Source organism: Oncorhynchus keta, chromosome 18, assembly GCF_023373465.1.
Source record: "Oncorhynchus keta strain PuntledgeMale-10-30-2019 chromosome 18, Oket_V2, whole genome shotgun sequence".
NCBI lineage: Eukaryota > Metazoa > Chordata > Actinopteri > Salmoniformes > Salmonidae > Oncorhynchus > Oncorhynchus keta.
Window position 1 is genome coordinate 7,104,261 of NC_068438.1, and position 144,179 is coordinate 7,248,439.

Genomic DNA, 144,179 nt, shown 5'->3' on the forward strand with positions numbered 1-144,179 from the left:
TGGAAATAAGGAGGGGAGAGAGGACTGAAATAACCCGAATTCTCCCTTTCTTTGTTCTGAGACGTCCAACGCGACGTCTAACTCACAGTTCTTCCATGCCCTCAGGCTGCCCGCCCTTTTCCCTGGCATGGGCAGAAAGGGAGCAGAGGAGGAAAGGAGCGAGAGAGGGAGCTAGGCGCACTCATCCATTTCAGAGGCATATTTTCCTTCCTTCTTCAAGCCTGAATGCATTGATTACAACAGGAGAAGGTCATTGTCATTTGGGTGAGTTCCCTAAAACATCACTCCTGTTGGGCGAAGCCTCTTCACTCCGTCTCCTGCTCTTATTCTGTTGCTGTGACAGATTTGACTCAAGCCTCTCCTCCCTCCACACACAGACACATTTGCACATTTCCTATGCCCCCCCCCCTTTTGCGGGCAGTATGAAAATGGCGTATGAATATGTATGCCACAGAGGCAGGGATATTGCCTATGGTGAACCGCTATGCATAATGCAGCTCTTTCTGTCTCATCCACACACACACACACACACACACACACACACACACACACACACACACACACACACACACACACACACACACACACACACACACACACACACACACACACACACACACACACACACACACACACACACACACGTCTCTGAGATTGATACCATCCCATGCACACAGGTCAATAAATCTCTCACACACACACAATAACGTACACACGCGTATACACGTAGACATTCTCAGAGGCAAGCGAGGATACGCCCAACGTTCCTGTTAAGGGTCTGGTGAATCATACAGAATACAATACTCGATATGTTCAGGCAACATAACTCCAATGTCATTGCGGTCAGTTACAACACCGCAATAACGTAGTAATGATGTTGTACAACCCATTATGGGAGAGCAAGAAGAAATGATATTATTGTGAATGCTATTTGATACCCATTTTACACACAAAGACACTGAAAAGGATAATGCATTGGCATCACACTGAAATTACCTTGCCGTACTCATGCACGTGCGCACGCACGCACACACGCACGCACGCACGCACACACACACACACACACACCCCTTCTCCATATTATGCAATGTCAGTGGAATATTAGGAACCATTTCCATTTGAGGATCCACACTCTCCCTCTTCAAAGGAATGACTTTCACAGTTGTGGAGTGAGTGTCAGATTTTGGGGTGTGATTTATCCTCTACCCTTCACCCTCTACCCTTCCTTCTCTGTCAGAGATAAGCAGAGTGATAGTAAGCAATGTGGCTAGACAAAAGAGGGATGCAAAGGAGGGAAAAGAAAAGTTGGCCACGTCACTTTAAAGCAGATTATCCTCCACATGACCCAACTTCTCTCCTCTCAACCCATCTACCCCCTCTCCTCTCGCCCCTCTCTCCTATTCTCCCCCCTTCTCCTCTCCTTTCATCTCCTCTCCTGGTGCAACAGATCTTATGAAAGTGGAGACAGGAGAGAATACCTGTTGAGTTATCAAACTCAATTGGACAGTCAAGTGTAAATAGGTCAAATCGTTTTTTACTTCATAAAATGAGCATTCGTTTGTGTTCATATTTGTGTGTGTGTGTTTTTTTAAGGCATTGGCGAGTTACCCATTGTAGGATCAGAGGAGAGAGGCAGCATTTTCTATCTGTGTCATTTTTTTCTGTTTTCCCCCATATGGTTAAGTTAGCCCAGGCCTACATTATGCATGCATGTGAGGAATAGGCTCCGTGGCTTTTCTGTTCACCGGCCAAGTCACCAGCACAAACACTCAAAGGTAAAAACAGCTGTTGCTTGCCAGAGCAAGAGGAGGGGATGCGAGTTAACACGAGTGTGGTATTATTGTGGCCGTGCTTCTCATAGACAAAAAACAAGTTCATAGGTAAGGTGTTATTTAGGAGAATAGATGTGTATAACCGCAGAGATCGACTACTGTTGCTCAATTATATTCAGCGAGAGAGAGACCTAAAATTGTAATGTAATTGAGAGAGGGGGGTGTTCAGACGACTTGTTGCGGGATAACTCATGGCTAAGGAGAGGACAGGTAAGGTCGAGTCCACATCATTGGATTCAACATGAGATACTTAAATTGAAAAACGTATATTCAATGACATAAGTTGGCGTCAGATAACAATACCGTGAGTAAATGGGCACACGTGGCGACGTAGTAGCCTAGCCTATCACCAGGACGCAGACACAACACCCCTCGACGCAGTGCAGTGGTCTACATTAAATTCGAGGCAGTCTATTTCTGAATCTGGCTCATAAGACAATTACTACGCGCCCATGCTGCCGTCTCACCTCTCAGTTTGTGTGTATTTTATTTGATTCCAAAATGACACTGCCGCCGGACCGGGCCTTGGTGGTAAATCAGACGAGTGCCATAACGGTTGACAAAATACGTTATGAGGAGAGCAGAGAGCAGCACGCCGTTGTCAGAACTATCTGGCCCAGACGATGGCAACAAACGGCTTTCCCATCAAACATAACACAAATGAGGAGGGACAAATGCAGTCCTCTAGTCAATGGACTGGTTTACTTTTGCAAATCAGTTGAAAATCCGGTTTTGGTTTCAGTTTAAACCAAAGCCTACTAATTACGCAGCTGGGAAGGGATGGTAATTTGGGTAAAACAAGAAGAGAAACCAATTTTTCAAATTGCATCCGGTAAGGGGACTGAGTAGAGAGAAAGAGGTGTGTGAGAGGGACATTACAGAGATTAGAAAATGGCCTCAAAATGCAGCATAAAAAATGCTATTATATATTTTGCGTAACAAAATGCTTACACATCACAAATTAATAAACACTGATGAAACGAATAATAATAATTATCATTATTATGATTAATATTTTACAATAATAATATACACAATAATAATAGGGAAGGTGTTTTAATTTAGGCAAATCTTCAGAAAATCTGTCTCAGGCAAGATAATATCGCAGCCACCACATATATCACATTGTTTATTTGACTAGTGCCTATCCTTAAAAATAAATATTTCTGCCCCCCTCCCATAAGGTAAGGGTAACGAAATATGCATGCGTAAAACCCTACTGTTTAGATTAGTTAACTAATCTATTTATATCCTACATTCATCCTATGATTCATATCAATTGTAATTGTACAGTCATACAATATTCGGTTTCAAATCGACTGGAGGCCTGTCAGCCTGAACTGGAGGAAAGTGGAATCAGCAATGAATTGATCAAATAACTAGAGTATCTCTCCCTCGTTATTTTACAAACCGTAGTCTTGATCAGAATATTGGGTGATTTTAATTTGTGTAGACATAACAATGATAAAACAGTAGGCTTTAATTATCGCAAATTATTTTTTTTAACGTTAATACATTGCAACAAATATGTACAATAATTGCCATCACCAATAGGCCTGATTGTTCCAGATGAATAGATGGCACGGATAGCATCTTTCCCTGCTGATTTGTTTTGTGTCTCAACACATTTCCATAAAATGACAAGCGACCCTCCAGATCATGACAAAGAAGAACGAGCGCAACTCCCCCCTTCCAACCAGCAGTTGATGTGTGCTGGTATGGCCGAGACGCATCAATTAAGGGACATCTGGTTATTCATATTGCACTTAAATGACTAATTAGCCTACTGGAAACCAACTACAACGAAAACGTATATGTCTGATCTGAGAACACCAAATCATGCAAGGATGTTTGGAAGCGATATCCATCAAATCTAACACAGGGTGTTGTGTGCCGTTCCAGGAAAGTGAGAACCATCATGGAGGCGCGGCCGACTCAGGAAAATACGCAGTCCTAATGCATATGCATGTGAGATTGTTGGTTAAAATGTCTCTCTGATCAATACTTATATTTAAAATCAAAACACAAATACGAGTTACGTTAAATCGCATAGTCAGTCAATACAAAATTGATTGTTGACAAAAAAATAAATGAATAAAGCGATGCTAAATGGAAGTTGGTTATCTACATCTCTTGCCTCCACTCTTTCCGCTCCACTGCCTAGGTGAAACCCCCACCCCTCCCTCCCTCCCACCACCTTTCACCACACACACACACACACACACACACACACACACACACACACACACACACACACACACACACACACACACACACACACACACACACACACACACACACACACACACACACACACACACACACACACACACACACACACACACACACACACACACACACAGTACATCTTGTTCAGTCACGGGACAAGGCGATGTGCAGTACATCATCTAAAAAGACCTTGTAATCCAATTAAACACAACAAAAACACCACAAAAAGCCCTACTCACAACAGCAGCACCACGCACACACACACCACACCATCCCCGAGTGTTGGCCTGCAAGGATATAGGCCATGTATTTCAGATGTCTAAACGAACATCCACGCATGGACACACAAACATTAACAGAATAGCGGTAGAGCCTATCTGCATGTGGTCCTAGACCTAATTACGTTTTTTGTTTGTTTGGTGTTTATACAATGATTTATGTATTTATTTATTTGAACATATCTTGGGGTTTATGACTGAATTGTATCGACTAGATTAAGTTCAAGTTGTTGAAATGGTTGACAAGCGTTCATTCTGAAGCAAGTATTTAAATCAAAACCATATTCAACCTTCCTCTCGATCTGCAGTATTTTTCCATCCAATCAGTATGTAGAATCTGGGGCATAGAAAAATGGAGGATGCATAATTACACTACTGATAATAACATCCGAGTGTGTCTGCATGCGCTGACCCGTGTCATTCTAGAAAGTGAAGCAAATTGCCAACAGTGGAGACATTATCTGCCTAAAATCCCAGCGTTCAATATCCCCAGCATCAGTTTACACATCTCCTATCAATTTATTTGTTGCCCTTATTGTGCGCTCATTTACAGACACACTAAATGTTACGCTCATTTACAGACACACTAAATGTTACGCTCATTTACAGACACACTAAAGGATACGCTCGTTTACAGACACACTAAAGGATACGCTCGTTTACAGACCCACTAAAAAGTGCGCTCATTTACAGACACACTAAAGGATACGCTCGTTTACAGACACACTAAAAGGTGCGCTCATTTACAGACACACTCAAATGTACGATCATTTACAGACACGCACTAATTTGGAACGCCAAAGAAGCCATATTAACAAATCACACATAAGCCTGACACATTCTGTTATTTGTTATGGGACAGAGGAAAGAGAGCAAACACATGTACACTCGACTGCCCTTCTACTTTTCTGGTAAAAGTCCTACAGCTCAGAGACGCAGTTGGAGTATGTAGCAGCATGCAGCTCGCAATCTTTGCGCTTGCATGTCTTCCTCTCCTATTGTTGTGTCTCCATATTCATGACAACTCGAGATGTGCATACATACAATTGGTGTTACCTCCCCTGTCGTAACTGCCACAGACGGCGTTCAGGGGGATATGGACCACACTGCTAATCTGTCTGTTACTTCTCGAAATTTAAAGTCAACATATTTACGCAGCTGCATAATGTGTCCTTGGTTTTATCAATACATCTGAAAGGAGGGATGGGGACTGAAAAGTGCTTCTAATTGTCATCCTCCGTCCTAAGTGGGCTTAAAGAAATGAAGCCCATCCAAATCAATATTTTTTTTATTCAAGTGAAGATAGGCCATTGACTTTAACTGACATTTAAAAAAAAGGGGGGGGGGGATTTAAAGTTGTAACTTTTGTAAATTAGCGCATTCCAACCCGACCTCGTGTATTGAAGCACAACTAAACACAAATAGACTATATGCACCACAACTTCAACGTTGCATTGGAGAGAGAAAAAGTTTGCGTGTCTTTCACGTACCTTCTTGGAAAGAGTACAGCAGGAATAAAGTTACCAGCCACATGCCATAAATAGCAGGTATATTTCTCAGGAATGTTGTGCAATCCCGACGAGTGCGCGGCGCAGTGTTCGGCCAGACGAGGCTCGGTGCTGGAGTGGTGACGATGCTCACCGGCGATCTCTCCAGCCCTAGTCCCAGACTCGCCAGCGCCGTGGAACGGCCACTGATCTGGTCCCGCCTCCCGCACCCTCCCCTAGCCGGGACTGTCATCCGAGAGGGCCCCTCCCCTGCTATTCTAATGATGCGCGGTGATGGAGAAGTGAGGCAGTGCATCTACTGTACGAGGATCACAAGCACGGAGAGCCCGGGAGAGGGGTTTGGCGTGGCAGAGAGCGATGGAATATGGAACGCTTCTTTTGCGCGGGTGGGGGGTGGTTTGTGTATGATTCTGCAGCGGTGGGTGTTTGTTTATGGGTGCTCAGGTGTGTGGTTCTCGAGGTGTGATAGAATAGGTTTGCTATTTATCTGTAAAGGTCCATGGACGCGCACACCTGTGGACTTTTGGGGTCTTCACTTCACATCCGTCTTCACTTTGCGCACAAAGGAGTTCACTCATTCAGTGACTGTGTCAGCTTGGCACAATGGATATAGATACATTTACGTTTGGTAGGCTACTTTAAAGATAAAGGTGTTATTATTTTTGCGTGCTATTTTTTGTTGCTTGGGTAGCCTAATATATGCAGAATTGAGAGACTCAAGAAGCATTTTTTTTGTCAGATCGATATGAAGATCAAACAATGAATCTCTCTCTATCTCTTTCACTCTCGCTCTCTCTGGCACAGACGCGGAGCCACACACGGCTCAGCGCGTCCTTAGAGACTGTGGGCAACATTCTGCCGCACTCTCTCCAAACACACAATTCAGTCCCATTTAAAATTCAATTTTACCTAACCCCTAAACCTAACCCTAATCCGTACTCTTACCCTTACCATAACCATAACCGTAACCCTAACCTTAATCCAAAAACCTAACCCTATACCTAACCCTAGCTCCTAACCTTAACCTTTAACGTAATTCTACCCCTAAAACTAAAACTAATTCTAACCTAAACCATAAATCCCCTAGAAATAGCATTTGACCTCGTGGACCTAACAAAACAGCCCCAGTTGGTCAAATATGTGTTCATTTATTCTTCTGGTCCCCACAAGACTAGTTAAACATGTCCACACACACACACACACACACACACACACACACACACACACACACACACACACACACACACACACACACACACACACACACACACACACACACACACACACACACACACACACACACACGTATTACATATATTCTGTTATTGTTTTATTACCACAGTCTACACATTTTCAACAAAAAGTAGGGTATAATAATGAATAATGAAATCAGACAAAACTGTTTCATAGTTTTTGTCAAACTTATAACTTTAAAAAAATGACATTGATTTACTGTAATTTAATTTGTAAGATGATGACGAATAGCTTCATAAAGAATTATTGTTGCAGTCGTGGAATGTCATTTTTTGAGCCAATTACAACAATACATAGGATCTGTCCAAAATGGCACTCTATTCCCTATACAGTGCCCTACTTTTGACCAGGGCCCCTATTAGGGACGCTGGTCAAAAGAAGTGCACTACAAATGGAATAGGGTGCCATTTGGGAGGCACTTCTAGAGAGAAACCCAGCTATACCTCAGTGGTTCCACTGTAGCCTTCTGCATTGGTCCCCTCAGTTCCTCCGCAGTGGGCACTATCCACGCCACTTCACATCTCGCCTGTAATTATCGAATAGCTACACGAACTGTAGTGTTATTGATTATAGGGTATACGAGGCACAGTCACCAGAAACAAATGAATCCTGATATCTGTCAACCCTCATCCTCCTCCCCCACATACTGAAGCCTACATACAGAACGAACCAAATAAACCAAGCTCCAAAACACAGGACCATGCCTAGTGACTGTATATGAAAGGACAGGCTAGAAATCTTCAGACTACAATGTCACCTACACTGCCTTCGGAAAGTATTCAGACCCCTTGACTTTTCCCACATTTGTTACGTTACAGCTTCATTCTAAAATTGATTAAATCTTTTACGTTTCTCAGCGATCTACACACAATACATTTTTGGAAATGTAAACATTTTTGGAAATTTAAAATATAAAAATAAGATTGAACTAATTTGGAAAGGCACACACCTGCCTATATAATGTCCCAGAGTTGACAGTGCATGTCAGAGCAAAAACCAAGCCATGAGATTGAAGGAATAGTCCGTAGAGCTCCGAGACAGGGTTGTGTTGAGGCACAGATCTGGGGAAGGGTACCCAAAAATATCTGTAGCATTGAAGGTCCCCAAGAGCACAGTGGCCTCCATCATTCTTAAATGGAAGAAGTTTGGAACCGCCAAGACTGGCTGCCCGGCCAGTCCGGCCAAACTGAGCAATCGGTGGAGAAGGGCCTTGATCAGGGAGGTGACCAACAACCCAATGGTCACTCTGACAGAACTCTAGAGTTCCTCTGTGGAGATGGGAGAACCTTCCAGAAGGACAACCATCTCTGCAGCGCTCCATCAATCAGACCTTTACGGTAAGGTCTCCAGACAGAAGCCACTCCTCAGTAAAAGGCACATGAAACCATAGTGCTTTCAAATCTCATCCCTAAGCTAAGGACCCTGAGACTAAGCACCTCCCTCTGCAACTGGATCCTGGACTTCCTGACGGGCCGCCCCCAGGTGGTAAGGGTAGGTAACACTGTCACGCTGATCCTCAATACGGAGGCCCCTCAGGGGTGTGTGCTCAGTCCCCTCCTGTACTCCATGTTCACTTATGACTGAATGGCCAGGTACAACTTCAACAACATCATTAAGTTTTCAGGCGACACAACAGTGGTAGTAGGCCTGATCACTGACAAAGATGAGAAAGCCTATAGGGAGGAGGTCAGAGACCTGGCCGTGTGGTGCCAGGATAGCAACCTCTCCCTCAACGTGATCAAGACAAAGGAGATGATTGTGGACTACAGGAAAAGGAGGACCAAACACGCCCCCATTCTCATCGACGTGGCTGTAGTGGAGCAGGTTGTGAGCTTCAAGTTCCTTTGTGTCAACATCACATCATAGTTCAAACACACCAAGACAGTCGTGAAGAGGGCACGGCAAAGCCTATTCCCCCGCAGGAGACTGGAAAGATTTGGCATGGTCCTTAGATCCTCAAAACGTTCTACAAGCTGCACCATCGAGAGCATCCTGACTGGTTGCGTCATTGCCTGGTATGGCAACTGATCAGCCTCCAACTGCAAGGCACTACAGAGGGTATTGCGTACGATTCCGTACATCACTGGGACCAAGCTTCCTGCCATCCAGGACCTCTATACCAGGCAGTGTCAGAGGAAGGCCCTAAAATTGTCAAAGACTTCAGCCACCCTAGTCATAGACAAAAGGCTTCTTAACAGCTTCTACCCCCAAGTCATAAGACTCCTGGACAGCTGCTGCTACTCTGTTTATTATCTATGCATAGTCACTTTAAACACTACCTACATGTACACTACCGGTCAAAAGTTTTAGAACACCTACTCATTCAAGGGTTTTTTTTTTTTTTACTATGTTTTACATTGTTGGATAATAGTGAACTATGAAATAACACATATGGAATCATGTAGTAAACAAAAAAGTGTTAAACAAATCCAAATATATTTTATATTTGAGAATCTTCAAATAATCACCATTTGCCTTGATGACAGCTTTGCACACTCTTGGCATTCTCTCAACCAGCTTAATGAGGTAGTGACCTGTAATGCATTTCAATTAACAGGTGTGCCTTGTTGAATGTTAATTTGTGGAATGTCTTTCCTTCTTAATGCGTTTGAGCCAATCGGTTGTGTTGTGATTAGGTAGGGGGGTATACAGAAGATATCCCTATTTGGAGAAAGACCAAGTCCATGTAATGCAAAGATCATCTTAAATAAGCAAAGAGAAATGACAGTCCATCATTACTTTAAGACAGGAAGGTCAGACAATATGGAAAATTCTTCAAGTGCAGTCGCAAAAACCATCAAGTGCTATAAATAAACTGGCTCTCATCAGGACCACCACAGGAATGGAAGACTCAGAGTTACCTCTGCTGCAGAGGATAAGTTCATCACAGTTACCAGCCTCGGAAATTGCAGCAAAAAATATATACTTCACCGAGTTCAAGTAGCAGACACATCTCAACATCAACTGTTTACAGGAGACTGTATGAATCAGGCCTTCCTAGTCGAATTGCTGCAAAGAAACCACTACGACAGGACACCAATAAAAAGAAGAGACTTGCTTGGGCCAAGAAACACAAGCAAATTTGCGATTTTTGGTTCCAACCGCCGAGTCTTTGTGAGATGCGGTGTGGGTGAAGTGATGATCTCTGCATGTGTATTTCCCACCGTAAAGCATGGAGGAGGAGGTGTGAGTATGTGTTCTTAAAACTTTTGACCGGTAGTGTACATTTTACCTGAATTACCTTGACTAAACGGTGCCCTCGCACATTGACTCTGTACCGGTAACCCCTGTATATAGTCTCGCTACTCTTATTTTACTGCTGCTTATTTGTTATTTCCATTTTTTACTAATCTATTTTTTACTTAACACTTATCTTCCTTAAAATTCTGTTGTTCGTTAAGGGCTTGTAAGGTCTCCACCTGTTTTATTTGGCTAATGTGACAAATAACATTTGACTTGATTTGTTGTGAAAGCCTTCTTGGAGTTTGCCAAAAGGCACCTAAAGAGTCTCAGACCATGAGAAACAAGATTTTCTCACCTGATGAAACCAAGATTGACATCTTTGGCCTGAATGCCAAGCATCACGTCTGGAGGAAACCTGATACCATCCCTACGGTGAAGCATGGTGGTGGCAGCATCATGCTGTGGGGATGTTTTTCAGCGGCAGGGACTAGGAGGCTAGTCAGGATTGAGGGAAAGATGAACGGAGCAAAGTAGTGAACCTGACTTGAACCTGGTCAAACATCACTGGAGAGACCTGAAAATAGCTGTGCAGCAACACTCCCTATCCAAACTGACAGAGCTTGAGAGGATCTATATAGAAGAATGGCAGAAACTCCCCAAATACAGGTGTGCCAAGCTTGTAGTGTCATACCCAAGAAGACTCAAGGCTGTAATCGCTGCTAAAGGTGCTTCAACAAAGTACTGAGTAAAGGGTCTGAATACTTATGTAAATGTGATGTTTCAGTTTTTTTTATATACATTTGCTAAAATGTCTAAAAAACATTTTTTTCTTTTTCATTATGGGGTGTTGTGTGTAGATTGATGAGGGGAAGAAAATATGTAATACATAGAATAGAATATGGCTGTAATGTAACAAAATGTGGAAAAAGTCAAGGGGTCTGAAAACTTTCCGAATGCACTGTAAGTGTCACCTTGAAAATGTTTTGTGTCCTCAGCTCAGCATGGATCAGACCCAGAGACTTCAGCATCATCACTATTTGAGACAAGGATTTGCAGCCATGGAGGTGAAGGCTTTTGCAGTGGCCATCGCCACAACAGTCACAGAAGAGTAACCAGGCTCTTAGTCAATCTACATGTAAGCTTGACTCAGTGGGAGAAATAGGAAAGGATAGTTGTTAGATTGAACTAAATGTGAGTTTACACTAGCTGTGGTCTGTCGCTTCCACAGAACATCTCCTGTAGCGTAAGCAAACGAGCAACTGTGCCTCCTCTCTCCATTATGTAACAAGTGGAGAGAGAGAGAGAGACGCTGTTCGCCACCTAACTACTCCCACGTACAGATTAGTGAGAGAGCGCACACACACACACACACACACACACACACACACACACACACACACACACACACACACACACACACACACACACACACACACACACACACACACACACACACACACACACACACACACACACTATGTGTCCATGGTCAAGTAAATACTACAAAATAAAATGCATGAGTGGGCTTGGAGAAATGTAACCCAGTGAAAATGTACTGTTTGGGTTTCAAATCATCTGACTAGTACAGGGGACTGAAGTCTGTCTCCTTCCCTCACCTCTCAACCGGCCTATTTCAACTTCACTGACTCACTTCTAGAACCAGTTGTATCTACCCATCAACCCAGAGTAGTCATGGACTTCACAATAACCAGATCCAGCTCCATTCACAGAAATAGCCAACCTGCTGTGGGCAGTGAGTGACATATAGGCTATGTTACCACACGGAAAGGCTGCAATCCTCTCTACTTAGGTCTGATCTGACCCTTTCTGACAGCACAAAGCAGGTTATAGTGTACTTCAAGTGGTGATCATCATGTGATGTGACAATCCAGTAAAATGGCAAGCTCCCAGCCAGCAATGGATATCGCTTTGGACAAGAGTCAAGCCGTCCACGGCGCACCACAATGATTCATCTGCATCCCCTCTTTCTCCCTCTTCATTTGTTGCCTGGAGATACACAGGCTGAGTGAGGAAAAGAGAGAGGGAGGCAGAGAGAAAGAGGGTACAAGGAAAACAAGGATAGAGATAGCAGCTGAGACAGAGTTAAAAAAAAATGTTTATTGAACCTTTATTTAACTAGGCAAGTCAGTTAAGAACAAATTCTTATTTACAATGACGGCCTCCACCATGGCCAAACCCGGACGACGCTGGGCCAATTGTGCGCTCCCCTATGGGACTCCTAATCACGGGCCGGTTGTGATACAGCCTGGATTTGAACCAGGGTGTCTGTAGTGACACCTACTGGCGCTGGGATGCAGTGCCTTAGACTGCTGCGCCACTCGTGAGCCCAAGTAAGCGAGCAGCTATGGAGAAGCTGGTGGAAAGATAGAAAGAAAGAGAGAAATATGTCTGAAAGAGAGGAAAAAAGAGAGCTTGTGAGAGGAAGAGAGGCTGTGAGAGAAAGAGAGGCTGTGAGAGAAAGAGAGGCTGTGAGAGAAAGAGAGGACGTGAGAGAAAGAGAGGAAGAGAGGCTGTGAGAGAAAGAGAGAATGTGAGGGAAAGAGAGGCTGTGAGAGAAAGAGAGGCTGTGAGGGAAAGAGAGGCTGTGAGAGAAAGAGAGGCTGTGAGAGAAGGAGAAGCTCAGAGCGAGAGAGAGAGAGAGAGAGAGAGAGAGACTGATGAGGCAGGTGGGTTAATGTGAATGTTAATGCTAATGCTAAAACTCAGCCAATCAGAGAGCCCCTCAGGCTATGACTACATGCTAGGATCATATTAGTGCTAATGTATCTGGTATTAATGTACAGCCCCAGCCCCCGTGGAGTACGCAAGGTCACCGCTGGTGGGGGGAAAGGGGGATAGGTGGAGGGGAACACACCACATCACTGGTCCACTGGGTCAGTTAGGCCTGAGGGTTGGGATGGGGGAAGGTAACGACATGGGCACTGGATAATCAAATGTTGTGGAGGGACCACTTTCATTAACACGAATGTCCATTTGGACTCGACAATGATACAAAAACAAAAAATGTTGACTATTGTGAACAGGTAGTAGGAATGCCTAGTGCACCTCCCCATCTCTACCACCTCCCGGTTCCTGCCAGGCTCCAGCTCAGCTCCCCCCAGTCAGTGTTTCTGCCAGACTGCCTGCCGCAGATCTCTCCATGCTCCAGTGAGTGGAACGCCTTGCCGCTGTGTCGTGTGCTGGATTAGATTCATCTGCATTAGGCTAATATGAATCTCAGAACTGTGCCTCTTTTGCCGCAACTCGTTCAAGGAAGGCACCATGCGCGTATGCATTTATTTAACCAAGTTTTTTCTTTTTAGATATAAAAGAGCTTGTATGTCCGCACAGCACTGTGCGTGTGTATGCAGGAGCACAGAGGAACAGAGAATATTTCTGGTGCCTCTCAGTCCCTACAGCCCAATGTGAGGGGTGTGGTGGTGGGGTTGCTTAAGCGAGAAGTCAGGGGGTGTTAATATATTCAAATGAGCCAGGGAGGATAATAAGAGGAGGGGTATTGAGGAAGAGGAGGGGTATTGAGGAAGAGGAGGGGGCTACCTCATCCTGTATGATGCGCATCTCTCTCTTAATTTCTCTCTCGCTCTCTCTTCTCCCTCCCTTGTTTTTCTGCATGTATATATACATTAGAGAATCTCTGCATGAGACAGAGGGAAAGAGGGAAGGGAGATGGGGGGTTGAGATGATGAGATTGAAAAAGGAAGCAGGAAAAAGAGATGGCGACTGACGCAGATGATTAGCAGTCCCTGAGGCTAACAACAGCTCACAGACAAAAACACAATGTTCGGGTACTGTCCAAACCACATGCAATATGGCCGCCATTTAAGCCAATCTCTGTAGGTCCAATATGGATCCAGTCTAGTGCATCAGACTGCAATGAAGGACATCCTAGAAATACACTTCACAACATATCTATTAGAATCCTCAAATGTGTCTAAGATATGGGAATTCTACATATACTCTCTGATAAAGATAGAGAAAATTTGGACAGGAAGATGGGCACTGAAGATATGTGCCTCTATAACGGCCCAGTTAGAGATATGGATCAGAGATATCTGGTGACACCTAGTGGTGATATATCTTACTGGCGACAGTGGATCTGACCTAAGCAAATTGTGATGGTCATCATTGGTCACATCTGGACATGGACACAGCCTCATCTTCATGCCAGGTCACAAAACACAATGACCCAGTTCAATATCGGCCCATAACCCCATCCCCGAAGACCTACCAGTTCTAAATTGTGGAGCTCCGCCCCAACAGAGGCACCTTCGCCTTTCTCTGACAGCCATCAAAGAAGCTGAAAAAAAACACCCCTTCTGAATGCTCCCATCTCTGACAACAGCCTCTTTGGAGTCGTTGTCGTGGAGACCATGGAGTGCTTCAAAAAGTCGGAGGGAAGAGAGCTATTAAAGCACCCTTCCTCTTAGAAGAGTGGCATCACGGCACTGAGACTCAGCCCGCCCCCATGCTTCCGCTTCTTCTCGGGCCACGACTCGGAGCGTCGGAACATTGTCGTGCCCGCAGATAGGTGACCACCAGAGACACACCTCCGCTCCTGCACCGGAGCCACCCAAGGGGCGGCGGCCAGCGGTGGAGGGGGCCATGAAGGACTACAGACATTTCCTACTGAATGCTCATTGGCTATGCGCTTCTCGCTCTCAGAGCATTATTGGGAATGGCTTATGCACGAGCATCGACCTGAGGGACCCGTACTGTCATGTGCAGGTGCTTCCGTGTCACAGGGAGTTTCTGCGTTTTGACTTTCAAGGAACGGTGTACGAGTACACAAGAATGCCATTTGTGTATGCCTTAGCTCCTCGAACCTTTCACAAATGTGCGGAGGCTGCATTGAAGCCGCTGCGTCAGCGGGGAGTCAGGATTCTGGCTTGGATACTTGGATGACCTGCTGGTTCTCGCCCCGTCAGCAGAACTGGCGATCGCACACATGGCCCGGTGATTCACCTCACACGTCTTGGGTTTGGAGTGAAATGGAAAAAGAGCACGCCTTGGCCGAGTCAGCGGATTGTCTACCTGGGTCTACAGCTAGACACCGCGACTATGACATCCTGGCTTTTGGATCCACAGAAGTCTGCGATCTTGTCGACCCTCAACCGGTTACATCCAATGTGCATGGTGATGATGCACTCTGTCATGTCTCTTCTGGGTCTCATGTCAGAGGCCCACACAGTGGTCCCTCTGGTGTTTCTGTGTAGAACGGAATCATTGGAGAGACCCACATGTTCTGGCGTGCTGTGTTCCCATGGGCAGAGTGTCCTCGCACATCCCAGTCTTTACAGATGCATCTCTGATGGGATGGGGTGGGTAGTGTCAAGCTCTGGCAGTGGGGGTGTGTGTGGTCTACAACAGAGTGTCACCTCAAGCTCTTGGAGCTGGAAATGGTTCTATTGGTGTTACTGCACTTCACACCCATGCTCCAAGGATGCTATTTGTTGGTGTGGTCAGACAATCGGACCACAGTGGCTTACGTAAACTGCCAAGGGGGGATTTCCTGCTTTTCACACCCTGGCGTTGTGTGAACCACCATTGGAGCCTTTGGTTCAGATTTCTTTGAGGATCTTATTTTTAAAGACAGCATTGTTACTTGTCGTGACCTCTGCCAAGGGTGGTGTTGCAGTCCTAATCCGGCGCTCATGCTTAAGATTATGAAGAGCTCATACAGATCTTGGTTCCTTGAGGTGAGGGCCTTCTCTCCTCCTCATCCTGGGGAGAGAGAGAGGAACGGCTCCATTGTCTGTGTCCTGTCCGCGCTTTGGCGCGTTATGTGGAACGTATGACAATGGTTAGGTCATCACACAAAATATTTGTGTGCTATGGTGCTGCTGCCATCGGTTGGCCACTCTTAAATCAGCCATTGTCTGACTGGCTCTGAAATGGCATTGCTTTGGCCTATGAGTGATCAACCACACTTTATGAAATGTTACAGCATAGACACTATACTGTATATACACAAAAGTATGTGGACACCCCTTCAAATTAGTGGATTTGGCTTGTTCAGCTACATGTATAAAATCGAGCACGCCACCATGCAATCTCCATAGACAAACATTGTCAGTAGAATGGCCTTATGAAGAGCTCATTGACTTTCAACATGGCACCGTCACAGGATGCCACCATTCCTAAATATCAGTTTGTCATATTTTTGCCCTGCTAGAGCTGCCCTGCTAGAGCTGCCCCGCTAGAGCTGCCCCGGTCAACCGTAAGTGCTGTTATTGTGAAGTGGAAACGTCCAGCAGCAACAGTTGCTCAGCCACACAAGCTCACAGAACGGTACCGCCGAGTGCTGAAGCATGTCGAGCGTTAAAACTGTCTGTCCTCGGTTGCAACACTCACTGCCGAGTTCCAAACGGCCTCTGGAAGCAACGTCAGCACATGAACTGTTCATCGAGAGCTTCATGAAATGGGTTTGAATGGCCGAGCAGCCGCGCACACAAGCCTATGATCACCATGCGCAATGCCAAGCGCTGGCTGGAGTGGTGTAAAGTTCACCGCCATTGGACTCTGGACCAGTGGAAATGCGTTCTCTGGAGTGATGAATCACGAGGACAAATCTGGGTTTGGCCGATGCCAGGTGCACGCTACCTGCCCGAATGCATAGTGCCAACTGTATAGGTTGGTAGAGGATTAATAATGGTCTGGTGCTGTTTTTTATGGTTTGGGCTAGGCCCCTTAGTTACAGTGAAGTGAAATCTTAACACGACAGCATACAATGACATTCTAGACAATTCTGTGTTTCCAGCTCGGTGGCAACAGTTTGGGAAAGGCCATTTCCTATTTCAGCATGACAACGCCCCCAGGGATGCGAGACCATACAGAAATGTTTTGCCGAGAACGGCGTGAAAGAACTGGACTGGCCTGCACAGAGCCCTGACCTCATCCGCAGCCTTCCTAGAAGAGTGGAGGCTGTTATACAGTAGCAGAAAAAGGGGGACCAACTCCATATGCCAATGATTTTGGAATGAGACACATACTGTACTTTTGGCCGTGTAGTGTATGTCCCCTACACTTCAGGACATATGTGTGATCGTGATTACTGTCTGCGTTCAGTTCAGTACATGATTTCTCTTGCCCAACAGTCTTTGAACAGGTGTTGAGTTGACTGAGGACACAGTAGTTAGTCCTTTGGTCTACACTCTGTCATACTTGGTCCCAGACACAGCTGGGACGGATCTTTTTTTCTCATTTTCTCACCCTAAAACCAATAGGAGCGAAGCCCCCCTATGGGCCTCCTCTCTACAACATAGAACGATAGTTGCTGGGTAGGTAACTCCAGTTCTATCAGTGGAGTGGAGCCCCATAGGCAAATGGCTGCCGAGGCAGCGGGGTAAACCAAAAGGAGCGCCTCTATGGGGCTCTGCTCCACTCATAGAACTGGAGTTACATACCCAGCAACTATCGTTCTATGTCATCAGATCTGAAAGGACTGGACGGGGAAACACTATGTGATGACCCAAACTAACTAGCCTTTCACAAGGGTATTTGGGTCCTGCCATATTGCTTACACCTACAGGTATTATGTCCTTTCAGATCTTTCAGGTCTGTTCATATCAGGACAGAATGAGGGAGGGAAAGGGGTTTGGGCTTAAAGGCCCTGAATGGAACCCATGTGGTTAACTTTTTGGGCTACTGTGTCAGTTTTCCTACCCCTCTCTTTATCCGTGTGTGTGTGTGTGTGTGTGTGTGTGTGTGTGTGTGTGTGTGTGTGTGTGTGTGTGTGTGTGCTTGTTGGGGGGGGTCAGTGTTAAGGCTGATTGGTATTTAAGGTCAAGCTTTATGCTGGAAGTGTCAGTTTTCCTACCCCTCTCTTTATCCGTGTGTGTGTGTGTGTGTGTGTGTGTGTGTGTGTGTGTGTGTGTGTGTGTGTGTGTGTGTGTGTGTGTGTGTGTGTGTGTGTGTGTGTGTGTGTGTGTGTGTGTGTGTGTGTGTGTGTGTGTGTGTGTGTGTGTGTGTGTGTGAGAGAGAGAGAGAGAGAGAGAGAGAGCGTGAGAGGGCACGTATAGCATTGCTGAGCGAAGACTTTCCATCTTGACCCCCATGCTCAGATCTTATCACTTTCCCACGCTTCACACTCCCCCCGCCACACCGACACTCACACACGGTAAATAAGGAGCTTCATCACCTTGACAGGTTAAACAAGCATTGCCCTGAGCGTTTAACTGGCATTAAATAGTGGAAACAGCACACTCCTTATCTCCGCATGTTTCCGATTCCAACAAGCTCTCACAAGCCTCACTGCAAATTTCTAAGTTGCTCGAAAAGTCACATTTCAAAGTGTTTTTATTGCTATTATTTTATTATTATTATTATTATTCCTCGTGCAGCTCTGTATTGTTCAATTTCTCCAAGAGTCTAATTTTGAAGTTAAGGGTTAGGTTAAGGCACTCGTTCAAAATGGTAAAGGTAATGGTTAAGGTTTGGGATAGGGTTACAACATTAAGTGTAGGCACTCATTCCGCATGGTTAAGTTAAGAGTTAAGGTTTGGGATGAGTTAAAATATATATATATTTTAAAAATGGGTCCCACGACTAGGGGTGAAACATGAAACGTTCTAATCCAGAGTCATGGGATTAACAGTGTCATGAGAACACGCCCATTCACCACCCCCATCCACAATGACCTAGCAGAACCCAAGCCTATAAACTCAGCAAAAAAAGAAACGTCCCCTTTTCAGGACCATGTCTTTCAAAGATAATTCAGAAAAATCCAAATATCTTCACAGATCTTCATTGTTAAGGATTTAAACTCTGTTTCCCATGCTTGCTCAATGAACCATAAACAATTGATGAACATGCACCTGGGGAACAGTCATTAAGACACTAACAGTTTACAGATTACAGACGGAAGTCAATTAAGGTCACAGTTCTGAAAACTTAGGACACTAAAGAGGCCTTTCTACTGACTCTGAAAAACACCAAAAGAAACATGCCCAGGGTCCCTGCTCATCTGCGTGAACGTGCCTTTGACATGCTGCAAGGAGGCATGAGGACTGCAGATGTGGCCAGAGCAATAAATTGCAATGTCCGTACTGTGAGACGCCTAAGACAGCGCTACAGGGAGACAGGACGGACAGTTTATCGTCCTCGCAGTGTTAGGCCACGTGTAACAACACTTGCACAGGATCGGTACATCCAAACATCACACCTGCGGGACAGGTACAGGATGGCAACAACAACTACCCAAGTTACACCAGGAATGCACAATCCCTCCATCAGTGCTCAGATTGTCCACAATAGCCTGAGAGAGGCTGGACTGAGGACTTGTAGACCTATTGTAAGGCAGGTCCTCACCAGACATCACCGGCAACAACATCGCCTATGGGCACAAACCCATCGTCGCTGGACCAGACAGGTTTTGTCTCACCAGGGGCGATGGTCGGATTTGCGTTTATCGTCAAAGGAATGAGCGTTACACCGAGGCCTGTACTCTGGAGCGGGATCGATTTGGAGGTGTAGGATCCGTCACGGTCTTGGGCGGTGTGTCACAGCACCATCGAACTGAGCTTGTTGTCATTGCAGGCAATCTCAACGCTGTGCGTTACATCCTCCTACCTCACGTGGTACCCTTCCTGCAGGCTCATCCTGACATGACCCTCCAGCATGACAATGCCACCAGCCGTAGTGCTCGTTCTGTGCGTGATTTCCTGCAAGACAGGAATGTCAGTGTTCTCCCATGGCCAGTGTAGAGCCCGGATCTCAATCCCATTGAGCACGTCTGGGACCTGTTGGATGGGAGGGTGAGGGCTATGGCCATTCCCCCCCCCCCAGAAATGTCCGGGAACTTGCAGGTGCCTTGGTGGAATGGTGGGGTAACATCTCACAGCAAGAACGGACAAGTCTGGAGCAGTCCATGAGGAGACGCACTGCAGTACTTAATGCAGCTGGTGGCCACACCAGACACCGACTGTTACTTTTGATTTTGACCCCTTTGTTCAGGGACAAATTGTTCAATTTCTGTCTGTGGAACTTGTTCTGTTTATGTCCCGGTTGTTGAATCTTGTTATGTTCATGCAAATATTTACACGTGTTAAGTTTGCTGAAAATAAACGCAGTTGACAGTGAGAAGACGTTTCTTTTTTTTGCCGAGTATATGACGGTAACAGAGCTCACTGTTGCCCCTAGTGGCCGGTTTTGAAGGCATTTCCCGGCACCTTCAGGTAATGGACAGATGTCCAATTTTTGAAAGACCTTTCTACTGATTCTTCAGACCTGTAAATTAGATTAGAGCCTTTTGACAGTTCAACGTTTGATATTTGATTTAGCTGTTCTGATTTTGTTGTTCTACCTCAGTTTCACACCAATGCTTTGCGCTATAACCGGTTTTGCGCTATAACCAATTCAACTGCAAACTTGCTGACATTGTCATAACCTGACATATGCAGTACACACAGAGGCTGGCAATTAGGCTACCTACCTTACCTGTGGACACAATAACTGCCCTGCCCTCTCACATACCCTAGCACCTGTCCATTGTGTTTTCAGGTCCATGAGCAAAGTACTACAGATATTATCAGGACAGGGAACAGTCTGATAAATGGCCTCTCATTCTTAACTTAAGTGAATTCTTCGTGCAAAGCAAGGCAGGTGTGGGAGGGAGAGCCCACCTTTCAAAGCATCCCATGTACAGTATTCACCATGCTGATCCAGCAAGTTGCCTTGGTGGGAGATTGATGCTGTTTCCACACGCTGAAACTTTTTGGGGTGTTTGTGGTTCTATAATAGTCCAGTTAACAGGGAATTCAGCAACTCTTAGAGGAAAGTGAACATTGATAAAGGTGCTTCAGTAAAACAGACGCGTTTCGGCCTTGTCGGAGTTATAGGTGGAAAACACAGGAGGCTGCTTAGGGGAAAATGGCTCATAATAACGTCTGTAATGTAATAACATGGAAACCATGTGTTTGATGTATTGGATACCATTCCACTAATTCCGCTCCAGTCATTACCACACGCCCGTTCTCCCCAATATAGGTGCCACCAACCTCATGTGGTGAAATAATTAAGGACACTTTTATATATTTCGAAAAAGGCCTACGACAGGTTCAGAGACCAATCAGGTGCCAATCACAATGGAAATTCAACGAATAAATGTGATTGGATTGGTTATTGAGAAAAGAAAATTGCTCTTAATTTAACAATCACAATGTTTGAATTCCTTTCTGCACCTGTAACTGTGACAAGGCCGAAACGCATTTGTTTTTACCGAAGCTCTTATCAGCTTTCACTGTCCTCCGAGAGCTGATGAATTCCCTCTTCACATCACCGTTTACTCCTCAATTCATGCACCTTATTGAGCAAGTTATATAGGCCTAATATTCCCATCTAGGTGGTGGGCCGACGCAGAAATGTTTTATCTATCCCTGTCGAGGGAGGAGCTGATTCTTTTTGTATATGACAGTAAAACATTCTTATGATGACCATGAAATTTGTTGGCACCTTCAATTCTTGCAATTAAAAAAAAAATAAAAAAGTATATTTCAACACTGTCTGCTCAGGCAAATTTGCTGAACTGCTTAACATGGAACCAATCAGAACTCCCGTGCATATCCCTTGTCATGAAGGCAGCCAATGGCATGCTTCTATCTAATATGTAAACAGCCTCATGTGAAATCGCAAGCCGCTGTCTGTGTGTGATGAAGAGGAACATATACAGATGTCGGGTCTTTATTTGATCACTCTTTTGTGGCGGAGTATTTTCCTGATGCATCAGGAAATTCAAAAGAGCCTTGTGAGTGGCTGAAATTGAACGGTTCTCTTTCTCTCCATGCGGGGGCAGTCGAGTCAATGGGATCAGGGCTTGCAATCAAAATTATGTTCTCTCTCACTCGCTCAAACCCTAGGCCTAAGTCCTATTACTGCATAATTCAAATGCACAAAAATGTATCTGAAATGCAGCCATACACATCATCAACCGTCATTTTATATACAGTACAGTATATACAGTATACAGTAGTCAAAAGTTTGGACACACCTACTCATTCAAGGGTTCTTCAAAGTAGCCACCCTTTGCCTTGATGACAGCTTTGCACACACTTGGCATTCTCTCAACGAGGTAGTCTTCATGAGGTAGTCACCTGTAATGCATTTCAATTAAGAGGTGTGCCTTGTTAAAAGTTAATTTGTGGAATTTCTTTCCTTCTTAATGCGTCTAACACATGAAGGTCAGTCAATCTGGAAATGTGGCTTTCAGATAGCACTGTAATAATGCAATATCTTAGTAATTTGAAGAAGTAAACGGTGGAATTGAGCCCTGGGACTGATATGAAATTAGAGGCTGCCATCTGGTGTTTGGGTTAAAGATAAGCTTCCGGTGGACCAACAGATTGGCTGCCGGTGAAAGTGAGTGATACTCGTTGAACTCAGGCTGTAAGGGACACAGGTACGAATCATTGAATAAGATACATTTTTGACGTTTGTAATACATTTTATTATTTCTTCATTCGATAGTTTCAATAACACCAGTGAATTAAATGGCAAGGTAATGTCATCTAAAAAACAATCTCTTTCCATTGTGTGAAACACTGTCCAGAATTGGAGTAGATCCAATTAAATGTTTTAGGACTGAGTATTGAGCTGATAAGTCAACACCAACCTTTTTGAAGGCACTAGCAGATGTGTTAAACAACAGGTTTTACATTTTGACTAGTTTATGTCCCAGGAACAGTCAGTACAGAACAGGTCAATGCAACCCGATTGTGGGAAGAGCTATGGCAACAATGGTTAAACGTTGAGAGATTTATTTACCTCTGGGTCTACAGATCCCTTGTGTATCTGTGTGTATTTTAGATTGTACAACCCAGATTGAAGGGTTTGACAGGATAACGGGTCTGGTTTTGTGTTGATTTTGCTTACTTTGATAGAAGTATAGGACATCCTTTGATAGTTTAATCCATAATATAATGCTTACCTTAAAATGAAACAATAATTATCACAGAGTGATAAAAGGAGGGAATGTGAGGGAAAATGTTGTCTGAAGAGATGTGAACCAATTGGAACACCTCAGTTTTAGTATTTGAGAGTAGAAGCCTAATTTTTTTTAAATACAATTTACTTAACTAGGGAAGTCAGTTAAGAACAAATTCTTATTTTCAATGACTGCCTAGGAACAGTGGGTAAACTGCCTTGTTCAGGGGCAGAATGACTTTTAAAACATTTTTTTTTAATCTTGTCAGCTCTGGGATTTGATCTAGCAACCTTTTGGTTACTAGTCCAATGCTTTAACCACCTGCTGCCCCACACGCAGGAGCAAAGTTCATATTTAATCATGTAAATCATGCTGACATGACTGGTTTGTGTAACAGTATATAAGAACTGAAAGGGAATGCCCTTTTCAGAGTTTACATCATATTTGGATTGAGTTTGTGAACCTCTCTGGCTGTGATCATAAAGATTGATTCATGCACATTGAGTTTGAGTCCATAGTGGTGAATTTCCACGACAGTCATACCAAGGATAATTTAGCTATTTGAGTTAGAATTTTAAGCCTCCTTAATAAAGTATCCAAAAATTATATCAACATATTTTTTTGCTCTGTTTTTTAGGGGGCATTACTAGCCCATACAAATGCCTTGAATTACAGATTCACCACATGGAACAACACAGAGTCCCAAAAAATAAGTTAGTTCTGAAGTGTTTCTCCTATATCTGAGATAAATATATATATATATATATTTTTTACAGGTATTAAACACCTTATTTTTGGCATTAAACATGTACTGTCAACTGTGAGACCTAATATAGACAGTTGTGTGCCTTTCAAAACCATGTCCAGTCAATTGAATTTACCACAGATGGACTCCAAGTTGTCGAAACATCTCAAGGATGACTGGGTATTGTGTGTAGATTTATGAGGGGAAGAAATAATTAAATACATTTTAGAATAAGGCTGTAACGTATCAAAATGTGGAAAACAAAAAAAAAAGGGATCTGAATACTTTTCTGAATGCACTGTATACAGTACCACCATTCATTTTTCTCAACTGGTACCGGGGGTACTTGAGACGAGTCTTGTGAGGCCTGTGGGCGTTCTAGAGCAAAACCACTGACATTTACATGTTTGTGAGAGTCTCACGTTTGCACAGAGGGATTATATTAGTGTGTAGCCCAAAAGGTTTGGATGCTACAGACAGAAGTTGCCAGATCAGGGAGCAAAAAAAAACACCATTGTGTTTGTGAGAGTCTCCTCTTTCCATAGAGGGCCTATCCTTATCGCGTAATTTACTAGCGAAGAGGAGGCGAGGTGTGTTTACTGCCCAGATAATCAGTTTGTCTGCCTCTACAAATGAGATGTTCTGCTCTTAATCTGAGCGAGGAATTTAACTCGGATATTATGATGAATAATTCTCTCTCTTTCTCTGCGGAGAAACTGTTCTGCCGTTGACGAGTTAGTAAGGATAGAGTGGACTCCAGTTTTCTTTTAGTTGAGACCAGAAGCAAACGCCATTGCATTGTTCATAATGAACCCTTGAATGGCATCCCACAGGAATATCTTGTCATTCACAGACTCTTTGTTGCGGAGGATAAATTCATGTAAATCAGTGTGTGTGATTAAATCTCCACCTTGTGGCACGATTTGGAGCATTGGTTGTAGGCAATTTGCATACATTTGCATTATGATCAGGCATAGACACATGTACAATTTTCACCTTCTGAACTAGATGCACTAACTGTGATGAAAGTGATGTGTAATCTATCCTTGAAAATGATCAGTCTAGCGAGGTAAAAAGTATATTCTTCAGCTGTGGGTTATGTACGCCCCATATATCTGCTAGTTTAAAATCAGAGAACATATTTCACAATGCTATGGTGGGAGGAGGTGCAGTACCCAATTTGTTAGATTTCTCCATTGTCAGGATGAGTGTTGTGTTCATGTCATCACACAGGACCACATGGAAATCAGATAATCCAGCAAGTATTTTGAAAAGATAATCAAAAACCATATGCAAAAAGATATGGGGGCATATGCAAAAATATATTTTTTTTAAAGCAAATTTAAGTCATGACTGAGACTGGACCAAAAGACTGAGGTGGGTTTTCCTTTGACTTCCTCTAACTAGGCCCTGCTCCTTTCATATTTATTTTTGATCCAGCGAAACTCTCTAGTCCCTGTCAGTGACAAGCATACCAATAACATGATTCTGCTACCACAACACTTGAAAATACAGAGGATTTTACTCTGTGTTGTATTGTATTTGACCCAAGCCTGCAGTTTTTTAATTTAGGCCAAAAAGTTCATTTATTTGCCGTGCCGTCTTGCAGTATTACTTACTGGCCTTGTTGAAAACAGAATGGATGATTTGTTAAACACACACTTCCTTATTTTCTCTTTGTCATACAGAACAGTAATTTGGAGGGAAAGCAATGCTGTTGATCCTCTGTATTGTGGTGGCAGCATCATGTTATGGGTATGATTGTCACCGTCAGAACCAATGAACCAGGATACAGGCAGGGTGCTCCACATCCTACTCCGACTAGGCCTATTGACAGGGATAATGTTGCATTTCCTATTTGTCAGTATGAATGAAATGAGTGAGTCCTGCCCTGATGACTGTATTAGGTTTACAGTACTTGTCCTATAATATTTTTGTAGTCTTACGTTTTTACTTGGAATAGTGACAGCTTAAGCTCTCTGTTCCGGAATGGAATGCTCGTTATAAAGCCATCTGCTCCTGCTAGTTAGTAACAGGTCTACTTCTTGTAGCTAGCTATCTACGTTGCTAAGGTTGTGCGTTTTATGTCAAGTTGGGAGTTAATTTACAGCTTTCATTGATGGTAGTATGTTTCTATTACTAAATAGATTACAAATATTTAAAAAAAGACTTTACCCCTAGCAGTTTGCCAGACTGAGATCTCTCTCAAGTTGTCACCAGCAGTGTTTAAGTGCCTTAGGTAAGGAGAATGTGATTGGCCGACGTGATCAGCGTAGTTTAGATTTGTTTTCTGTTTTAGTACTTGGCAGTGTTTGCCTGTATAGCTAGTGAAGATAACAGTCAGTACACGACATGACCAGAAGTATGTGGACACCTGTCAAACATCTCATTCCAAAATCATGGGCATTAATATGGAATTGGTCCCCCCTTTGCTGCTATAACAGCCTCCTCTCTTCTGGGAAGGCTTTCCACTAGATGTTGGACATTGCTGCGGGAACTTGCTTCCGTTCAGCCACAAGAGCATTAGTGAGGTTGCTCACTGATGCTGGAAGATTAGGCCTGGCTCTACAGTCAGAGTTCCAATTCATCCCAAAGGTGTTCGATGGGGTTGTGGTCAGGGCTCTGTGCAGGAAAGGGCCTTCCCCCAAACTGTTTCCTCAAAGTTGGAAGCGCAGAATCATTTAGAATGTCGTTGTATTCTGTAGCATTAAGATTTTCCTTCACTGGAACTAAGGGGCCTACCCCGAACCATGAAAAACAGCCCCACACCATTATTCCTCCTACACCAAACTTTACATTTGGCACAATGCATTCAGGCAGGTAGCATTTTCCTGGCATCCACCAAGCCCAACTTTGTCCTTTGAACTGTCAGATGTTGAAGCGTGATTCATCACTCCAGAGAACACATTTCTACTGGTCCGGAATCTAATGGTGGCAAACGTTACACCCCTCCAGCTGGCGCATGGTGATCTTAGGCTTGTGTGCGGCTGCTCGGTCATGGAAACCCATTTCATGAAGCTCCCTACAAATAGTTATTGTGCTGACGTTGCTTCCAGAGGCAGTTTGGAACTCTGTAGTGAGTGTTGCAACCAAGGACAGACGGTCTCGTTCTGTGAACTTGTGTTAACTAACATTTTGCGGCTGAGCCATTGTCACTCCTAGATGTTTCCACTTCAGAATAATAGTACTTACAGATGACCGGGCAGCTCTAGCAGCGCATAAATTTGATGACCTGACTTGTTGGAAAGGTGCCATCCTATGATGCGGCCACGTTGAAAGTCACGGAACTCTTAAGGAAGGCCATTCTACTGCCAATGTTTGTCTATGGAGATTGCATGGCGGTGTGCTCGATTTTATACACCTGTCAGCAACGGGTGTGGATGAATTTGCCAAATCCACTATTTTGAAGAGGTTTCCACATACTTTTGTGTATATATAGTGTATTTTGAAAAGAGTTAGCAAGAATTGACATCGTCAACGAATGGAAATGTGCTCAGGATAAATTAATATGTCAAAAGCAGCTCCTCCCAAAATCATTTCGAAAAACTAAAGCAGAGACGATGCTTCGACTCACTGCCTTTTCCTCTTTGTTGTTCTAGAAGTCTGAAACAAAGATTGAGATGGAGGAATATATTATGCAGTTGCCTAAGCTAAATAACCTTGTTTCAGGGAGGAAGGTGTTTGCCGTTGTGGACTTTCCACTGACAGCTACTGTCCCTGGCTGTAACAACTTATTTATTCTGGGATAATTAGCGCGGCCCCGGCGCCATGATTAATGCACTTTGTCATCGTCAGCACGATATAATCATCCAACGCTGCCTGTAGCCTATAGCAAGATGATGCACTTCAAAACGAGTTCAATATCTCAGCAAAAACAACAGCATGTGGCGTGTACAGTCACATACTGTATACAGTCATTGGGTGCAACCCATTTCACGTAGCTTAGGCCTCGTCTGTAGCCTAGGCATGGCCTACGGTCAGTTACATTTGAAAACTGTACGATAACAATCATTCTCTTAGCTTAGGCTAATAATTGTGTGACTATAAAACGGGGTCAAATTAAATATAGGTAGAGGTGGTCACTGTCTAGGCTATTTTTAGGCCTACCTGTGACAAGGTTGCAAGAATATGACAATTCGTGGAAAGGATAACGCATTGAAGATGGGATGATTGTTGATAGTTCGGAGAACTATAAGCCAAAAATCTTGGCTGTTTTTGTCAAATGTCCACAGGATATTCACCCATTTAGCCTATAGGTAGGTGTGTGTGAGTGTGTTCCTGCCTGGGTGCATGCATGTGCGTGTGTGTGAGAGAGAGCGGTGGTGATCAAGGAAATGGTGATTGAGATTATGATCACAACGGGATGATGATAGGTAAATGAGTCTCTGTATGTGTGTGTGAGAGAGAGCGGTGGTGATCAAGGAAATGGTGATCAAGGAAATGTAAAAGAGTGAGATTATGATCACAACGGGATGATGATCGGTAAATGAGTCTCTGTATGTGTGTGTGCATTCACACCCTAACACAGTGTGGCTGTTGTGGGGTTGGAGGACGGTGTTTACAGACGGACACCCCTTTGACCTAGATGAGGTCCTGCAGGAGCTGCACAAAAGGGACAAAGAGAGAGGTGTGTAGACTAAGCCTACTGGTCTATTAAAATGCGGTGTATTCATTCGTCGCCTGTTGCGAAAGCGTTTTACAACGGAAACCGTTTGCTCCGAACGCCCTTCAACGTTTCGTAAAAGCTGCAGAGTGCTTAAAAACGAAAGTTGTAGTTCATTTTTAAATGTATGGTTTCCACTCATTGCCATTCCAATCCGAATAGTCTGCGAAGTGTTTGGCACAAGCTGCACACATGTATAAATGAACAATTCTTCCATGCTCCAAAGTGGAATAAAGTCTGCGGGGTTCAATCCAACTTCTTCCACCTGCATATTTTTTTTTAAGAGGGACTTGACTGAACTACAATTTGCATTTTAAGAACTAAACAGAACTCAACAGCTTTTGGATTAAACAGACAAAACATTTTGCAACGCAATCCAACTAATGACTACACCCTTGGATGTTTTTCAGGTTTGCTCATAGCAGAAGACAAGTCTATGGTCATGGCCAAACAATGTTTTGCCTCCATCTCGTGGCCACATAGGGTATTAATTCACTACTGAAATGATTGAGAGCGGACAGCAGGATTTGAACCATCACATTTACGGTTACTGGGCACTTAACTGTCTGAGCCATTAATATCCAGACCTCTTGGCAGTGGTTCATTGTAGGCTTCTGCTAACATAGGCTGCAGTACTACTTGGCAAAGTAAAGGCCTAATACCACAGAATTACATGGTCTCAGTGACTCATTTACATTTTAGCAGATGCTCTTATCCAGAGTGACTTACCGAAGCCATTAGGGTTAAGTGCCTTGCTCAAGAGCACATGGACAGATTTGTCACCTGGGATTCAAACGTGTGACCTTTCGGTAACTAATAGGCTATCTGCAACCCAGTATAACACTTTGTCAAATTTACACAGCTTAATTTTCAACTTACTTTGTATTAAACACAGGACAGTTACAGTGGGTCTACAGTTTATCAATACAAAAGGAAGGCAGTCTCACACAATACAGTCAGCAACATACAAGTGCCCAGCCGTCCTACGGTAGGTGAACCTCTTCAATCTTTCTTTGCTGGAACACACATAGCAGAAGGGCAGGACATTAACAATAGAATTCACAGAATATTCTCTTGTTAAAAAATAGTGACCGTTACAATGCCATTTATATATTCCTCCCTTCGGGAGTAGTAGATAGATGTAACATAGTCAATTATGTGATTTTGGTATGAATGTGAATGAAAGCCTAAATTACTCGTACTATTACGTCTAGTAATATGTACAACTGATTCATTAGAACTATGTACATTGTGGGCCATCATTCATCCTTCATGAATAATCTCGCATTCTTCCAGTACCCAAAAAACAAGAAAGTGTTCAGGCAGAAATTATTAAGAGCTGCCACAACTGGTGTTGACCTGGAAAAATTTGGCCCAAACCGGGTGAGATGGATGGCATTCATTAACGGCCTACGCTCCTTATAGGAGTGCTTCAGTCAAGTAAGTCTTCCAGACCCCTTACTCTATGTCTCAAAATGCAAACCAGCAGATGTCACTTTAATACTGCTTCATAACTGCTTTCCCCGAGAGCAAATTGCTCAATGGGTCACTCTGGTATCAACAACACCACATTTTAATTTCTTGACCAATGACGGATGGATGTGGACTGCCTCTCATTCAAGATGTCGCCTGTATCTCATCTTTTTGTATTCCATTGTCTGATATCAGGACACTCACCCGGGGCTTTCCACACTGGCGGATTTTGTTGCCTAGGGGATGAGAGAGAAAGACAATCAGCGAGTACTGATGATACAGTCTATTACAGCACTCCGCATTCCACTAATAGACAGCAAGGCAATAGAGAACACTATCATTAAATTGGTTTAAAATGGGGTTGTTAGATGTCAGTCAGGTTGGAGAGTGCGCACGCACGCACGCACGCACGCACGCACACACACAGTCTGGTCTGGGGACTCACTGGCAAGCAGGAGAACAGACAGGATCATGATGACAGCAACAAAGGTCAGACCTCCAATACGAAGAGTCTCGTAGTCTACAACACAGAGGACACACCCATCATAAGTTCACCTACGGCAACATCTGTCTGTCTGTCTCTCTCTCTCTTTCTGTCTCTGTCTCTGTTCTTGTCACTGTCTGTCTCTCGCTCTCTCAATTTCAATTCAATTTAAGAGCTTTATTGGCATGGGAAACTTGTTTACATTGCCAAAGCAAGTGAAATAGATAAGAAACAAAACCGTTTTACAATAAACATTACCCTCACAAAAAGTTCCAAAAAAAGGTCATATTATGTGCAACTAGTTAAAGTACAAAAGGGAAAATAAATAAAATATATATGGTTTGTATTTACAATGGTGTTTGTTCTTCACAAAATGAACTTTTCTTGTGGCAACAGCTCGCTCTCCCTCTCTCTCGCTCTCTAGCTCACTTACTCTCTCCTTGCCATTAGGCGTTATCAAATTACCAAATGACTGTCTGTCAGATGATCCTTTTCCTGCAGTACCATTTTGTTGTCTCTTACCATACACAAATTCTGCATCAGGGTCGTACTCGGGAGCTGAGGAGAGAGGTAGAGAACACGAGGTAAGTTCCAAGAGGATATACACACTCTACAGGCCGACACACACATAGGGGTGACAGAAATAGAGTAGACAAAGAAACATACTGTTGTCCCATGAGAGGGGTAGACCTCATAAAGAAGTGGTCCCCTCTGATCCTCTACCTACATGGATCTGGGTAAGCGTCAATGGCTGCCTACGCTGGAGGCTCCTGTCTATGTTTATGGTTGTGGATTTCCTGTGCGCCCGATTTCAAATGCCGTGTGCAGTTTAATGATCCCCATGCAATGTACATACACAAACATACACCATATTGTCTAATATACAGTACCATGGTTTTCAGCCAATCAGCATCCAGGGTTCGAATGTCCCGGTTTCTAATAATACATGACTGGCTCAAAAGTAAACCTGACCCACAGGAAGTCAATGTAAATCTCCCAGAGCAGGTCATGCCAATATGTTTCGATGATCCATGGTACCTGGTTTGTTTGACCGCTCCATAGATAAGGAACAGGCTAACATGTTGTGTCTCACTCAGTCAATGGGAAGTAGTGGCGACTGAGAGTGGTTTGCTTGACTACGTGAAGGTGCTTTGGGATTTGTACTGTATGTCTCGCAGTGCACCGCGAAGCTAGCTAGCTCTTGTCGGTCTCTATAGCTGTAAGCATAGCAAATCAAAGTTTACTATGTAGCTAGAGCAACGAGCTAGAACAACGAGTTAGCACATGGTTCCCTGTGGCTTTCTGCCCATTACCTGTCTGGCTAATGATGTACATGAAACATGATCAGGCCACAGGTTGTGCCTCTTGCCTGATAAACCCATAGTATAAGAGAACTGGGACTAGAGGGGACACCTATGGGCATGATCTCCATTTTTTTTTTTTAAATGTGTATATATATATATATATATATATATATATCATAAATGAATTATGGTCAATCATCATGAACTAGAATACAACATAGTGAGTCAAAACATTAAACATCTGTGCAAAAAAAACCAAGCTATTTGTGTCTATGACCGGTAGCAGTGTAACACGTACCTCCAGCGGAGGACATGATGGCCGGTCTGTGTGAGTCTGTTCGGATGAAGGAAATGAGTAAGTGATATACAAAAGCTGCATCCGTGTCTACAATAACATTTGTTGGATCCCTAGTCATTCATTGTTGTATGGCATGCTTTTTGGTTTGACACCGGCGTTGCTGACAGGGCAAAAGTGGTGAAAATGTAACATATTTTAGCTTGTTTAGTTAGCAAATAATTTATCTCAGTAGCACTACCAATGAAAACAGGCATTCTGTTAGTTCTGAAAGCCATTGTCTCGCGTGGTTATGGATTCAGACAGATTACATTTCAATAATCTGTTTTTAATAAATCTGAGGAATGGATTTTAATGTTTTTATGAAAGTCCGTTGACAGGCTAAGGAACATTAGATGTCCAAACAAATTGCTATAGATGGTTCTTAATCCTCATGTATCTGACTAATTCCTAGAGACGGTAGTAGAGATATTGATTTACACACACACACACACACACACACACACACACACACACACAATCAGTACTCTGTTCTGTCCTTTTGATCTAAATCTCTATGCCTTTAATCATTAATTGCATGGATTGTGAGATTAAAACGTCCCTGAGTCAATTTTGTGTGGCTAGTCTCACGTGTGTGTGTGTAAGTACGAGCTGTGAGAGTGTATTTGTGTGTGTGTAGACATACAGTACCAGTCAAAAGGTTTGGACACACCCACTCATTCAATGGTTTTTATTTGTATTTGTACTATTTTCTACATTATCGAATAATAGTGAAGATATTAAAACGATGAAATAACACAAATGTAATCATGTAGTACTCTGCTTTTCCTTCACTCTGCCGTCCAACTCATCCCAAACCATCTCAATTGGGTTGAGGTCTGCTGATTGCGGAGGCCAGGTCATATAGCCCTTACACAGCCTGGAGGTGTGTTTTGGGTCATTGTGCTGTTTAAAAACAAACGATAGTCCCACTAAGCGCAAACCAGATGGGATGGCGTATCGCTGCAGAATGCTGTGGTGGCCATGCTGGTTCAGCGTGCCTTGAATTCTAAATAAATCACGGACAGTGTCATCATCAAAGCACCCCCACAACATCATACCTCCTCCTCCATGCTTCACGCTTCACCTACTCTGCGTCCAAAAATCTCACATTTGGACTCATCAAACCAAAGGACAGATTTCCACCAGTCAAATGTCCATTGCTCATGTTTCTTGGCTCAAGCAAGTCTCTTCTGCTTTTTGATGTCCTTTGGGGCGGCAGGGTAGCCTAGTGGTAAGAGCATTGGACTAGTAACCGGAAGGTTGCAAGTTCAGCCCCCCCCGAGCTGACAAGGTACAAATCTGTCGTTCTGCCCTTGAACAGGCAGTTAACCCACTGTTCCTAGGCCGTCATTGAAAATAAGAATTTGTTCTTAACTGACTTGCCTAGTTAAATAAAGGTAAAATAAATAAATAAATAAATAGTAGTGGTTTCTTTGCGGCAATTTGACCCTGATGGCCTGATTCACGCAGTCTCCTCTGAACAGTTGATGTTGAGATGTCTGTTACTTGAACTCTGTGAAGCATATATTTGGGTTGCCATCTGAGGTGCCGTTAACTCCAATGAGCAGAGGTAGGTCTGGGTCTTCCTTTCCTGTCGTGGTCCTCATGAGGGACAGTTTCATCATAGCGCTTTATGGTTTTTGAAGCACTTGAAGAAATGTTCAAAGTTCTTGACATTTTATGGATTGACTGACCTTCGTGTCTTAAAGTAATGATGTACTGTCATTTCTCTTTGCTTATTTGAGCTGTTCTTTACATAATCTGGACCTGGTCTTTTACCAAATAGGCTATCTTCTGTATACCACCCCTACCTTATCACAACACAACTGATTGGCTCAAACACATTAACACAGATTAACTTTTAACAAGGCACACCTGTCAACTGAAATGCATTCCAGGTGACTACCTCATGAAGTTGGTTGAGAGAATTGGTTTAACACTTTTTTTGGTTACTACATGATTCCATATGTGTTATTTCATCATTTTGATGTCTTCACTATTATTCAACAATGTAGAAAATAGTACAAAAATGAATAAAAACCCTGGAATGAGTAGGTGTATCCAAACATTGACTGGCACTGTATGTGTTCCAGTATTCTGTGTGTGATTTTTCAATGCATGGGTGACATACTTTAGCACATAGAAAAGTTATTTATTGCCTAAATGTCAGCTTAATTCATGAAACTCGACACCCACCTACAACCACCCTCTAAATATGAGACAAGAATGCTTCTGCTTTAACTCCAAGTAAAATGTACTCAATATGGAATTATTATAATTTTCGTCCAAGGGCTCGTAAGCAAGCATTTCACGGTCAAGTTCACACCCGCTGTATTCGGTGCGTGTGACAAGTCAAATTATACGTGATTTGTCGAACACCCTGAGAAAGTCAACATCAATAAAGGCGCATTGCTCATTCGATAATATTATTCAATGTAATTATAGACCAGAAGAGTTTTCCCTTTCACTGATCAATATGTATAGAAGAGTAACACACCATGTTATTGATATTATAAAGACTGGGGATCCAAATGTGATGCTTTATGAAAAGCTGGTCCTTTCTTCAACTACACAGTGTTTCCCAAACTATACATGATTTGCTGGCTGCGGTTGCTTATGAGTTGCTTGAGTTAAGTAAGCAATAATTCAACAACGTTCACCCGACGAATGCCCCTATTACGTATTTGAAGTACCAACGGTCGATCAATCTCTAGTCATAGGTTCGGTAGAACCAGGTTGGACTCACCTGTGGTGCTGGAGGGCTACTCTGGCTGTGTGAGATCCTCTCAGGTGTGTCTGTCTCTGCAGTCAGCTGCACTCCAGTCACCTCCTGCCCCGTCAACCCCATTCCCTCCCCCATAATTCAGCCTGCCCGGCTTGCCCTGCCCCCAGTCAGCCAGTCATTTACATGTTTACAGGCCTATAAAACTTGGCCTTCAGACCCGATAAATAGTGTGAGATGGTAACCTTTGGAATCATTTGAGGCGCAGTGTTCACATTACTGTGACTAACCTAGGAGGAAAGGCATGCCATTTTGTACCTTACCTTTGAAGTAGCACTCACACAACCTTGAGTGACTTTGAGTTCGGGAATTGGCAGGTTCATTGCATTGCCATTGTGTTGTAGTTCTTGGTCGTGTGACTTTGTAGCCTACCACAATTATGACCAGAATCACAGGTGAGCAGTGGTTGGTGGCTATTTTTCTCCATAGAAGTCAACCAAACAAGTAAACCACAACAACTTTACAATTAAAACTGCATAAATGAACAAATAATTGAAGGTTATTTGTGAGAGACACTTTATTTCTATGCTACAAGCACAAAATGCAGCTATTACAATACAACCTCATGCACAGAACGAACAGAGTTAGTTACTTATTGTCGTGACAGTGTTTTTTTGTTTGTTTGTTGTTGTAACAATGATACTCCGCATAAGACTCCATATATCGTACTGCGTAACAAGCTTTACCTGACATCTGATACAGAGCAAATTATATTTTCCTTTTGTTTTCTTCCACCTAAATTGGCGTCTAAAACTATGACTCTGGCACCCTTAGCATCGACACACTCTCGATCACTCACACACATGAACTAAATGCATAACCAATAATACAATACAAAAACAGCGAAACGCCATTGGTTGAGAGACTGATTTTGCAATCAGCTACTGTTGCTTCTCAAATAAACGATAGAGGACACAGATTTGCGGCACTGGTGTGGGAACCGGCCAATCCTAGCCTGCCTCTGAGGGCGGTATATCGCCCCGGCTCAGCCAATGACAGAGGAGGAGACTAGATTGGACGTTTTTTCTTCTTCTAGGACAAGGCAGTGATACAGCTGATGTAGGAGCTCACTTTACTACAGTAAGTACTGTTGGTGAGCTCCTAGTTAACTCTGATGCATTCTTGTGCTTGGTCAGCAAACTGTGGCAGTTGGATTCTCGTGTGTAAGGCGCAACACAGTCAAAAACACACAACCTCTCAGACACATACACATACACACACACCACCCAAACTCATGTACCCACACAGGCACACATATATTTCAATATATATAGCTATAACTGTGTATAGACTATTTATACTAATACATATGCATGTATACATAGTATAGAATCTACTACGTGAAACACAGCATTGAGGACAAGTGTTACAAGTGTGATGGTGATAACGGCAACAACAAAAATATAGCAAACAGTAACCTCTAGAATCTAAAGACGATAGAAACACAGAATTTAAGCTAAACACAAACAAGAAGAACATTTCTTGACAAATCTCTTACTTATTAAGAACTGGGGTAAAGACGATCTGTAAAAAGGTGTCACTGGCTAAGACGACAAACTGGAGACAGAGTGTCGCAGAAAGGCACAGGGACACACGAGATCACTGAGACACGTACACGGGCACAGAGCACGGAACAATAGGTTAGAGGTCTATTTACATCTGCATTATTTCCCCCCCCCACCCCCATCTACACACTCCTATCCTCTACCCAGTGGTCGCACAGTATTCCTTTTGCATCATCTTCATTCTTCATTATCATCTTCGTTCATCATCATTCATTTTTTCCCCCAGCATCATCACCTTTGTTGCCGTCGTCATCATCGTCATGGTTGTTGTGTTGGCCGTTAGGTAGTGGTTCAAGTGGCAGATGTGGTTGATTCGGTCAGGTGGGGGGTCAGTCTGGTTGGGCTGACTCAGTTCTCAGCCTTAGCTTCAGGCTCTGGCTCTGGCTCTGGCTCCTTAGCTGTGATTGGATAGAAGAGGAGGAATCAAGGAAACTCACATGACTTCATGAAAAGCCAGTGAGGCTGGTGTAGTCATTTCAAATAGTGGCCGTAACATGTGGGGGAACCTAGGCATCGACTACGAAAAATCATTCCCAGAGGTTGACCTCGACGATGGACTGGTGTCAAGGGTGTTCTAAGGGGTGTGTGTGTGAGGAGTGAGTGGGGAGTGACAGTTCTCTCACCCTTGGACACGATCAGAGTCTCTGCCGTAGCCTCTTCGTCTCCAGGGGCCCTGCAGAACCAAGGGGACAGATGTCGGTTGTCATGGTGACCAGAGACGGAGAACACAGCCCCATAACAACAGAGCAGAAATGAAATCGACCAATCAGGCACAAATGCTGACTTACTTGGGCTTCTTCTCCTGATTGGAACTGCAGCGACATTTTCGGCCTAGAACCGACAACAAATCATCATCCCGATCTTAAAATCAACAATCGAAGGCCCATAAAGTACATGTGCTGCGTAGGTAGACTTACTGAAGTATGAAGACTTACTGAGGATGAGAAGGATGCCCAGCGCGAAGAGGACCACGCCAAAGACCAGTCCACAGATTCGCAGGCTATGATAGTCTACACAGAGACACAGACGTCTACTTAAGAAAGTCTTCTCTCTTGGCTATCAGAACACTGTCAGTTGATGGGGAAGAGCATCAAGATGCACTAACAGTGGTCTACTTACCATAGACAAATGGGTCCACCTCTTTCTTCTCCTTATTACCATCTGAAAATACAGGCACAGGGAAAGGCAAGGCAATGAGATACTAGCCATATCGCACATCTAACAATAATAGCAGTTTTCAATGTTGTACATACCAAAGAGTATAACGGGGCTGGGGTTAACATGGCTAAACACATTGTACACACAGGTTACTCACCCTCTGCACTTGGGTCTGCTACTGCTGAGAGAGACCGAGAGAGAAATATACTTATTAATTAATCACTGAGGGAGATTATGTCAGGATACGTTATTGTTAGCCATCAGGGATCATATGGAAGGGATCCTCTGGGAGGAGAAGAGACACCGTCTGGTACCAATAACCATGACAACCGTTAGTTGGGGAAGAGTGATCGCATTGGGGCAGAGGTCAGGTCAGATGAAGTGGGCAACAACCGATATCACTAAGGTTCTGTCTAGCAACAGAGATGCATTGGCTGTTCAGATGTGGAGGAAACAGCATAGGAGAAGGGTTAAATATCAGTGCTTGTATGAATATGTGTTCGACGATTCAGCTGTTCGATCCTTTGGGAAGAATAAACTTGGTTGAAGCATTCAGTGTCCGTCAAGTTCTTACTCTAATAATTAGAACCCAACACTTAGAACATACAGTGCATTTGGAAAGTATTCAGACCCCTTGACTTTTTTTCCACATTTTGTTACGTTACAGCCTTATTCTAAAATGGATTACATAAATGTTTTCCCTCAATCTACACACAATACCCCATAATGACAGCAAAAACAGGTTTTCAGAAAAGATACCTTGTTTACAGAAGGATTCAGACCTTTTGCTATGAGACTCAATTGAGCTCTGGTGCATTATTTTTCCATTTATCATCCTTGAGATGTTTCTACAACTTAATTGGAGTCCACCTGTGGTAAACTCAATTGATTGGATGTGTTTCGAATGGTCCCACAGTTGTCAGAGCAAAAACCAAGCCATGAGGTTGAAGGAATTGTCCGTAGAGCTCCGAGACAGGATTGTCTTGATGCACAGATCTAGAGAAGGGTACCAAAAACATTCTGCAGCATTGAAGGTCCCCAAGAACACAGTGGCCTCCATCATTCTTAAAAGGAAGAAGTTTGCAACCACCAAGACTCTTCCAAGAGCTGGCCGCCCGGCCAAACTGAGCAATCGAGGAGAAGGGCCTTGGTCAGGGAGCTGACCAAGAATCCGATGGTCACTCTGATAGAGCTCCAGAGTTTGTGGAGATGGGAGGACCTTCTAGAAGGCCAACCATCTCTGAAGCACTCTACCAATCAAAAGGCACATGGCAGCCCGCTTTGAGTTTACCAAAAGGCACCTAAAGGACTCTCGGACCATGAGAAAAAAGATTATCTGGTCTGATGACGCCAAGATTGAACTCTTTGGCCTGAATGCCAAGCGTCATGTCTGGAGAAACCTGGCACCCACCCTACGGTGAAGCATTGTGGTGGCAGCATCATGCTGTGGGGATGTTTTTCAGCGGCAAGGACTAGGAGACTAGTCGGGATCAAGGGAAAGATGAACAGATCAAAGTACAGCAAGATCCTTGATGACAACCTGCTCCAGAGCACTCAGGACCTCAGACTGGGGTGAAGGTTCACCTTCCAACAAGACAATGACAAGTCTCTGAATATCTCGAGGCTGCCAAAGCTGTAATCGCTGCCAAAGGTGCTTCAACAAAGTACTGAGTAAAGGGTCTGAATACTTATGTAAATGTAATATTTCAGTTTGTAATTTTTAATACATTTGCGGTAGTGTGTGTAGATTGTTGAGAAAAACAAAACAATTGAATGCATTTTCGAATAAGGCTGTAGCGTTAGAAGTCAAGGGGTCTGAATACTTTCCGAATGCACTGTAATTCAGAATTCTTATTGGCTCATATTTGAACTTCAGTATGTCACATCAGAGCTTGGATAGGGCTCTTGACAGGTTGCAGTATTCACATCCAGTTGTGCAATGGCACTGGCCTTGTGGATTATTAGTTGAATGGATCGCCTCAGTTATCTCCCGTTCTCCTTCTCCCCTACTCTATTCTTCCAACCCTCACTCACTGTGTCAATTAATTTCCTAAATTCCCATCAGCAAACACTGTCCGGCCCATTGCACAAATCCCAGACCTTCTTTCTGCTCCACTCCCCCATTGTGTGTGCGTGTGTGTGTGTGTCTGTGGACGTGTTTAACTATTCTTGTGGGGACCAAGCGAAACAACATTTGACCAACTGGGGATGTTTTGTTAGTCCCCACAAGGTCAAATGCTATTTTCTAGGGGGTTTAGGGTTAAGGTTGGAATTAGTGTTAGGGTTAGAATTACATTAAGTGTTAGGAGCTTAGGGTTAGAGTTAAGGTTAGGTTTTTGGGTTAAGGGTAAGGGTAAGACTACAGGCTATGGTTAGGTTTAGGGATTAGGGAAAATAGAATTTTGAATGGGAGTGAATTGTGTGTCGCCAGAAGGTTAGTTGTACAAGACTGTGTGTGTGTGTGCACTCAGCATGTGTATTCATATCAACAGACAGGGAGTCACACAGCATGGGGAGTGTGTGTGTGTGTATGAAAAACACTGAATTATAGTGGAAGGGAGATTGATCGAGGAAAATGTACATCTGGACATTGAGAAAGGGAAGAGGGAAAAGGAGAGATGTTTAATCTGGAGACAAAAGAAGAAAGGGAGAGAGAAAGAGAAACCAGAACAGAATGTGAACTGAAGAGGTGGGAAAATACCAAAGCGATAGAATGTGGAAGGTTAGTCTGATCAACAGACGAGAAAGAGTGAGAGGCAAACAGTATGGATAACACCACACTTCTATAGAAGAATACATAACATGGATGGCTCAGTTGCTCTCTCAACTGATGTATAGAACCTATGATCTGCAGCAGAGTTAAACAGTTGCTGTATGTGTGTCATGGCCTAAATATACTTGATATACAGTATATTACATTATACTTGGGATATACATAACACACACACACACACACACACACACACACACACACACACACACACACACACTGTACTACGTATGCAAAGGAAGGAAGCCTCAGGCTCCAGAATAAGTCAATCCACTAATGTTCAGTCAAAACTCCATGCCTGCCATGTCATGCCACGGCCCTCCCCTGTGTCTCCTGCCTCCCTGTGGATAGTGTGGTCGTCGTGCTGGTGTTAGTGGTGTTGGTAGTGGCTGAGCGGAGGAGGGGGCACTTACCAGCTACATACACCAGGAGTGAAAAGAGGAAGAACATAATAGTTTCCATGGTAACTGCAGAAAGAGAGAGAGAGAGACGTGTTAGTGGATAACATGCCACACACATACACACCAAGACACACATGTTCACACAGACAAATACAGTAGGTAAGATTAGAAATGACTCCAAATGGGTGCTCTGCAGAGGAATGTTTTATTTATATTGGCGTGAAACATCCACTGGTAGATAGATAATGACATTAATCAGGCAGCTGTGATACCTGCAGAAAGAGTGATCAAAAAAATGAATGGATCAATACCAATCAAGTGTCTCATTTTCAGTTACATTCTCAAAGCAGTACTACACAGACATCTTGATGGGAATAGAAACTAGATGTAAAAGTTGCCAAGTTGCCGGGGAATTTAGAGTAATGGGTTGAAGATGAGAGAATTCCAGACAAAAGACAGGTTACAATATTACAGTAGATTACTTGGATTCAGGCTTTTCATGGAAAGAAATTTGCCCTCGAGGCAAAAGAGATGACAACAATCCCTCCATTGCTTCTCCTCTCCTCTCCCAGATTCAGTCTCTCTATCCATCTATCCTCCAAGTTATGTGCCCCACTTCCCATGGAGCAAATCCTTTACTGATACCAAAATGCAGATTGTGGGGGAGAGAATACATTTGGCTAGACAGGACCTAAGTCATTAGCATAGTCGCTTAGCACCACAGTCCAGATGCTGTTTGTGTGCTGTGAAAGAATACCATGTTATTGTTTGAGAGTGCACAGTTATGAACTTGAAAATGTATTAATAAACCAATTAGGCAAATTTGGGCAGTCTTGATACATCATTTTGAACGGAAATGCAATGGTTCATTGGATCAGTCTAAAACTTGGCACATGCACTGCTTCCATCTAATGGCCAACATCTAAATTGTGCCTAACCTGGAATAGTACATTATGGCCTTTCTCTTGCATTTCAAAGACGATGAAAAGAAAATGCATGTTTCTTTTCTTCGTGTTGTTATCTTTTACCAGATCTAATGTGTTATATTCTCCTACATTAATTTCACATTTCCACAAACTTCAAAGTGTTTCCTTTCAAATGGTATCAAGAATATGCATTTCCTTGCTTCAGGTCCTGAGCTACAAGCAGTTAGATTTGTCAATATGTCATTTTAGGTGAAAATTGGGGAAAAAAAGGGACCGATCATTAAGGATAAGAGGTGTGACCTTGCCCTTGAAACAGCTCTAGGTGGCGAGCCCAGCCTCATGGCCACACGTTGAAGTTTCTTAGGATGAATCATGTTCAGGAGGCAGGTAATTTGCTCGATGATAGGGCACCTGATAGTAATTGAGCAACAAATGGTCTAATTGAACTGGGAGAGTGGCCTCACAGCACACATTATGTTGTCATGTTGAATCCAGGCAAATATTCACAGAGCTACACATTTGACATGTCATTCATGGCATTAAGAACATTGCATGTAAAAGCCAAACGCACCTCTCAGTCTAGCACAGAACGTCTCTGTACACAATTATGTGGATGAATTTTTGTCTGTAAACTGGCTGCATGTTTTACCTGGTTGCATGTTATCACTATTCTACCCGGTAACAGTATGTCTGCTTAATATGCCTGCTGTTATCTATATCCAGACAGGTTCTGGTTTATGACTGGGACAATAGCACTCAACAGCCAGTCACTATGGAGCAGACATAAGTGGGTTGTTATGTCTGGCTCTGTGATGTTGCATCTACTCCCACCACCCTCCCCAGCTGCACTAAATAGGACAGTGTTGTACTCACGATCCTCACATTCAGTCAGTCACCGCCCAACCCGACCCTATAGCCCTGGGCTATTCATTAGCAGGAGATACACAGGCAGGGAGGACGTATTACAGTGGTGGATGACGATATCTTGTGAAGGCTAATAGACATCTACAGATGTGGCCAGAGGTCTTCGGAGAGAGAGGAAAGGGTTAATCTGCGTGGCGATTGAGTCTTAACAGCTGCTGCAACCTCAATAAAGACGATCCTGACACCGTTGAAGCTCCGCTCTGTGACTTTTGGCCGTGAACGTTACATCCCATCGTTGTTCAATACAGCATTCTTATCCTCTTCCTTATTCAATCATCATATCCTGTCCTTTTTACCCATCTGGTATATATATATAGAGAGAGAGTTATCAAGGGATGGATGGATAGATGGAGGTGTAGAGATAAAGAGAGAGAGAGAGAGAGAGAGAGGAAGAGGAGCCCACTTAGAACTCTTACACCTTGTTAATGGTACTGATAGCTTATTAACACAGCGACGGTAAGTGACACCTTGGATGACCTCTATGGGGACTTCTACTAGTCTACACTACAGTGCATTCACAAAGTATTCAGACCCCTTTGACTTTTTTTCACGTTTTGTTATGGCCTTATTATAAAATGTATGAATTTAGTTTTTTTTCAATCTACACACAATACCCCAAAATGACAAATCAAAACAGGTTGACGTTTTTTTTGCAAATTAAAACTTCTTGGTGACAGGGGGGTAGTATTGAGTAGCTTGAATGAATAAGGTGCCCAGAGTAAACTGCCTGCTACTCTGTCCCAGATGCTAATATATGCATATTATTAGTAGTATTGGATAGAAAACATTCTGAAGTTTCTAAAACTGTTTGAATGATGTCTGTGAGAATAACTGAACTCATATGGCAGGCAAAAACCTGAGACAAATCCAAACCAGGAAGTTGGAAATCTGAGGTTTGTAGTTTCATTTAAGTGATTGCCTATCTAATATGCTGTGTCTTTGGGGCCAGATTGCACTTCCCAATGCTTCCAGCAGATGTCAACAGTCTTTAGAAAGTTGTTTGAGGCTTCTATTGTAGAAGGGGATTGAATAAGAGCTGTTTCAATAAGTGGTCTAGGCTGTGGCCAATCAGTTGTTTTACTGCGCGGTCACTCGGGCGCGCCGTTCCTTCTTTTTCCTCTGTAATGAATACGCTATTGTCCTGTTGGGTTATTATTGAAGATTTATTATAAAAAGACCCTCGCTAAGGATGATTGTAAACATCGTTTGACATGTTTCTACAAACTGTAATGGAACTCTTTTGACTTTTCGTGTGGATTTTGTGCTCGCGCATTGTACCTTTGGAATAGTGAACTAAACACGCAAACAAAACGGAGGTATTTGGACATAAATATGACGTAATCCAACAAAACAAACATTTCTTGTGGGAGTACTGGGAGTGCATTCTGACGAAGATCAGCGAAGGTAAGTGAAGATTTATAATGCTATTTATGACTTTTGTTGACTCCACAACTTGGAGGGTAACTGTATGGCTTGCTTTTGTGGCTGAATGCTGTTCTCAGATTATTGAATATTGTGCTTTTGACGTAAAGCATTTTTCAAATCTGACACAGCGGTTGCATTAAGAACAAGTTTATCTTTAATTCTATGTAAAACATGCATCTTTCTTCAAAGTTTATGATGAGTATTTCTGTTATTTGATGTTTCTCTGCAATTTCTCCGGATGTTTTGGAGGCATTTCTGAACATGGCGCCAATGTAACCTGAGGTTTTTGGATATAAATATGAATTTGATCGAACAAAACAGACATGTATTGTGTAACATTGAGTCCTGGAGGTGTCATCTGATGAAGATCGTCAAAGGTTAATATTAATTTGATCTATATTTCTGCTTTTTGTGACACCTCTCTTTGGTTGGAAAATGGCTGAATGCTTTCTTTGACTAGTTGCTGACCTAACATAATGATATGTTCTATTTTAGCCGAAAAGCCTTTTTGAAATCGGACACTGTGGTTGGATTAACGAGAAGTGTATCCCAGAGAGGTTAATAAATATTTTAAAAAACTGAAATAACATTTACATAACTATTCAAACCCTTTACTCAGTACTTTGTTGAAGCACCTTTGGCAGCGATTACAGCCTCAAGCCTTCTTGGGTATGATGCTACAAGCTTGGCACACCTGTATTTGGGGAGTTACTCCCATTATTTTCTGCAGATCCTCTCAAGCTCTGTCAGGTTGCATGGGAAGCATCGCTACACAGCTTTTTTCAGGTCTCTCCAAAGATGTTCGATCTGGTTCAAGTCCAGGCTCCTGCTGGACCACTCAAGGACATTCAGAGACTTGTCCCAAAGCCACTCCTGTGTTGTCTTGGTTGTGTGCCTAGGGTCTAATTTGCCTAATTTAAAAAAATAATAATAATTGTCCTGTTGGAAGGTGAACCTTCACCCCCAGTCTGAGGTCTTGAGCGCTCTGGAGGAGGTTTTCATCAATGATATCTTTTTTGTGTGTTTTATTTAAAAATATTTTATTGGACATATAAAGAAATACAAAATACAAATTGAACAGATACATCATTTTACCCCTATACTTATTGAACCACCCCCTCCCCTTAACAACAAAAGCGGCATACATACAAAAAATAAAATGCATTTACGACTGGAAATAATATATAAATATGCACACAAGTACACATACACAGAAATATAAAATATCACAACATACTATCCTTTCCTTCCCACACCCTCCCATATCCCGTTGGCCAAAATTCTTACTCCTGATCAATAGAAGGCAACTGTTCAAAAAAGGAAATTAAAGGCTGCCATCTCAAGAAAATGTTACCAGTATATCCTCTGAGTGTATTACATGTTTTTCTAAGTGTAGAAAATACATTAGATCTTTCAAACAAGATGATGCAGTGGGAGGTTTGAAGGATATCCAGTTAAGTAAGATCTGCCGGCGGGCTATAAGGGAGCCAAACGCTACAACGTCATCTTCACTTTTAATGAGACTATGCAACAAAGATGGAACTCCAAATATAGCTATTAGAGGACAAGGCTGAAGGTCAATATCTAGAATTGTAGTATTTAGTATTAAAAAAGGATGACCAATACTCAGACAGCTTAGAACACAAATAACACACATGGGTGTGGTCTGCCAGAGTGAATCAACATCTATCACGTGTCATTCGTGTCTGGGAGGAATTAATTTATAAAGTTTTTCTTTGGTGTAGTGAATTCTCTGCAAGACTTTGAACTGAATTAAACTTAACCGAGCACACGAGGATGTGCAGTTTACCCGAAGGACCTCCTCCCACCAGTTATCTGCAAGTTCACTACCCCAGTCTGTCTTGATTTTGTTTATTGGAGAGGGTTTAGAGGTCAGCATAATGTCAAATAATCTAGAAATCAGACTTGCGATTCCACAGGAGGGACAAAATCTCCTCTAGCAAAGTCCAACTTGGTAAAAAATGATTTCGGCAGAAAGATTGGAAGACATTGAAAAAGGTATAGAAACCTAGGTAAAATATTAATTTTAATAGATTGGATTCTGCCAGCTAATAAGAAAGGCGTGCAAAGTTAGTTTTATGGAGGGTAGCCAGGGACTGTATTATATTCACACCCAAATAGGGAATGCCAGAGGGCGACAGACGGAAAGGCAGGGCTCCAAGGGGAATTTGCTTGGCAGCAGGGTTGATCGGAAAACATGAACTTTTCTGAATGTTCAATTTGTGACCTGAAAATTATCCAAACGTGTTTAAAATATGCATTATGTTATCAACAGAGTTCACAGGGTTAGAGATGTATAATAGTAGATAATCTGTATACAGTGACACTTTGTGTTCTTCAACAGCGAATGATGATGATCATTTTAAGGCCAAGGAAAGTGGTTCTATCGGATGAGCAAAAAGGAGTGGGGACATAGGGCACCCTTGACGGGACCCTCTGGAGAGGGGGAAGTATTTTGAATATTGAGAGTTGGTGTGTACGCTAGCCGTCGGAGCAGAATAGAGCAGACATATTTGTCGGATTTGTGGAGGTTAGAATAAAATGACACAAAAGTTGAATTAATATTAGAGAGAGATCACTTGTAAGATTATGGGAGGAGTCATATACCTGAGAGATAAGATGAGATGCTGACTGGCGTTTAAGTTGGTGTGCCAAAAGGTGGCTGGTCTTGTCTCCATATTTGTAGTACGAAATTCATTGCAACAGAAACTCTGCTTTATCAGTGGAAAGCGGATTAAATTGAGTTTGACGTTTCAGCCTCTGCGGTTAATTCAGGGGATGGTAAAGTTGAATATTGCCGGTCTATTGCCCGAATTGAGTCCACCAGTTCCTGATGTTTCAGTTCTTTGTTTGACATAATGAGCTTTGTAAGAAATGATCTTTCCCCGTAATACAGCTTTGAAAGTCTCCCAAAGAAGAGAAGTTGGTCGAAATAAAGTCACAGAATTCTTTGTTAGACAATAGGGCCGTGTTAAATCTATAATTCAACAGTGTTTTATTTTGCATTCAGAGAGCTAAGTCAATAATTTGGGGGGAATGGTCCAAAATCACTATCACAAAATATTCTGTAGCTTTAACTGAGGGGAGAAGGGCTCTATCTAAAACATTTAAAAAGTAGTAGGCTTTATGAACATGAGAAAAGTAGAGGAAGTCTTTTGTGACCGGCTGGAGGAAGCGCTATGGATCAACACAACCCATTTGGGTCATGAATTTAGAAAGAGCTTTTGCCATTCCGGAAGGAGGAAGTGTTCTGGGATTAGACCGGTCAAATCTTGGTTCAATAACACAGTTAAGGTCCCCGCTGAAGATGAGGTGGTGGGTATCAAGATTAGGGAGAGGCTAAAAGAGATGTCATAAATCTAGTGTCATCCCAGTTAGGGGCGTAAACATTCGCAAGTACTACAGGGGTTTGGAAGAGGGTGCCACTAACTATTGTATAACATCCTCCAAGATCTGAACTGATCTGTGAGGGTAAAAACTGTACCCGTTTGTGAATCACTATTGCTGTTCCCCTGGCTTTGCCGTTAAAATTAGAATGAAAAACCTGTTAAACCCATGCTTTACGCAATCTAGTATGGTCGTTAACACGTAGGTCTGCTTTTCTTGAATAAATGCGATATCAGTATTCCGGCTGTACAGATGTGAAAATACTCTGGAGCACTTAATTTTCCCCCCACAATCGCGAATGTTCCATGTCACCAGTCTGTCTGGAAGCCCTAAAGTACAATCATGACTTGTTGTTGAACTAGACATTAATCCTTATAAGAGGAGAAGTCAAATGAAAAAGAAAGAGGAAAAGAGAGATTGAGAGAGGAGCAGCATGAGCAAAACATCTGAATAATAAATGTATAAAATCCTCAAAAAAAGCAGAGCACAAGAATCTTTGAATAATGCTAACGTAACCCCCACCACCACCCCCAACATACACCAAAATAAAAATGATAGTACAACACCCTTCAAAGAAAAAATAAAAAAACACAAATCCTAAAAGTCATTATTATGAATAAGACAAGCAGCAGGAATTCTCTCTTACTCAGCATCTGTCGATTAGCCGACATGTGCAGTGAGGTCAAACCGACCTAGGAAAGAAGTGACATACGCCATTGAAATTTAAAAAAAATATATGTCAATAAGCAAGTGTACATTTTGGGTTTCGGTCACACTTTAAACAACGAGAATAACCTTCACCTTCAGTTATTAAAATGTTAACAGCGATTGGTGGCATTTCAATGACCATAAAATGAGTGTAGTGCACTAGGTGTCGCCACAGGACTGAGTAATGACGTTTGAAATGAACCAGTAGGCTATGAAAATAGTCAGCCCCTGTATTGGTAAATTGTTAAACGTTGTTAGGAGGGAATAATTCAATAAAAGTAGACAAAAGGACCATTAGAATTTTGGATATGTACAATTACGCAAATGAACCGTGGGCCTAAACTCTTCCGCTAGTGCAACAATTAAACAAGAGTACAATTGGAAGAGAGGAGCGATGGTATTAGACTTCAATGTCGTAGTGGAGTCCAAGATAAAGTGAATGTAACTGAGGACCATCAGTGACTAACCTCACCAATCATGGCCAAAGTAAACCACAGTAGTTCAGAGTGTTCATAAAAATAAAGAGTAACAAATACAATTTGGTATATACAGTGCCTTGCGAAAGTATTCGGCCCCCTTGAACTTTGCGACCTTTTGCCACATTTCAGGCTTCAAACATAAAGATATAAAACTGTATTTTTTTGTGAAGAATCAACAACAAGTGGGACACAATCATGAAGTGGAACAACATTTATTGGATATTTCAAACTTTTTTAACAAATCAAAAACAGAAAAATTGGGCGTGCAATATTATTCAGCCCCTTTACTTTCAGTGCAGTAAACTCTCTCCAGAAGTTCAGTGAAGATCTCTGAATGATCCAATGTTGACCTAAATGACTAATGATGATAAATACAATCCACCTGTGTGTAATCAAGTCTCCGTATAAATGCACCTGCACTGTGATAGTCTCAGAGGTCCATTAAAAGCGCAAAGAGCATCATGAAGAACAAGGAACACACCAGGCAGGTCCGAGATACTGTTGTGAAGAAGTTTAAAGCCGGATTTGGATACAAAAATATTTCCCAAGCTTTAAACATCCCAAGGAGCACTGTGCAAGTGATAATATTGAAATGGAAGGAGTATCAGACCACTGCAAATCTACCAAGACCTGGCCATCCCTCTAAACTTTCAGCTCATACAAGGAGAAGATTGATCAGAGATGCAGCCAAGAGGCCCATGATCACTCTGGATGAACTGCAGAGATCTACAGCTGAGGTGGGAGACTCTGTCCATAGGACAACAATCAGTCGTATATTGCACAAATCTGGCCTTTATGGAAGAGTGGCAAGAAGAAAGCCATTTCTTAAAGATATCCATAAAAAGTGTAGTTTAAAGTTTGCCACAAGCCACCTGGGAGACACACCAAACATGTGGAAGAAAGTGCTCTGGTCAGATGAAACCAAAATTGAACTTTTTGGCAAGAATGCAAAACGTTATGTTTGGTGTAAAAGCAACACAGCTCATCACCCTGAACACACCATCCCCACTGTCAAACATGGTGGTGGCAGCATCATGGTTTGGGCCTGCTTTTCTTCAGCAGGGACAGGGAAGATGGTTAAAATTGATGGGAAGATGGATGGAGCCAAATACAGGACCATTCTGGAAGAAAACCTGATGGAGTCTGCAAAAGACCTGAGACTGGGACGGAGATTTGTCTTCCAACAAGACAATGATCCAAAACATAAAGCAAAATCTACAATGGAATGGTTCAAAAATAAACATATCCAGGTGTTAGAATGGCCAAGTCAAAGTCCAGACCTGAATCCAATCGAGAATCTGTGTAAAGAACTGAACTGCTGTTCACAAATGCTCTCCATCCAACCTCACTGAACTCGAGCTGTTTTGCAAGGAGGAATGGGAAAAAATGTCAGTCTCTCGATGTGCAAAACGGATAGAGACATACCCCAAGCGACTTACAGCTGTAATAGCAGCAAAAGGTGGCGCTACATTAACTTAAGGGGGCTGAATAATTTTGCACGCCCAATTTTTCAGTTTTTGATTTGTTAAAGTTTGAAATATCCAATAAATGTCATTCCACTTCATGATTGTGTCCCACTTGTTGTTGATTCTTCACAAAAAATACAGTTTTATATCTTTGTTTGAAGCCTGAAATGTGGCAAAAGGTTGCAAAGTTCAAGGGGGCCGAATACTTTCGCAAGGCACTGTATCATGCAGACCCCAATGAAAAATGTAAATACACAAATATTAGTGGACAGGCTCTGTGTCGAACTAGCAAGTCTCCAAAATGACCTAAAGGCTGCCAAACTGCAATGTAGGTTATAGATTGCCATTAGTGGAGCAGCAAGTTCAAAGACTTAGTAAAATGAAAGAAATCAAAATGCTGCGCTTTTACCAGCGATTGTCTTTGATTAAGAAACTAAACAAGATCAAATGGCAGTTTAAAGAGCAGTGAGATGGTATAGTATGTCATTGTCAACAACAGAAAGGAGTTGTGTGCTGCTTCATACATACCTACTGTAGCCAACAAGCTTTAACATAGGATTGTTTCACGAGAAACGGATCTATAGATGGTCATAGATATATGTAGCCTATTGTCCACACGGTCACTAAAACTAACGTTACTCACATAATACAGGCCGGAGAGAAATCATCCCAATTCAGGCATTCAATGTATTTCAGGCATTCAATGTATGTGCTTTAGGTATAAGTACTTCTTCTGGATTTTCAAAAAAATGGACCTCGCCGTTAAAGGTGACATGGAGTTGGGCAGGATAAATCAGTCCAATCGGATTCCCTTCTTGTACAGAGTGGACTTGATGTCGTTGAATGCGGAAACCATTTCTTTGCCAGGCTAGAACTGAAATCCTGGTAGAACTTGATATTGTGGCCTTGGAAAGTGGTGTCGCTATTTTCCCTTGCCCACGGAAGGACAAGCTCTCTTTCTTTGTATCGATGCCCCCTCACTTTGATAGGACGCGGTCGGCCACCTGGGCGAGCTTTCGTTGCAAGGCTGCGGTGGGCTATATCAAGTTCAGGGAGATTGGGAAAAGCCTCATCATCCAAAACGTCCTTCAACATCTCCGCCACGGGTTGGATATCCTGTCTCGGAGTCCTCTGGCAGTCCAAACACGTGGATATTCTGGCGTTTTGAACATGAAATCAAATCTTCCACTTGTAGCTTCAGAGACTTGTTGGCAGTGGCCACATCGTCAAGCCTGGTTTCCAGCATAGTGAGTTTGTCACTGTGGCTGGAGAGCCCGGCCTAAACTTCGACCAGTTTGGTAGTGTGAGATTCCACAGAACCCCGGGTGGTTTCCACATTTGCCTGAATTGGAGCCAGTGCAGCCACCAGTTTTAGCTGAGGTTGATTTGTTGGAATGTGTAGTTTTCTCTGTCAATTTTCCAAACCATGTGACTGGTTTGCTAATGCTAACTTAGGTACACCCTATTACCGGGTAATTAAAAGTAGGCTTTTGAGGTTATGAAAAGTATGAATTTAGGCAAAATTGAGGAGTATTTACAAAAGTTGTCGGAGAAGAAACCTAGTGCGACTTCTTTCTACATTGCTCAGCTGTCAGCCCGTCTGAGCGTCTTTAGCCTTCTTAAGGCTAGGGGACAGTATTCAGAAGTTCAGATGACTGATGTGCCGAAAGTAAACTGCCTGTTGCTCAGGCCCAGAAGCTAGGATATGCATATATCGGTAGCATTGGATGGAAAACATTGGTAGCGTATTGGATGGAAAACACTCTGACGTTTATAAAACTGTTAAAATAATGTCTGTGAGTATAAGAGAACTGATATGGCAGGCAAAAATCAGAGGAGAATCCATACGGATTTTTTTTGTTTGTTGAGGTCACCACCCATTGAAATGCTCGTCTATGGGATATTCAAAGGAAATCCTCCCAGATTGCAGTTCCTATGGCTTCCACTAGATGTCAACAGTCTTTAGAAAGGGTTTCAGGCTTGTTTTTTGAAAAATGAGTTAGTAGTAGTTTTTCAAGGTGGCTCTCATTTTGGACTGTAGTCTTGTGGCGCGAGTGAATGAGGGAGCACACTACATTCACACTATATTCCGTCTTGAATTGTATAGTTTATTTACATATTAGGGTACCTGAGGATTGATTAGAAACGTTGTTTGACTTGTTGGGATGAAGTTTATTGGTAACTTTTAGGATTCCTTTGTATGCATGTTGAACGAGTGGAATGGGTGGATTACTGAATCAAACGCTCCAACTAAATTGACTTTTTTGGGATATAAAGAAGGACTTTATCGAACAATACAACCATTTGTTGTGTAGCTGGGACGCTTGGGATTGCAAACAGAGGAAGATCTTCAAAGGTAAGTGATTTATTTTAGCGCTATTTCTGACTTTTTTGACGCCTCTGCTGGTTTGGAAAATGTTTTTAATGCTTTTGTTTTGCGGGACGCTGTCCTCAGATAATCACATGGTATGCTTTCGCCGTAAAGTCTGGATTAACAAGAAGTTCAGCTTTTAAATTATGTATGACACTTGTATTTTCATGAATGTTTAATATTACGATTTTTGTATTTTGAATTTCGCGCTCTGCAATTTCACCGGATGTTGTCGAGACGGGGCGCTAGTGTCCCACCTAAATGAGGAGTGGCTTCAGTCTGGCCACTCTATCATAAAAGCCTGATTGGTGGAGTGCTGCAGAGATGATTACACTTCTGGAAGGTTCTCCCATCTCCACAGAGGAACTCTGGAGCTCTGTCAGAGTGACCATCAGGTTATTGGTCACATCCCTGACCAAGGACCTTCCCTGATTGCTCAGTTTGGCCGGGCGGCCAGCTCTAGGAAGAGTCTTGGTGGCTCCAAACTTCTTCCATTTAAGAATAATGGAGGCCACTGTGTTCTTGGGGACCTTCAATGCTGCAGAACTTTTTTGGTACCCTTCCCCAGATCTGTGCCTTGACACATGGCTTGGTTATTGCTATGAGATGCACTGCGAACTGTCCAATCAATTGAATTAACCACAGGTAGACTCCAATCAAGTTGTAGAAACAACTCAAGGATGATCAATGGAAACTTGAGCTCAATTTCGAGTCTCAAAGAAAAGGGTCGGAATACTTATGTAAATAAGTATTCTTTTTTAGATTTGCCAAAACTTAAAAAAAAAACAATGTGGGGAATTGTGTGTAGATTGATGAGGATTTTGTTATTTTATCCATTTTAGAGTAAGGCTGTAATGTATCAAAATGTGGAAAATGTCAATCCCGAATGCATTGTATATTAGACATAAAAAAAACACAGGAAAGAGGAGTACAGTACAAGATTTAATGTTTTCCATTTAACAAGCTGAAAAGGAGGGATAGGAAAAGGATGACAGCGAATTGGGCGAGGGAGGAGGCTGGGGCATGATAGCAAATTACAACCCACGAGGTCCATTCCGTAGTGTTTACCTCAGAGTATTATCTTTATACTTACAGTAGGGCTCTGCGATAAGGCTTAGCAGAATACATTTAAACTCAGTTTTTCATAATTCCTGACATTTAATCCTAGTAAAAATGCACTGTCTTAGGTCAGGATCACCATATTAGACTGGTTTGCTAATGCTAACTTATTTCAAGAATGTGAAATGTCAGAATAATAGTAGAGTGATTGATTTCAGCTTTTATTTTTTTTCATCACATTCCCAGTGGGTCAGAAGTTTACATACACTCAATTAGTATTTGGTAGCATTGCCTTGAAATTGTTTAACTTGGGTCAAACGTTTCAGGTAGCCTTTCACAAGCTTCCCACAATAAGTTGCGTGAATTTTGGCCAATTCCTCCAGATAGAGTTGGTGTAATTGAGTCAGGTTTGCAGGCCTCCTTGCTCGCACACACCTTTTCCTTTTTGCCCAAACATTTCTATGGGATTGAGGTCAGGGCTTTGTGATGGCCACTCCAATACCTTGACTTTGTTGTCCTTAAGCCATTTTGCCACAACTTTGGAAGTATGCTTGGGGTCATTGTCCATTTGGAAGACCCATTTGCGACCAAGCTTTAACTTCCCGACTGATGTCTGAGATGTTGCTTCAATATATCCTCATAATTTTCCTCCTCATGATGCCATCTATTTTGTGAAGTGCACCAGTCCCTCCTGCAGCAAAGCACCCCCACAACATGATGCTGCCACCCCCGTGCTTCACGGTTGGGATGGTGTTCTTCGGCTTGCCAGCCTCCCCCTTTTTCCTCCAAACATAACAATGGTCATTATGGCCAAACAGTTCTATTTTTGTTTCATCAGACCAGAGGACATTTCTCCAAAAAGTACTATCTTTGTCCCCATGTGCAGTTGCAAACCGTAGTCTGACTTTTTTATGGTGTTTTTGAAGCAGTGGCTTCTTCCTTGCTGAGCGGCCTTTCACGTTATGTCGACTTGTTTTACTGTGGATATAGATACTTTTGTACCTGTTTCCTCCAGCATCTTCACAAGATCCTTTAGTGTTGTTCTGGGATTGATTTGCACTTTTCACACAAGTACGTTCATCTCTAGGAGACAGAACACGTCTCCTTCCTGATGGTATGACGGCTGTGTGGTCCCGTGGTGTTTATATTTGCGTACTATTGTTTGTACAGATGAACGTGGTACATTCAGGCATTTGGAAATTGCTCCCAAGGATGAACCAGACTTGTGGAGGTCTCCAATTTTTGCTTGGCTGATTTCTTTTAATTTTCCCATGATGTCAAGAAAAGAGGCACGGAGTTTGAAGGTAGGCATTGAAATACATCCACAGGTACACCTCCAATTGACTCAAATGATGTCAATTAGCCTATCAGAAGCTTCTAAAGCCATGACATAATTTTCTGGAATATTCCAAGCTGTTTAAAGGCACAGTCAATTTAGTGTATGTAAACTTCCAACTTCAACTGTATATCTCTTTAAAAAAAAAGTTCTCTAAATTAGCATTGTTTCGCAATTCAAGGTCAAATACACTGCATTTAAAAGAGTCAGCAAAAATCTAATGAATTCAGGGCTTTTTGAAATTATACTTACATGCTGACTAGAACGGGCGCACACGTGCCTCAGCATGCACATGTTGATTTTGTCCATCCACATGAGATGCGATCAGTACACACAAAACGAAATATAAACCAACTATATTAATTTGGGGACAGGTCGAAAAGCATTAGACATTTATGATATTTTAACTAGCTAGCCTGCTGTTGCTAGGTCATTTGTCCTGCGATATAAACATTGGGTTGTTATTTTACCTGAAATGCACAAGGTCCTCTACTCTGACAATTAATCCACAGATAAAAAGATAAATTGAGTAATCTAGTAATCTCTCCTTCAGTCTTCTTCTTTGGACTTTATATGGTGGTTGGAAAACAACTCTAAGGTGCATTACCACCACCAACTGGACTGGAGTGTGGACCTCAGTTTCAATCACCCACATGGGTAAAAACCAATGAGCAGATGGGAGAGGCAGGACTTGCAGCACGCTAAGCATCACAAATAGAACCAAGTTCTATTTTAGTGCCTGGCTACGCAGACGCTAGTTGACTAACATGTGTAAATGTATTTTGCAATACTCTGTGCATGTAACGCGAGCAGTGTGGTCAACATGTTAGGCTACATTTACCAGAATCAATGTTCATTGATACTCCTATTTCAGTAGTCTGCTCTGCACGCAATTTGAGGAGTTGAGACATAAAAAGGGTCTCATTAGAAAGGCTATCTTCCCCTATATTACAGTAAAATATTGTCTCAATGTGTTTTGGTGTCCATATGACCGGTTCTGTTGGACCAAACTTCAAATGCAAATAAGGAGTTGAAACTGCTCGTCAGAGAAGAAGTAATCTCTCATCTTCGTTGGTGTGAGTAGTAAGGGGAGGGGCTTAGTGTACATGGGAAGGTGCACACAACACAGAAGGAGATAAGACCAAAAAGACAACATGAGAACAAGCGGACTTAAAAACTCATACATATATGTATTTTTAGTTACGTGATTCTTGCGATACAAGCATTTGGAATTGCGCTAAAACATGATTTACAATTCATTGAATTAATTCCATAGATTTCCTAGCCCTAACTGACAGTGAGGATTGACCGGCTGTCTACCGTCTAACAACCAGGACCAGTGGGCAAGAAAAACACAATGTCAATAGTCTGAAATTCCACGTCGTGGAAAAGTGCAATGCAACCAGTTCAACCTCTCAGATCAGAGGTTGCCAAGTTGGCCGTATCTCTCCGAATCCCGTGGGAAAGCTGCTGTTGGGGTGTGGCACTGCTAGCCAGGCCAGTGCTCGTGACACAGACCCTCAAGTTCACCTCCCTCGCGGGAAATGAGAAGTGCCACCCGCTGCACTGGCCTCTATGCCTCTCCTTAAACCACGTTTGTCACCCCGTTGTTTGTCGGTGTCGTGTTTCCGTCCCATGGTGCTGCCAGCACTTCCCTTTGTCTGAGGGAGAAGGGGAAGGGCAGGCAGAAAATGAGGTAGAAGCAGTGGTACCCTCTGTTGAAGCAACAAACCCAGGGACGGAGCTATGACTCAAGCCCAAGACATGAATTATGAATTAAACATATGGGAGAAGACAGAAATAAACATCATAGTGGAAATGCTGTTGTGAGTTGTGACCCGTTGGTTTTCTTCCTTCTCTGTGTGAGTGGGAATCTTTTCACACCTGAACACTCACACCTTTGTTTGCGAGTGTCTAGGCCATGATCAAACCAACACCCAAAAAGGGTTATACAGCTATCCCTATAGGAGAACCCTTTCTGGTCACAGATAGAACCCTTTTTGGTTCCAGGGAGAACTATTTAGGGTTACGTGTAGAACCCTCTGGGTTAAGGGTTCTATCTGGGACTCAAAAGGATTCTACATGAGGACCAAAACATTTTCTGTGTGTAGATATGGTTATGTGAAATGATATCTGGGAGTGTTGGGATCTGATCGGTGGAGCTTGTTTTCTCTCTTGATCTTACCCATTATGGATATTTCTGTGTCAATTTGACACTAACCTCCAGCTCATGTAAAAGCTCCCATATCTAGGTGTTTAGGAGGTAGGTCAGGTGTTGATTGGCATTTGGAGAGTGCAGAATGAGAGTCTATTTACCCCGTCATGCTGACTCTGAGAACAAAAACAGCAGCTATTACCTGTGACAAACCCCACTATTACTGACAATATGATTTTAGAGTGCCTCTCTGCTGATGAAAGATACATGTAACTGAGGAAATAAAGGAAACACCATCATAAAGTGCCTAAATAGGGTGGTGGGCTACCATGGCCCCCTAGAACAGCTTCAATGCGCCTTGGTATAGATTCTACAAATCATCCTGGAAGAGACCCCCCCCCCCCCATCAGGATAGAAATGTTTCACCATAGGTTGAAAGTGGTAACCCAAAATGGCTGTGTGTTTATTGATGTTTGCCTTGCACTTCTAAGGGGTTGAGAGGACCTAAATCATGCGGGGAAAAAGCACCCCACACCATAACAGAGCTGCCAGAACCCTCATTTGCTCAAGTGTTTCCTTTATTTTGGCAGTTACCTGTAGCTCTTCACAATGGAACTGCCTCTGATTAGCTCTCAGATGTGTGTGTGTGTGTCATCTATCACTTTATTACAACTTGCTCAAACAGAACAAGCAAATCATGAATTAAGACAAAATACAGGTCATCAAGGTCCTTTCTGGAGCAAGACTCATGACAACATCTTTGCCATCATGATGATGGTACATCTCCATGACAACAAGACATTGGACGTGCCTCCTGTCACGGTGCCGGGGTATTGCTATGGCAACTGTTTCCATCAGGTGACTCCTATTAGAAGTACCAAATACTGTCGGTGAGGAATGTGTGCTGAGGGGAGGGAGGTGGGCTGGAAATGGTAGCGTCAAGAAACACTAGTACGTGAGGAGAGGAGAAAGAGGTAGTGCACAGTGATGAGATTCTAAATGTTCATTCATGCGTGTTCACGCTGAACGTAAACCTTTATACAACAGGGTCGTTCAACTAAAAGAGTGCCGTTTCATATTTTCAGTAGAAATTGTGCACCGATATTTAATTTGAAAAATCTATTATATTAAGTGCGCTTTAATTAATACAGACCACACGGAAGATTCTATAAATCTGTTCCTTGGTGCACCTTCTGACTTCTAGGGAGATTTTAACCCACTTAACTCTAACATTTCTCCAAGTCTTCCCCATTGTAAAGCCCTAGTTATTTTGTTGCTTTGACAAAGTCATTTCTGAAGATTATAATTTACTTAATGTGATTAGTGATCCATCCAATCTCATGAAATGTTCGTCCTTTATTTTAAGATCTAACCTGTTATGCGAACTGAACTCTCATTTTAATATGGTGAAACTTCCTTTTTAAAATATTTAAAAAATAAATAAACATTGAACATCTAATAGTAAAATCATAGGGTTGAAGCAGGTGATCTGGTTCTAGTCCTTTTAGCCATTTTCTGGTGTTTTGTGGTAAAGTATGCGGGTCGATCATAACAAATTAACCCTATTACCCAGAAAGAACGGCTAAAATGAACGTTTTTGTGCTTGCATTCAACTGCCCCTCCCTGTTGCACACACCAAGCTTCCATTCCCCCCGTGACAAGGGGATTTGTGGCTTATTTTAAAATGAAATCATCAACCCCTTTACAGTCAACCCTGTTATGGTCAAGCCTGTTAGCACTTAAAAGGCACTTACTATAGTCATTTTTCAATTTAACTTCTTGAGATGCTGAAACATATTTTGATTAAATCGAACGTGTTATTCAGAAAAGAACGTTAAAATAAGGTGGGGGGGGTGTATACTATGTTACACTACCCAAAAGGTACTCATTTGGTGGAATGACCCAACAGCTCATGACAGCCAGATTAACACAAGTGCCTCCGTTTTATAATTACAACCTACTTTCTGTACCACATCCATCATTTGCAGATAAGCTTTTTTCGCGCACCCGACCGCTGTCTCCCACTGGCCAAATGGAGACACGGATGGACAATAACTCCCGAATAATTGTATTGGTTGGTAAATTATAATATTGCCTAGTATGTCTCTGGTGTTACCTAAATTGCGACATAGCCTTAGTTTGCATAACTGTGCATGAATATGTTTTAGAATGTGCATAGCCGAGAAAATCTAGCTCATCATAGACACTGTCTGGCGCGAGCTCCGCGAGTCTGCCACTTTCTCTGATCCTAACCTGTGGCATTACCACTAGTCTTGCCAGTATTGTGGAAGACAGGAGTATTCAAGCGCTTCAAATAATTCGTCCTACATACCATTTAGATCTATTTAGCCGAGGACTAATTATACAAACTGTTGAATGTGTTGTCTGCTATGCAGCACTGCACGAGGCGATTTGGCTAATCTAACATCATACACTGCCACTGAAAAGGACACACCCTCATGGCACTAAAATAGATGGAATTCATAAACAACTCTCGACACCACATAGTTGAGGCCTATTTGAAAAAATATGATGCTCGTACAGACATGGTTGCGAAATAAAATGAGTGAATATATATTTTTATATCCATCATGCAATTTATATTAGGCATGCATAGGCCTATACACATTGCGAGAAGTTTACGTTTTCTAAATAAATGATTCACATCAATATTTCAGGAAATGGAATGTTGCCTATATTATTGATTAGCAAATACACCCTACTCACAGTAAAACTCACATATAAGAAACAATGCCTTTTCCCCCTAGCACTCGTTTTTACCAGAAACCACATTCCAAAAATGTAGCTCCAACGAGGCAGACAACACACTGTAGATATAAGAACGCACACGCCCCTTTAGAATTATATCGAAAAAGAAACATGCCCAATTTATCTTCTTACCTGTTTCTATTATCTTGACTTTAAGATACAAATTGACTGACCACAATCCAATCAACGACAATGATCAGCTTCTTCTCACAAAGCGTTATTATTGTTCCAATGTGTATAATCTGTGCCTTCTCACTGTTCAATTGCAGTCCACGAAGGGTTCTTGGTCGAGTCGCGCTCTTAGAATGCAAAACATGAACGTAGTTTTCCAAAGTCTTTGTTGATGAATCTCAATGTTTCTTTTGTTTTTTTATTGATTCCAAATTGTCTCTTGATGTCTATCACTTGATGTCTGTCTGTCTGTCTGTCTCTCACTCTCTCTGCCTCACACACACGACCACTAATGATATTCGTGAGCATCTAGCCATCTACCCGTAGTGTTGCGCGCGTCTCCCCGTCGGTGAATGGTGTACCCAACCGGTTACAAATGTACACTGACTGTGTTTTAGATGTAGTATACCGTGTATTCGGTGTTAAACCATCAATATTTAGAGACTGGAGAGAGACAGAGAGATTTACATTAGGAAGCAGTGGAAATGTACACAAATGGTTCAATTTCACTCAGGGGGAGTGTTTAGTATTTATTTATTTTTAGTCAAGGGGAGGGTTGTGTAATTTGTAATTGATTAAATATCATATTGCTCCGGGTTTGATAAGACAGACAGAGAGATTTACATTAGGGAGCAGTCTAAATGTACACAATTGTTCCCTAGAGGACAATGAGGGAGGGTCATGTTTATTCCATTTAAGTCAGGGGGAAGGATTAGTATTTGTTGTATTTAGTCCGGAGGAGGGTCATGTGATTTGTAATACAATAAATGTGGTATTGCTCAGGGTTTGAGAATTAGTTGCTGCTTATAGTATTTCGATGTCTGCCCGATGATGCCCCTCATCCCTGATTCTCTGCTGGGTGTGCAATATCAAGTGCGCCTAGTGTGGTCTCAATAAAATGATCCATAGCCTATACTATAGGCCAGACGAAGAGCGTGCTCGGAGAAGCACAGGACAAAGTTATATTTCTAAGAAAATGTACTTCCTGAGTTTTTGCACTCTTGGGATGGTGTATATAGAACTAAGCTACACTGCATTACACATGGCAATGTGTAATGGACTTTCCAATCATGAGCCCCACAGCCTGCCCCTGCTCTTACTGATGGAACAACAGTTTCACATCGGCCATTAGACGGTAATCCATGCTTCTCAAACGTCACATTGTGAAGTTGTTCCAAACGTTACATTTCAAAGTGATTAAGGTTACGTTTAGGCACTAACTCCACATTTTCAAGGTTATTGGTCAAATATAGGCATTTATTCCAAAATCTTAAATTTGGGCATTAACCCCTGAATGGTTAAAGTAAGGGTTGAGGTTTGGAATAGGCTTAAAACAAAAATCTCAAAAACAGCTTTTAATCGCTGGATTAGAACATGCAACCTTTGACACTAGAGGCAGATACTTACCTACTTGAAGTTAACACCGCTTACTGTTGCCCCTAGTGTCCGGTTTCCATGTCATCTCCCAACATCCTCAGACATGGATGAATGTCGAATACTGACTTCTATCACCAGTGACCTTGCTGGATCTGAACCCTTTTGTTCTGCCTCACCAATGACTGTGCTGTGTATGGTGGCACTTCAGGAGTTGAGTCAAAGGCTTCGCAAAGTCCTAATTCATTTCAACAGTCTTCATTTGAATTGGACTTTAAGGCTACTAACAACAATGTAGCTTTGTGTTGGCGCCTATTTCTTCCTATTCAAAGAACAAGAGGTAGGCCTACCTGTTTGACAGACAACATTATAGTCTACTATGAATATATTTGGATTTTGTCAGTCAAATCCTTCAGTCACCATGCACTCCTTAATAAATATCCCAGTGTCAGTGAAGATCGTGGTGTGTTAAGTTAAAACCAGGGATCGAATTGAGGGGGTTTGAGAGGGTAATTTGGCTTTCCATGAGGAGGAGATGCACTGCAGTACTTAATGTAGCTGGTGGCCAACCCAGATACTGACTGACCGTTACTTTTGATTTTGACCCCCCTTTGTTCAGGGACACATTATTCAATTTCTGTTAGTCACATGTCTGTGGTACCTGTTCAGTTTATGTCTGTTGAATCTTGTTATGTTCATACAAATATTTACACGTGTTAAATTTGCTGAAAATCAACGCAGTTAACAGTGAGAGGACGTATATTTGTTTTGCTGAGTTTATATTCCTATGCCAGAGTCAACACAAATCTATTCTGTAACAACAATAGCGCGTTACAAGTGTTTATAGGCCATACCTGATGATATGCGGCTGCTGTGTTAAACAACAAATGTACTTCTCTTGAATTCATTGCTGATCAGATACTTCAGTTGTATCTGGTTTTGTTGTTTTTACAGTTGATAGACAACTTTGGCACTGTTTCAAACTTAGACTATTCTCTTTTTTTTTAAACAATAGCCTGTATAGAAATGAAAACGTCTCCAGGCTGCAGCATGCGCTCATTCGTTGCCATGCTCTGTTGTGGTATTAAATAAAGTCTCCTCTTGTCTCCAGTCATTCATTATTATTTTGGGTATAGGGGAGGGTCACTTGTCTTTTTTCATGCGTTCAGGGAGGGTCGGGTAAACATATTTTTACTAACGGGAGGGCCATCCATTTTGCTTTCCCGAGAGGTCTGGTTTTCTTCAGGTATCCCTCCATTATAAACAATGTACAGTCCCTTGCAGTAGTTATACTCCTTTCTTTCCTATGAGTTTCACATAACTAACACTAAATCATTTCTGGAGATGAATCACAAAGCACTCTACATTCCTTATAGATGAAACAGAAATAAGCATGCAGTCTCCCCCAAAATATTAGATTATTATTATTTTTTTTAAATTAAACATAGGAGAGATGGGAAGCGTGAGTGGATATGAGGTTTGCATAGACTTAGAAAAGAGAAAGGCCAGCCATCTCAGGTAAATATCCTTACCGTAAGATTAGAAAAACAGATGGGATTTCAAATCATTCAAACACAACACTGGAATCAGAGCCCAGAATGGATTGGCCTACATTCACATATTTTACATAGTGTTGCAGCCATTGGGCATAACTACAGTAAACACAATGCATTTTGTGATTTTAGAAGGTACAGTAAAGTGCAGTATGCCTTTCCTGTTACTCCCTTAGCTAGCGGCCATCTTTTCATCTGTGGACCCATCGATCTATCCATCTTGATCTGTCAATCTAGTATCATTCTGAGAAGACTTCATGGTGTGGTGTTCAGAGAGGAAGGACAAAGAAGGCCGCCAGCGGTCTTTAGGGACAGAATGCGGCGAGGTCACTGGAAAGGAAGTGGCATCACGGACTTTCCAGCTGCAGAGGGAACAATGAGAGTTAACATACGCTATACATACAAAAGTACAGTATGTGGACACCCCTTCAAATGAGTGGATTCGGCTATTTCAGCCACACCTGTTTCTGACGGGTGTATATAAATCGAGCACACAGCCATAGACAAACATTGGCAGTAGAATGGCCTTACTGAAGAGCTCAGTGACGTTCAACGTTGTACCGGTACCGTCATAGGATGCCACCCTTCCAACAAGTCAGTTCGTCAAATTTCTAAACTGCTATAGATGCCCCGGTCAACTGTAAGTGCTGTTACTGTGAAGTGGAAACCTCTCGGAGCAACAAAGACTCAGCCGCGAAGTGGTAGGCCACACAAGCTCACAGAACGGGACCGGTGAGTTCTGAAGCGTTTTGGAGCGTAAAATCGCCTGTCCTCGGTTGCAACACTCACTATAGTTCCAAACTGCCTCTGGAAGCAACGTCAGCACAATAACTATTCGTCAGGAGCATCATGAAATGGGTTTCCATGGCTGAGCAGGCGCACACAAGACTAAGATCACCATGCGCAATCCCAAGCGTCGGCTGCTCGCCGCCATTGGACTCCGGAGCAGTGGGAACGCATTCTATGGAGTGATGAATTATGCTTCACCAAGATGGTCTGGGGCTGTTTTTCATAGTTCGAGCTAGGTCCCTTAGTTGGGGCAGCAGGTAGCCTGGTGGGTATAAGTGTTGGACCAGTAAACAAAAGGTCGCTGGATCGAATCCCTGAGCTGACAAGGTAAAAATCTGTAATTTTGTCCCTGAGCAAGGAAGGTAACCCACTGTTCCCGGGCTATTCTGTGCTTCCAACTTTGTGGCAACAGTTTGGGGAAGGCCCTTTCCTGTTTCAGCATAACAATGCTAGCGTGAACAACATGAGGTCCATGCAGAAATGGTTTGTTGAGATTGGTGTGGAAGAACTTGACTGGCCTCCACAGAGCCCTGACCTCTAGCCCATCAAACACCTTTGGGATGAATTGGAATGCCGACTACGAGCCAGGCCTAATCGCCCAACATTAGTGCCTGACCTCACTAACGCTTGTGACTGAATGGAAGCAAGTCCCCGAAGCAATGTTCTAACATCTATTAGAAAGCCTTCACAGAAGAGTCGAGGCTCTTATAGCAGCAGAGGAGGGACAAACTCCATATTAATGCCCATGACTTTGGAATGAGATGTTCGACAAGCAGGTGTCCACAAACTTTTGGTAAAGTAGTGCAAGTCAATGGAAGGTGAGCTGTGTATTGCATGGTGTGGTTTGATGGAACACAGGCAATCCAGGTAGTTTCTCTTCATCTCACCTGCATCTTGCTGTAGATCCAGGGCAGTAGGCTGGACACCTTGGTGTAGACTCCCGGCCTGTTACTCTGCCCACAGCCGGTGCCCCAGCTGGTCACGCCCACCAGCTGCCAAAGGTTGTCACTGGCTTGGCACACCAGAGGACCACCACTGTCTCCCTGTGAGAGAAGAGGAGAGAATGGATGAATGAACAGTTGAAGTGAGGGGCCAAGGTGTGGAAAGCACCTGCTACGATATCCTGTATGTTTTCATGTCGTGGATAGCAGAGGAGGTAGAAGGGAATTTGAGTAGAGGGAGAGATGATTTCCTCAGCCCAAAGGCGTCTAAGATGAGGACAAGAGTTGGTGAGTAGCAGGAGAAGACAGCTGTGGATTAACGAAATTCCAAATTTTAACGAGTAATGTTGGCACCAAACGTTCTAAGACAGTTAGTTAGACTCTGGGAAGAATTTAGAATGTTGCTGTCATGGAACATCTGGTGTCCTTACGGAGGTTAGTTTGACAAACTCTGCATCTGTGGCTCTGTAAAGAAAACAAAAAGAAGCATATTTGTTTTGTATGTTAATGGAATAGGGAGAGATAAGAGTTCGGAGAAATAGTGCTGAAAGAGTCATCGGCCAAAATGGAACCCATGCTGACAGCGGCACACTGTACATGTGCTCCTGAGGCAGCAGCTTAAACCTCTAGAGCACCCCAGGGGCCTCATTTCTAACCGTTGCATAAATTTCACACTAGAAATATTGAGATTTACAAACTCTGTGTACGCCGTAGAACACGTTTCCCGTTATAGATCAGACTTTTAAAACTGAGCGTGTGAACAAGCATTTATAACTCAGCCTGGAAAACACCTTCCATTCAACTTTTATGGTACCACTAAAGCCTTCTATTTTCCGTACAACTTGGAACTATTGGAATTGGGCCACGACAGTTTCTAAAAGAAAGAGCAATTGCGATGTTTTTGGAGGTATTGGCAGAAACTTTTCATCTTTTGCAAATAACTCGCGCTGTATCTGGCAAAGGACTGGGACCGTTTCTGAAAGAAAAAACAATGGCTAATTGTTGTGGACCTGCCGTCAGAACATTTTAGTTCAACAATGTTTTATATTGACTCCCCTCCCCCCCAACCTAAATATGCCGGACTGCGAATTCTGAAACATTGTCTAGGCGACTCAAAACATTTTAAATTACAGCTGGCTACTCACAGTAGTTGCATATATGATGCAATGTAAAATATCAACTGTAATGTTCACCTGTTAAATTCAACTGTACGTGCTGCCTATGGGATCGCATAGGCTACAGCAGAACTTGAAATACACAGCCTATCTATTTACTAGGCTACTAGGTTCAATTAAATGAGATGTGCATGGTATTGTTTTTAAACATGGCTACTTCGTGAATGCATCACGGCCCAAAAAAGGGCGAGGGATTTATTCTGCAATGGTTATAATAATCAAATAGGAAATAGATGTCTAATTATTTTAGATTCCAAAAAAAAAAAAAACATTTTCGCTCTTCTCACTAGTGGCAAATGGCTGCATCTTGTTTTCCTTTTAATTTTTTTTTTTAGATATTAAGCACGTCATCCTATCCCCTATTTGCACAAAATACTTGCTTGCAATACAATACTTCAAGCACTAGCAAATGTGTTCAGGCATGGTCTGACATTTGCGTGGAGGTAAGCATATTCTCACGCCGAGTTCAGTTCGTATAAATGCCAACTTTTGCGGTTAAAAACTGCAGCACCCATGTTTTTGGGGTATATTTTGTACGTACGCAATGTTTATAAAATGAGTCCCAAGCCCTGTAAATAGAAGAATTCAACTACAATATGTGGACATGTACCTGACAGGAGTCCCTGCCCCCGTTGAGATCTCCGGCACACAGCATGTTGTTGGACACACTGCCGGAGTATACCTTGGAGCTGTTACACACACGTACGTCGATGATGTCAACAGCCACCTCCATCAGGTCTTTGGAGGGTTTTGCTGTGAAGGGACACATAACAGTACCCGGTCATTCTCCAAACACACTTCAGCTCGCGACACTATGGCTAGTTGCACTATGCGAACTGTAGCTCTACTGAATATAGCATGTGTTTTCTGCAATGAAAAGACATTGAGATTGGATGAATGACGCAGGTGTAGCCTCCTTTCTCCACATCACTCTCTTTATATCACAGAGACAGACAGGCCATATGGCAATTCTGGGAAATGCCAGATTGGGTTAAAAATGAACCAGCCTGAGGGCCTGTCTAAATTGTTGTTTCTTGTGCAAAATGATTTTAAAAAAAAGGGCTGGTGTGGGGGCCTCGAGGATAGAAATGGGCCGGTGTGTGAGAAATACCCGGTTCAAATTCTGGTCCCAGTCTGTTCCTGTTGTTTCACTCTTGGATAAGCATGATTTGATTTAGTATAGTCCATTTCTCACTCCCTTGTCTGTCTTCCTACCTGCCCACTCATCTGTTGTTCCGAATCCAGAGGTCCAGCATTTGGTTCCATGGGGGAATGTCTGGTCAAAGGCTGGCAAACAGGCAGGCTGAACTGCATCTGAATACAAAAAAACACAAAGTGAAGTTCGATAAACAGAGTGGGCATTCTGACTTCAGACACATAGGTAACACACAGTTACAAAAATGACACACACGTACGCACACACACACCATGCATCCCAGACATTTAGAGCTGAAAAGGGCAAACATTTTTTACAGTGCTGTACCAACATTGATGCTAGCGTTTCCCTAGCGTTTCCCTAGCATTTCTCTGATATAGAAGGAATCGAGCCGGACTCACTAGTGAAGTCCACTGGTGAGGCCAGCTTCAGTATGGCGATGTCCTGGTCGTTGGTTACATTGTTGTAGTTCTCATTCACGATGATCTTCTTGACGAGGTAGGGAGGAGGAAGCTGGTCTTGTGACACCACTCCTCCGTACACACGCCACCTACTGGCATCAAGAACCGGGTGGAACGACCTTCAATGGGCACGGGAAAAAATACAATAAAATATATATTCATTCACTTCCATTTGGATTGTCCTCTAACTAGCCATTAAAAGTCAGAATCCCTAGCATCATCTGAGTACTCCGGGTATTTTTGGACGTGCTAAACTCTGACTAAGGAAATTGCTTAGACAACAGCATTTTGGGCCTTTAACACGGTTTACGAGCAATATAGCTGTACTTTCCGTTTATGGTCGGAGCAGCTAGCTTGCTGTTAGTCAATTGGCATTCTCAGCGAGTTCAAAACAAGGGGGATTTCACTCCGCAGCAGAGTGGGTAAGGTGGAGCTATTACCAAGGATCTACATAGCGTGTCTAGAATTAGAACCAAGGGATCCGTTTGGAAATTAGCATTGTTGTCCTCTAGTCACTGACCTGGGAAAGCAGTGGGCAGCTGTCACCACAAAGTCAAGGGACACCAGGATCCCTCCACAGATGTGTGATCCACCAAAGTGGAGAGAGAGTTGCCAGGGCCATTGGCCCAGCTTGGCAACACTGCCCCCTATGATCCGGGAGGACAACTGTTGACGTCCACAATCTTGGAAAAGGGGAATAAGTGATCAAATGTTTGTATCTAATTATAACTAGAAGTCAGATTTCAAATAGAAGGTTGATATAGACCTGCCTGGTGAAATATGAACAGATGAGTTCATGAGTTCCTTACCAATACACTTCAGAGAGACAGTATTCTGGTCTGGGCAGGACGAGCTACACAGCAACACAAGCACAACCATGTCAGGAACTTAGGACCTAACATTAAACCACACTGGAATTTGTGCAGCATGGTTACAGTTGATTTGAAACAGCCTTATTGCTGCTTATAATGCAGCAATAACAATGTAACATTACATCCCGACCAGTCATGACAGTGTATGACTTAACACCATTTTTTTTACCTTTATTTAACTAGGTAAGTCAGTTAAGAACAAATTCTTATTTTCAATGACGGCCTAGTGGGTTAACTGCCTGTTCAGGGGCAGAATGACAGATTTGCACCTTGTCAGCTCGGGGATTTGAACTTGTAGACTAGTAACTTCTGGTTACTAGTCCAACGCTCTAACCACTAGGCTACCCTGCCGCCATCACTCCCTCAACATTACTGGGACTAAAATGAGTCAATACATATGTGCTAAGGTTTGTAGAGGGGTTCTCTCACCTGACATTGACCTGGCCCTGGATGGGTAAAGATGATCTGTTGTTCAGTGTTAGACCAATTGACTGCTGGGACTTCACTGCCTTGGTTGCAAAGGACCTGCACGGTCGACACACACACACACACATTTGGATTCTGTCTGCCAAAGCAATACGAGAATCAATTCCCCTCCCATGAAGCATTCCCAGAAAGTCAATTTGCCACAGGCACACCAACCCCAGAGAGAGAGAGAGGAGCGCAGAGATTCAATCTGAGAGTAAATACTGAAAATGGCAGCAGTGAAATTAGACGTCACAGAGAAAATGTCTGTGAGAGAAAGTAGTTGCTTCGAGAGGTAGCGTATACAAAAAAGGCTATTGTGAGAGGAAGTGATTGCTCTCTAAAGGTAGCTTATGAAATGGCTGTTGTGAGAGAAAGTGATTGCTCTCTAAAGGTAGCTTATGAAATGGCTGTTGTGAGAGAAAGTGATTGCTCTCTAAAGGTAGCTTATGAAATGGCCGTTGTGAGAGAAAGTGATTGCTCTCTAAAGGTAGCTTATGAAATGGCTGTTGTGAGAGAAAGTGATTGCTCTCTAAAGGTAGCTTATGAAATGGCTGTTGTGAGAGAAAGTGATTGCTCTCTAAAGGTAGCTTATGAAATGGCTGTTGTGAGAGAAAGTGATTGCTCTCTAAAGGTAGCTTATGAAATGGCTGTTGTGAGAGAAAGTGATTGCTCTCTAAAGGTAGCTTATGAAATGGCTGTTGTGAGAGAAAGTGATTGCTCTCTAAAGGTAGCTTATGAAATGGCTGTTGTGAGAGAAAGTGATTGCTCTCTAAAGGTAGCTTATGAAATGGCTGTTGTGAGAGAAAGTGATTGCTCTCTAAAGGTAGCTTATGAAATGGCTGTTGTGAGAGGAAGTGATTGCTCTCTAAAGGTAGCTTATGAAATGGCTGTTGTGAGAGAAAGTGATTGCTCTCTAAAGGTAGCTTATGAAATGGCTGTTGTGAGAGAAAGTGATTGCTCTCTAAAGGTAGCTTATGAAATGGCTATTGTGAGAGAAAGTGATTGCTCTCTAAAGGTAGCTTATGAAATGGCTGCTGTGAAATAAGGTGATCTTACTTTCTGAAGCCCAGTTGGGCACAGGTTCTGTTGGCGTAGCTCTGGTTCCATCCCTGGTAACACACTGGGAGAAAACGACCATCCTGAGACGTTCTGACCTGTAGAGCACCGTCCGCCCCAAACCTCACTGGAAAGAGAGGGAGAGGAGGGGATAGAATAACAAGATACGAAAAGGGCTATGTTTCTCTGCTTGTCATACCGCGAGTGTACGTCTGTCTACCTGTCCACCTGGCTTTCATCTCTGTACACCTACCTGCAAGCCCGCGTGTATGTCTGTCTGTTGTGTTGTGCGTGTGAGAGTGTGCTTACCACAGCTGGACTCGTCCGTGCCCAGTTGGCAGTCCCGCAGAGCGTCACATTGGACGGTGGAGTTGGAGCAGGTGTCGTGAGCGGGCACGCTCAACTGCTTCTCAGGGTGCCCCTCATCCTCACTGTCATGGTGGTCGAGGGTGGCAGCCGTAGTTGCCAACCTGGTACCGTAATGCACTACACACAGGGAGGGAGGGAGAGAGGGCGAGAGATGGGAGCACGGAGAACAGGTGAGGGTGGGGAATGTTGGGGTGAAGAGAACAGTCCTTCTGTGGCACAGTTGGTAGAGCATGGCGCTTGTAACGCCAGGGTAATGGGTTCGATTCCCGGGACCACCCATACGTAGAATGTATGCACACATGACTGTAAGTCGCTTTGGATAAAAGCGTCTGCTAAATGGCATATATTATATGATTATTATATTAGAGAGGGAGGAAGTGGTAGCAGAGGAAGATACAGAAAGGAAAGGGAAAGGGGATACCTAGTCAGTTGCACAACTGAATTGCATTCAACCGAAATGTGTCTCCCGCATTTAACCCCTCCTGAATCAGAGAGTAGCTTCCAAATGAATGAGTAAACAGGCACACATATACACGAGTAACAACGACGGGAGTAAATATGACGACAGCCCTGGCCTTACCTCCGAGCCAGATGGCAATGGCCAGGAGGAGCAGCAGAACGATGCCTCCTGAGCCACCAAAGCACTTGGCACTCTGCTGGCAGCATTTGTGTTTCCTCTTGTTGTCAGGAAGAGCTGGAACAACACACAACATGCACGTCAAAACAGATGTATCTTCCCCAGGAGACCATATACAAAAGTGTACACTGAGTGTGCAAAAAAATAAAGAACACCTTCCTAATATTGAGTCGCAATCCCGTTTGCCTTCAACATTGGGTCATGGACTCTACATGGTGTCGAAAGCGTTACACAGAGATACTGGCCAATGTTGACTCCGATGCTTCCCATAGTTATGTGAGGTTGGCTGGATGTCCTTTGGGTGGTGGACCGTTCTTGAAACGCACGGGAAACTGTTGAATGTGGGGGAAAAAAATCCAGCAGGATTGCCGTTTCTTTACACACTTAACCCAGTGTGCCTGGCACCTACTGTCTTTGCCCATTCACCCTCCGAATGGCACACATACACAATCTATGTCTCAATTGTCTCAATGCTTAAAAATCATTCTTTAACCGGTCTCCTCCCCTTCATCTACACTGATTTGAAGTGGATTTAACGAGTGAAATCAATCAGATGTCACAGCTTTCACCTGGTCAGTCTACGTCACGGACAGAGCAGGTGCTGCTAATGTTCTGTGCACTCAGTGTATAGACACCACATAATGCAGAACACATAACTCGGGAGTTAAAATCCTATTTCTTTCTCAAGGATGGTTTTTGTATTGCTACCACTTCTGTTGAAACTTGTATCATTTTACACTACTTTCACTGGTGGTTTGTCGTCCCCTGAAAGCAAATAAGGAATGGAGGGAACTAGACTGGGACAGAACTGGGATAGTCAGGGACAGAACTGGGATAGTCAGGCACTAGATAGAGAGTACGACTCACATATACTGGGCTGGCAGATGTGTTGCACAGCCACCGGTGGGGGGTGCTGGGGGATGTAGTATAGCTGGTTGGGAGGAGTGGGCCTTGGACCTGCGCCATAGACTGCCTCTTCATAGGACTGGAGGGACGGGAGGGTGTGCACCTCAACAGAGTAGTATGGAGGAGGGAGCTCGTTCTGCAGGGGAGAACGCAGAGGAAAAGGCAAAAGGTTAAGCAGTCGGTCATTCAAAAAAAAAGTCTTCGGATCAAAAGCCCATGTGGGAACTTAAAGTCCCAGTGTTTTGTATCATATTGTGTATATTTAACACTGAAAGTGTAAAAAAATAAATACAATGTGATCAGTTTTATTTCCTGATAGTTGCTGGTTGATAATACAATCTACACAGGACCTTCAAAATGATGTCGCTAGGCGGCATTGGTTTATGGCCCAGCACAGTCAAAACCGTGATTTTCCTGTGTTTTATATAATAATACTTTGAAATTGTACAACATATGATAATGCCCTTTTAATTGTAAGAGCTGTTGGAAAAGAGAGTCTGAAATGCCATTGTTATGTTGGGGTGGAGTTTTGGGCTGCCTGGTGACATCACTAGGTGGTAAATTAGTTAATAGACCAATAAGAAAGAGGGTTAACAAAACTCTACCAATAACAGCTTAGGAAAATTATTGCTTGAGAAATTGCTCTTTGCTAAAAAGCTATCTGTTTAGTCTTTAATCATTTTAATTGAGAACAATCACAGTAAGGTACTTAATTATTAGCCAGAAATGTAAATAAATAAAAATGTAGATTGGACATTTAACAGACCAATAACAGAGTTCAAAACCGTTCTGCCAATAACAGCTAGTTTTCAGTTCTCTCCTCTCTACTCAGTTTACTCCTAGACAATCTTAGCAAAAATGATTTGTTGAGAAAGTTTTTTTTGCTAAAAAAGCTATTTTTGTTTCTTTTTTACTAATTTAATGGAAAACTATTACAGAAAGGCACTGATTTGTTTGCCAGAAATGATTTGATATTGAGAATATTTTTTTTTTTTTACGGCTGCATTGAGCCTTTAATAATCCCCAGTAAAACAACTTCCATGCAGGAACCCCGATTCATCCATAAACAGGATATGGGGTGCTGCCTAGAGGACACATGCTGATTGCAAACAGGGCTGACAGATGGTTGATGGCGGGTGAAAAACAACCACATTCTAGTATCTACAGGTTAGATATCACTCATTGTCGGCCATAATCATATCATCCTCATGGAGTAAGTTTGAGATCCCAACACCTGAATAACCAACTCGAGCACAATGGAAGGTGCCATGTCTCTAGGCAACAATGTGCTGAGCTTCCCAATTGGCCCCTTATTCATTTCCTCCACTCTTTATCATGCTCTCATTTCTGCTTTATATTCATCTGCTCCCCATAGCGCTAACAGGCATTTCAGACAATAGAGCTAATCAACGTTGCCAAGGACAAGCTCACATTGTCCCCCCCCCCTCCCAGGAGTCTCTATTGTTGCCACGGAGAAGAAAGGTAGGTGCCATGGAGACAACAGAACAGCAAATTCCAAAAGGAAGTTGTGGTCGACCCCCTGTCCCTGACCCTATCCCTGGCTGGCTGCTGCCAGGTTGTATCACACACAGGTGATTTGTGACCCACTTCAAACACTGGTGCAGGTCAGTCAGTCTGATAGTGTGCCCCCCTGGGGCTGGACAGACAGCCAGGGTTCAATATTGCCTTTGAGTTCTGTCTCTCTTTTCCTTGCCGCTAAACGGACACCTTTTCACTTTACACTGTGTTTATTCAGGGTGGGGGGGGGTGAATTCCAGTCATGTTTCCTTGTAGGGATGACATTGCTTTTAACTTCCCAAACTGGTTCTGATGTTGGGACTTTGGCTGATCTGCACATGGCAATGTTTATGTTGCAATGACCGACATGGAAAGAATCTGCTTCCTGTACAACATGCAGGCAGACACACAAATTACCCCCCCACACTGATTCACGCCGTTAGGTTCTAAATAAACAGAATAAAAACTAACCGGACAACTAGATAAAGCTCAAACCAAGTGTATTCACCCACCGGGTCGAACATCTGCGAAGACAAAGACATGTTTATACCTTCGTCCCATACTGAGTCTCCTCCTCGCACATCTGGACAGCCAATACATCTCTGTTGCTAGACAGGACTTTAAGTGATTCCTGTTCTCTCACTTCATCTGACCTGGGCCCAAATTCCTCACTCCTCCCCAAATCACGGCTGTCCTGCCTTTATCTGTTGACTGCAACCCGACTGTGGCCCTTCTCCTCCCCTTAGGACACCTGAGACGCAACAACAACATGTTCTTCCTGCACTCCCCTTTCTCACCCAGTAGATTTCCATACCCTCAGTTCTTACATGGTCACATGAATAAGGCTATTTCCCCATTTCAAGTTGAACACCACAACAGATGAGCAGTGTGCTCTGCTCGACACCTACAGCGGATGTGCTATGGATTGGTGGAGATTCACACGACATTGCAAGATTCTTAGGTGGAGTTTTGATTCCAGAGGGCCTAGGCTGTAGTGAATGATCACAAGGTTCATTCGATCCTATAGGTCTACAGCAGACGTGGATCATATGGAAGTGTCTGTCTGGTTGAGGATGAAGAGCACAACACAAAAACAAAGACGGGACTTACTGTTGTCTGTCTCGGTGACAGAGAGAAGACTCCAGGGCTCAGTCAGTAATAATACCAGTTTATAACCTCAACCTTTTCTTTGGTAAACAGCTCCAGTTTCATGACCATAAGCATCAGACTCCAACACAAGCGAACCAGAATGCTGCCCCAAGTGGATATTCAGTTGGTGGAAGAGCCCGGCTTGCCTGAATTCCCAACTGAATCGACATACAGGTCAATAGACATTGTTCCAGGTTTGAGTCACATTTCAAAGGGAAGACCGTACTTATGAACAATGAAGTTGTTAAATACTGTAACTTTGAACTTCAATTCCAAAGAGTACCTTTGAGCTCAATAGTAGATGTGTAGGTAGCCCACATTGAGACAGATAAATCCTCTCTGTCACAGACGGAACACAACAGTAGCAGGGTAGAGTGGCCCCATTGGCCTCATTTCCACCAAAAGCCTTATTTCACAATCTGTCCCCGTATTTTGGTACCACAAACTGGGTGAATAAGACTGGTTTGAGACATAAAACCACTATCCATTTCGATGAAGAACCCCGACTTTTCAACACAATATTATCCGCATGGGAGTATTCAACATCATTTCAACACACCATGCGAAGCAAGAGACCGGAGACGGAGGCCACCGCAATGAGATCATACGCTACACACCAGCTTGACCCTGTGCCTCGGTCTCCTGGTAAACATATCAACACAAACTGGTTCACATATCCTGCAATCTGTCCATGACGTGGCAAAAAGTACCTCTCGTCAAATGACCCACCCCGACAGAGGGAAAGTGAGAGCACGAGTACATCATGGTCAGTGTGTGAGAAAGACAAGTGTCTTGCTTTGGAAGCTGGTGGCAGAAGTCAGCCCAGGGGAAACAGATAGAGAAGCAGAGAACCAGGAGGAGAGGATAAAGGAAGAACTTACAGGGTCATGCTTTGCCATCGGACGCTGGGGGAGCAGTGAGGAGAGTGGAGGTGAGACCTGGTAGGAGAGGCTTTTCACAGGGCCACTCAAACAGTCCCAGAACAGTGATCAGAGCATGCTGACGCCACATTTGACACTCCCTCTTTCCTCTTGCTGTCTGTCCCTGAAACCCTCCACCCAGGCCACACAGTTGGGACTGCCCCCCCCCCATCCAACCCCTCCCTCTCTCATCTCCTCTTCACTGAAATTGGTGTGTCCCAGTGTGCTACTTTTCCCACCCGCCAGACCGGTTTCAAGGTAGCCAAGGAGAGACAAAGATTGATTCACACCCTGTGGCCTGCTCCATTCCGGCTCAGGTGACACCAGCTGGGCAATCAGAGCCAGGGACCAAAATGGCGTCCTCTCGGACAGGCACATTTTTATTTATGTGGCAGATCTTTTTCTCAGGACCTCCGGTTGAAAAAGTCTGTCTGCAGGTACATCACTCGTGCGATGTAGAGTCGTTCCAAATACATTGCAGTTAATATTGACATATTGAGTTTAAATAACTATCAAACTCAAATAAATGTTAGTGAAATTAACCGTCCTTAGGGAAACACAAATAGAATGGCGCCGTGTCAACATGGTTGACGAACTTTCGATACTCAACTTTCGATTACTCAATATGCCGTTGAGAGCCCACAGTATTTATAGAAAGTGCTTTGTCATAAAAACAAGAGCTTCCTTATGGGAAGAATGTGTTTAATATGTGAGGTGTGTGTCGCCCCCCACCTTGTGTAACTGTGTTTGTGTGCATCCTTGGGTAAAGGTAGAAAATATTTAGTTTGTGATGTCACGGTGTACAAAAAGGAGCCTAGACTGCATTCCTTCTACTAGAGAAAGCACATGCATGCGGACAAGCACCCGTAATCACACGCACACACACACACACACACACACACACACACAGACACAGACACGTACCTGCACGCACACATGCACGCATTTTAAAGTCAAATGATTTTATTTTCTTATTTTCATTAGCTCAAATGCTTCTTCCTCCCAGTGGTGTAAAGTACTTAAGTAAAAACACTTTAAAGTACGACTTAAGTTGTTTTTTTGGGATACCTGTCATTTACTTTACTATCTATATTTTTGACAACTTGTACTTTTACTTCACTACATTCCTTTAGAAAATATTGTACTTTTTACTCCATACAAAAGTACTCGTTACATTTTGAATGCTTAGCAGGACAGGAAAATGGTCCAATTCATGCACTTATCAACAGAACACCATGGTCATCCCTACTAACTCTGATCTGGTGGACTCACTAAACACACATTCTTTGTTTGTAAATGATATCTGAATGTTGGAGTGTGCCCCTGGCTGTAGATTTGTACATTTGTAAATCTGTAAATTAAAAAAGAAACTGGAAAATGGTGCACTCTGGTTTGCTTAATATAAGGAATTTGAAATGATTTTACTTTTGATACTTAAGTATATTTGAGCAATTACATTTACTTTTGATACAAGTATATTTGAAACCAAATAGACTTTTACTCAAGTGAAATTTTACTGGGTGACTTTTACTTTTGCTCGAGTCATTTTCTATTAAGGGATCTTTACTTTTACTCAAGTATGACAATTGGGTACTTTTTCCATCATATGTTAATTTATGCTATCTGTTCACCAGACATAGACGTATCAGGATTTGTACATGTTTCCAGGACAGTGCATCTTAAAAAGCATATCAAAAGATTGGGAAGGTGACACCTCAGCTTGACAATTAAGTTACATTAACCACTTATCACCACCAGGGGGAGATAGACACCAGATTCGATGTACCATGCGCTATCTACTGCTCTCAACTAGAGGTCATCGTTATGGACCACCAAACCACGATTGTCTCAACTCAACTCAGCTGCATTTGTGTGGTGGTGTCCATTTTCAGAAGAGAAACCAACAGAGACATAGATCGAAAGAGAAATAGTACCGATGTTGAATTACTAGAAAAAGGAAGTGGACAGGAGACAAAAGCGAGAGACAGTAGCTAAAATAATCAAATGAAATGACATTTTATGTGTCACATGCTTTGGAAACATCCGGTGAAGGCTAACAGTAAAATGCTTACTTACGGGTCCCGGGAAGACAAAAAAACAATAACACAACACACTACACAGTGTAATAATGTGTTTGTGTATGTGATTGACTCTACATACATTAGCGAGAGAAAATTGATTGGGGTGCTCACAGTGCTAGGAGGGGAAACATTCAATGTGCCAGTGGATGAGCGGGCATCTCTCCCACTCGACACATCAAAGTAGACCCAAGAAACGTTCCCGAATAAAGTCCTGATCATCCACATAGCTGACGATAACTGACAACTGCAAGCAGGCTGGTGGCACCATAGCTCCCAGAGTGGTGGGGCAATTTAAACCGTCCAGGGTCTGGAGTTTTTCCTTATCTGTTAACCTAACCAGGAAAACTCTGGACCCTACGAGGTATGACAGTGATTAATCAGTTGTAAAAAGGTTTTATAGGGGCTATGATGGGACCAGTTTTTCCGAATCAGGTCAAATGTTGGTTTTTTTAAAACCCTGAAAAAAAAACTGCTGGCCTAGAGGTGTGAAAACCCTGTCAAACTGCAGCAACTTTATACTTGTTCATATTAATTATATTTTGACTAGACTAACAGGGGGGGTTTCTCTACCCAGACACAGAGACAACAACTGATAGACGATGGAACTCACAGGGCTGAGCTTGCTTTTATGCATGTTTGCATCACGCAGGCCTATGCAACTGTAGGCCTAATAAAAAATGTACTGTCTTCACTATTATGTTGATTGATTCATTCCAGTTAATCATGTTGGATTTTAAACGCCTAGTCAGCCCAAGTTTTAATATACACAACATTTGATCACATTCACATATTCTCCTGACACACAATTGGACTATAAATACATAACGTTACCAATTTGTTGCACATAGGCTGTTTGCAGCTGCTATTATTAGTAGCCTACAGTTGATCAGAATGAAAAATTGTCTCGTTTTCATCCCATACAGCAAGTTAGATATCCGATGTTTAGGTGTGGCCTAGGCTGCTGCAACATTTTAGTAATGAGTTTTTGCTTGTGTCTGTCCGGTGTGATGTGTTATCACGTTTGCTAAATAAATTCAGAAGGAAAGTGGAAAGCCTACGTGAGCCCGCGAAAAAAATGCGCTCCGTCAACCTCTCTTTAATCCGACGTTTAATGGATGATGCGATGGAAGCTATCAAACCATTCTGAATTGATTTCGACATCCTATAAACCAAAGTCGAAAGTTTCATATGTGCAGCAAGTAAAGCATCTTAACGTGCAATTACCGCTGCAAGCTCCATGTAGTTGCCCTTGAAGGCAGAACTTTCCCTCTCGTCGTGTACTTTAATAGCCAACTCCTGTATGCCCATAAGTGCACTTAGTGGTGTCGATAACCCGCTTGATAACATACCTGTTTCTTCATACCTTCTCGTTGTGTTGCGCAGTTTGAATAGGCAGCCCTTCGTCCATTACATGACCGATGCGGGTTTTTCCCAGAAGCTTGAATTTGATGGAGATTTACAGTGCCTGAGGAAAGTATTCAGTATTTTTCAATATTTTGTTACGTTACAGACTCATTCTAAAACGGATTAAATAAAGTAAAATTCCTCAGCAATTTACACACAATAGCCCATAATGACAAAGCAAAAACAGGTTTGTTGAAATTTTAGCAAACAGAAATACCTTATTTGTGTACAGTACCAGTCGAAAGTAGGACACACCAACACATTCCAGGGTTGATCTTTATTTTGTAATATTTTTTTTACATTGGAGAATAATAGTGAATATATCGAAACTGACACATGGAATCATGTAGCAACCAATGAGGTGTTTAACTAATCTAAATATATTTTATATTTGAGATTCTGCAAAGTAAACACCCTTTGCCTTGATGACTGCTTTGCACACTCTTAGCATTTTCTCAACCAGCTTCACCTGGAATGCTTCTCCAACAGTCTTGAAGGAGTTCCCACATATGCTGAGCACTGTTTTTGCATTGTCATTATGGGTTATTGTGTGTAGATTGACATGGGGGGGGACAATTTAATCTATTTTAGAATAAGGCTGTAACCTAACAAAATGTGGAAAAAGTCAAGGGGTCTGAATACTTTCCGAAGGCACTGTATATGCTCCCTGCTTGTTATGCCTTTTAATTGAATGATCAATGTTCTTCAGGTCACTGTACCCACCTTTCACCCAAGACTCAGACTTTCCAAAAGCAGGCAATGTTACAGAGTCTAGTTGATAGGTAATCAACTAGCCGGACTGTTCCCCGGACTCCAGTTGTAGCCATTCGTACAATGCACAAACAAGGCTATTGAACCTGACATTGGTGTCTGTCGTTATTCCTTTATCTAACATATCATACTGAAACAGGCAAGGCCAGCAATACAGGTGACTTGATGGCAGGCTGGCTCCCCTCAGCTATACTTTGATACCAATTGGTGTTGAACGCTCTCACCTTTTCATCTTTTTAATGAAACTGATCTCATGCAGAGGTCGACCTTCAGTTTTATTTTGCACCTTTTCCGTTTACACCAGAGAATGAAAGGGGTTCTTCAACAAAAAGTAAACAACATTTTCAGTAGTGTTGGCCATTCTGGAATTCAGGCCGCAAAAACTGCACGCTCGCGCTGGTAGCTAGTTAGTTAGCTACTGAAGTTAGCAAGGCACATTGGAATAAATTGCACACAACTGGACACAAAAATAAAGTTATAAAACCAAGAAAACAATTTATAATCTACCTCCTCCATCTCCTGTAATTTGAAGAAACTCATTTAAATTGAATAATATACTAAAAATGCTCAACTATCACTTTTCACTCTCAATCTCTATCCAATAATTTCACCAATACAACATACTGGTTTCATTCCCTGATCCTAAGCCTATGATTGGATGGAAAATATGTCAGTTCATACTGCAAAAGCTTTGATTGGTTGGAGGTTGTCCTCTGGAAGTGGTCATAATTACTATGCAGGTATGGAAGGGGGTGATTCCTACAAGCCTCCTAGATTTTGTATTGAAGTCAATGTAGCTGACATCCGGATACACAATGCTTCTACCCCAGAGAGTGTTGTTGAAGGTACTGAAGACCTTCATTGCAAGAGTCAATTATTTGGTGACATATTTAGTATAGTTTTATCTAAAAAGGTGAACTTTATCAATGTTTCAATATTTTATTACATTTCACTGAGGATGGTCCTCCCCTTCCACCTCTGAGGAGCCTCCACTAATCTACGTATAGGTAGGGTTAAAGTGCCTAAGCAAAAATGATGGACAGTAGCAGTATATTTACATTTGACATTTAAGTCATTTAGCAGACGCTCTTATCCAGAGCGACTTACAAATTGGTGCATTCACCTTATGACATCCAGTGGAACAGCCACTTTACAATAGTGCATCTAAATCTTTTAAGGGGGGTGAGAAGGATTACTTTATCCTATCCTAGGTATTCCTTAAAGAGGTGGGGTTTCAGGTGTCTCCGGAAGGTGGTGATTGACTCCGCTGTCCTGGCGTCGTGGGGAGTTTGTTCCACCATTGGGGGCCAGAGCAGCGAACAGTTTTGACTGGGCTGAGCGGGAACTGTACTTCCTCAGTGGTAGGGAGGCGAGCAGGCCAGAGGTGGATGAACGCAGTGCCCTTGTTTGGGTGTAGGGCCTGATCAGAGCCTGGAGGTACTGAGGTGCCGTTCCCCTCACAGCTCCGTAGGCAAGCACCATGGTCTTGTAGTGGATGCGAGCTTCAACTGGAAGCCAGTGGAGAGGGCGGAGGAGCGGGGTGACGTGAGAGAACTTGGGAAGGTTGAACACCAGACGGGCTGCGGCGTTCTGGATGAGTTGTAGGGGTTTAATGGCACAGGCAGGGAGCCCAGCCAACAGCGAGTTGCAGTAATCCAGACGGGAGATGACAAGTGCCTGGATTAGGACCTGCGCCGCTTCCTGTGTGAGGCAGGGTCGTACTCTGCGGATGTTGTAGAGCATGAACCTACAGGAACGGGCCACCGCCTTGATGTTAGTTGAGAACGACAGGGTGTTGTCCAGGATCACGCCAAGGTTCTTAGCGCTCTGGGAGGAGGACACAATGGAGTTGTCAACCGTGATGGCGAGATCATGGAACGGGCAGTCCTTCCCGGGAGGAAGAGCAACTCCGTCTTGCCGAGGTTCAGCTTGAGGTGGTGATCCGTCATCCACACTGATATGTCTGCCAGACATGCAGAGATGCGATTCGCCACCTGGTCATCAGAAGGGGGAAAGGAGAAGATTAATTGTGTGTCGTCTGCATAGCAATGATAGGAGAGACCATGTGAGGTTATGACAGAGCCAAGTGACTTGGTGTATAGCGAGAATAGGAGAGGGCCTAGAACAGAGCCCTGGGGGACACCAGTGGTGAGAGCGCGTGGTGAGGAGACAGATTCTCGCCACGCCACCTGGTAGGAGCGACCTGTCAGGTAGGACGCAATCCAAGCGTGGGCCGCGCCTGAGATGCCCAACTCGGAGAGGGTGGAGAGGAGGATCTGATGGTTCACAGTATCGAAGGCAGCCGATAGGTCTAGAACAGACATGGGCAAACTACGGCCCGCGGGCCACATACGGCCCGTTAGGCTTTTTAATCCGGCCCGCCGAACTTGTCCAAATTATAGTAAAAACCTCCTTTTTTCCCCTTTCCCTGCAATGCCCACCTTTCCCCAATAGATGGCGCACTCAAAACACATTGACCGTTGTTGGAGTGGCGCGTATTTCTCTTTATTTCACTTTAATTTTCACTTCGTTTCACGTCACCATTAAGCCCTTCTGTGAAAATGAGCGGACCAAAGAGAAGGAAAGTGGACAGCGAATGCCGAGTGTTTAATAAGGAGTGGACAACAAAATACTTCTTCACTGAAGTCCGATCAACGGCTGTATGTCTGATATGCCAAGAAGCTGTTGCGGTTTTCAAAGAGTACAATATCAGCCGTCACTTTGCCACGAAGCATGCAAACTATGCTAGCAAGCAGTCAACACAAGAACGGGCGGCTACTGCTCAGAAAATCAACAAAGCCCATCACAGATCCAAGTTAACTGACCAACACCTCAGATCTGTCCTGAGAATTGCCACAACAAAACTAACTCCAGACTTTGATGCACTGGCAAAAAGGGAGACCAACAACACTGTTCCCACTGAAATGGTGAGTTTTTCTGCTGTGTTATGAAAAAATGCATATGGAAAGTTTGGAAGTGCGTCTTTTAATTAAGAGCAATGCGCATTTACGCACAGCAGCGGTACAGTAGCTTAATTAACACGCCGCACATCGCTCTTAATTTAAATTTAAATTTTCAGCTGCAGGTAGGATATTTAATACAGCCTGTCTGTGTGCTTGGCAACGATACACGTGTACTGTTTGCGCGTGAAGGCGAGGGCGTCCGTGGCGAGTTTGTAGAACGCGCGGTCAGGACAATCCATCCATGATTTTGCGGAGTTTAACACAAGTAGATATTATTGAGCTTGAGTATTTCGTTGTGTAATAATATGTTTTGAATGTTGAAAGTGATTCCATTTTTCAATAAATGTTGATTTCTTTAACTGTGCACCTTCGATTGAAACTTATAAAAACAGACGCAATCTTGATAAGTAGCTAAGAGAACCTTGCAATGTAGCCAACGCTTATATGGTCCCAAAGGAAACACTTCACAACACTTTAGTTCCTACCCCGTAGGGATGGGTTGTTCGCGAACGAGTCGGAGCAGGCTCGCATATCAGAAGAGCCGAATCTATTTATAAAAAATATAGAAAATAATCAGTTGTAAATAAATAGAATTAACCAATTCAAATAACGAAAAAAGAAATAAAACAGTATAGGCCTAAAGGCTCAATCCACACACATTTGTTCTGGCTGTCTGCTCAGACTAACAGCCTCAACTGTTGTTCCTGTCAATCAGACAAGCAGTGTCAACCAATGAACCAAAGATGCTTGTGGGAGGGTCGAGCCAACTCACTTAGCAGCCGAGCAGTGATGCCAATTTAGCAATTGTGTTGCTAGATTTAGCAACTTTTCAGAGTACCCTGGCAACTTTTTTTCGAACAGCACCTAGCAACAAATTGATCTACTTTTAAAAATGTATTTGGAACTTTTAGCAACTTTTGAAAAGTGACGCTAAAATGCACGCATGTTCCCTCTAAATGACACAAAAACGATTTTCTCTGTCACACACTCAGTCACAACACACGTGCCTGGCTGCAAAAGTGCATTGCGAGTGACGTCAGTAGCAGGCGCTCGGCTCGTACACGGGCAGCAGCAGGCCAGTAGCAATTTCAGCAAATTGAAAATCGTTGTTGGCTGACTGCAGCAGCAGCAGTAGTATGCATTTGATCTTGAACAGAACTTACAACATCAATCAACATGTCTCAATCAAAATTTTACAGCCAGAAGTACAGAAAAGAGTGGGAGCCTGTACCTGAATTTAAAGGGTGGCTGAAGCCAGTAATTGGGGATGACTGTCAGGCATACTGTGCGTACTGACATAAAAAAACCATTGTGCTACAGCAAAGCATATAAATAAATCAAAACCGTACAAGGCAGTCTACATTACCACAGTTGGTTAAAAAAGTGGATAACTGCAAAAGCACAGAAGCTACTATGGCAATGGCCACTGTAGAGCATTGTTCGTTGCTAGCATGCGACCATTTAGGTATAGCTTGCAAAGCTGCCCTTTCAGATTCTGAGGCAGCAACAAACTTCCAAGTGCACAGTACCAAGTGCACAGAAATGATTAGGGGAGTACTGGCTCCTTATTTTCTCAAAAGGGTAACATCAGATGTGGGGGATGAGAAGTTCAGTTTCTTTTTGGATGAGTCCACTGATGTCAGTGTCTCGAAATCCTTGGGTGTGGTGATTCGGTATTTCAGTGCTAAAAAAAATAACTGTTGTGTCCACATTTCTCGGGCTGGTTGAATTGGAGGGGGACGATGCCAGATCAATAGCAAAGGCGGTAGTTGAGTTTCTTGAGAAGTGTAAACTTAAAACAAGAGAATCTTCAGGGTATTGGCACTGATAATGCGTCCGTGATGACTGGGGTGCACAACGGGGTGCACATGATTTCAAAGGAAGAATGTGCATTGCCCAATTTGGTACTCATCCGCTGTGTGTGCCCGTCTTTACAATTGGCATTCAGTGCAGCATCCAAAGAAACCATCCCTAGGAGTGTTGAGTACTTAATCAGGGAAACCCACAACTGGTTTTCCATTTCCCCAAAATGGCGCGAGGCGTACAAAGCAGTGTATGCCACCATTAATTGTGTCCAGAAACCCCTGCAGGTCACCAAAGTGTGTGCCACATGTTGGCTATCGATTGTTGCCTGCGGTAACTCGTATATTGAGCCAGTGGGAAGAACTGAACTCCACTTTGAGTTGACCAAGGCCAGTGAGCATTGCTCCATTGTGGATGTGCTCCACGCCATGTACATGGACATGACCAACTATGTCTACCTGACATTCTTGAAATCAATCCTGTCCGACGTACAAGTTGCAGTGAAGTCATTTGAGGGAGAGCAAACAGATCCTGTCAAGCTTTTGGACAATCTGGTACACCTTTTAACATCAATTTGCAGCAGAGTAGTCAACCCTATGGCAAAAATTGATGCCCTTAAGGATGTCCTTGATGGACATCTCAGTCCATCACCTACCTTCGGTACCTTTTCGAGAGCACGGTGTACCAACTCAGTCTTGCGCAAGGTCATTCGGAGACAGTGCATCAACTACATTGTTGCTTTAAGCAAGGAGCTGCAAGCAAGGCTCCCATACAATCGAGAAGCCTTGCGAAACATGGCCTTGTTCAGTGTTAAGGAAACGCTAAAGCACAATAAAGGCTACTGGGATACAATTGTTTCCCAATGGAGAAACATCCATCTGTTTAGGTGGGACTCAACTGAAAATACAGTTGAGTTTTGGAGTGAAGTCAGTGACTACATGGAATCTTCCGGGTCAAATCCATTTGAAGAACTGTGCAAAGCTGCACTCGCTGCCCTCTCCTTGCCACACTCAAATGCGGAGGTTGAACGGCTGTTCAGCCAAATGAGTGTGGTCAAATCAAAGTTAAGAAATAGAATGTCACTGCACACTCTGCACTCCATACTCCTGGTTCGGTATGGACTGAAGTTTGCTGGTGATATTACCATTATCAACTACCAAGTGAAGTTCTACAGCAGTTTGGCACCACAGCAGCATACACCTTTTTGGGATAGGGGGCAGCATTTTCACTTTTGGATGAATAGCGTGCCCAGAGTGAACTGCCTCCTACTCTGTGCCAGATGCTAATATATGCATATTATTATTAGTATTGGATAGAAAACACTCTGAAGTTTCTAAAACGGTTTGAATGATGTCTGCGAGTATAACAGAACTCGCATGGCAGGCGAAAACCTGAGGAAAATCCAACCAGGAAGTGGGAAATCTGAGGTTTGTAGTTTTTCAAAGCTTGGCCTACCGAATACATAGTGTCTATGGGGTCAAGTTGCACTTCCTAAGGCTTCCACTAGTGAGTCAACTGTCTTTAGAAACCTGTTTCAGGCTTCTGCTATAAAGGAGGGGGAATGGGACACAGTAACATTTAGATGAATTTTAATAATGTAGACAAAGCACAGTGTAGAATTTGCCTAAAAAAATCTCATATAAAGCCGGTTCTATGCACAACCTACAGGCATATGCGAACAGTGCACCCAACTGTGAAGCTAACTGTAGCGGAGCTTCGAGAAACTAGCGGGCCTGCTAGTGATAGTGGTGGAGCCAGCACCTCAACACGTGGAGATGTATCCACTCAGTCAAGTAGGCCTACTCCGCGACCCACAGCACGCAGTCTTCTATGGACCAGTTTATGCCAAATCTATGTCTGTAGCAAAACAAGGCCAAATTGATATTGGATTGGCTAAAATGATTGCCACCATTTGCAGCCATTTTTGATCGTGGAGGACAGAGGTTTATAAAATTATAGCTATAGTCTAAATCCAATGTACACGATTCCAAGCATGAAAACCCTTTCAAAATCACTTATTCCACAACTGTACGAGAGCACACAGGTACGGGAAAGAGTCCAAAAAGCTACTGCAGTTTGCCTTGCCGCTGACTGCTGGACATCAAGGGTAACCACATGTCAGTTACATGTCACTTCATTGAAGATTTTTCGATGTCTAGCTGTCTTCTGGACTGCTTCGAGTTCAGCGACAGACACACCTCAGAGAACTTGGCAGAGGAACTGTTGAGTGGCCAGAGAATGGCAAGTAGATGGAAAAGTGGTCCGTTGTGTTAGCGACAATGCAGCTAACATTACCAAAGCCATGAATGGACCCAACATCCATGTCTTGCCCACACAAGCAACCTGATTGTAAGAGATGCTCTGAAGGTGATGAAGCCCGCTGTTGACAAAGTGAAAGCAGCTGTGGAATACTTTCACAGGAGCACAGTAGGTGCTGAAAAACTAAAGTCTACACAACACCAGATGGGAATGCCTGAGCTGAGGCCTAATCAAGACTGCACTACAAGGTAGAATTCAACATTTTATATGTTGAAGCGCTTTCTTGACTCAAAGGATGCCATCATCTCTACCCCGGCCATTGTCAATGCACCTGTTGATGCTCTGACCCAAGAGGAATGGGAGGTGGTGGAGGAGGTGTGCAGAGTCCTGGAACCCTTTGAGCAGGTCACTGTGGAGCTCAGTGGAGAGAGGGACAGTAAGCAGTTAGTACTACATCATTATTTAATTCAGTATTATACAGTGGGGCAAAAAAGTATTTAGTCAGCCAACAATTGTGCAAGTTCTCCCACTTAAAAAGATGAGAGAGGCCTGTAATTTTCATCATAGGTACACTTCAACTATGACAGACAAAATTAGAAAAAAAATCCAGAAAATCACATTATAGGATTTTTCATAGATTTATTAGTTCCACAGAATGGAATATAATCACGTGCTATCAGAAATCACCAGGTTTAAGAAGTTAGCCTTCAGTGATGCCAGAGCGATTTATGAGGCTCTTAAAAGAATAACCTCAGCAGCAGGGAGGGACAGCCCCAGCAGTCAGCTGGCTCAGGCACCAGGGCAACAGGAAGAAGAGGGATCAGATGGAGCAGAAGCACCAGCAGTAGTGCCACAAACGTCTGCTGTTTGGATGCTGTTTGACGAGAGAGCAACTGAGGATGCAGCACGAAGGAATCCGTCAGCAGATGCCATAATGGAGGTCCGATCCTAATTGGAGGAACCCCTCCTCCTCTGAGCTGGTGGAAGAACAAGGCCTCTGTCTACCCACGGCTTACTAAAGTCATGACAGGGAGACTCTGCATAGTGGCCACATCCGTTCCCTCTGAGAGGGTCTTCTCAAAAACGGGACAAATAATTACTGAGAGATGAAACCGCATCAGCCCCTCGAAAGTGAGGCAGCTTGCATTTCTGAATGCAAATCTCTCATAAAAGCAAAATGTGGTCAGCATTGCTGTGTGCTGCTGGTTATAACATGGCAATAAAGAAGAGAGAGAAAATAGGGATCAGTTTAATGTTTTAAGTGGGATGCTGCAGTTTTGCACATTGTTATTTATTTTTATTTGATATGGTGCAATGTTCTATTATTATGTTGTTCAGATTGTATTCCTTAATGGTTAGATTAATATGCACTTTGTTTGTATACATTAAAACGTTATACTTTAAATGTACATGTTTAATAGCATTCTTTTTCATAACAAACTCTCGCAAACTGTTTGACTTGAAAAAATACAAAACATATTTTTTTTAGAGAGCCGTTTGGGAGCCAAACGAGCCGGCTCACTGAAAGAGCCGGAATGCCCATCATTACTACCCTGTCACAATAACTCCCCCCTGGCATTTTAATTCATTGTCATCTCAAACAACACTGTATTCAAAGTAGCCACTTTATTCTAACTATAAAATAAGAATAGTCATTATTTTTCCATGATTCCGACAGTTTTGCTCTAATTCGCAAGTCAAATCGCAATTGCAACATTTGGTTAAAAATAAGTCCTAGATTATTTGCCCATATCATGCAGTCCTATGTGGCAGTGTGAAAATTCTCAATTGAGCATTGGTGTAAAGTGCTTAAGTAAAAAAATACTTTCAAGTACAACTTAATTAAGTAAAAATACTTTCGAGTACTACTTAAGTCATTTTCTTTGGTATCTGTACTTTGCTATTTTTGAAAAATATTTTTGATAACTTTTACTTCACTACATTCCTAAAGAAAATACTGTACTTTTTACCCCATATATTTTCCCTTGACACCTAAAGTTACATTTGGAATGCTTAGCAGGACAGGAAAATGGTCCCATTGACGCACTTGTCAAGAGATCATCCCTGGTCATCTTCTATCTCTGATCTGGAGGACTCACTAAACACAAATGCTTTGTTTGTAAATTATGTCTGAGTGTTGGAGTGTGCCCCTGGCTGTAGTGTCTTAACACTTAGTACTTATTTATGTAATAAGAAAGACTCTGAATACTAGCAATTGAACTGGAGCCTCACATTTACTCAAACAGGTTAGTACCAGAATAACATGGAACAATACTGCGCATGACCAAGGGCGCTTCATCCTTAAAGGGGACATCAGTAATTAACAGAACATAACATTCCTTCTCTTATACAATCAGAGTTACTTTTACCAAACCACAACTGAAACATTTCCCAGAACTTGTTGTAGTTATTTTGCATCTTTTAATTTGAACTTGAACAGTTAGTTTTTGTTTGTTTTGTTTATAAGTCTAGTCTGTCTGGTGGACGGTGCCTTCGTTCTGGGTAGCGCCTCAGATTGTCTGGAGGCTCCTGAACATCCTCAGTGTGTGCTTGTTCCATTATAGCGTCTGCTATAGCAGCACCTTCATCAACACGTTCCCTTCTTTCAGCCTGGGGTCTCTCTACTGCCCCACCGTCCTCTACAGTTCCTTGTGTGTCACTCTCGGGAGCTCTCTGTGCCTGTTCTCTCTCGATTGTTGTGCTGTTTTCCGTGGAATGCATTTGGTTAATGTGACGCCGCCACATTATGTCTGGGCTCACTTGAACCTGGTAAGTTCTGGGTCCCGTTTGTGTGTGTACGGTCCCTCTTGTCCATTTCCCTCCTCTTCTGTAGTCTCGCACCATCACTTCCTGTCCTGTTTGGAGATGGCGCTCCCGGCCACCGGAGAGCATCTTGGCTTGTTTGTTCAGCACTTCATTAAGCCTGTTTGGCTTCATGATGTCCAGCTGTGTGCGGAGAGGCCTCCCGAACATCAGTGCGGCTGGGCTTTCATTTGTTGTGGCATGTGGGGTGTTTCGGTAGGAGGCCAGGAACTTGGCCAGTTTTGTTTGCAAAGTCCCTTCGTCTCGTTTTGCTGCACGGAGTCCTTACTTTAGGGTTTGCACAAAGCGTTCTGCCAGCCCATTGGTGGCAGGGTGGTACGGAGCTGAAGTTGAGTGTTTGATTCCATTTACTGACATGAATCTTGTAAACTCGTCACTTACAAAAGTTTACGCGTTGTCACTTACCAGCTGCAGTGGCAAACCGAAGCGTGCAAACGTTGTTCTGAGACACTCTATCGTCTGAGCTGAGGTGGAGGAGTCAGTGCAAAACACCTCTGGCCATTTGGAATGGGCATCAACTATAACCAGAAACATGTGCTTTTCAAAGGGACCAGCGTAGTCCACATGAATTCTCTGCCATGGCTCTGCGGGCCATTCCCATGGGTGGACTGGGACAGGAGCAGGCATGTGAAGGGTTTCCAAACATCCACTACAGTTCTTTGCCATATTTTCTATCTGTTGGTCCAGACCTGGCCACCAGAAGTGGCTCCTTGCGAGCAGCTTCATTTTGACAATTCCAACATGACCTTCATGTAGTTGCTGCAAGACTAGATGTTGGCATTTCTGGGGTATCATGACTCTCATTCCCCACATCAAACATCCTTGGTACGTTGTAATTTCGTTTCTCCGCTGGAAATACGGAGTCAGCTCCTTTCTGCCAGTAGCTGGCCATCCTGACATGGTGTAGGTGTACACTTTTGACAAGGTCACATCTTTCCTTGTCTCATGTTTGATAACTGTGCTTGTGACCGGTAGTGCCTCGAGCTGAGCGGTATGGAACATGTCCACTGCATCCACCCTCCTTTGCCTTTCTCTTGTACATGGCAGTCTGGATAATCCATCTGCATTTGTGTGGATAGATGACGGCTTAAACTCAATGTCATACATGTGACTGGCAAGGAACAGGGCGTATTGCTGTAACCTGGCTGCTAACATTGCCGGAATGCCTTTCTTTGGACTGAAAATGGAAAGCAACGGCTGGTGATCTGTAACCAGTGTGAAACGCTTGCCATATAGGTATGCGTGGAATTTCTTGACGCCCCACACTAGTGCCAGTGCTTCTTTGTCGATTTGTGAGTAGTTTTTCTCTGCATCATTCAATGTTCGTGACGCAAATGCAACTGGCCTCTCTGACCCCTCTTTCAGTGTGTGTGTGAAAGGACTGCCCCTAATCCATAAGGGGACGCATCACAAGCCAACTTCACTGGCATTTCAGGGTCGTAATGCATCAGGACCTGTTCAGATGTTATGAGCCGTTTTGCCTCCAGAAATGCATTTTCACATTGCTCTGTCCACCGCCATGTCCTATTCTTTTCCAGGAGCTGATTTAGAGGCTGGAGTACTGCTGAAAGGTTTGGGAGGAATCTTCTGTAGTAATTGATCAGTCCCGTGAAAGATCTCACTTCTGTGATATTTTGTGGTCGTGGTGCCTGTACCACTGCCTCGATTTTGTCCTGTGTTTTGTGCAATCCCTTACAGTCAATCTTATGTCCACAGAAGACAATCTTGTCTTTGAAGAACTCACACTTCTTTAAGTTTGCCTGTAGACCATACTCTTTCAGTCTTTTCAGGACCTCTTCAGGTTAGCCAGGTGCTCTTTGTCTGTGCATCCTGTTATGATCATGTCATCCAGGATACACTGGGTTCCTGGGATTCCTTGCAAAATCTGGTCAATAGTTCGTTGCCAAATGGCTGGGGCTGATGCAATGCCAAACACCAGGCGGTTATACATGTATAGACCTTTGTGTGTGTTTATTGTCAGGTACTGTTTGGAACTCTCTTCAACCGGTAGCTGCAGGTAAGCCTGTTTCAGATCGATTTTACTGAAGTGTTTCCCACCAGCTAGTGCAGCAAAGATGTCATCCAGGCGTGGTAAGGGGTATTGGTCCACATGCAACATTGGATTCACAGTTACCTTGAAGTCCCCACACATTCTAACAGACCCGTCTTTCTTCACAATAGGAACTATGGGTGTGGCCCATTCGCTTCTGTCCACTTTCGTCAGGATCCCTGTATCCTGCAAGCGATCGATTTCCGCTTCCACCTTTGGTCTCAGGGAGTATGGAACAGATCTGGCTTTGCAGAATTTTGGGGTTGCATCATCTCTTAGTACAAGTTTTGCTGTGAAGCCTTTTACTGTTCCCATCTGATCACTGAAAACTGTGTTGTATTTATTCCGCAAGTGTTCCAGTGTTTGGTCTGTGCCTTTCTCTTTGGACTGGAACGTGTGGAGCATTTTCAAGTCACACCAATTCAGCTTTATTTTTGAAAGCCATTCCCTGCCAAATAATGGGGGCCAGTTCCAGGCACCACATACAGCTGTAACTGCTGTGTTTGCCCCCATAATGCACTCTGACCTGCAACGCCCCCATTGGGCTCAATCTCTCTCCTGAGTATGTCTTCAGCAACACATTTGTGTTCTTCAGCTTGATAGCCTTAAAGTGCTCATTGTAGACAGTAGTGGAAATTATAGACACTGCAGATCCTGTGTCCAGCTCCATTTTGAGGGGTTTGCCTTCGATATCTGGTGTCACCCATATTATGCTACTGCTGGGAGAAGTCACTGTGTTTAACTCCATTTTACCAATTAATCGTTCATCTGAATCACTGCCACTGTTCTCTGCTAGTGCATTCACAGACCCTTTAATTTTCTCAGTTGTCCTGTTGTGACTGAATTTGGCTTTGCTTGCTCTTTGAATGTGCCCCCTTCTACTGCATTTGTGACAAGTTTCGTCTTTGAAACGGCAGTCCTCTGCTCTGTGACCATCTCTGTCACACCTGTTGCATTTTTCGGCCACACGGGGGCGTTGTCGACTGCGTGAAAACTTGTGCAGGGAAATTTGTGACAGGTCGGTACTTCTTTTACTTTGCAACTCAAAAGTATCTTTAGTCGTGATTTCCATAGCCACAGCAATTTCAACAGCCTTTGCAAACGTGAGCTCTGATTCTGTGAGCAAACGTTTTTGAATGTGTTCATGTTTCAGTCCACAAACAAATCTATCCCTTAATGTGTCATTTAGGTTCTCTCCCAACTGGCAATGTTCAGACAGTTTCTTCAACACTGCTACATATGTACTAACACCCTCCCCCTCATCCTGATCTCTCTTGTGGAAACGAAAACGTTCCGCGATGAGGAGTGGTTTAGGTGATAGGTGATTTTGCAATATCTCCACAATCTCTGTGAATGTTTTATTTGAGGGCTTCAGAGGGGCAGTCAGATCTCTTAGCAAACTGTATGTTTTTGGGCCAATTAAACTCAACAACGCTGGCACTCTCTTGTTATCAGCAATGTCGTTTGCAATGAAGTACTGTTCCAGTCGTTCAATGTAAGTTGCCCAGTTTTCTTGCGTGTCATCAAACACATCTATTTTCCCGATGCTAGCCATTCTCTTTACCTCCGGCACCACGGGTCTTTGATCTGCCGCCTCGTTTTCGTCAGCTCTCCCCTCGTCCTCACTGCTTGCTAGCTGTTGTGCTAAAGGGTCAAAATCTTCCTCTCTTCCTACGAACTCCATCTGTCTTCGTGATGCACACTGCAGGTAATCATCCTCGTCGCCATTGTAGTGTCTTAACACTTAGTACTTATTTATGTAATAAGAAAGACTCTGAATACTAGCAATTGAACTGGAGCCTCACATTTACTCAAACAGGTTAGTACCAGAATAACATAGAACAATACTGCGCATGACCAAGGGCGCTTCATCCTTAAAGGGGACATCAATAATTAACAGAACATAACACTGGCTATCTGTAAAAAAATAAAAAAATAAAGAAAATGGCGCCATCTGGTTTGCTAAGGAATTTGAAATGATTTATACTTTTACTTTTGATGCTGAAGTACATTTTATCAATTACATTTACTTTTGGGTGACTTTAACTTTTACTTGAGTCATTTTCTATTAACGTATCTTTACTTTTACTCAAAATGACAATTTGGGTACTTTTTCCACCACTGCAATTGAGTGCAGGAAATGCAGCAATTGTAAAAGTGCTGAAATTGGTTTTTGTTGAAGTTGAATTGAACAGTATAAAACCATCAGAATTGAGAAAGACTCATTGAAATCACTTAGATTGTATGTATTTCCACCCTAGGATCACTCACTAGTCATAAAGCAAATGTACAACATTTATTATTCAAAAACTAAAAATACCATCAAATACCGTCATACCGTCAATTATATAATATTTTGGCCATATTGCCCTGCCCAAGGTCCAGGGTGTCTGGGATGACGGTGAGTCATGATGTGAGCCATGACCAACTTTTTAAAAGTATTTCATGGCTATAGATGTCAGTGCTACGGGGTGATAGTCATTTAGGCAGGCTACCTTGGCGTTCTTGCGAACGGGGACTATGGTGGTCTGCTTGAAACAAGTTTGCATTACAGACCGGGTCAGGGATAGGTTGAAAATGTCAGTCAAGACACCCACCAGCTGGTCAGCACTTGCTCTGAGTATGTGTACTGGTATTTCGGCCTTGCGAATGTTAACCTGTTTAAATGTTTTACTCACATCGGCTACGGAGATCGAGATCACACAGGATATTATCAGAGAGAGGATTTGCGGTCTGTGTTTTCGCACAATGTACAGAATAGAGAAACTGTTTTCTCAGAATCAAAAGCATGACTAGAAAACAGAAGTGATAAAGGTTAGCATGTATAAAATAAAACTCCCTGATAGGAAGTAAAAGCACAATGGTGTGAAACTAACTCTTATAAGCATTTTGGTGTATGACTGCATGCAGCAGTGTTGTTGGGGTGCGGAGTGGATAGGTCTAGGGACAGTTTGGGCCCCTTGATGGGAGACAGCTCAAAGAGCGGTAGGTGGGTTAGATCAGGTGGGTTAGATCAAACCCAGCCTGATTTTTACTTGTTCAAATGCATGAGGTACAGTTTTAATGCATTTGGGCCCAACTATGTGGACTTAGAGAGAGCGTCATCATCCCAAGTAGCAACTCTCAAATTGCCTTGAATGGAAATGCACAGAGCTGTGGTCATGTTCTTTGTCCTGAGATTAAGGGCCAGAGAGGGCATGTCTACCCAAACGGGCTTGATGAGACCCATTTTATGCATAATGGACACACTGCTTCCCTAATACAGGAAACATTTTATTTCATTGATTCCACAACCTCGAATTGATATTGTGTCCTGTGGATATCTATGACGAGTGCCAGTTGATGTAGACTATCCTTTTGAATCACAGCGATCCTTCTGCGTACTTCTGCAGTATTGAGATGGACAGTCATGGAACAGACAGATATATTTCAGAGCTCCTTTCTAAATGAATTATTCTAGTGATTGAGAAAGAAACTGGGTGTGCATTGTTCATGACTAACACTTGCTAAAACAATTTCACATATTTCACAGGAGTTAAACATTGAGAGATATTGCAAATATTTATATTTCCATTTGAAACCCCATGTTATGTTACAGTGGTAAAGTAAGACAAGTGAAACACGCACCTGATCAGATAAATCTGAGCAAATTAATATCTCTGCAATAAGTATCTACAGTTGAATTCAGATGTTTACATACCCCTTAGCCAAATACATTTCAACTCAGTATTCCACAATTCCTGACATTTAATCCCAGTAAAAAGTATCTCTTTCAGGTCAGTTAGGGTCACCACTTTATTTTAAGAATGTGAAATGTCAGAATAATAGTAGAGTGAATGATTTATTTCAGCTTTTATTTTTTTTCATCACATTCCCAGTGGGTCAGAAGAATACAAACTCAATTAGTATTTGGTAGCATTGCCTTTAAATAGTTTAACTTGGGTCAAAAGTTTCAGGAAGCCTTCCTCAAGCTTCCCACAATAAGTTGAGTGGATTTTGGCCCATTTCTCCTGACAGAGCTGGTTTAACTGAGTCATGTTTCTAAGCCTCCTTGCTCGCACATGCTTTTTCAGTTCTCCCCAGAAAATGTTCTATAGGATTGAGGTCAGGGTGATTGATGGCCACTCCAATACCTTGACTTTGTTGTCCTTAAGCCATTTTGCCACAACTTTGGAAGTACGCTTGGGGTCACTGTCCATTTGGAAGACCCATTTGCGACCAAGCTTTAACTTCCTGACTGATGTCTTGAGATGTTGCTTCAATATATCCACATAATTTCTCTTCCTCATGATGCCATCTATTTTGTGAAGTGCACCAGTCCCTCCTGCAGCAAAGCACCCCCACAACATGATGCTGCCACCCCCGTGCTTCACGTTTGGGATGGTGTTCTTCGGCTTGCCAGCCTCCCCCTTTGTCCTTCGAACATAATGATGGTCATTATGGTCAAACAGTTCTATTTTTGTTTCATCAGACTCAAGGACATTTCTCCAAAAAGTACGATCTTTGTCTCCATGGGCATTTGCATACCGTAGTCTGGCTTTTTTATGGCGGTTTTGGAGCAGTGGCTTCTTTCTTGCTGAGCGGACCCTCAGGTTATGTCGATATAGGACTCGGTTTACTGTGGATATAGATACTTTTGTACCTGTTTCCTCCAGCATCTTCACAAGGTCCTTTGCTGTTGTTCTGGGATTGATTTGCACTTTTCGCACCAAAGTACATTAATCTCTAGGAGACAGAACACGTCTCCTTCCTGAGCTGTATGACGGCTGCGCGGTCCCATGGTGTTTATACTGTACTTGCGCGTACTATTCTTTGTACAGATGAGCATGGTACCTTCAGGCATTTGGAAATTGCTCCCAAGGATGAACCAGGCTTGTGGAGGTCTACAATTGTTTTTCTGAGGTCTTGGCTGATTTCTTTTGACTTTCCCATGATATCAAGCAAAGAGGCACTGAGTTTGAAGGTAGGCCTTGAAATTCATCCACATGTACACCTCCAATTGACTGAAATGATGTCAATTATCCTATCAGAAGCTTCTAAAGCCATGACATAATTTTCTGGAATTTTCCAAGCTGCTTAAAGGCACAGTCAACTTAGTGTATGTAAACTTCTGACCCACTGGAATTGTGATACATTGAATTAGAAGTGAAATACTCTGCCTGTAAACAATTGTTGGAAAAATTACTTGTGTCATGAACAAAGTAGATGTCCTAACCGACTTTGCCAAAACTATAGTTTGTTTACAAGAAATTTGTGGAGTGGTTGAAAAACTAGTTTTAATGAATCCAACCTAAGTGTATGTAAACCCCCTTGGTCTATGAGGAAAGATGGAAAGTGAAAGGAGGAGGAAGGGAGAGACACGTGTGGGTGAAGTATGGGGTGAAGAGTGAGAAGAGGGAAGCGCTATGCTACAGTCAGAACAGGAAGCCCGTTGTCAGCAGAGCGAGAGAGAGAGAGAGAGAGAGAGAGAGAGAGAGAGAGAGAGAGAAAGGGGTGTGAGGTCATATGGGGAAATAAACACACAGCCTCCTCACACTGTCACACAGATCAAACGGAACTGTGAGAGTCATGTCAACTATTGACTGTAACTGAATAAAGTCTCTTATATCACAACAGAGGAGTCTAGGTGAGCTATCCTGTACTATCCTGTAAGCCAGAAGTGTGTGGACAATATCTACAGTATGATGCTGATTATCTAAGGATCAGAGAATATATATTGGACATGGATTGGACCTTGTGGATTTCCATTCTTGCCCTCCTGATCACCTCGGACTATGTGTCAGGTAATAAAGGCCTTAATAATTTATTCAAAATGTCTGGTTATTGCTGTTTAGTTCTCACAATAGTCTCTCTATATGTAAGAACATTATATATATATATATATATGTGTGTGCTGTAAATATAATGTTCTTACATTTAGAGAGACTTGTGAGACTATTCTATATATAAAAATAATGTCTCTACTTTATTTCTTATTGTCATTGACTGTTTTTTTTATTGTTACTTAGTACAAAGAGCACTTAGAAATGTTCATAGTGGCCTAGCTTTCAAAAGTGTTTGAGGTAGCATATTGTACATTTCTCAGTGTGTATGTGCCCTTCCTATCAAAATGGAACACGTTTCAAGAACCACATCGATCTAAAAATGTAACGCCCGTATACAAAAAAGAAACTAAGTGCTGATTGTTACTGATATTTAAATTATTAGTCCATGTTACACATTGAATCTAGTTAACTTGAGTCGACAGAGAAATATGTGGTTCAATTGACATCCTATGATATAGTTATAATTTGAGGATGTATCAATAATAACCACAGACAATTCACAGTGAATAATTGGAATTTGAGCAAATATTGTCATGAGTCAACTGTAAACATTGTGACATTTGGTAGCGAAACTGGTTTAGAAACCCCCTGATGAAATGCAGTCCCCTTTAGGAAATCCACCTTCTACTTCAATCAATCAATCAAATGTTTTTTATAAAGCCCTTCTTAACATCAGCCGATGTCACAAAGTGCTGTACAGAAACCCAGCCTAAAACCCCAAACAAGCAAGCAATGCAGATGTAGAAGCATGGTGGCTAGGGAAAACTCCGTACTTATTGATTCTCTGGACTCCCAGGCTCCCTATGAATTATTTGTACTTTGAAAATCTCAGAAAAATGCAGAGAAATTCTTTAACATTGGAATGTTATAATTGTGACAGGTAAAGACCTACTGAAGCCAGTCAATCTGACGGTGGACATATGGGACGGGGAGGTGACGTTGCTCTGGGACTCCCCTGAAGGGGCCCCGCCACTGGCTCAGTACCAGGTGCAGATGGCCAGGTATACCCCACACTAATTACGTCCGCCTAATTCACTCATCCCTTCGTTCTCCGACCTGTCACTTAGCTACCGCACTTAACTACCGCATCCATTTCAGAGTCCTCCCTGTCCACTCTATCCCCTTTACCCTCTTCAATCATTCTTCCATACCACCCTCACCTCATCTTTGAAGAAAGTATTCTAATTAATCTAGCTACTTTCACGTGTCTTTCCTCAGGTATGTCAATAGTAATTGGACCAACGTGACCAGCTGTGACGGGACCCAGCTGACATATTGTGACCTGTCCTACCTTATCGGTGACTTTTTCATGATCTACAAGGTCCGGGTTCGACTGGTCACTGAGAACAGCATCTCTGCATGGTCACGGGGGAAGAAGTTCAACCCCAGAGAAAGTAAGTCAAGTACAGCTAAGTTTTAGTGGCCGAGTTGAATAGGTTTTGCTCATTTCTTTGTAGTTCATAGTGACACAATGCCAAACGCTTGCCCATTGCTTACCTTTCTCCACTACCCCTGTTCTCCTAGGTAAACTGCAGCATCCCTCCAGTACACTGTTGGCCACCTCCAGTTCAGTAACAGTCCGTGTTCACAGGAAGCCATTACTAAAAAAGATCTTCCCATTTGGACTGACTTATACTATCTACCTACAGGGAAGATTGCAGGACAACAAGGTACTGATCAGACGTGGTTTAAAAGCAGTACTTCTAATGTAATAAAATAAATAATAACGTGTGGTTCATCCAAGTTCATATTCAGGTGAATGTATTGACTGACATTTTCATGTATTGGCTTGCAGACCGTTGTCATTCAATTGAAGGATGAAGACGACGAGGATAAGGCGGAGGTTCGGTTTACGTCTCTTCATTGGGGACAGGAGTACTGTGTCTGCCTTAAAGTTGCAGGCAACGGAGGACAATTCACCAGTGAGGTCTCCCCTGAACAGTGCCTCCTGCTGCCAGAGCAAGGTAATACAACTCAGACTACACAGCTCTATGTGGCCATATTCCGATATGTCATATACCTAATGTCTAGAGTCTTATTAACTAAACTCATTCGGCTAAACACAAGTTCTGTTCTCACCAGAGTGGTATATCCTTGCTGTGGTGTCCTTCTCCACCCTAAGCGTGATGGGGGTCCTGGTCATGCTGGCCCTTTGCTGCTTCCTGAGGCGCCCTGAGAAAATGCCTGTTGCACTGGTATGTTTCTTTGAACAGTTTCACTAATGCAGAACTGACTATGTCAATCACTTCAGGGAAAGGACACTTCAGAGAAAGGACAGAAACGCCGTATTCTAAAAGTGCAAAACAAGAAGCAACACAACAGGTAGAAGTTTCAGGTTTTATTAGTCCATATGTATGGGATACGCATGGTATACATCGTCCAATGAAATTCTTACTCGCAGGTTCCTTCTCGACAATGAAACAACAATAAGAAATAATACAATATAAGGAGTACGAAAATAAAGTAAATGGCTCAGTAGAGGAAACAAGTGGTGCTCTGTTCTACAACATGCATATATATTCATTTCCTGCAACTTCACAGATAGGGAAGCACCGGGCTTTTAAGAAGTCTTTATATAAACTCTCTGTTTAACTCTTGATTATCTTAATCAAATCTAAAGGCCTATTCTATTTCCCGTTATTGATCACTTCCTCATTCGAGGAGTTGTTTGTTTATGGATTCATGTTTTCTCATTTTGTCCTCTTTTACCTCAGAAATCCACAGGCAGTGGCTGGCAGCCTCTCTGTGTGGGAGATGTCCCAGTGGAGATCGTCACAGACAAAGGCTGGTTCATGAGCACCGCCATAACTGATGTCATGGTCTGGTTGGCTGACGAAAGGACTACTCTAGCAGGCAAGGGAGAGCAGGAAGAAGGAGAGGACAGAAGGACAAGTCTGGGCAGTGGGGATTGCACTAAATCACACATTTCTGGGAATGGAAACGGAAGGAGTCCGGAAAAGCAAGAAGACAGTGGCTGTGGAAGCCTGGGAGCACCAGAGAGTGCCATCAGCAGCAGGAGTGGAACTGGAGAGCCCCCCCTGCTGGATAGGAGGATTAACATAAACATCAGCCTGAAAGAGGACAGTGGGGTGGGGCTGGGCTGCCAGTTAGGGTGTGCTGGGAGTCTACAGGGGGACGACTGTGGAATCTTGCCTGGGATGGTAATTGTCGCAGGGGATGGCTACCGAAGCCAGAGTCCCTCGTCAGTGGACTCTCATTTTACTGAGACGGAGCAGAGTTTTCAACAAATCTCATGCGAAACAGTTATGGCTGATCCTGTTTTGGGATACAGGTCTGGTCACATGGCATGTGTTTGTTTAGGGGCAAGCCAATGTGTTTGGTGCCAGACAAGAAGACACTGTGAGGGGAGTGTCGGTGGACAGTCTGTAGCCCTGTTTAGTTTGACAGAGGAGCAGCTAAACTGCAGCAGTCTCACAGGAGACATGTGTGAGATGGAATCTTCACGCTCCAGCTATAAAACGAACAATCTCCACATAGAAACGGTAGTGAACTTGGAGGACTCAGTAACCTTTTCCCACCTGCCTACATGCATCGGTGAAACCTTTCCACTCCTGACGGCTTTATCAGCGTTGCTCCCGGTGGAGGGAGGACTGAACTGCAGCGTGAACACTATGCTTCCTTCTCTGGGTGATTTGGAAGTGACATTTGGTCGACATGGTCCACAAACGGAGGACACTGTGTGACACACAGAAGAGTTGGTTTAGCAATGCAGATTGTGGGGAGTCATGCAATATGTCTACAAGCCCTTTGTATGCCATTTCAAGTAAACAGTCCTTTTCCTAACTGAAAAAAAAGAAATCAGTAACCATAATTCTAATTGTAGCTATTTAAATATTTTTGGAGCCTTTTTTGTTACCTTTTGTGAATAAATTACCATGTTTCTTCACTTTAGTTAACTCCGAGGAGTCACTTAAAGCAGTCACTGACATTGTCAACTGTTATTGACAAAGTTCTGTGTGGCAGAAAGAGAACTTATTTTCAAAACAGCACACAGCTGTTGGCTGCTGGCTGCCGGCTGCCGCTATTTGGTGGGTCTTTAGAGATTTGAGCAGGAGATGGGAAACCCCCCTTCTGACACCCCTTCACCCATTTCAACTGACAAGAAGCATTTCACCAGAAGTGAAACAAGTGTGGGAGGAAAAAGGAGGGAAACGGTTTTGACTCGGTAGATGGGGCGACGGGGTGGATTATTACAGCATTGCAAAGGTCATCATCATAAAGGATTCTACAAGCTCTCTGTGAAAACAAGTTTTATAAGTTATAATGTTGAGATATTTATCAATGTTGGTCAGACTCATCTGGTGAGTTTTCCACAGAAAATGCTCACATTTGACCACATAACCCCCACTATAGGTAGCTACAGCGTAGAAAATGGGAGCCAACACTGCGTGCACCACAACCCGAGAGATCATTTGATCAATTTACAAAGAAAACAACCATATCTCTTTCTATCGTGAGGTTTATAGGTCAATTATTACTAATAACTGCAGCTACTGAAAGTCAAACAGAATGTCGTTTGGATCTAGTCCGCTGACGATAGCTGTGAAAATGTTTTAACTGACTACCCCATATGTGACTGGGTTTTCCTATATTTACTGGCCTTTGGACTTCCCAATCCTGTGTTCATTACACTTTCTACATATTTACACAAATAATGTATTTATGAACTGTGTTCATCTGAAGTCACATTGTATTTTGTCTTGTGTACTTTTTCTGAGTAAGGATCTGATAGTTTCTGTTTATTCATCTCAGTATGTAAAGAGCATACATACAGTGTGTGAATGGGGTTAAACAGATACACAGTGTGTGAATGGGGTTAAACAGATACACAGTGTGTGAATGGGGTTAAACAGATACACAGTGTGTGAATGGGGTTAAACAGATACACAGTGTGTGAATGGGGTTAAACAGATACACAGTGTGTGAATGGGGTTAAACAGATACACAGTGTGTGAATGGGGTTAAACAGATACACAGTGTGTGAACGGGGTTATACAGACATACAGTGTGTGAATGGGTTTAAACAGACTTACAGTATGTGAATGGGGTTAAACAGACTTACAGTATGTGATGGGGTTAAACAGACATACAGTATGTGAATGGGGTTAAACAGACATACAGTGTGTGAATGGGGTTAAACAGACATACAGTATGTGAATGGGGTTAAACAGACTTACAGTATGTGATGGGGTTAAAAGACATACAGTATGTGAATGGGGTTAAACAGACTTACAGAATGTGAATGGGGTTAAAAGACATACAGTATTAAACAGACATACAATATGTGAATGGGGTTAAACAGACATACAGAATGTGAATGGGGTTAAACAGACATACAGTATGTGAATGGGGTTAAACAGACATACAGTATGTGAATGGGGTTAAACAGACTTACAGTATGTGATGGGGTTAAACAGACTTACAGTATGTGAATGGGGTTAAAAGACATACAGTATGTGAATGGGGTTAAACAGACATACAATATGTGAATGGGGTTAAAAGACATACAGTATGTGAATGGGGTTAAACAGACATACAGTATGTGAATGGGGTTAAACAGACTTACAGTATGTGATGGGGTTAAACAGACATACAGTATGTGAATGGGGTTAAACAGACTTACAGTATGTGAATGGGGTTAAACAGACTTACAGTATGTGAATGGGGTTAAACAGACATACAGTATGTGATGGGGTTAAACAGACTTACAGTATGTGAATGGGGTTAAAAGACATACAGTATGTGAATGGGGTTAAACAGACATACAATATGTGAATGGGGTTAAAAGACATACAGTATGTGAATGGGGTTAAACAGACTTACAGTATGTGATGGGGTTAAACAGACATACAATATGTGAATGGGGTTAAAAGACATACAGTATGTGAATGGGGTTAAACAGACATACAGTATGTGAATGGGGTTAAACAGACTTACAGTATGTGATGGGGTTAAACAGACATACAGTATGTGAATGGGGTTAAACAGACTTACAGTATGTGAATGGGGTTAAACAGACTTACAGTATGTGAATGGGGTTAAACAGACATACAGTATGTGATGGGGTTAAACAGACATACAGTATGTGAATGGGGTTAAAAGACATACAATATGTGAATGGGGTTAAACAGACATACAATATGTGAATGGGGTTAAACAGACATACAATATGTGAATGGGGTTAAAAGACATACAGTATGTGAATGGGGTTAAACAGACATACAATATGTGAATGGGGTTAAAAGACATACAGTATTAAACAGACATACAATATGTGAATGGGGTTAAACAGACATACAGAATGTGAATGGGGTTAAACAGACATACAGTATGTGAATGGGGTTAAACAGACATACAGTATGTGAATGGGGTTAAACAGACATACAGTATGTGAATGGGGTTAAACAGACATACAGTATGTGAATGGGGTTAAACAGACTTACAGAATGTGAATGGGGTTAAACAGACATACAGTGCGTGAATGGGGTTAAACAGACATACAGTATGTGAATGGGGTTAAACAGACATACAGTATGTGAATGGGGTTAAACAGACATACAGTATGTGAATGGGGTTAAACAGACATACAGTATGTGAATGGGGTTAAACAGACATACAGTATGTGATGGGGTTAAACAGACATACAGTATGTGAATGGGGTTAAGCAGACATACAGTATGTGAATGGGGTTAAGCAGACATACAGTATGTACGCTATGTGAAGTAGCACTCAATATCTGTATAATATACAGCAGAGCGAAAGTATGAGTCAGTCAAAATGATGAAAAAGGACAGAGTGGGACGGAAGATGAAACCTCCTCCAGCATGACATGGCATATCACAGAGATACAGGAGGAATTCCACACATGCAAAAATAATGATACTGGGGAAATTCTGAATTCGATGAGCGGTTTTCCAAATGAGATTCTCAACTAGATCAGCGGTTGCACAGAATAGATAGACACTTCCTCTTTCGGTCTCCCCCTAAGTCTCTAACACGACACATAATGCTTTTATCAGGGGAACACCTTATCAAATGACAAGCAGACAACTCCAACTATATTAATTCACCAACACACAACACCCTTTACACATTATATCCTAGTTTTATTGAAATAGAAAAGATCAGAATTGAGTACAGGTATTTGGAACATACATTTCAGTTGATGGCATTCAGTTGTACAACTGACTAGGTATCCCCGTTTCCTATTTGCACTTTCTCACTAAAATCAAGAAGACACTTGACATTACCACTTGACATTACCAGAATTAATGTAGTGTGTTGTTTTGTTTATCTCCTCCTTAGATTACCTGGTATATACTGCATTGTCGGAACTAGAAGCACAAGCATTTCGCTACACTCGCATTAACATCTGCTAACCATGTGTATGTGACAAATAACATTTGATTTGATTTGATTTTGATTTGATCACCCACAGGGCAGTTTCACCAGTTATGGTAAACACACCGCCTTAAACTCTCACCATCACAAGAATAACACCCCAACTCGCTTAACCACAGATAAAAAAAAGCCTGTTTTCTTTTCAACGTCTTATAAGGTTCTTTGAAACTCCCACAACACCTCCGCCAGGTTTCCAAAATTGCCATGGGTTTCACAGAAAACAGCAGGGTCGAAGGGGGAAATGGGCAGATGAAAATACATCATGCTGTATGTATGGCATTGGGCATTACATACATTAGTATGTAAACGTATTGGTGACACGTACAGTAGTGCAACATTTCCCAAGAAAAGCTGCTGTATATCAGAGACCCTCTCCCTCGTTGGAGCAAACTGATGATCTGCCTACTGTGAATATATTAACCCTGATTATCAACATAGATCCAGTGTTCTATGCAGTTCTGTACATGTAATGCGCTCGTCGATCACCGTTCTGTCACACACACACAGGGGAAAGGCCACAAGGTCTTAGAGGAAGATAGCCAGTCAATATCAGAAAGGGAAATATTTTCAATAAAAATGTCAACTACACCATACTGTATAAGAAAACCAAGGCTTCAACGAAATATGACCCACTTAAAAAATAAAAAAAACTTTACCTACACATTTATTTACAAATGAGCGTTATCTGTCATTAACAGATACACTTGATACCAGAACGGGTATGGAAACATATATGAGAGAGATACGTGGGACAAAGACAAAAAAAATATGATGTTTAAACGATCAAACTGACCTAAAATTAGACTTTAGAGGAACTTTACCTCCAGCTTATGAGAAAAATGATGTGTGAGTTTCTGTGGTTAGCTTGTTGACTAGCCACCAAGGCGCCATTCTCCTTTTCGTCATCAGTACTCTTTCCTCCACAACCATCCTCTGAGTCTCACACTTCTCCGTGTCTTCCCGCAATCTATAGAGACACCCTCCTAACCCGCCATTCTTTCCTCATCCAGAGAGGACAAACCGTGACAGTTGAATAGTGGTTACATTTCTTATTTTATTTTCTATTATGAAAGAAACCAAATGTGGTATTACAACAAAGTTAAAATCAACTCCCCTGTCTGTATTACCTCATGTTTAAGCGTGGGCCGGAAGAGAGAGTGAGTCGTTTGAGGTTTGTGTGGTGAGATATGAGTGAGAGAGAGAGAGAGAGAGAGAGAGAGAGAGAGAGCATTAGAAACTTTGAAATAACTGATATGCTCCGTCTTATGTGAGCGTACCAGAGCCATACTTTAAAACACACGATACTCCATTACTCTGCATCAGCCTACAGTGACATACTCATGGGACACAAAGGCTATGCTATGTAAGTTTAAGATAAGATACAAACCCAGACTTGTAGTGCGCCTCTAGCACTGCGATGTAGTGTCTTAGACCGCTGCACCACTCGGGAGGCCAGACCTCTTGACTTTTTTTATAGCCTTATTCTAAAATGTATTAAAAAAAATTAAATCCTGGAGATACGTGATGCCGCGGAGCTGAGCAGACGTTGACAAACCGAGCTCTTCAAAGTTATTCTATTTTTACCTAAATAACAACGTTGAAACAATATTCTAACATCGGCTGTCAAGTACTTACCTTCCCAATGAGCCATGGACGTCCGACCGAGAGGCAAGAAGGACGACCAAAACGTTGTTGATTCCCAAGATAACGATAACGCTACAGCTAGCAAGATTAGCATTAGCCCTCATAACTCAAACGACAGTTCCAGACTGTTGCTCTCAGCAGCCTCTTGCGAGCCTGCCGACATGCTGGCTACTCTCCTCCGGGAAATTCAGGATGGTAACACAGGTCTTTCTCTGAAAATCGATAAGAAATCGGCTTAACTCCATTCTTCCATTGACGACCTGAAATCCTCCATGAATGATCTCCTTTTGAGAACGACTGAGGCAGAGCTGCGCATTAGCACAGTTGAAGATACCAACGCTAGACATGACCAGGTCTTGACACAACTGCAAAAGGACAATGCCTACCTCAAAAACAAAGTAGATCAGATGGAGAACCAGAGTAGACGTAGTAATATCCGTGTGGTGGGATTGAAAGAGGACAGCGAGGGCCGTGACCCGGTCCGTTTCTTCACTCAATGGATCCCGGAGGTCCTAGGCATAACCAACTGCACCAAGCCGCTGGAAATCGAACGCGCCCACAGAACATCAGCGCCGAAACCCTGGGCAGATGAGCCCCCACGAGCCGTCCTGATCAGGTTCCTCCGTTTCCAAGACAGAGAGAAGATACTGCAACTCGCAAGAGCCAAAGGGGACATCGCCGTCGATGGGAAGAGGGTCAGCCTTTTCCCGGATATGAGCGCGGACCTCGCCAGACGCCGCAAGCAGTTCAGACCTGCCGCCAAAGCACTGAAGGAGAAGAACATCACCGGCTACCTCATCCACCCTGCGCGGATGAAAGTTCAGTACAAAGGCCGAAGCCATCTCTTCAACACACCGGGAGAAGTGCACACTTTTCTCAAAGAACTGAGCAACGTCTGAGTCTGAGCCAGGACGGTCTCTCTGGGGGATAAAATGCAGTTCGTTTGTTTTCTCTTATCCGGATGGAACTGCTGGTATCTCCCGGTCACTTTAATTGATTTGTACATTTTCAACTAACCGTATCTTCCCGGGGTGAGTTCTATTACATTTACAGGAGAGTATATTTTGGTTTAGTCCATATCTACTGGGCGAAGCAATAAGTGGGTTTAGGCCCACTGCTTTCCCCCTCATTTATGTTAATCTTTCGTAAAGAGACTCAAGCAGCCCTTACCGTGGGCAGTAAATATTCAGCCATAAATATCTATTCACAACGTTTGTTTTCAATTTAGAGAGCTCGCAGGTTTTAGTTTACGCCAAGGTTTAGCTAGTAAGAGCAAGATGGAAAGCGAGCAGCAACGTATCTCTACAAGTGTATTCATGTTTGATTGTTGGGACTGTTGTTCTAGTCTGGGATTTTTATTATTTTTTTCTTCCTTTTTTCTATGTTTATTGTTTCCTTCCTAAAGAGACACACAGGTCACTTTTGTGCTCAAACCAAAGTTGAAACATTTCCTAATTATCTGCATATGATAGATTTCTATTCAGTTACATATTTGAAACCCAACCTATGCTTAAATCCACTAAAATATGTCACATTCAACGTAAAAGGTCTTAACAGCCCGATTAAAAGGAAAAGAGTCTATACATACGTTAAGAAATTAAAGGCTGACATTGTGTTTTTACAAGAAACACATCTTACAGCCAGTGAACACAATAAATTGAAGAGGGAATGGGTAGGACAAGTTTTTGCATCCTCTTTTAACTCCAAAGCAAGAGGAACTGCAATTTCGATAAGTAGACACCTCCCCTTCTGCGTCAACAACACCATCTCTGATCCCTCGGGCAGGTTTGTTTTGGTGCAGGGGCATATGTTTTCAGAGTCAACAACACCATCTCTGATCCCTCGGGCAGGTTTGTTTTGGTGCAGGGGCATATGTTTTCAGAGTCTTGGACCCTATTGAATATTTATGCTCCTAACTTCGATGACCATATGTTTATTCAGAATGTCTTCCTTCAGGTTGCTCAAGCACCACCAGGATGGCCACTGGTTGGAGGAGATTTTAATTTTTGCTTAGATACAGTTCTTGATAGGTCTTCTGATAAACCCTCACTTCTTACCAAAGCCGGCAAGCTCACCATGTCATTCATGAAAGACCTCAATTTACTAGACATCTGGAGACAGTTGCACCCACAGGATAGGGACTACTCTTATTCACACCCACACAAGACACACACACGCATAGATAACTTTTTACTTTCGACACAACTGTTTCATAGAGTGTTAGATGTCGAGTATCTCCCCAGATTGCTTAGTGACCATTCTCCTCTGGTATTATCAATCTCCATTCCTACCAAGGTAAATGGAGCATATAGATGGAGACTAAATTCTACACTTCTAAAGCAACCTGGATTTTGTGCATTCATCAAAGAGCAGATCAATATTTTTACTTTGACAAACAAACCCTCTGCTCCTGACAGCTTCATTCTTTGGGACACATTGAAGGCCTATCTGAGGGGACAGATTATTTCCTATACTAAAGGGCTGAAGAAAAAACACGGTGCGGAACTGAGTGCTCTTGAATCTGAAATCTCTGAGCTAGAGAGAACCTACCAAAGAGGCCCGACTAAAGATCTATACAGGCTTTTGGTATATTCTGAACACATATCAAGCTGAGAGGGCCATCACTAAATCAAAACAGCGTTATTATGAAAAAAGTATTGGCATGGCAACTGAAAGCAGAGGAAAGTAAAGAGGACAATTAATGCCATAGAAACTCTCACTAAAGAGATATCTTTCGACCCTACTGAAATTAATAATACTTTTAAGAAATTCTATGAAGACCTCTACACTTCCCAATCAAGCGATGATCTATCAGAGATAGACTCCTTTCTCTCCTCTCTCAACCTCCCATGCCTGTCAGGGGAAGACAGCGAGCACCTGAGTGAACACTTCTCAGTCCCTGAATTGTTGGAGGCCATTAAATCCTTACCTTCTAATAAATCTCCTGGGGAGGATGGCTTCCCTCCAGAGTTCTATAAAGAATTTAGGGAGCTGTTGGTCCCCTACCTTATGGAGGTACTTAAAAAAGCCAGAGAAGACAACTGCTTTCCAGAGTCCTTCTCTCAAGCAGTGATTACTGTAATCCACAAGAAAGGGAAAAACCCGCTAAAGTGCGCCTCCTATAGACCAATCTCTCTCCTTAACACAGATTGTAAACTGGTCACCGAGATGCTATCTAAGAGACTGGAGTCATGTCTTCCCCTGTTGGTCAACCCAGATCAGACTGGCTTCATAATTAATAGATTGTCCAATAATCTCAGAAGGTTCTTTGATATAATTCACCTTGCTAACAAAAACAAAATACCCGGTGTCGCAGTCTCCCTCGACGCTGAAAAGGCCTTTGATAGAGTTGAATGGCCATACCTCTTTCGCGTCTTGGAAAAGTTCGGTTTAGGTACCGTGTTTGTAAATTTGATAAAATCACTCTACAAATCTCCTAAAGCTAGTATTGCTACCAATGGGATTACTTCCTCCTCTTTCCCTCTTTATAGGGGGAACAGACGAGGTTGCCCAATTAGCCCCCACCTCTTTGCCCTCGCCATCGAACCGTTGGCTGAGGCTATTAGAACGTGCCCTGACATACATGGCTTTGAGGTGGGCCCCCATACCCATAAATTATCACTCTTTGCGGACGACCTTATCTTATTCCTAACAAACCCAGAACACTCCCTCTCTCACTTGCAGATCCTACTACAGTGTTATAGTTCTTTCTCTGGATATAAGGTCAATCTTGATAAAAGCGAAATCTTACAGTTGATTATGGCCTCAGATTGTATCATCACCTGTCTCTGGTACATAATGTTGAGCCTTCTTCCTGGATTGACAGAAGGGAAGGTCTGCATTTGTGCAGTGTTGATGTTGTATATGTAGTCTTTGACCATCATACCATCAAGCACAAGTTTCCTTTAGATGGTCGCCTATGGGCTTCACATATTTGGGCATAATGGCGGATGGTAATCTGAACAACCTCTATAAACTCAATCTGGCCAGTTTGTTGCAAAAGGTGGAGGTTGACCTTTGTAAATGGATGGACTTACCTCTCACTCTACTGGGTAGAATCAATGTAATTAAAATGAATGTCCTGCCCAGGTTTCTATATCTGTTTCAATCTCTCCCTATCCCTGTTCCCGCAGCATTTTTTTCCTCTCTCGACAAGCTGACCAGACGGTTTATCTGGCACGGCAAAACCCCTAGGGTTGGCCTGGATAAACTGACCCTTGATTACAGTCAAGGGGCTTAAACCTCCCCAATTTTAGAATGTACTACTGGGCTGCACAGTCTAGGTTTCTGGCTCAGAGGTTTGACAATGGTCCCTCTCCCTCATGGTTGAACATTGAAAAGCTTGAAGTAAATGATGACACTGGGGCAGATTTGTTTTACAAATGGGACAGAAAATCTATAAAAACCATCACAGACAACCCTTTAATCATACATTCTGTCCTGGCATGGTGCAAACTGCATGAGCTGTTCGGACGAGGGGGATTCCTTTCCCCTAAAACCCCTTTATGGAACAATAGATTGATCCCTATGTTTTTCCAGAATAGTAACTTTAGACCATGGTCTGATAAGGGGATCACTCTTCTGGAACATTGTTACGAGGAGGGAGTTCTTATGTCTTTTGATCAGCTGAAACAGAAATACCACTTGCCTGCCAGGGACTTCTTTAGCTACCTACAACTACGAAACTTTATTAGGGTGACTCTCAAGGGACAATGGAACCTACCTAAGATGTCACCTATTGAACAACTCTGCCACGCAGACCAACCACTGTTCAAGACCATTTCCCATGTTTACAATGCTCTTATGTCAGGACTAACACTGCCTGGGCTAGATAAACCCCGACTTAGATGGGAGAGAGATCTGGGTATCGATCTTGATGAGGATCTATGGAGTGACCTATGCAGGGATGGGGTTACATCCACATTGAACTCCAGATACAGACTGATCCAGTTTAATTTCCTCCATCAGCTCTATATCACCCCATCTAGACTGCACAGGTTCAACCCAGATATCTCCTCCCTATGTTTTAGATGTGGCTCAGATGAAGGAACATTCCTCCATTCCACCTGGCAGTGTTCAAAACTACACGGTTTCTGGCAGGGGGTATGCGATACCATATCCTCAATTCACAAGGTTGCATCCCCTTTAGACCCAGAGGTCTGTCTACTGGGTAACTTTACTAACACCAATCTTAGGCAAAGCCATACTATAAAGCTAACAGAAATATTGCTAGCGATTGCCAAGAAATGTATTGCCTTGAAATGGAAATTGGATTCCTCCCTGCCAGTTGCAATGTGGCTTTCGGAAGTTAATAGTTGTATCCCTTTGGAGGAAATCACTTACTGCTTGAGGAATAAGTTAAAGACATTTTACAGAATTTGGCAACCTTTTTATTGACTATATGGAGAATCTCCCCCCACATCTCATTGATTGAATCTATATATAATCCTCACATAATGTTTCACACGTAATGTATATTATGTAGCTTACGGCAGGTGATCCAATGTCTCGTTATTTTTTAAATATATATTTTTTATTTTTATTATTGTATGTTTGTTTATATAAACTATAATTATAATTTATTTTTGTTACGTTCGTCTGTTACTTTGTCCTATCGTTGTCTAATATCTTTTCACTTTTGTTTTGAATGTTCTTAATTGGAAAATGCAAAAAGAAAAAAAAGAAAAAAGGAAATCCTCAGCAAAATAAAAATCAGAAATACCTTCTTTACATAAGTATTCAGACCCTTTGCTATGAGTCTCGAAATTGAGCTCAGGTGCATCCTGTTTCCATTGATCATCCTTGAGTTGTTGAGGATAGAAGTCGACCTGTGGTAAATTCGATTGATTGGACATGATTTGGAAAGGCTCACACCTGTCTATATAAGGTCCCACAGTTGACAGTGCATGTCAGAACCAAGCCATGAGGTCGAAGGAATTGTCCGTAGATCTCCGAGACAGGATGGTGTCAACGCACAGATCTGGGGAAGGGTACCAAAAAATGTCTGCAGCATTGAAGGTCCCCAAGAACACAGTGGCCTCCAACATTCTTTAAATGGAAGAAGTTGGTAACCACCAAGACTCTTCCAAGAGCTGGCAGCCCGACTAAACTGAGCAATCGAGGGCGAAGGGCCCTGGTCAGGGAGGTGACCAAGAACCCAATGGTCACTCTGACAGAACTCTAGAGTTCCTCTGTGGAGATGGGAGAACCTTCCAGAAGGACAACCGTTCAGGCCTTTATGGTAGAGTGGCCAGACGGAAACCACATGACAGTCCGCTTAAGACTCTCAGACCATGAGAAACAAGATTATCTGGTCTAATGAGACCAGGATTGAGCTCTTTGGCCTGAATGCCAAGCACCACGTTTGAAGGAAACCTGGCACCATCCCTACGGTGAAGCATGGTGATGGCAGCATCATGCTGTGGGGACTAGTCAGGATCGGGGCAACGATTAATGGAGAAAAGTACAGCGAGATCCTTGATGAAAACCTGCTCCAGACCACTCAGGATCTCAGACTGGGGGTGAAGGTTCACCTTTCAATAGGACAACGACTGTAAGCACACAGCCAATACAATGCAGGAGTGGCTTCGGACAAGTCTCTGAATGTCCTTGAGTGGCCCAGCCAGAGCCCGGAGTTGAACCAGATCGAAACATCTCTGGAGAGACCTGAAAAAATGCATCAACACCCCCCATCCAACCTGACAGAGCTTGAGAGGATCTGCAAAGAAGAATGGGAGAAGCTCTCCAAATACAGGTGTCCCAAACTTGTAGCGTTATACCAAAGAAGACTCGATGCTGTAATTGCTGCCGAAGGTGCTTCAACAAAGTATTGTGTAAAGGATCTGAAATCTTATGTAAATGTGATATTTCAGTTTTTTTATTTGTAATAAAAAAAAAAAGATTCCCATAAAAACCTGTTTTTGCTTTGTCATTATGCGGCGTTGTGTGTAGATTGATGAGTAAACAAACTAATTAATACATTTTTGGATAAGGCTGTAATGTAACAAAATGTGGAGAGTCAAGTGGTCTGAACACTTTAAGTCATTGTATATACACACGGTTGGAGAGGCTGGAGCAGAGGGCACCGGCAGTGCATAGCCCAAAATAACAGTTTAGGGGGTTAAGTTCCAAAGGAACATTAGCAGTACGTGGCACCCCTCCGGTTGCTGGCCCGCTTCTATAACTTCGAGGCTACTGCTGCCCTCTCTACAGAGACATACTGCGCTATATTCACAGGAGACAGAGGATTACGTTCAAATACATGACTGTTAGATCAATAGCAGAGAGCAAGAGAGGGAGAAAGAAAGAGAATGTAATCAACAGAGATGTTCTCCTGTGTGTTGCAGGTCTTCTACTTCAAACAGCCACTGATGGAGAAGGGAGGGGGAGACTGCTTTTGGCCAAACTTCCTGTAGACACACACATCAGATCATTTAATAAACAACACATCTCTCACACACAGCTCACACAGAGGGAGTGCAATTCTGTAGAGGAACGATTTACCACCATTACCATCCCCATTTAGTTAACTGGTTGTCAACACACTCACGTAAGCACTTTTTCTTTCAGTGATGCCTCTGGAGAGAGAGAGCGAGAGAGAGAGAGAGAGAGAGAGGTGATTATTTTGGGCAGTCAATCATTGCAATCAGATAGGTTACAGGTGCCAGCTAGCCAGCCAAGTACTGGCCTTTGTATGTGATATTACAGGTACACACAGGAACAATAGATTCACACTGGATTGCTACATGACAGGTGTGTGAGGTCACCAGACAATGCCCAGACAGTGTGGCAGGCAGTTGTCATAGAGGTGATCTCTTTTAAAAAGGGCAGGTGTCTTGGGTGCATGACAGAGTTCCCAGGTAAAGCTCAGTGTGAGTGACGTATAGACGTACCATTTCTCTTGCAGCGTTTCCTGCATTTCTTCCAGGATCGATTGCAGCAGAACTGCACAATGCCGATGACGATGAGGAGAGCAAGGAAGGTGCATCCCACAGCCACCCCGATCGCCACAGAGCTTACTTTGGCCTCTGTAACACGGCCAGAAGAAACATTAGGGCCACAGTGAGGCAGTGAGGTTACCGCCAGTACCGCAAAGCCAAGGTCAGGAGGATGTGGTGAATCCCACATGGTTATGACATGCTTGTGGAGACGGTCAGAGCCAAAGAGTCTCATGGAGGATGTTCAAGTTACAGGCAATAATACGTGTATTATTGACTGCTCACACAGTACTGATCGCAAGCTCAATTCAAGGTCATGGATCATTTTTTCCCCCTGGCCATCCAAATCGTCACCTGCTGTCTTACTGATTCAGTATTAGCTGTCTGAGGAAGTTGCGTTGGGAAATCAAATCATTTGCAATGTGTTGAGCAGACACATGCGTGCACACACACACACACACACATACACATACGCATACGCATACACACACACACACACACACACGTCACAGACACAATAGCAGCAGCTCAACCAATGGCTGTGTAGTCCCGGAGACCTGGCAAACACAGGTAAAGCTTCTGTGCTCCAGCGATAAAGAACAATTAGCCAACAATCTGAATCTCTCATTAAAAGTGTAAAAACGTGTGTGTGTGCGGTGGTTCTCTCTGCCGCTCTACAGGTATCACTAAACATGTGTAGAGTTGACCATTCAAAAGCAGTAAATCGCCAACAGTATCCAACAGTCTTAGAAAACAATGAGCTCAGCGTTTTAAAGAGTGGCAAAGCTAATGTTAATATATATTGGGCACTTTAGGCTACATACTGCAGCAAAGGAAGTGAACACACACCACAGTCAACATTTAAACCATAACGTTCCTTTAGTAGAAGCAGCGGTTTAGTGTTTCTTACCCTCCATCGCTGAATTGCCCGGCTTTAATTCTGGATGTCCGCCTCTCTCCTCTCCTCTTCTCCTTCCCGTGAATGTTCTGTCAGTCACTTGATTCGTGTTGGCGTGTCTGTCCTTTCTTAAAGCATTGTCTTTAGATGTTTGCCACCAGAAACGTCTCCACTCTCGCTAATGTTCTATCACGTGTCTTTCGAGTTCTTCCCAGCTCTGCATAGCTAGGATTCCTCTGGAAACTGGTCCATCTTCATTCTTGTAGCTGTTTATTCTCTGTGAGGTTTACAGCCTACGTACGTACCCCCCATGTCTTTCTTTAGCACCACACTCAGATGTTCTCTCTCTTCTCTCTTTCACTCTCATTATTTGACGTCGTCTCGCAGTGAATGGGTAAGCAATGGCTACGGCAGTCATTACCACGCTGTAGAAGTTCAGTTCACTTTTCTCCGTCCTTTACACACGTTTCACTTTTATTTCTTGAGCACCACAAATTCACGTCACAGATCATCGCTGAAACAGAAGTGTTGACACGGCAAAAGCCTTGCAGCCATCTTAGAGCCTTGAGTAGCCTTCAGACATAGGCCAGACGCACCTTACCTACTCCAATTTGAACATTACACTTGTGCCTTGAAAATTCCCTACGCATGTATTCTCTCAACATAGTGACATCCTCTTCACATATACTATTTTTCTTAAGCAGGGGCGCAACTTTGGTTTTAGAAGTGGGGGAGTAATTATATATATATTTTTTTATCCAGTCGGATAAACACCTCAAACAGCCTACCCGATCGCTCGGAGGCATCCACATCCGTCCCCAGTGAAAGTTGTGCCCCTGGTCTTAAGGGCAGAGCAGAATTATGTTTCGTTCATTGCCCACTCTGTTGCCAACAGGCTTCAATGGTCGGCCTGACACTCAGCTCTATACCTTCCACCAGTAAGTGGGGACTCCCAGTCTGCCGATAGTGAAACTGCGTGTTGTTCACGTTCATCTGTGTTTTGATGTTGGATTTTCCATGATGGCATCCCAATAATCTCTCCTTTCTCCTGAAGTGTGCAATTTTTCACTACGCCCCACAAAGTTAAAAGCATTGCATAGACGTAAGCCTGGGCTAAAGGGAGTTTCCATATACCTGTAATTTCCTGTCAAACTCACAAAGGGGAGAAAGGATAGATTATTGGAACATATGAGGGTTTTCCCAAGGAGGAGAGGGTTTTAAGTTCCAATGCTGAACAGACACACACGTTCATTTTGGGCCTCCCAAATACATTTTATACATGTGTTCATGAGCTTGGTTTTTACCTAAGATGTTGTTTTTTAACTCGGAGTTATGTCTTCACGGAAACTTTGTGTCACAAACCCCGACTCACCAAACCCATTAAGCTCTTGAGAATCAGCCTCTATGCTGTGTAATCATCACCTTTTTCCTTCTGCATGTGAATCACTAGTCATAAACAGACACGGCCCAAATGATTAATCCTTGCACAACATCATGGGAAAGAGTTGGAAAAAAGTAATTCATATGATTTTATGTTTATTGCCTTTGTGTATATCTGTATTATCTGTTACAATCACTGCGTGTAACAGCTGTCTCTACCAATATGAGCTGCTTAGTCGGGCACAGTAGGAACATAGATGTAGAAAAGAGGGATGGAAGGGTGAAGAGATGAGCTTGAGAACGAGGGAAGAGTTCCCCTCAGGAAGAAGCTTAGGCTACATGTTAATCGTCAGAGCATTTCCCCTCATTTCTGGGTAAGGCTGCCAGTAAGGGACAATAGTGATTTACATCACACCAGGAAGGAAAATGTTTGGTAAGACGTACAATAATAATGGAGAAAGGTGGGTTGAAAGACACATGAAACCTAGGTTGTATGATTTCTATGAACTGGTTACTGTCAACAATTAAAGAAATGTAAGTTAAGAAAAGACACACAACACACAGTGTATTTGGAAAGTATTCAGATGTTTTTCCACATTTTGTTACATTACAGCCTTATTCTAAAATGGATGAAATAGTCCCCCCCCTCATCAGTCTACACACAATACCCCATAATGAAAAATCAAAAACAGGTTTGTAGAAATTTTTGCAAATGTATAAAAATAAAAAAATGAAATATGACATTTACATAAGTATTGACCCTTTACTCAGTACTTTGTTGAATAATCTTTGGCAGCGATTACATCCTCAAGTCTTCTTGGGTATGACGCTACAAGCTTGGCACACCTGTATTTGGTTAGTTTCTCAACACTGGGGCCCCTCAGGGCTGTGTACTTAATCCCCTCCTGTACTCCCTGTTCACCCAAGACTGCGTAGCCAAAAACAACTCCAACACCATCATTAAGTTTGCTGACAACACAACAGTGGCTGGCCTGATCACCAACAACGATGAGACAGCCTATAGGGAGGAGTTCAGAGAACTGGCAGTGTCGTGCCAGGACAACAACCTCTCCCTCAATGTGAGCAAGACAAAGGAGATGATCGTGGACTACAGGAAAAGGCGGTCCGGACAGGCCCCCATTAACATCAACAGGGCTGTAGTGGAGCGGGTTGAGAGTTTCAAGTTCCTTTGAGTCCACATCACCAACGGATTATCATGGTCCAAACACAGCAAGACAGTCGTGAAGAGGGCACGACAAAACCTTTACCCCCTCAGGAGACTAAAGATTTGGCATGGCTCCCCGGGTCCTCAAAACGTTCTACAGCTGCTCCATCGAGGGCATCCTGACCGGTTGCATCACCCTCTGGTATTTCAACAGCTCAACATCTGACCATAAGGCGCTACAGAGGGTAGTGCGTACGGCCCAGTACGTCACTGGGGCCAAGCTTCCTGCCATCCAGGACCTATATAGTAGGCGGCGTCAGAGGAACGCCCATAAAATCGTCAGAGACTCCAGTCACCCAAGTCATAGACTGTTTTCTCTGCTATCACATGGCAAGCGGTACCAGAGCGTCTAGGACCAGAAGGCTACTTAACAGCGTCTACACCCAACCAATAAGATTGCTGAACAATTAATTAAATGGCCACTGGACTACTTACATTGACCCCCCCCCCCATTTGTTTTGCACACTGCTGCTACCCGCTGTTTATGATCTATAAATAATCACCTCACCCCGACCTACAAATTATCTCAACTAACCTGTACCCCCGCACACTGACTCGGTACCGGCACCCCTTGTATATAGCCTCGTTATTGTTATGTTATTGTGTTACTTTTTATTATTATTTTTTACTTTAGTCTATTTGGTAAATGTTTTCTTAACTCTTCTTGAACTCCACTGTTGGTTAAGGGCTTGTAAGAAAGCATTTCACAGTAAGGTCTACACTTGTTGTATTCGGTGCATGTGACAAAGTTTGATTTGATTTGATTTCTCCCATTCTTCTCTACAGATCCTTTCAAGCTCTGTAAGGTTGGATGAAAAGCGTCACTGCGCAGCTATTTTTAGGTCTCTCCAGAGATATTCGAAAGGGTTCAAGTCCGGGCTCTGGCTGGGCCATTCAAGGACATTCAGAGACTTGTCCCAAAGCCACTCCTGCATTGTCTTAGGTGTGTGCTTTGGGTCGTTGCCCTGTTGAAAGGTGAACCTTCACCTGAGTCTGAGGTCCTGAGCACTCTGGAGCAGGTCTTCATGAAGGATCTCTCTGTACATTGCTCCATTCATCTTTCCCTCGATCCTGACTAGTCTCCCAGTCCCTGAAAAACATCCCCACATCATGATGCTGCCACCACCATGCTTCACCGTAGGGACGGTGCCAGGTTTCCTTCAGACGTCGCTCTTGGAATTCAGGCCAAATAGATCAATCTTGGCTTCATCAGACCAGAGAATCTTGTTTCTCATGGACTGAGAGCCCTTTAGGTGCCTTTTGGCAGACACCAGTGTGCTGTCATGTGACATAATCCTGTCTCAACCTCATGGCTTGGTTTTTGCTCTGACATGCACTGTCAACTGTGGGACCTTATATCGACAGGTGTGTTCCTTTCCAAATCATCCAATCAATTTAATTTACCCCAGGTGGACTCCAATCAAGTTGTAGAAACATCTCAAGGACGACCAATGGAAACAGGATGCACCTGAGCTCAGTTTCGAGTCTCATAGCAAAGGGTCTGAATACTTATGTAAATAAGGTATTTCTGTTTTTTTTTTATCTTTAATAAATGTGCAAAAATGTCTAAAAACCTGTTTTCATCTTGTCATTATGGGAAATAGTGTGTAGATTGATGAGAAAAAAAACAATGATACATTTTTAGAATAAGGCTGTAACGTAACAAAATGTGGAAAAGGGGAAGGGGTCCGAATAGTTTCCGAATGCACCGTATATAACACACAAAGTCCTATGTTATCTATTTTAGCCTTGACGTTAAATAACATGAATAACATGAACTGTTCCCTTATATTGAATACCCCTTATATTGAATACCCCTTATATTGAATACCTCTAGCACACAGACACAGGTGGTGGGTAATGTGAGAGTGAGGCGACACAACATACTGACCAGAAACTAGTCTGAATATGTTAATAATTTCCCTGGACTGCTCCCTAGGGAGGCAGGCTTGAGCAACACTTCAAACCGAGAGAGAGAGGGAAGGAAGCAGGAAGAGAGGCTAGATTCTGGGATTGAAAACGTGTGTATTTAACAGTGTAGGGACAGAGGGAAAGGCAACCATACTCAAAGCTCACAGCTACCTCCGCAGTCTTACTATAAGCATCCAGGTTGATCGCTGAAGACCACCAGGCAAACACTGACCCCAACAACCAGAGACCACCTGATTAGGACTGAGGGTAAAGGACTGACAGGCAACAGGGACTGGTTAACCTCATGTAAGTGACACATTTTGGGCATGTTAATGTTGTCACATCGTCTATTGTTGAGTATGCTAGTGTCACGAAATCACGTGGGGGGGCACCATTGCTTGTGCAGACTTGACCTTCTTTCTACATGACAGTCTTGAGATTGAACGAGCTGTTACACAGCATCCAAGGGGTTAAACGGTTGTTGAACCTCATCAAGTTTGGTGTGTCTGTTTAACAGAAGCCAGGCCAGATCGCTAATATTATCCGCAGTAATAGGTTGGTCAATGCCCCCTTTCAAAATGAACTTGCAATGAGATCCAAGATACTGTTTGTGAGATACTCAAGGTTAGGCATTGTGTTTATTGGGATACAACAATAAACAACTCCACAGATTTAACTAGAGCACCGAGGGTAACATTAGTTCAGCTGTATCAGTATGGTTAATATTTAACCCAGTCCAGTACAGACTATGCGTACATAGTGTTCTTGAAAAATGCACCCCAACGCCCCACGAATCGACCTCATGGAAAGTGTGTCTGTTGTGATGGAGAGGAGGGGATTTTTGACAGTGAAAGGAGCTATAGTTTGACAGATTGTGTCATTGCTGTAGTTCACATCTCTATTTTCTTCCTTCACACGTTTGTTTTTACGAATCCCTCACTCACTATCTCGGCCTCCCTCCTTCCACACTCTCTTTTTCAGCGTCTGAACATTTTAGTCACATTGGTGGGTGACAATAAACGGCGATATGTTGATCACACTGTACTGTGTATCACCCATTTGTTATCTATTGCTGACATAGGGAGGCGCACAATTTGCCCAGTGTCGTCCGGGTAAGGATTTGGCCCGGGTGAGGCTGTCATTGCGAATAAGAATTTGTTCTTCACTGACTAGTCTAGTTAAATAAAGGTTCAATAAAAATAATATTATGAATGTATTATTCAATAGATATCTTGGCAGGGAGCCAGGCTCATTAAAGGAGGCCATGCCCTAGTGGACTGTAAAAACAATAGAAATCTCGGCAACTGCATCACTTCCTCGTTCTGAAGAGGGAAGAAGTAGTGTGGTGAGAGGGTCAGGGGTCACAGCCCTTAACAATTTGGATCATCATAGATTACAATCAGCTTCTGTTTTTACTGTGTTGACTACTTGAGTGCATTGTATACCTCCGGTATAACTCCTCTATCCTTTTTTAATAGGATTTGCTACAAAGCCACAGATCTTTATTGAAGTAAGAGATCATTTGCTACGAGCTCGAAAATGTCTGGCAATTCAGCATGGTTCAAAACTGGCTCATAGGAAAGTGGGCTATTGAGTTATGAATCACTAACAGTATGTAATGGAGCCGTTAGTTGAAATCAAAGAGAAGTGGACCTACTGTATTGTTGACCATTGACTGGAAGGAAGGAAATGTTGAGAATCCAGTACAAGGAAACTGCCCAATCCTTTACTCCACTGGCACAAACCAAACATTTACAGGAATTTTCTCCATGTACCACATATAGCCTGAGGGGTGGGGGGGATGCAGCAAGCTTTTAGCAATATGACTGTCAAATCCCCTAGTGAGGAGGGTTTCAAAAAAGAGGAGTATAAACAAGTTTCTGTCCCCAAAATATTATTGTGATCACGTATCCCATTCCTGGGTTAAGAAGCATATGTCCTCTGGCTCAGAGAACAACGCCAGACTGGAGCTCCAACTGATACCAACAAGACAGGACTGGCCCACAACCTGACCTAAATGGTGTGTGTGTGCGAGCGTGCGTGCGTGTTTGTCAGTCTGTGCTCGTGTGACTGTGCGTGTTTTTGTTCTCATACATTCATGAATGAGAGGTAGAAGAATTGAAAAGGACAGCGCTAGAGCTACAAGGATCCACCGAATCAGGACAGGCTGTTTGTGGGAAGAGAGAGAGAGAGAGAGAGAGAGAGAGAGAGAGAGAGAGAGAGAGAGAGAGAGAGAGAGAGAGAGAGAGAGAGAGAGAGAATGCAGGTAGAGAGAGAGTATGCAGGTAGAGAGACCAAGGCATTAGGTGTCCTATTACAGATACTAGTTTGGTGTTGTTTTGTCAGCAGGGGCTGGGTCATCCACCACAAGTCCATGTGGATTTCAGCAGCACGGATACACACAGAAACACACCGGCAGTCATTAATACAGCAGCAGATTTTCACCGCAGCCGGACAAGTTAGGCGGCCTGCATGATAGATTAAGTTTCACTGCCTGTGAATTGAGGGACAACAAATAGGGTACGAGAAGGACGAGAGAGAGAAAGACAGGGAGAGAGAAGAACAGAGGGAGAGAAGGCACAAGGCGAAGGGGAAGGGAGAGACTGTTGAAGGGAGTTCTACTTGCTCCAGAGACCGAAGGACAGTGCATCCTCTGTACCCTGTGATCTGGGCCAGCTGAGAGGGGACTTCTGCACCATGGATGTGAGTAGAGATGGAGACTACAGTCTGGGGAAAATAGGGGATCAGGCTATTCACTTGTGGAGTAGTATCGGTCACCTGTCACTCAGCTCCTACTGTGGACTCGTACAGCAGTGGTTTACAGGATCACAGTGATGGGACTTTAGGGAAAACATATGGGATAACATGCCCATGTTTACCTGTGTAATAAATGTACGGTCTGTGTGTTTAGTGAACAATTGTTATACATGCAAATAGTCCTTTGCAAAGCAAGCGATCCTCAAGTGCATTTGAAAGTGTTACCATGTTAGTATTACTGTGTCTCTGCTGACAATATCACATTTTTGTGAGTTCTACACTATTAGTCAAAGGTTTTATAACACCTTCTAATTCAATGGTTTTACATTGTAGAATAATAGTGAAGACATCAAAACGATGAAACAACACTTATGGAATCGTGTAGTAACCAAAATATTGCTAAAAGTTCATTTGTAGAATTACTTTCCTTCTTAATGCGTTTGAGCCAATGCGTTGTGTTGTGTTGTAAGGGGTGGTATACAGAAGATGGCCCTATCTGGTAAAAGGCAAAGTCCATATTATGGCACGGACATCTCAAATAAGCAAAGAGAAACAACAGTCCATCATGACTTTAAGACATGGAGGTCAGTCAATATGGAAAATGTGATGTTTTGATGTCTTCACAAAGTGGGAAATAGACATAGATTAGGGTTCTTGTGATTGTACACATCTGTCGTGGGTGGCAGAAATGCTCAGTGACCAGTGTTCAGTTTGTGTAGGAAACTGGTGTGCGTTTGTGTGTGTGTGTATGTATGCCTGTGTGTGATCATGCAAATCTGTGTTGTTGGAGAACCCTGCCTTTGATTACAACTCATGTGTAACTTCTCTAAAGGTTTTTTTTTACTTTAAAAAAAAATATATATTTATTTTTGGTTGCTTTTAACCAGGTAAGTTGACTGAGAACACATTGTCATTTACAGCAACAAGCTGGGGAATAGTTACTGGGGAGAGGAGTGGGATGAATGAGTCAATTGTAAACTGGGGATGATTAGTATGAGGGCCAGATTGGGAATTTAGCCAGGATACCCGTTTCACGTCCCATCCAAAAGACAGCACCCTGCACAGGGCAATGTCCCCAATCACTGCCCTGGGGCGTTGGGATATTATTATTTTTTTAGACCAGAGGAAAGGGTGCATCCTTCTGGTCCTCCAACACCACTTCCAGCAGCATCTGGTCTCCCATCCAGGGTACAACCAGGACAGACCCTGCTAAGCTTCAGAAGCAAGCCAGCAGTGGTATGTAGGGTGGTAAGCTGCTGGCACTCTAAAATACAATCCACAATGAAGAGCGAGCACCTTTTTATGCACTAAAGCGAAACATGCCAATTAATTGTATCGGTTATTAAACCTTCTGTGAGCCAGTTCTGCTTCCCAAGATGCTTTCTCAATGCAAACTGGGTCATTATATAATGTTGTTTTTAGATATCTTGTTGCAAAGTAGGCGATCCTCAAATAATATATTTGAGCAAATGAATGTGTGCGGCCTGCAGTTAGTGACCTATAGTTTTTATGTGGTCTACAAATCACTCGGAGTCCCTATTTTCGATAGTTTGCTATGTATTGTATGTATATTGCTGGTCAACTTTGATGAAACATTGCAGGTATTTTGGTTATGTTTGGTACTGGTCAGTCAGCTGTCAGCTCCGCGATGTGTATAGTCACATTTCAAGTTGAACTGGCTGACCTTCCTCTTCTCCCACCTCTGTACTCTACCATCCATCCATTATTTATTTCTCTCCTTCTCTCTTTGTAAACATATTTCCTTATCTCATAGCCTGCTCATATTGACCTAGATTAGTTGACCTAGATTAGTTCCTACATCTACTGGAGAGTTCCACCAACCAGCAGCATCTCCATGACTCATGCAAATCATACAGGATCTTTCTCTCTCTCTGTGTGTGTGTGTGTGTGTGTGTGTGTGTGTGTGTGTGTGTGTGTGTGTGTGTGTGTGTGTGTGTGAGAGAGATTCAAATGAACACTTACGTACAGTGAGCACTGTTCCCTCTAAATTGCGCGCGTTCGCGGCCGCGAACCTCCCGCAGGACTACCGCACAGAGGAAATGCCATGTACCGCAGAGACGGACCCAAGCGATTGAACTTCACTGAGTTCACCCTATTAGTTTCCACTATATTATAGATGAACTTCCCCCCCCGGTGATCGAATCAACATTATATCATACACCCTTCAATGCACCAAACCAGAACAAGTCTAACTTTGCAAGATTGAGTCTTTGATTTTGTGTCAGGCAGAGCCAGAGCGGGAAGATTTAAATTGGTGGGTGTAGCCCGCGAGCCGTGTTTCAATCACCCGCGAGTGAACGCGTTTTTCAGATCAGACCGCCAAAGCAGCAGTTAGCGAGTTATCGACCCTTGCCGAGATACATATAAAAGTCAGCAATGGGGAGTTACTGCTTCCTGCAAAAGGTGTAGGCTACACGTCAAGCCGTATTTGAAAAGCCAGTCCGGTAAAAAGCTTACAGTAGGTCTTGTTTTTCTGTTGCTTTAGCACCATATAGCTGATTCCCCCCCCCCAAAATCAACGCTTGATGATGAGTTGGTTAGTTGAATCAGCTGTGTAGTGTTAGGGCAAACAACAAAATGTGACCCCAGGGGAGTGTCTTTAACTGTTTCGGATTGTAGTCAGTTAAATGAACAGTATATGTATATCTCACTTCCCCTTTTCTCCGAAGTTGTGGTTGTTTGGCTATTCTTCTACTCCGTGTTGCTAGAACCCTCTGTTTTAGTTTCCAATATTAGACCAGACAGTCTCCATGGAGAATAGATAGGAAGACTTCACGCAGATGAAGGGATTTCACTCGCAACTGAATTGTTAAAGTGAAATTACGGGACATATATATTTATTCATTTATTTTTAAAATACCATTTGAGAATGTCTCACTACGGTATTGCTTCACATCAACACATACAGACAAGCCTTTGATTTAGGGTTATATTTAACAAACTTTAACGTGTTTTTTCTTCTTCCTGTAATGGTAAATCTGTGAACAAAAGCACTGAGAGCTTTAACTACAAAAGACCAACAGCAGTTTTTACCCAGCCACCTAAGAGCCCTGTCCCTCACTATAGCCACCATCTATCTATCTTGTCCCTCCATACAGTATAACCCTCCATATCTGCGGGATGGTGTATTGTGTGGCGTTGTCCATATTAGAGCAGCCTCCGTCTCAAAAGGACATTGGTTCGCTGTTGGTGAGTGTGTCGGACAGTCCGTAGACTGTGCATGGAATGTATTAGTGACAGATTTGTATAGTAATAATAATAATAATAATATTTTAGTATTTGTGGAGCGAGTGGGCGAGATCGGACAGAATAGCCGATACTGCAGATACCTAATAGACTGTTTGAGACACGAATCACTGGTATTTTGGGATGTTGTTTTTGGTCCTGATGGCTGTTTCACCAGTGAACAGGTTTCGTTCACTGAAGCTATGACTCATGACAGTTATGGGGGGTAGAGCTGTCAATGACACAACTTGAATTAAGTGGTTTATAGCGTGCATGATTTTTAGAATGCTGTGTTTATAGCATGCGCCACCATTCAAGATCTATTGTCCTTTAATGGAGTGGAATAACACCGCATAAGGCGACTACACATTGAGCAGAGCACCACACCTGAGGATGTGTCATACAACTATCTCTGTCTTTGTGTCAGACGGGCCTGGGAACTGTGCTCGCAGCATTAGGCATGACAGTCACACACAACATTGATGTGAGGCACGCTGTTCCGCGTGCGTGTGTTCTTGATCCAATCTGTCGTGCCTCCCCTCTCTAGGCCCTAGAACTTCACAAACTCTTACACAATGTCCCACGTTCTGCACCGAGCACAGTACAATCCCCTTTGTCTCATTCTGTCCGTCTCTCTCTCGCCAGACTGACACCAGCCTTGCTGAAGAAAGCAATACACCATTAAATCCTAGGCAACAAGGTAAGCCATTGTAGTGGAATTGATTCATTTTGCAATCATATTGTACAAGTATTACTTAATATGCAATAATTTACTGTCCAATTATGCTTTAGGTCTATGTGTTTAAATAGCTACAAAATCCCGATTGTTCCTCTCCCCCAGTTGAAGTACGGCCTGGTATGAAACGAAAGCCCATGACGGCTCTGAACTCCCAGAAAGAGAAGTCCTCGTCGAGGAATAGAGTCCTGATTACTGTGTTGATGGTACTGGTAGTGCTAGGGATCCTGGCCACGGCTGGCTACTTCAGTGAGTCCAGCTTCGAAACCCATCATCCCTGCATCCCAGACTGCACCCTATTCCCTGCATAGTGCACTGCTTTTGAACAGGGCCCATAAGGATCAAGAGTAGTGCGGTCAAAGGTAGTGCACTATGTTGGGCATAGGTTGCTGTTTGGGACGCAACCCACCTCTACACCCTCTCCTCCCCCTTAGGTAACACAAGACATTACTAGTACTTCTCCCCTGTACAAATACTCAGTGATTCACAATGAAACCATAGCAACATTATGGAATTTGATTCCACAAACTTTTTTATTTTTATAACCTGTCTTCTGTACTCTCTCCTCCTTTCATCCCTCTTTCCCCTTTCCTTTCTGTCCTCAGTCGCGCAGCTGATCAACAGTAAGTACTTCTTCTGCTCCCGGTCGGTGAAGTTCATTCCCCTGGACAAAGCATGTGATGGGATGGTGGACTGTTCAGGAGGAGAGGACGAGCTCACCTGTGTGGCCAGCATGACGGTCAACACTACCTTCCCAGGTAAACGCACACACACACAAGCGCACACACACACAAGCGCACACACACACAAGCGCACACACACACAAGCGCACACACACACAAGCGCACACACACACACACACACACACACACACACACACACACACACACACACACACACACACACACACACACACACACACACAGGTATGGACACACACACACACACACACACACACAGGTATGGACAGACACACACACACACACACACAGGTATGGACAGACACACACACACACACAGGTATGGACAGACACACACACACACACACACAGGTATGGACAGACACACACACACACACACACACAGGTATGGACAGACACACACACACACACACACACACACAGGTATGGACAGACACACACACACACACACACACACAGGTATGGACAGACACACACACACAAACACACAGGTATGGACAGACACACACACACACACACACAGGTATGGACAGGTACACACACACACACAGGTATGGACAGGTACACACACACACACAGGTATGGACAGGTACACACACACACACAGGTATGGACAGGTACACACACACACACACACACAGGTATGGACAGGTACACACACACACACACACAGATATGGACAGGTACACACACACACACACACACACACACACACACACACACACACACACACACACACACACACACACACACACACACACACACACACACACACACACACACACACAGAGGTATGGACAGGTACTCACACACACACCACTCATCTATAAATCTTTATACATCTGTCTATGTCACTTCTATATGTTGTTTAATCTCATTCTTATTCTCTCTTTTTTCTCTCTCGGTCTCTTACTTTCCTTTTCCTGTCTCTCTCTGTGATGCGCACCTCTGCATCCTCTCTCTCTCTCACTCTGTGTCTCTCTCTCACTCTGTGTCTCTCTCTCACTCTGTGTCTCTCTCTCACTCTGTGTCTCTCTCTCACTCTGTGTCGCTCTCTCTCACTCTGTGTCGCTCTCTCTCACTCTGTGTCGCTCTCTCTCACTCTGTGTCGCTCTCTCTCACTCTGTGTCTCTCTCTCTCACTCTGTGTCTCTCTCTCTCTCTCTGTGTCGCTCTCTCTCACTCTGTGTCTCTCTCTCTCACTCTGTGTCTCTCTCTCTCTCACTCTGTGTCTCTCTCTCTCTCTCTCTGTGTCTCTCTCTCTCACTCTGTGTCTCTCTCTCTCTCACTCTGTGTCTCTCTCTCTCTCACTCTGTGTCTCTCTCTCTCACTCTGTGTCTCTCTCTCTCACTCTGTGTCGCTCTCTCTCTCTCTCTCTCTCTGTGTCGCTCTCTCTCTCACTGTCTCTCTCTCTCTCACTGTGTCTCTCTCTCTCACTGTGTCTCTCTCTCACTCTGTGTGTCTCTCTCTCTGTGTCTCTCTGTCTCTGTCTCTGTGCAGTGCGTCTGGTCTCTGAGCAGAGTGTTCTCCAGATCTACAGTGCCGGGACAGGATGGAGGAGTGTGTGTAGTGAGGACTGGACCCAGCAGCACACAGAGAAAGCCTGTCAACAGCTGGGCTACACCTAGTGGGTCCACTCACTCACTCACTCACTCACTCACTCACTCACTCACTCACTCACTCACTCACTCACTCACTCACTCACTCACTCACTCACTCACTCACCGAGCAGCTTAGCTACAGTTTCCCCTTTAACATATTGAGCTTCTCTTAAATGTATTGAAAATGTCTCTCTGTCTCCACTCGTTCCCACAGTAAACCCAACAGTAGTAGTATCTCTGTGCAGAACTTGTCCGCGTCCCTGAAGACAGGACCGTTCTCAGGGGTCAGGGTCGCAGCTGAAACCACCCCCTTTTACCAGACTGTCATTGACCGGTAAGTATTAGAAGATGGGTCATATTGAGCCTGTGACTGTGGTGTTACTGTCTATTGTATTTTGATATTCACTCGGACACTTTCCAGCTATGAAAAGGGGAACCAAAATGGATCAGTAAAAAATGTGTACAGTGTCTTGGTATCGATATGGTTGGATATTTATCTTGATCGGTTGCAGTAAATGGAGAATTGAAACAAGTCAAAATAAATGTTACCCACTTTGGGTACTTGTGTCTGTGCTTGTTTTATCATACTCGTCTTATTTTTAATTGTAAACAATAATTTGTTCTTAATTGACCTGCTTTGGAAAATAAAGGTCAAACAAAAAGAAAGAAATAAGTACATGACTATGTTGACCATGTCTGCATCACTGTCACACTGTTTACTATGCAGTGTTTGGGTTGGTTCCCTCCCATCCTACTGCCACTCTTTTGTAGTAAGATGGCAGTTTAGGCTCAGGCAGTTGTGACATGACGAATGGAATGCATGACTGCCACTGATGACAGATGGGATGGCACCGCCCTGTCTGTTTACTCTGAAACAGCACCAGGCGCTGGAAAAACAGATCAATTGTCCTCTTTTTTTTTTCCTCAGTCTGGTACTCTTTTTAAAAATTTTTTTTTTTTTTACTTCTCTCTACTTGTGATGTGCACCTCTGCGACATCTTTCTCTCTCGATGTGTGTCTCTGACTGTGTCCTACTCTCTGTTTTTCTGACACAAACAATTTTGGAGTTTCTGTTCACCCCTCCCATCCTTGTTTCTGTAATTGGAGGAAACAAGAAGTACGAGTATGTTATGTCTGGCAGAATCTGAACCAACACTGAAGATTAACTCTGGAATCAGACTCTTTTGTTTACCTATAATGTTTGGTAATTGTGTTCTGGGTGTGTTTCTTTGCATACAGCATATGCGATGTGTCTATATACCATGTGTATGTACTGTGTGTTGAATTCCCCTCTCTGTTTGATTCCAGCCAAGTGTGTAACTCAGAATCCGTGATCTCCCTGACCTGCTCCGGTAAGTTCTGCCTCTGATACCCCACCTCACACTCTGTCACCTCCCTATGCCCCACTATTAGACTCCTCCTCCTCTGACTACTCCTCCTCTGACTACTTGAAAGTCATCCAAGTTCTCTAGGAGTTGAATTATACAAGGGAGAGAGACAGAAAGACTGGAGAATGCAGGAAAACTGGACAGGATCCAGGCAACAAGCCACTTTGTAATGGGTCAGTGGAAGCTTGTGTGTCACTTAACTGACAGGTAGCAACGCTAACTGCCAAAGGGCTACTTTGAGTTCGCTTTCAGCGCTAATTCTACATTTACTCGTCAAACTACCTTTGTGTGCCTTAGCACTTTACAAAACTCTTCAGTGGAACTAACTGTCAGTGGAACTAACAGTGGAACTAAGTGGTGTTGGAGGGCCAGTAGGAGGCACTCTTTCCTCTGGTCTAAAAAAAAAAATCCCAATGTCCCAGGGCAGTGATTGACACTGCCCTGTGTAGGGTGCCGTCTTTCGGATGGGACGTTAAATGGGTGTCCTGACTCTCTGAGGTCATTAAAGATCCCATGGCACTTATCGTAAGAGTAGGGGTGTTAACCCCGGTGTCCTGGCTAAATTCCCAATCTGGCCCTCAAACCATCACGATCACCTAATAATCCCCGGTTTACAATTGACTCATTAATCCCCCTCCTCTGCCCTGTAACTATTGCTGCAAACGAGAACGTGTTCTCAGTCAACTTATAACGGATAAATAAACTCTCTTTCTCCTGTGTGTGTGTGTGTGTGTGTGTGTGTGTGTGTGTGTGTGTGTCAGACTGTGGAGAGCGGGGGCGATCGGACCGTGTCGTGGGGGGTGTGGATGCTTCTATAGAAGACTGGCCGTGGCAGGTGAGCCTTCAGCAGAACGGACAACACACCTGCGGAGGGTCACTGGTGTCGTCACGCTGGGTCGTCACAGCAGCACACTGCTTCTCTGGGTCAGTACCACTGCACATCCAATACAAACTATATACACTGTAGAATATGTGTGAATATCTACTCTGGATATCTACAACTAGCTTAAACAGACATAACACATGTAACTCTGACCATCCAACGTAGAAACTCCCACAAGGTCTGCAATTGTATAAAAGGCTTAAGTATCTGGTGATCGAGGCCCGGCTGTTAACCCCTGTACCTCTTCTCTCTCCTGGTCCTACAGTAGTAAGAAGGAGCTGAGTCGCTGGTGGGTGGTGTCTGGGAGGACTTACATGGGCACACTGGGAGGCTCATATGTAGACAGGATCATACTGAACGGAGACTACAATGCAGCCAGCAACGACTACGACCTGGCCATGATGAGGCTGACCGAACCCATCACTGTCGGAAGTATGTCACTTCCCCAACGTTACATTTTAGCAACACACAGACTGTGGCACTGAATTTGCTGGACAGTTCCTATTTTTCGCAAAGGCTAGACATAGGAGAAGCCCCATCGCCACCTATTCTGGTTTTGAATGACTTCCCGTGAGGAACATTTCTCAGCCCTCTCAAAAATGAATGCTAAGAGCACTACACAATGATATGGAAATATGTATTTGTAAGAGCAGATTCTGGGAAGAGAGAATGCATTCAGGGTAGATTCTGACCTCTAGTGTCCAATTTATCAAACTGTCTATTTCAGTGAGTTGCAACATTGGACATCCCTCTAGGGAAATACTGTATATTTAGATTGTAGTCTGTGACGTATATTTGAGGAAGTAGATGTCAATAAGGTTCTGTGTTTCCTCCACCAGACTCTCGTCGGCCCGTGTGTTTGCCCCCTAAGAACCTGGGCCTGAAGGCAGGAGACCCTATGATGGTGACGGGCTGGGGCTACCTCCATGAGAAGGGTGAACATACAACAAACAAAACGACCCTTTCCTTTCTCTCACCCTCTTCATCTCTATCCAACAAGCACATGTACTGAAATGTTAATAGTCGATTTCCCCTCTTCTCCTCCTCATCGCTCTGTCACCTTTTCTCTCCCCTCAGGTAAAGTGTCTCCTGTCCTCCAGAAGGCTATCCTTCCCCTTATAGACAGTGATCAGTGCTCTAGTCCCACTGTCTACGGTGACTCAATTACTCCCAGAATGCTTTGCGCTGGTTACCTGGAGGGAAAAGTGGATGCATGTCAGGTACAGTGCCTTACAAAAGTATTCATCCCCTTGGTGTTTTTCCCATTTTGTTGCATATACAAACTGTAATTTAAATTGATTTTTATTTGGATTTCATATAATGGACATACACAAAATAGTCCAAATTGGTGAAGTGTAATGAAAAATATTACTTGTTTCAAAAAATAAAAAAACGGAAAAGTGGTGCGTGCAAATGTATTCATCCCCTTTGCTATGAAGCCCCTAAACAAGATCTGGTGCAACCGATTACCTTCAGAAGTCACATAATTAGTTAGATTGCACACAGGTGGACTTTATTTAAGTGTCACATGATCTTAGTATATATACACCTGATCTGAAAAGCCCCAGAGTCTGCAACACCACTAAGCAAGGGGCACCACCAAGCAAGGTCAGGGACAAAGTTCTGGAGAAGTACAGATCAGGGTTAGGTTATAAAAATATATCCGAAACTTTGAACATCCCACGAAGCACCATTAAATCCATTATTTAAAAAATGGAAAGAATATGGCACCACAATAAACCTGCCAAGAGAGGGCCACCCACCAAAACCAATGGACCAGGCAAGGAGGGCATTAATCAGAGAGGCAACAAAGAGACTAAAGATAACCCTGAAGGAGCTGCAAAGCTCCACAGTGGAGATTGGAGTATCTGTCCATAGGACCACTTTAAGCCGTACACTCCACAGAGCTGGGCTTTATAGAAGAGTGGCCAGAAAAAAGCCATTGCTTAAAGAAAAAAAGAAACAAACACGTTTGGTGTTCGTCAAATGGCATGTGAGAGACTCCTCAAATATATGGAAGAAGATACTCTGATCAGATGAGACTAAAATTGTGCTTTTTGGCCATCAAGGAAAATGCTGTCTGCCGCAAACCCAACACCTCTCATCACCCCGAGAACGAACATCCCCACAGTGAAACATGGTGGTGGCAGCATCATGCTGTGTTTTTCTTTTCATCGGCAGACACTGGAAAACTGGTCAGAATTGAAGGAATGATGGATGCCGCTAAATACAGGGATATTCCTGAGGGAAACCTGTTTCAGTCTTCCAGAGATTTGAGACTGGGACGGAGGTTCACCTTCCAGCAGGACAATGACCACAGCATACAGCTAAATCAACAGTTGAGTGGTTTAAGGGGAAACATTTAAATGTCTTGGAATGGCCTTGTCAAAGCCCAGACCTCAATCCAATTGAGAATCTGTGGTATGACTTAAATATTGCTGTACACCAGCAGAACCCACCCAACTTGAAGGAGCTGGAGCAGTTTTGCCTTGAAGAATTAGCAACAACCCCAGTGGCTAGATGTGCCAAGCTTATAGAGACATAACCCAAGAGACTTGCAGCTGGAATTGCTGCAAAAGGTGGCTCTACAAAGTATTGACCTTGGGGGGTGAATAGTTACGCACGTTCAAGTTTTTTTCGTTTCACCAAAAATATATTTTGCATCTTCAAAGTGGTAGTCATGTTGTGTAAATCAAGTGATACAAACCCCCCAATAATATATTTTAATTACTTTCACAAGCCACTGTAAAGTAGAATGTTTGCTTTGAGAAAAAACAGAAGAGAAACTAAGATAGCTTTTGGCGTGAATACATTCAATGCCTTGTCCTGTAAAAAAACAAATGGGATGACCTTAACACTTTATTGTGTATAGAATATCCAACCTCAAATGTGGCCTTTGACATACATGTATAGTGCCTAATTCCAGTGTACTTAATGCCACTGTTGGGTCATGTGTTGTAGGGAGACAGTGGTGGTCCTCTGGTGTACCTGTCAGAACAATGGCAGCTGGTGGGGGTGGTGAGTTGGGGGTTCGGCTGTGCCAGAGAGGGTCAACCAGGGGTCTACTGCAACGTGGACGAAATGCTCAACTGGATCCACACTGTCATGGAGGTATGTAGGCTCACACAGGAGAGGCAAGGAGCTAGTGTATTTTAAGAGTGTTTCATTTTACTTTGTACTATGTAAAGTCTAGATGTTGTATGCTGCTGCCCTGAAAACCAAGACTAATAATAGTGTATCGTCCAATATGCAATGGTTTGACCATGTGTACTTTATTGTTCTAGAAAAACCCTTGAAGCCTCAAAACATGACCAAAAGCCAATTCTCTATTGGGATGGATTTCAGTGGATCTACATGGAGCTCTGTAATGGGAATAGAAGAGGAATCCTCTTCGAAGTGCAATTTAAAACACCTACAAGAATACATAACCCGCACACACACACACAAATGCCAGCACACTCAGATAGACACAGACACGAACACACACTACTTATTTACTATAACAGGTTGTTTACAGTGTGACATGTGCCATTTTAGGTGCCTCAGGGACCACTGACGTGGTAGTGTAACAATGTCGCTGGAGACGACAGTCGGTCTAGGGCTGTGTCCGAAATGGCACCCTATTGCCTTTATAGTGCACTACTCTTGATCAGCGAACTATGGTTCAAAGTAGTGCACTATCAAGGGAATAGGGGGCCGTTTGGGACGAAGCCTGGGTTTTCCACATGGCTGAGTACTTTGAGACAGGACTCTCACCAAGTGCCTCTGCTGTCTTTTTGTCAATGAGGTTGCGAGAAGGCCGCCATACACCAACTGTACTTGACCACTTTTTTATAAATGTAAAGTCGTCATGTGACCACATCTTCATGTGAGTATTGACATGCATTTGCACAATGTTCAACATGTTCACCCAACTTTCAATGGGTGAAATGTCTTCATGAAAATATATTGGTGATGAAGTTTTGTGTCATGCAGTTGAAAATTGCTTTTTTACCTCATGTTAAATGATCCTCAAGTGCAGTGATGTGAATCTTTCTTCATATTATGGGTCATTGGAGGGGCGTTAGCCGTACTGTGCATCCCGTCATAGATTCACTTTTACACTTTCAGGTGGTCAGACCTATTCACTATGTGCCGACAGATTTCCATTGGGCAATCGGAACAATCCTTACTTGCACTACATGTACACGGTTCTGATTTAATAGCGTGTATTTATTTTTAGACATTGTGAACATTTGAGTGTTTTCTTTAAATATTGTTTCCTACGTAGAAATGGTTGTCTGTGTAAGATAGAAATGTGTCTGTATTTGTTGGTACGTTTGATAAAGGGGATGCCTGTGTTCAATAAATGATCAGATTTGGATTGGGATGACCTTTGAGTGATGGGATGTCTCGGGCAGTGTCTGATTCTACTGTGTCTTCCAGGATGCTACGTAGGGAAGTTACAAGACCGTAGTAACAATGAAGTTCATCCACAGGCTCACACAGCAACAGACGGACACATCCACAACAGTGACTCCTTTTATGCAAACCTTTATTTCCTGTATATATATACTTTTTTTTTCTTCTCTACAATTCCAGAGGGAAAAAAAAACAATTGGGGTGCATAGTTAATGAGAGGGGAGAACGTTAGACACTATTACAGAAACAGGAGAAGGAGGGGTGTGTTGCACATTTACTTTATAGTTCTTAAAGGAAGCATCACCTCTTTGAGACTGAGGGGGTTGAGTCAGGTCAGTCAGTGACTGCCTCACAGTAAGCGGGTGTGTGTTTTGGTGGGTGAGAGGGCGAGCTGTTTTCCTCTGCACGAGCCACATTAGCCCTCATGCTCAGCTTGGGCTTGACAGTGGTCGTTACAATTTAGCAAGACATTGTGGAAGTACAGCACTCGTTAAACCCCAATAACAAAGAGCAAATGCGCTGTACTTCGACATCAGGATGATACTGCGACTTGAGTCCATTCGAGCCTGGCCGTCTAGGGACTGCTACCCACAGACAGTCACCCTGTGGTTGAGGCCAGTGAGGGAGCGAAAACAGCCCCTCAGAACCCTGAACAGCTCCGTGGAGTAGAGGATCATGGGTGAAAAATGTGTAAACCTGTGTGTGTGTGTAGGGATCCTAACAGGCTACCTGGCTACCTTATGAGCTCAGAGTAAATTCCTATCTATTTGACTATAGATTAGACTGTGCTGTGGGTAGCTTCAGTTGGCTACAAATGCACACCCATTGTGATAAGGATGAAAATAGATACAACTTTATTTTGCTTATTTGTTTGCTTGGCCTTGGTGGGCTAAAACTTAGAAAAGGAGTTTTAAAACGCAGTTTGGCCAGAGGACTTGTACTGTACAGTATACTGCAGGTTGGAGCAGGAGGTGTTCTCTGCACTGGAATGTGGGAAGCAGAGAGCAGACTTCACAAACTCTTGGCTTGGCAGTGTGAGTAGGAGTCGCTCTGGCAGTGGGCCCCAGGAAACCCATATTAGTATCAAATCAGATGATTAATACATGTATTATATAAGAAGCAGACAATGTTAGGACTGGATATATTTATATTTGTGTCCCGACTTTCATTGTAGATCTTTATAGTGAACACATATACCTTGTGGCAATGTACAATGCATTATTAGCAAATTGGAGTATTCTTATTTGAGCTGCAGAGAATTCATGGCATGTATTAGCGTTGATTGGATTTCCCATGCTAGATAAGTATTTTGATAACACTGAACGTGTGATATAGCTCTGTATCATTTTCTGGGTTTTTGCTGTAGTCGTAAAATAGTGAATCATCATTGAAGGCTTGCTGTATTTCTGTGTACTGTCATAATGTGCACAAGGTATCAAAACCAACAGACACATGACATTTGTTTCATTTCATGGTTCTGCAAGTGTGATAAGATTGTATCAAATGGTGCCTAGTAATACTACCAGCCATGCTGTTAGTCTGTGTTGCCTGAGACGTTGGTTCACAGGGTGAGTCGTGTGGATCTGCCGCGGCGACGCAGGCTTGAGCTGATTGCAGCTTTTAGTCCATCATAACATGTGGCCCACAATGCATCACTGCGGCTATGCGACTGCCTCTAGAGGATCACTACACTGGGCATGCTCACTGCTGCACCCCGCAGCTCAGACGTGCACAAGCAGGCTCAGAGCTTGTGGATCTCAGCTCAGACATGGCCAGTTGAACTCAGAGCTTGTGGATCTCAGCTCAGACATGGGTAGTCGAGCTCAGGGCTGGTTGATCTTAGTTCAGACATGGGTAGTAGAGCTCAGGGCTGGTTGATCTTAGTTCAGACTTGGCTAGTTGAGCTCAGAGCTTGTGGAACTGTTCATACTGAAGGGCTTGAACAGATACTGTTCTCCTAGAGATACTGAAGGAGTGAACAGTGAAGGACAACTCTGTACTTTAACACGCAATAAATACTAATGGTATTTTTTTGTACATTGTCAGATCTGATTAAAGTTACAGAAGGGACAATGAATCTGCAAACAACAAGATACGGATACAATAACTAGCCTTATGAATCATTTTCTTCATCGACATGATCCTTCCGAATACCTCAACGGAGGGCTTGATTATACACTGACAGACAAGGATCAACTGAATAGTATTGCTTTTCTCCCAGAGGCAGGCTTTGTGTGCTTTTCCCCAATGTCAAAGGAGTAACGGTTCACTGACTACATGGAACCAATAGAGAGAGAGTGTGTGTGTGTGTGTGTGTGTGTGTGTGTGTGTGTGTGTGTGTGTGTGTGTGTGTGTGTGTGTGTGTGTGTGTGTGTGTCACTGGTTTTCAACGGGGTAATACAATGGACAGGAGTGCCACCATGGACCACATCAATGCAAACAGATGGGACATCAGTGCATAAAGCAGGTAGCACACCTCCGTACCCAGTATCTAGTTTCATGGGTTGGCTATTGCACCTGTTTTACCACCACAACAGCACATGAAAGTTGCCAGTCGTATTGCTTCCGTTAAACACAGGTCATGTATGAGTAGAATACAGAAACGGCAGTGACGGTAAAGGTGATTCTGCAAGAACCTGCTGGAACGATGCCACAATATCATGTGTGTCACCTTATGCTCTCTAAAGCTAAGACATTACATGGCAAACGTAAGTCCAGTGCCACGACTACATCCACTAAATGACCCTATAGGATTCAAATCACAACCATGGGATGGATGTGGGTATGGCAGCGCTCGGTCTAAAAGCATTCCCTGGCTCTCCATGTCACCGGGGCCCCTGGTAATAAAAAAAAGGTACTGCAGGTCAAGTGATGAGGGAGACCTTTCCAAAGATGCTAATCTCAACATGGTGAGGGAATAGAAGGAGGTTGGTCTAGAAGGGATTATCCCTAGACAGACAGACTACTTGTCCAGATCTAACTTGTTATCTATCTATCGCCACACACAATACGGATACAAATCTGTTGTTCTGCCCCTGAACAGGCAGTTAACCCACTGTTCCTAGGCCGTCATTGAAAATAAGAATTTGTTCTTAACTGACTTGCCTGGTTAAATAAAGGTAAAATAAAATAAATAAAAAAATATATAATCAACCGGGGCAAAGTCTACAAGCACATCGCTCTCTACTCCTCATATCAACCACAGTCTGGATGTTCATAAGGATACTCTACACGAGTACGGTTCCTATTAACACCCTTCCTAAGTCTACAGCACCACTCTCTCCCTGAAGCCCTGTACATTTTACTGTCTCAGGACGAGGAGACGGAGATGGAGGGGCCTACTACATTTCCATCTCAGATGAGTAAAACCTACGAAGTGGACATTCATGTATGGGTCTTAGCTCTGCAACTACAATGATGCTTTACACACACCTAAACGTATAAGGTGTGGTCATCACTTCAAGTAACCCATTTGCTTTAGAAACAGGTTGAAAATGAGATAAATACATGTAAATAGATGAGTTATGGCTTGTGGCCTGGTTTGAGATGCTCGCTTTGAGAATGGCACGTTTCCCATCGAGGCAATATGACATTCAGTCTTGAGGGGCCGGAGTCATAAAGGAACGCCTTGATTACGAACAACGAACCTTTGTAGTAGCTACATTCTGCAGCTCAAACTCATGCATACCAGTAGTGGGCCATTTGGTTCATATGGCAATTGATTTGAATACGGGACAGTGTAGGCTACACAAGGTCAAGGGGGTAGCGATGATGAGCCAGCTTGGTAGTTGGCATCCGAGTCAATGGTGCAATGTTTTGCAGTATTGAAGATGGAGGGCATTATCCTGTTATAGGCTAGTCGCCACATTAACATGTTAGTGCTATGGGGGTTTGCATCGAATGAAGTGGATGTGAAGAAACTGCAAGTAGCCTGCAGATCCACTATGCATGCAGGCCAGGTGATGACAGAACACTAGAGAGCAGTCTTTCCTGTGGTATGGACGTGTCGCATATATATAAACAACATTCACATGCTAAGAAAAATGCATTGGTTATTTGTTAGAAGCAGCATCATAAATGTTCATTCATTTCTACAGGGAAATGGGTTACGCGGGAATTGTCTTTTACTTTAGGTCTGGATCTTTTTTGATATTTTCTGTGTTTTTTAAATCTTTTTTTTTATGTGTGTTTTTCATGGCGGTTTTAAGGCTCCCTAAAAGCGAAGGGAGCAGGAAGTGAGTACAGGCACCTGTGTTTCATCTAATGCAAAAATGAATCAAACCAGTTCCGGCCTGGATCTAATATACACTCCAATGACTCCCTTCTTCCTCTTCTGCTTTATCACATTCCTTTCCTCCGCAGTGACATTGTGCTCATAACCCAGCCCACTGCGTTGCCGTCCAAAGGACAGTATTTGTACTCTGTATGCAGATCTAATGAAGAGTCTTGACCTTAGTAATAACCGTAGCAGTCGTTCATCATAGTGGTGAAGATCTTTTGGTTACTGTATATCCTATTGAATAGACACAATTGATACTGTTTGGAATTAGTTCCGGATCAGCTTTCAAGGCATTGCCTTTCTGTCAAAAATGGACTGTGAAGGTTCACTATGGTTAAAGGAGGGAAGCTGTTTGCCCCCTGTACAAGGTGCACAGAGAGTACAAAGAATCTCTATCGGGCAGTAGGCTTAAATAAATATGTCTCGTAATCAAAAGAGCTGCAGAGATGGTCAGAATATATTGTGCTGTCGTAGAGTATACAATATGGCAGTTCGGAGAACTTGGCAGTGTGTGAGTTACTGTGTGTGTTTATTGGGACGAATCTTGTCCTGGAGGCAGCTCTGCAGGGTGGTCACTAGCTGGTTTAGCCACAAAGTAAAAATCTGATTATAAACCAGAGGAGGCTGGTGGGAGGAGCTATAGGAGGACAGGCTCATTGTAATGACTGGAATGGAATGATGGAAAGGTGTCAAACACATTAAACATATGGAAACCACGTTTGACTCCATTCCATTCCAGGCATTACAATGAGTCCATCCTCCTCTAGCTCCACCCGGCAGCCTCCTCTGTTTTAAACCGTAACCTTAACCCTAACCTTAACCACACTGTTAACCTTATGCCTAACCCTAATCTTAAATCTAGCGGAAACCGCTCAGCTCTGCCCCCAGGACAAGATTCATCCCAATAAACGTCAACCAGATGTTTTTACATAGTATAGTGTACATGAATGAGTAACTGGTGAGACATTGATGTTGATTCCAGAAATGTTCGGAAAGTAGGCTTTCACGCGATTCAGATAAATACCTCAATAAACTCTGAATCGGATACACAATCTTTAGGGTGTGTCATTGGAGTGTCTTATCCAGCCCTGATTAGTTATCATGTTCCCCAAAATCTCTAGCACAATTTAAAATATACATTTGACATACTATTTCACATAGGTTTATGTTATACTTTTGTCATTAGATAAAGATAAAACAGTTCATTGATAATAGCTTTCTTTCTATGCCTATATTTTCATGTGTACATATATACATGTACAGACATATATGTACATATACATAGGTGCACATGTTTCATGCCTTTGGTGTGGCTTTGTTGTCCGCTTTGGCTGCGCTGAGTCCATTTTCTGTGTTGTCCTGTCCTGAGCTCACAAGGCACTCTTTACTGTGATAGGAAGAGGAAGAGGAAGAGGAAGAGGAAGACAAAGAGAAAGAGAAAGAGAAAGAGAAAGAGAAAGAGAAAGAGAAAGAGAAAGAGGAAGAGATAGAGAGAAAGAGATAGAGAGAGGGAGAGGGAGAAAGAGAGAGGGAGAGACAGAGAGAGACAGAGAGAAAGAGAGAGAGAGAGAGACAGACAGACAGAGAGAGAGAGACAGAGAGAGACAGAGAGAGAGAGAGACACACAGAGAGAGACACAGAGAGAGAGAGAGACACAGAGAGAGAGAGAGACACAGAAAGAGAGAGAGATGATGCAGAGGTGCACATCACAAATAGAGAGAGACAGGAAAAGAGAGAAGGTCAGAGTCAGTGTGAAGAACTAAAGGCAAGTAAAGAAATGTTGATAAAGGCATGCATACCAATGTTCCATGACAGTTTCAAAGGGGGGAGGCGGTAGCCGAAGAGCTGTCGGTTCGAATCCCAGCGCTGACGGGAAAAATGTGAAGGGGGTGAGCTGGCAACCAGAGGGTTGCTGGCATTAATATCTCAGATGCCCTTGAGTAAGGCACTTAACTCCCAAACAGCTCAATGGGTGCCACTCTGTGGCTGCTCCTGCGCTGCTCCCAGGCTGCAGCCGCACATACTCATATAATACATACTAACTGCATACTCTGCCATCTCTTATACACCTGAGCTTTGAATCACTTACTTCTTCTCTGCAGACTTTTTCAGGATGAGGAGCACCACAGTCTTTGTCACCATGACAACAATGATCAACCCGATGACTCCGCCAACGACAGACACGATGATGGTGGTTACGGTATTGTCAACCACTTTCACTGGGGAGAGCAGGTGGATAACAAGAGAGAGGGTGGAAGGGAGGGAGGAATGGGATGGTGAGAGGAAGAGAGGGTTCAATAAGATGAGTATTCAGCTGTTTCCCTATAATGATAGTCAGGTGTACGTTCTATCTAGGAGAATATGAAGAGGTCATTTGATGCACATCTTTGACATCATGCATCAAAGAGCTGGTGTACCTGTAAAACATTCAAGAAAACCAAACGGGCACACGTCTTTTACCAGGCGACGATGAGAGAGAAGGGGGGGAAGAACAGAGGAGGTGTGGATCAGTCTCACAACCACAGCACTGGGAGATCGAGTGATCCGCTCATGAGGAGATAGGATACATTTCCATGTAGCTTTTACCTCCAAGGAATTCATTCTAGTGCATACTGGGTACACACCACAAGCAACACATTCGGTTGGACAATAAATAGATCGTGCTGCAACGTGACACTTGACCATGGAACGGATGTCTGAGTATTCTTGAGCCATTACACAATGTGGAACTTGGACACATGACCAATGAAGCCGATATGTGCCCCTACTTCCACTAGAAGACATCAAAAAGACTGTTGACCGGGTGTCCTAAAACCTAAAGTAGGGAAAGGTCGTCAATGGGTACGTCGTATGCAGTCAGGGACTGTGCCGTGTCTTACGTTCATCCACCACGAACAGGGTGAAGACGGCGCTATGGTTGCGGTTCTTCTCCTTGGGGTTCCGGGCGAAACAGGTGTACTCTCCCTCGTCCTCGAAGGTCACGTTGAACAGCAGGATGGAGATGTTGTTGTGCTTGCTGCTGCCCACAAACTCTATCCGCTCCTGGTACACCTGCACCCGTGGTTCCACACCTTCTATAGGGATCACCGCCTCACACAGCTGGAGAGGAATAGGGAGGGGGGGGAGAGGAAGGAGAGGGAGAAGAGGAGGGAGTGGAAGAGGGATAGGGAGAACAGGAGGAAGCGAGAGAGAGGAGGAATGAGGTGGAGAACAGGGGCGAGGGGGAGAGATGTTGAGACAGGAGTGGGATGTCACGTTGCTCATTGAGGGGGTGTTAGTGAGGGAGATGACCGTGTCAGTCGGTGTCGTGCCTTCGCCATGGTGCCGTTGTCGTTGTAGTGCCAGTTGAAGTAGAGGTTCTTGATGCCGATGCAGCTGGAGTAGATGCAGGGTAACAGCACCGTGCTGCCGTTCATCGCTTCCATGAAGGGCACCTTCCCCACTGACACCTCCAGCGCTGAAGCACACCATACCCCTGGAAGGGACGAGGAGGGAGGGAAGGAGAGAGAGAGAGAATATGATTAGATTTGTAAATAAACAATTTGGGATTCAATGATTTGGCACACTGGAAGACAGAAATTGAAATGCTCGACAGAGAGAGAAAGAGAGAACAAGGAAGAGAAAGAATGAGGGCATCATTTGTTTTTCACCAACAGCAGTAGCCTACATGACCGTTCCTCTCTTATGTCCAGCTATTTTTACAGTGGCCTGGCTGTTAGATGGCTGTTAGTATTATCACTTACCCAACTGACACTGGGGCACAATATACACAGGTGTGTACTTACATACACACCTCAACTAGCTCTCACAGTCTCATGTCAGAATTAGATGTTCATCGATGTTTCTCAAAATTCAAAGTTGTTGCAAACGTCAAATATCAAAGTATTTCAGGTTAAGTAAAGGCATTAACTCTGAATGGTTAAGGTAAGGGTTAAGGTTCGGTATGAAGCTTAAAACAAAAATCAAAAAAACAACTTTCTATTGCCGAATTTCAACTTGCAACGTGGAATCTGAGGCAGATGCTTACGCCCAACTGCTATCCCCTAGCAGCAAATCAAATCAAATCAAAACCCTCAGCGCTCACTGTTGCCCCTAGCGGCCGGTTTCCACGTCGTCGCCCAATGTCCTCAGACATGGACGGACGTCCAATACTGATTTGTGTAACGGGTGACCTGCCTGGCCAATATAGCCCTCGTGTGTTTGAGTGTGTGTCCATCACGAGTCAACATGCCTCCCTAATCACAGCATCGCCTCCAAAATATCGGAGTCCTTTCTATTCTACTGCATCCAAATCAAGTAGCCTATTCAAGTACGTTTTCAAGGGAGAGCGAGTGAAAGAGTGGGAAAG

General features: G+C 43.2%; 7 protein-coding genes and 1 long non-coding RNA gene across 24 annotated transcripts in view; 3 read left to right on the plus strand and 5 right to left on the minus strand.

Moving 5' to 3' along the window:
* Positions 1-6,037, minus strand: part of LOC118396818 (cell adhesion molecule DSCAML1-like) — a 147,949-nt gene extending 141,912 nt beyond the window's left edge. For all 8 annotated transcript variants that reach the window (XM_052467327.1, XM_052467326.1, XM_052467325.1 and 5 more), the window contains exon 1: positions 5,830-6,037. In XM_052467327.1, the coding sequence (XP_052323287.1) occupies positions 5,830-5,872 (43 nt within the window). In that variant the 5' untranslated portion in view covers positions 5,873-6,037. The remainder of the gene's footprint in view (positions 1-5,829) is intronic.
* A 16,445-nt stretch (positions 6,038-22,482) lies between these two features.
* LOC118397150 (uncharacterized) lies at positions 22,483-29,604 on the plus strand. Its single transcript, XR_004828356.2, has 3 exons — positions 22,483-22,656; positions 28,495-28,593; positions 29,040-29,604. It is a non-coding gene; the product is annotated as an uncharacterized LOC118397150 (long non-coding RNA).
* A 5,897-nt stretch (positions 29,605-35,501) lies between these two features.
* On the minus strand, positions 35,502-60,520 carry LOC118397152 (FXYD domain-containing ion transport regulator 6-like). 3 transcript variants are annotated; one of them, XM_035791640.2, is made up of 8 exons: positions 60,062-60,520; positions 40,916-40,969; positions 37,890-37,910; positions 37,694-37,735; positions 37,492-37,584; positions 37,363-37,405; positions 37,198-37,247; positions 35,502-36,972 (listed from the first exon to the last, which is right to left on the minus strand). In XM_035791640.2, the coding sequence occupies exons 2-8, from the start codon at positions 40,962-40,964 to the stop codon at positions 36,923-36,925; spliced, it is 348 nt and encodes a 115-aa protein (XP_035647533.1). In that variant the 5' UTR covers positions 40,965-40,969; positions 60,062-60,520; the 3' UTR covers positions 35,502-36,922. The 3 variants fall into 3 exon arrangements, with proteins under 3 accessions (XP_035647533.1, XP_035647534.1, XP_035647532.1); XM_035791641.2 differs by having other exon boundaries at positions 37,510-37,584; positions 37,890-37,913; XM_035791639.2 differs by having other exon boundaries at positions 37,890-37,913.
* A 2,355-nt stretch (positions 60,521-62,875) lies between these two features.
* LOC118397153 (transmembrane protease serine 13-like) lies at positions 62,876-78,974 on the minus strand. Of its 2 annotated transcripts, none has more exons than XM_035791643.2 (13): positions 78,875-78,974; positions 71,819-71,993; positions 70,895-71,008; positions 70,255-70,431; positions 69,946-70,072; positions 68,851-68,946; positions 68,359-68,402; positions 68,070-68,232; positions 67,490-67,668; positions 67,148-67,246; positions 66,543-66,685; positions 64,704-64,859; positions 62,876-63,389 (listed from the first exon to the last, which is right to left on the minus strand). In XM_035791643.2, the coding sequence occupies exons 1-13, from the start codon at positions 78,884-78,886 to the stop codon at positions 63,375-63,377; spliced, it is 1,500 nt and encodes a 499-aa protein (XP_035647536.1). In that variant the 5' UTR covers positions 78,887-78,974; the 3' UTR covers positions 62,876-63,374. The 2 variants fall into 2 exon arrangements, with proteins under 2 accessions (XP_035647536.1, XP_035647535.1); XM_035791642.2 differs by lacking the exon at positions 78,875-78,974 and adding an exon at positions 75,406-76,166.
* An 11,705-nt stretch (positions 78,975-90,679) lies between these two features.
* Positions 90,680-92,053, minus strand: LOC127908608 (uncharacterized protein K02A2.6-like). Its single transcript, XM_052467332.1, has one exon. It carries the CDS (start codon positions 92,001-92,003, stop codon positions 91,335-91,337), a length of 669 nt encoding a protein of 222 aa, XP_052323292.1. The 5' UTR covers positions 92,004-92,053; the 3' UTR covers positions 90,680-91,334.
* A 5,076-nt stretch (positions 92,054-97,129) lies between these two features.
* On the plus strand, positions 97,130-102,116 carry LOC118397154 (uncharacterized). The gene is made up of 7 exons (XM_035791644.2): positions 97,130-97,381; positions 98,304-98,424; positions 98,642-98,817; positions 98,948-99,093; positions 99,219-99,387; positions 99,506-99,618; positions 100,138-102,116. Exons 1-7 carry the CDS (start codon positions 97,321-97,323, stop codon positions 101,125-101,127), a joined length of 1,776 nt encoding a protein of 591 aa, XP_035647537.1. The 5' UTR covers positions 97,130-97,320; the 3' UTR covers positions 101,128-102,116.
* Positions 102,117-119,888: 17,772 nt separating this feature from the next.
* LOC118397155 (transmembrane protease serine 4-like) lies at positions 119,889-135,514 on the plus strand. Of its 6 annotated transcripts, XM_035791645.2 has the most exons (14): positions 125,255-125,500; positions 125,717-125,807; positions 126,489-126,543; positions 126,685-126,828; positions 127,185-127,337; positions 128,780-128,906; positions 129,095-129,214; positions 130,189-130,232; positions 131,030-131,192; positions 131,417-131,583; positions 131,991-132,086; positions 132,229-132,371; positions 134,113-134,262; positions 134,436-135,514. In XM_035791645.2, the coding sequence occupies exons 2-14, from the start codon at positions 125,739-125,741 to the stop codon at positions 134,445-134,447; spliced, it is 1,443 nt and encodes a 480-aa protein (XP_035647538.2). In that variant the 5' UTR covers positions 125,255-125,500; positions 125,717-125,738; the 3' UTR covers positions 134,448-135,514. The 6 variants fall into 6 exon arrangements, with proteins under 6 accessions (XP_035647542.2, XP_035647540.2, XP_035647541.2 ...); XM_035791649.2 differs by lacking the exons at positions 125,255-125,500; positions 125,717-125,807 and adding an exon at positions 119,889-120,146; XM_035791647.2 differs by lacking the exons at positions 125,255-125,500; positions 125,717-125,807 and adding an exon at positions 122,118-122,543.
* Positions 135,515-135,668: 154 nt separating this feature from the next.
* LOC118397157 (sodium channel subunit beta-4) overlaps positions 135,669-144,179 on the minus strand; it is a 28,492-nt gene continuing 19,981 nt past the window's right edge. The window contains exons 2-6 of one of the 2 annotated variants that reach the window (XM_035791653.2): positions 143,143-143,306; positions 142,711-142,930; positions 141,921-142,050; positions 141,631-141,697; positions 135,669-141,218 (exon numbers count right to left, since the gene is read on the minus strand). In XM_035791653.2, the coding sequence (XP_035647546.1) occupies positions 141,649-141,697; positions 141,921-142,050; positions 142,711-142,930; positions 143,143-143,306 (563 nt within the window). In that variant the 3' untranslated portion in view covers positions 135,669-141,218; positions 141,631-141,648. The remainder of the gene's footprint in view (positions 141,219-141,630; positions 141,698-141,920; positions 142,051-142,710; positions 142,931-143,142; positions 143,307-144,179) is intronic. The other variant, XM_035791652.2, reaches the window with a different exon arrangement.

Coding starts and splice junctions, on each gene's coding strand:
- LOC118397152 (XM_035791639.2), bottom strand. CDS start 40,964: ATGGAAACTATTATGTTCTTCCTCTTTTCACTCCTGGTGTATGTAGCT. Junction 37,736..37,889: donor AGCAGACCCAAGTGCAGAGG/GTGAGTAACCTG, acceptor CTGTATTTTCAG/ATGGTAATAAGGAGAAGAAA. Junction 37,406..37,491: donor CAGTAAGTCTTCATACTTCA/GTAAGTCTACCT, acceptor TGTCGGTTCTAG/GCCGAAAATGTCGCTGCAGT.
- LOC118397153 (XM_035791642.2), bottom strand. Junction 70,073..70,254: donor CACGGACGAGTCCAGCTGTG/GTAAGCACACTC, acceptor CTCTCTTTCCAG/TGAGGTTTGGGGCGGACGGT. Junction 67,247..67,489: donor CTCACCAGTGGACTTCACTA/GTGAGTCCGGCT, acceptor TTTTGTATTCAG/ATGCAGTTCAGCCTGCCTGT.
- LOC127908608 (XM_052467332.1), bottom strand. CDS start 92,003: ATGCTCCACACGTTCCAGTCCAAAGAGAAAGGCACAGACCAAACACTG.
- LOC118397154 (XM_035791644.2), top strand. CDS start 97,321: ATGGATTGGACCTTGTGGATTTCCATTCTTGCCCTCCTGATCACCTCG. Junction 97,382..98,303: donor CACCTCGGACTATGTGTCAG/GTAATAAAGGCC, acceptor TAATTGTGACAG/GTAAAGACCTACTGAAGCCA. Junction 98,425..98,641: donor TACCAGGTGCAGATGGCCAG/GTATACCCCACA, acceptor GTCTTTCCTCAG/GTATGTCAATAGTAATTGGA.
- LOC118397155 (XM_035791645.2), top strand. CDS start 125,739: ATGGTGTATTGTGTGGCGTTGTCCATATTAGAGCAGCCTCCGTCTCAA. Junction 126,829..127,184: donor GGCCACGGCTGGCTACTTCA/GTGAGTCCAGCT, acceptor TTCTGTCCTCAG/TCGCGCAGCTGATCAACAGT. Junction 131,193..131,416: donor GCAGCACACTGCTTCTCTGG/GTCAGTACCACT, acceptor CTGGTCCTACAG/TAGTAAGAAGGAGCTGAGTC.